The 144,179-nt window shown below is 44.3% G+C and overlaps 6 protein-coding genes across 9 annotated transcripts; 2 read left to right on the top strand and 4 right to left on the bottom strand.

Annotated features, from left to right (window-relative positions):
- Positions 1-24,912: 24,912 nt before the first annotated feature.
- FBXW2 (F-box and WD repeat domain containing 2) lies at positions 24,913-52,393 on the bottom strand (the record flags this gene model as incomplete). Its single annotated transcript, XM_079706422.1, is given in 8 exon segments — positions 24,913-25,565; positions 30,481-30,650; positions 31,262-31,348; positions 36,410-36,543; positions 38,595-38,789; positions 47,188-47,697; positions 52,305-52,347; positions 52,349-52,393. Coding segments are annotated over 8 exon segments (1,473 nt in total). The 3' UTR covers positions 24,913-25,276.
- Positions 52,394-56,288: 3,895 nt separating this feature from the next.
- On the top strand, positions 56,289-57,386 carry B3GALT9 (beta-1,3-galactosyltransferase 9; the record flags this gene model as incomplete). Its single annotated transcript, XM_079706942.1, has 1 exon — positions 56,289-57,386. The coding sequence occupies exon 1, from the start codon at positions 56,412-56,414 to the stop codon at positions 57,384-57,386; it is 975 nt and encodes a 324-aa protein (XP_079563068.1). The 5' UTR covers positions 56,289-56,411.
- A 1,935-nt stretch (positions 57,387-59,321) lies between these two features.
- Positions 59,322-78,153, bottom strand: PSMD5 (proteasome 26S subunit, non-ATPase 5; the record flags this gene model as incomplete). Of its 2 annotated transcripts, XM_079706427.1 has the most annotated exons (10): positions 59,322-59,968; positions 62,726-62,866; positions 63,470-63,579; positions 65,514-65,705; positions 66,471-66,613; positions 68,186-68,295; positions 69,684-69,812; positions 70,246-70,359; positions 71,378-71,522; positions 77,981-78,153. In XM_079706427.1, 10 exons carry the CDS (start codon positions 78,151-78,153, stop codon positions 59,711-59,713), a joined length of 1,515 nt encoding a protein of 504 aa, XP_079562553.1. In that variant the 3' UTR covers positions 59,322-59,710. The 2 variants fall into 2 exon arrangements, with proteins under 2 accessions (XP_079562553.1, XP_079562554.1); XM_079706428.1 differs by lacking the exon at positions 69,684-69,812.
- Positions 78,154-82,695: 4,542 nt separating this feature from the next.
- On the top strand, positions 82,696-98,847 carry LOC307054951 (protein CutA homolog; the record flags this gene model as incomplete). The annotated part of the gene is made up of 6 exons (XM_079706834.1): positions 82,696-82,764; positions 86,773-86,921; positions 92,882-92,941; positions 94,578-94,623; positions 94,872-94,921; positions 98,745-98,847. 6 exons carry the CDS (start codon positions 82,696-82,698, stop codon positions 98,845-98,847), a joined length of 477 nt encoding a protein of 158 aa, XP_079562960.1.
- A 6,595-nt stretch (positions 98,848-105,442) lies between these two features.
- Positions 105,443-123,443, bottom strand: PHF19 (PHD finger protein 19; the record flags this gene model as incomplete). 3 transcript variants are annotated; one of them, XM_079705737.1, is made up of 15 exons in its annotated part: positions 105,443-105,785; positions 106,960-107,055; positions 108,038-108,123; positions 108,888-108,975; positions 109,577-109,735; positions 111,007-111,074; positions 113,326-113,446; positions 113,647-113,715; positions 114,457-114,552; positions 116,251-116,399; positions 117,065-117,165; positions 117,641-117,736; positions 120,164-120,245; positions 120,814-120,959; positions 123,392-123,443. In XM_079705737.1, 15 exons carry the CDS (start codon positions 123,441-123,443, stop codon positions 105,443-105,445), a joined length of 1,752 nt encoding a protein of 583 aa, XP_079561863.1. The 3 variants fall into 3 exon arrangements, with proteins under 3 accessions (XP_079561863.1, XP_079561862.1, XP_079561861.1); XM_079705736.1 differs by having other exon boundaries at positions 120,759-120,953; XM_079705735.1 differs by lacking the exon at positions 123,392-123,443 and adding an exon at positions 121,457-121,507 and having other exon boundaries at positions 120,759-120,959.
- Positions 123,444-139,447: 16,004 nt separating this feature from the next.
- Positions 139,448-139,856, bottom strand: LOC307054438 (ATP synthase subunit g, mitochondrial-like; the record flags this gene model as incomplete). Its single annotated transcript, XM_079706132.1, has 1 exon — positions 139,448-139,856. One exon carries the CDS (start codon positions 139,854-139,856, stop codon positions 139,545-139,547), a length of 312 nt encoding a protein of 103 aa, XP_079562258.1. The 3' UTR covers positions 139,448-139,544.
- Between the last annotated feature and the right edge of the window lie 4,323 nt (positions 139,857-144,179).

The following is a 144,179-nucleotide window of genomic DNA, read 5'->3' as shown; positions in this document are numbered from 1 at the left end:
CCTGGCGGAGTCCCACAGGTCAGAGGCAGTAGAGAAGGAAGCCTAGGTTTTAAGAGATTTTGTGAAAGGCTGGACTCTGAGCTTCACTTGCTTCCTGGGGCCATTTCTCTTGCTTTCAGGGTCTTCACTGGGTCTCTTCACCTCTTTCCCCCATCAGGCCTGTTCTCAGAGCCAGAGATGATACAGTCGTTCACCCTGGGGTATAAATGGCACTGTGCCCTCTCCTGTGTTTTATCAAAAGTCAAAGTCCTGATCTAGAGGAATGCATCTGAAATTGTGTAATTTCAGTCATCAGCACTCCAAGGTTGGGGTGGGAGGGAACGCTTGCTGAGTCAACAGGTTGATGGCAAGGCCCTGCCTGGAGCTTGGTCTCCTGACTCCAGGGTGGGTGCTGTGCTCCCTCCACCATGTTGCCTTGTTCTGGTAAAACATTGGTTCCCACCCAAAACAGGCATTTGGCTCTCTCTTGGGAATTCACGGGAAATTCTAGAGAGCGCCCAGCTCTGTGCTAACTGCCAAGGTACAATTCCAGCAGAGGTAGTTGAGGAGGTGGAGTGGCCCTGGATAGACTGAGGGTCTAAGGACCCAGATATCAGTTGAGGATGTTCTCACAGAAAAGAAAAATCCAGCCCCTTCCAGAAAATTCTGCCTGGCTCAGCAAACTGTCCTGTCACCTCATTGGCACTGCTTCTGCATTTTTTCCCCATTTCAGACTGGAAAGACCATGTGGGCAATCTCCACGCATTGGTTTTATCTTCCTTCAGGATGATCTAACCTTCAGGAAAGGCCAAGAAGCCCTATTCTTATCCTTTGCCTCCTTAATCTGCTTCCAGGAATTTATTACAAGGGCATACTTACAAAGATTGATTTAAAATCTTGTTTTGGACTTCCCTGGTGGCGCAGTGGTTAGGAATCCACCTGCCAATGCAGGGGACATGGGTTCGAGCCCTGGTCTGGGAAGATCCCACATGCCGCGGAGCAAGTAAGCCCGTGCACCACAACTACTGAGCCTGTGCTCTAAGAGAGCCCATGAGCCACAGCTACTGAATCCCACGTGCCTAGAGTCTGTGCTCCACAACAAGAGAAGCCACCACAGTGAGAAGCCTGCACACCGCAACAAAGAGTAGCCCCCGCTCGCCGCAACTAGAGAAAGCCCGCACACAGCGAAGACCCAACACAGCCAAAAATAAATAAATTAATTAATTAAAAAAATAAATAAATAAAATCTTGTTTTAATAAAGGTTGACAGTATATATATAATAGCAGAAAGTTAGAACTACCCAGGCATCGAATGACAGGCGGATGAACAAACTCTGGCCCATTCACTTGAAGGAATACTATGAGAAGCTTAAAAATGATAAAGATAAATCTAGTCAAGACACGGAAAAATATATGTGAAGGAATGTCCAATGAAAATATTAGAAACCCAAACTGTACAAGTCTATCTTCTTTTTGTTTCTTTTTTTTAAACCTCCTCACTGTGCCCTTGAAAGGCCCTTGAAAGGCTACCTGTCTACCGTTCTAGTTTCCTCTTGTTAATGGCTGAAGTCAGGGAGACATTGCCCCGTGTGAACTGGGCCCCATGACTAGGGTTTTCTTCAAGGATGAAGAAAAACAGCCAGTACCAATTCCAATTTACTTTTTACCATCTCTAAGACTTGTCCTTAATAAACAGTTAGCTCTCAGAATCTACAAGTTTCCCATCCTCGGATACAGAGAGCTGACTGGAGGCCTATAGATGAAAACCTGAAGAGCTCAAGAAAGATTTAAATAAAACTGAAATAAAGCCTATCTTCTTTTTCATGGGTATTTGTGTGCTTCGAAAAGTTAAATAAAATAATCCCTGTGAAAATGCTTTCTAACTTTTATTCTTTTTTTTTTTTTTGTGGTATGCAGGCCTCTTACTGTTGTGGCCTCTGTCGTTGCAGAGCACAGGCTCCGGACGCGCAGGCTCAGCGGCCATGGCTCACGGGCCCAGCCGCTCCGCAGCATGTGGGATCTTCCCAGACCGGGGCACGAACCCGTGTCCCCTATATCGGCAGGCGGACTCTCAACCACTGTGCCACCAGGGAAGCCCAATGCTTTCTACCTTTTAAGTGCTATTCAATATAAAATTATTATTCCCTTTCTTCAAAACGTAAAACGTCACTTTAATAACGGCTAATTGCTCAATTCTGCATTAGGTGGTTGGAACAGAAAAATGATTTGTTTGCTACCCAAGATTCAGAAGAGCGGGGGTGGAGTCTTGACCAGGCCTCCCCTTCCCAGGTTACTCTGGCAGTTGGGTTACAGAGAAGAAATAGTGCATGCTCACACCCAAAGGATGGGAGGTCGCTTTCTCCGTCACACTTGTGCTGGACCTGGGGAAACTGCCCATCTGGCCCAATCGGCCTGTCCTCCTAGAAAACTGCCTTGCTCCCCCAAGTAATAACTGTATCAGTTAGGATTCTTAGCTGCAAACAACAAAAATCTACCCTGGATAGTTTAATAGTAACAACGATTATTATTGTTATTTTCATCATTAGTGTCACGGCTGTTATATGCGGGCACTTGCTAGGCCTGGTGGTAAGGGTTTTCAATGCATTATTTCTTTTTATCTATAACTTTGAAAAGGAGGCAATTCCTCCCCGGTAAAAATGAAGTAATCGAGCTTTGGAAAAGTTGAGAAACTTGCCCCAAGGCCAGAGATTTAGTAAGTGGTGGAGATGGTTTTCAAAGCTAGAACAGACTACAAAGCTTGAGGTCTGCATTGCCAGGTCCTGCTCTCTCGACAACAAAGCTCCTTCTGGGCTTCAGCAAGAATCCACCAAAGGGGCGATGGGGCCTCCATCCTCTGGGGGCCTCTCCTGGCCTCATACTTCAGGGCAATTTCCAGAGGGCTGTTGACATTCCCACCAGCAGAACCATGGAACCAGCTTTCCCAGCAGCCACATGAACTGGCAAGAAGCAGAAATGCTCTCATGGCCTCAGGAAACATCTGCAAGTCCTCAAGGAGGCAAGACCTGCTCCTTTATCGCCTTTCCAGAGGAGATAGCGGGCCTGTCCCATCTGTAGAGATTGGACAAACTTACTGCTTTTACTTTCCAGGCTGGGTTTCTGCAAATGGAACCATTCACTCCTACTACGCTTTTAGGACTGGGCGCTTGGGAGCAGACCCTGTACTGGGCAGTGGGGTTGCAGTCCTGAAATCAGAGCCACCAAATGCCTTCTAGGGCTCACAGGCAATGATGGAGACAGTGACAAGTAGCATTTGCAATTCAAGGTGTTTGTTGCAGGAGAGGGGATGTGGGGAAAGGGGAAAAGTATGAACTTTGGAGTCAGAAAGACCCGTTTCCTCACATCCTGGTAGTGTGACTTCGGGCAAATTTTCTAACCTCACTTAGGTTGTTTCTTCATCTGAAAGAAATGTAAATAATTATATTTTTATTGCATAATTCCCATAAGAATGAAAAGGACAAAGTACATCAATACTTAAAACTGACTAGCGGGCTTCCCTAGTGGCGCAGTGGTTGAGAGTCTGCCTGTCGATGCAGGGGACACGGGTTCGTGCCCCGGTCCGGGAAGATCCCACATGCCGTGGAGTGGCTGAGCCCGTGAGCCATGGCCGCTGAGCCTGCACGTCCGGAGCCTGTGCTCCGCAACAGGAGAGGCTACAGCAGTGAGAGGCCCGCGTACCACAAAAAAATAATAATAATAAAATAAAAATAAATAAAATAAAAATCAAACACATTTAAAAAATTTAAAAAAAACTGCCTAGCACATAGTGGGGTCTCACTGAATGATAATTACTAGTATTAATATTACTAGCATTATTGTAAAGGCTCTAGGAGGGGCAACTATAAATGGTGTTTTTAAGGAGACAACAACAGAAGAGACTTATAAGCTGGGTTTTGACAGGTAAGTAGGAGTCTGTTGAGTGGCTGGTGGGCAGGAAGAGTTTTCTAGTTAGAACAACAGCAAGAGCAGCTTCCTGAAGGAACATGGAATGTTCAGGCAGCGTAAGAGGACCAGTCAGGAACTACTGAAATATTCCCATCAAGAGATAAGGGCCTTGCCTCAGGCAAGATGACGCTCTGAAATCCTCTTTCTACTGTTCTCAAATAAAGGGCCCTCATTGACTTAGTGTAAATTCATAGACCAGCATTCTTACAATCTGTGCTACCTTGAGGGAAGCAGCCTCCATGCCCCTGGCCAGCGGGTCTACAGAGAATAAATGAAGCTCAGAGCTTCCTCCAGGTATCCAAGCCTCTGGCTCACCTTCCCTGGAGCTATACAGGCTTGGGTTTCATTCCCGGTGGAGCTGCTCTCCTTGCTGTATAACCCTGGCAAGCCCCTCGTCTCTCTACCCTCTCAGTTGTGTTATCTGAAACGATGGGAATAATGACACAGTACGTAGAGGTCCTTACACACCATCTCAGCTCCCAGCACACAGCAGGTACCCTGCTTCCAAGAGCAAGGGGCTGCTCCGGCAGCTGAACTTATCGCAGAATTGGGGCAGGACCGACATAGTCCTGGGGAAGCCTCGCAATATCAACCGCTACAGATAGAAAAAAAGACTTCCACCGTAATGGTATACTTTAGATATTGCTCTGCAACTTTGCTTTTTTCAATGAATAAGAGATCATGTCAATAGACATCTTCCTCATTCTTTTTTTTAGCTGAGATAAAATTCACATCCCATAAAGTTCACTTATTTTTTATTTTATTTTATTTATTTATTTACTTATTTACTTATTTATGGCTGTGTTGGGTCTTCATTGCTACGCATGGGCTTTCTCTAGTTGCAGCGGGCAGGGGCTACTCTTTGTTGTGGTGCTCTGGCTTCTCATTGTGGTGGCTTCTCCTGTTGCAGAGCACGGGTTCTAGACACGTGGGCTTCAGTAGTTGCGGCACGTGGGCTCAGTAGTTGTGGAGCATGGGCTTAGTTGCTCCGCGGCATGTGGGATCTTCCCAGACCAGGGATCGAACCTGTGTTCCTTGCATTGGCAGGAGGATCGGCCACTGCGCCACCAGGGAAGCCCCAAGTTCACTAGTTTAAAGTGTACAATTCAGTGGGTTTTAGTATATTCACAAGGATATGGAACCATCACTACTACATAATTCCAGAACAATTTCATCATCCCCCAAAGAAACCCCAATACCCATTAGCAATCATTCCCCATTCTTCCCTTCTACCAACCTCCAGTGACTACTTAGCTTGTTTTCTGTCTCTATGGATTTGCCTATTCTGGGTATTTCATATAAATGGAATCATCTGAGGCCTTCTGTGTCTGACTTCTTTCACTTAGCATAATATTTTCAAGGTTCATCCATGTTGTAGCATGTATCAGAACTTCATTCCTTTCTATGATTGAATGAGATCCCACGGTATGGATATTATACCACATTTTGTTTATCTATTCATTATTTGATGGACATTTGGATTGTTTTTACTTTTGGGCTATTCTGAGTAATCTCCATTCTTTTTAATGCATAGTGTTCTATTGATTGGATGTAACATAATTTATTTAAGCACTTCCTACTTAAGAATAGTTCTGGTCTTTCCCATTTGGGGCCGGTGCAAAATGCTAAAGCAAAAAATGTTGCCACAACATCCTTCTGGTCTTCCATAACAGGTAGTCAAAACTTACCCCATTTCCTAAGGAAATTATTCAACTGAAGCAAAAAGTTATGTTGACAAAGATATTAATTGAAGCAATTTTTGCAGTAACACAAATGGAACTACTTAAAGAGTCCACAATAAGGAGCTCTTTCGATAAATTCTATTATTTGATGAAATAATGTAGTCAGTAAAAATGAGAATTATGAAGGCAATGGAGCAACAAGGGAATTGCTAATGATGATCTTAAGTTTAAAAGAAAATACAGGGCTTCCCTGGTGGTGCAGTGGTTGAGAGTCCGCCTGCCGATGCAGGGGACATGGGTTCGTGCCCCGGTCCGGGAGGATCTCACATGCCGCGGAGCGGCTGGGCCCGTGAGCCATGGCCACTGAGCCTGTGCGTCCGGAGCCTGTGCTCCGCAACGGGAGAGGCCACAGCAGTGAGAGGCCCGCGTACTGCAAAAAAAAAAAAAGAAAGAAAGAAAGAAAATACAACAAAATGCAAAATGGTATCACTTGCCCATGCTGGTTCTCACAATAGCAAGACATGGGGCTGGGAAGCACACCCATGCCCTCTGTCCTCAAGGGTCCCATCTCTGCCACATCACCATGACAAACAGAAGCTGGGCTTCCTCTCTAAGGAGCAGACTGGGGGGTACTGCCACCCTGCACTGCTGAGGGTGCCATGAGAGGATCGCTCAGTAGTGGGGGGCAGCAGTCACAGTGCCTTCCCTAAATTTAAGATGCCAACTCCTTATGTTGTCAGAGGGTGGGTCATAGCTGGCTGTGTAACCGTGATAAGCAACATGGATCAAGGTCATCTTGGGGCTGTGGAACCAGTCATTCGTGGAGGTAATGGGTGACCTGCTGTGATGGGTACCCTCTCAACTTCCCATGTGCTACGCTGGAGTCTCTTGCCAGCATTCAGCGTCTGGGACAAAGGCTGTCTTCTCAGAGTGCTGCTTGATACTGTACTGTCCAGAGTAGTGATTGCAAATACGTTCAACTGTAGCAGTTGTGAATGTATTCATGTGAATCTCTTTTTTTTAATGTATGCTTTCTATTGTCATAATCACGTATACTACAATCATTGCCATTAAAGTTACACAGCAGCTACAGAACAGACTTGTGGTTGCCAAAGGGGAGGAGAGGTGGGGGAGGGATGGACTGGGAGTTTGGGGTTAGCAGATGCAAACTATTATATAGAGAATGGATAAACAACAAGGTCCTACTGTATAGCACAGGGAACTATATTCAATATCCTGTGATAAACCATAATGGAAAAGAATGTACATATATGTATAACCGAATCACTGGGCAGAAATTAACACAACATTGTAAATCAACTATATTTGAATAAAATAAATTTAAAAAAAGAATATACAGTGTAGCAAAACCAGTGATGAACATGCAGTCTTTAAAATATTAATGGGAAAAATTTAGCCCCAATGGAGGATGTTGGCTGTATGCTCGTAGTTGTGATTTTTGTGATTTTTTGTGATGGGTTCTATCAATACACTTAGATTATATTATCTATTATGTCTTAGGTTATAAGTTATAATAAATAGCAACAGATTACAGGTGTTATTCATAAACATTCTAAACTTAAAATATACTAAATATATAATTTTTGTGAAATCAAAGTTTATATGAAGGAATAGAAAAGACCAATATTTTATGGTATTCTGTAAAGTGCATAGTGACTTCCAATCAGCTCCATGCTCTGCTACTAGCCTCTACTCAGCTCCATGAACTGTGAAATGACCTCCAAAATCTCCCAAATCTTTGGCAGAGGTTTAAGGTTGTGGTTGTTAGGGTCACAGCTAAGCTGCTATAACAAAGAGATACTAAAATAGAGTGGTCCAAACACGATGAAATTAATTTCTCTTAAAAACAGTCGGCCAGTCTGGGCTGGTGAGGTGACTTTGCTATGGACAGGCACGAGGTTCCCTGTTGCTCTGCCATCCCCTAGGGGGTCATTATTTGCTTAATCAAAGCTGGGTTGCTACTCCTGGGAAAGAGGAAGGAGCCAGCATCTAAAATAAGGAGCTTCAGTTAGAGATGACTCAGAAAATGCGCCCATCACTTCCTTTTATATCCTACTAGTCCGAACTTAATCATGGCCACATCCAGCTGCAAGGCTCAGAAATGGACTCTCTACTCTGCCCAGGAAGAGGGAGAGGAGGGATTTGGGAGAACAACTAGGAATCGGCAGAAGAGATTTTTTTTTTTAATTAAAAAAATGTGTAACAATAGAATTATATCACTTCACACAACTGCTGACATTTCTCTATGGTTCCTTCCACACTTGATATGTACATATCTTTTTACAAAGTTGTAAAAATAGTGTCTATGCAATTTACGTTCTGCTAGAATAAAACGACATGATTAAAATAAATGATATACTATTTTTCATCTGTGATATTGGCAAAGATTTTTTTAAAACACAGTAGCCAACGATGGGGAAATGATGGAGAAATAGCCACTCTCAAATATTACTAATGAGGATGTAAATTTGTGCAACTTCTCTGGAGAGCAATTTGATGATACATCACAAAGGCTTTACAAATCTAAGGGGGAAAATTCAGAGGTCTGTATACAGATTTGTATAAAAGGCTAGCCACCAAAGCCTTATTTATAGTGCTAAAAAACTGAACCAATCTAAATAATCAACAGCAGGAAATTGTTTAAATGAATTATGACCCATCCATCCATACGATAGACTACCACACAGCCATTAGAATCATGATTTTGGTAAGTCAGAAAGAGAAAGACAAATACCATATGATATCACTTAAATGTGGAATCTAAAATATGGTACAAATGAACCTATCTACAAGATAGAAACAGACTCACAGACGTAGAGAACAGACTTGTGGGTACCAAGAGGGAGGGGGAGTGAGGGAGGGATGGACTGGGAGTTTGGGGTTAGCAGATGCAAACTATTACATATAGAATGGATAAACAACAAGGTCCTACTGTATAGCACAGGGAACTATATTCAATACCCTGGGATAAACCATAATGGAAAAGAATATATATATGTGTATTACTGAGTCACTTTGCTATACAGCAGAAATTAACACAACATTGTAAATCAACTACACTTCCATAAAAAAATTTAAAAAAGAAACTCTGAGATACCTAAAAAAAAAATCATGCTTTTGTAGAACATTAATGATATGAAAATTATGATAATATATTAACTGAGAGAAACACATTGCAAAAGAGCATATGTGATCTGTGTTGATGAAAATAATCAATAAACAATCTACAATAGGAATAGAAAAGAGTTTTATTTGAGCCAAAGTGAGAACTATAGCCAGAAGACAGCCTCTCAGATTACTCTGAGGAACTGCTCTGGAGAACCATGGTTTTCAGCACAGCTTTATGTCTTGTCAGAACAAGGAACATCAAACACATCAGGGGGACTTCCCTGGTGCTCCAGTGGTTAAGAATCCGCCTGCCAACACAGGGGACACGGGTTCAATCCCTGGTTGGGGAACTAAGATCCCACATGCCGCAGGGCAACTAAGCCTGTGTGCTCTGGAGCCCACATGCCACAACTAGAGAGAAGCCCGCATGCCACAACAAAGATCCCACGTGCCACAACTAAGACCCGAGGCAGCCAATAAATTTAAAAAATTTTGTTTTTTTTATAGGTTTATTTCTGGACTCTTTATTGTGTTCCATTGATCTGTACATCTATCCCTCTGTCAGTACCACATTGTCTTGATTATGGTTGCTTTGTAGTAAATTTTAAAATAGGAAACTTTGAGTGCTTCAACTTTTGGGTTTTTTCCCAAGATTGCTTTGGCTTCTCTGGGTGATTTGAGATTCCATATTATTTTTAGGATCAGCTTGCTGAATTTACAGAGAAGCCAAATAAATGTTAAAACAAAACAAAACAAAAAAACACATCAGGGATATATTTCTTTCAAAGTTTCAAAAAAAGCAGATCAGCACACGCACAGCAAGTCAGGATGGCCTTGGCACCCGGGAAGGGAGTCTTATTATCGAAGGAGGACCGGCATTGGTGTCCCAGGAAAGAAGGCATTTAATCTTGATTTTTAACATGGACATTCTTTACTTCTGGTCAATGTGCCCTTTCCTTTAATAATTAAAGCAGATGTACAATGTACAAACAGGCTGTTTTAGTTAGCAGAAAATTCAAGTTAACTCATGTATAAGCCAGAATTACTTCCCTATCCCTCAAATTGTGAAAATATCTTTTATCATCTAATTCCAATTTTTTTTCACTTAAAATTATCCAGAGTTATAAAAAGGGCTTGACGAATATTCACCAAAATGTTAACAGTGGTTCTTGTGGGTGAGTGGTGTAAGCAGTGATTTTTACTTCCTTATTTCTTCTTTTTAGTATTTTTCAAATTTTTTGCAATGAATATATGTTACGTTTATAATAAACGGGTTATTTAAAATGCCGAATCAGACGTACAGAATCCTAACACATTAGAGCAGGATGGCTCCTCGGCAATAACTCCCTCAAATTTCTAAAAACAATTTCACCTCTGACAACTTAGTCCATGTTGAGGTGAACACAAAACAAAACGTGTATGGAGGACTCAAAATAACTTAAAACACACATGCACACACTCCCCAAACTTCCGATACAACCAGTGCTAATGGGAAAATATACACTGGGAAAACAAACATTGACATTGGCAGAGACAGGAGATGAGAACTTCATTCATTCATTAAAAATCTATTTGTGAGCACCTGCTATATGACGTTTTTGACACACTAGATCCTGATAATCAATGATGAACAGATATGGTTCTTGCTCTTCTTGTCTTACAGTATTTAAAGTCTGCTAATGGATGCCGAATGTCTATTATACACTATACATTTTCACAGACATCTCTCCGTCCTATTACACCAATAGTATTAATCCCCACTTACCGAGTTAGGGCTTAACTGTTACGCATGGTTACATAGGCACTATTTCTAATCTCACAGCAACCCTATGAAACAGCTATCATTAACCCCCTTTTACAGATGAGAGAACTGAGAACCAGAGAGACAAAGAGAATTTCTCAAGATTGCACAGATAATTAGTGGCAGAGCTGTTTTCCAATGCGTGTCTCTCTGCCCTTAAGCCTAGGGTCCTGTAGCCTACCCAGAGCTTCGCCCTCCAGCACCACTCATCCCAAAGCCTAAATAAAAGCCCAGGACTCAATAAATTTGGACCTAACCAGACTTGCTGAACTTACTGAGATAGGGCCCAGGAATCTTCTGCTCTTTTTTTTTTTTTTAAATCAGTTGTCAGATTTATTTTGAAAGTGTTTGTCAGAATCTTCTGTCCTTAATAAGATCCCATACTCATTCTAAAGTTTAGGACCACTGCCTTAATCTCTTTATCTCCCTCAAAATCCATTCTGCAGAAATTATTTAAGTGAAATGGAAGGGTGGAACTTGTAAAACAAAACATAAGAAGAGGCCTTTGTGGAGACAGAAGTCTGTCTGGATCTGGTATGTGTACCTGGGAGTGAGGAGGTGGGTACCTGAAGCCTGGGGAAAAGGCTGATGGAGGGGGCAGAGAGGATAGGCCGGAGGAGAGGCCTTTAAGGTCAGCTATTGCCTCACCTGGGTGTTGTCTTGGGATAAACACTGCCTGCCCCTTTCCATTAGAAACCAGCAGTACAGGTAGCCACATGGGTCAGCCTATCAGAAAAGCAAAAAGCCCCCAATGAGAAAAAAAATAAAATGGATCCGGAGATGACACCCTAGAGAGACTGCTGCCTCCCAGTGCTTTACTACTGAATATTTAAAGACAAATCCCTGCCCTGAGAATCAATCCCACCTGGAAAGGTGGGATTAAACCAGAGGGGCCAAGAGTGATTCTGTGGGTCCTGAGGTCCTGTGTTCTGGGGCTTATCCCCTCCTCTCTCCTTAAACCCAGAGACTAGAGCCTGGTCTCCAGCCCTCCCCCCTGAAAACACGACAGAGGAGCTGCTGTCCCAGGGGACCAGATGCTCCAAGTCATCTAATACAGCTAAACCAGACTCTAGTGGGACTTCTCAAATACAATTACTATTGAGTGGAAAACTCCCTAGAAGAGCAGAGAAAGTCAGCAATTTGAGCAGTCACCTGACAGAAACATCCATTAGCTTTTGAATCTATGGGAAAGAGATGATCCTAGGTCTTAACAGGTTCTCTCTATATATTTGAAGGACATTCTTTTCCAAGGACATTTAGTTAAAAGTACAGTATTTCAATTTTTCTTTCTTTTTGTCTTTAGAATAATGTTATTGGAAGCAGAAAAGAAAAACCTTGTATTTGAGACCTAGATCATGAAATACTTCTCTAAAAAAAGTCTTTGACTTTGCTATATCAAAGCTCTTCTCAAAATCATGTCTATCAAAATGTTGTGGTGCTGAAGATGTTAGATGTCTGTAAGCAAGTAAGAGATGCCTACTTGAATGCTGATTGTATTTTTGAAAGGATGTTTTTTCTTTCATAAGGATTTCACGGCATTTCTTGAGGGAGGCGCTCCTGGCATTCCGGATGGAGCAGTTCTTTGTTGTGCTGGAACATGTCATGCACGTCAGGAAGTTTGGCGTCACTAGCCCTGAGGCACAGAACAGTCTAGTAACCTAGGTCCTTGGACAGCCACCTACAGATCCTACCACTGGACAAAGTCAGCAGTACCAAGTGCCTCTGATCCAGGCACCATGGCCAGCATTTGAGACACAGACATAAAACAGAAAAGCACACCCATTGCCCTCAAGGAACTTACAGTCTAATGGGGAAGGCAGACATCAAACGACTCAGATCAGGGGCTCTGGCCCAGTAGGGCCCACTGAGCTCGGCCAGCCTAGAAGTCAGGAAGGCCGCCTTGTGAAGGACTGTGCCACTGACCCCCAGGTTGAGTAGGCGGTAGCTCACAAGGCATCATCTGTTGTGTTTAGTTCTTATGTTGCTTCTAGTTTAGTCTTTGCTTCTAAAATAACTTCTAATTCTTTTCTGAATTCTTCATTTTTGAGTTTTTCTAATTCTGATTTATGCAGTTCTTTCCTGTCTTAGGCCACTTGTTCAATGTATTTTCATTTGTTTTTAAATAACTGACTGTTTTGAACTGTTTCTGACATCTCCGAGGTGTGCTTTCATTGTCTATGGGGATATCATTCTGCTCCCTCTTATTCTTTTAATAAGTTCGGGTGGAAATTGGCCTTGATACTTTCCTATTGTTTACTTTTATGCGAAATTATTTTTCCTGACTTTTTGGAATGAGGCTATATTCAGGAAAGATTTTCAACCTTCACAGAGCTCACTCTTTTGTTGTTTTTGTGTGGAGTGTAAAAATAAAGCAGCTTGATTTCTGGGATTTCCTGCCTCTGTCCTTATCCTTTCTTGGGTCTGGTCCATCTCATTCTTTCCTTGGCCTCAAACTCTGGTAGTGTCTTACATGTTCCTCTATCAGCTACAAAGACCACCCCCCCTCACCACCCCCCACGCCCCATGGGTAATACAGCCTCTCTCTCTCTGTGTCTCTCTCTGTTTCTCTTCTCTCATCTTAGTCCTGCTCAATTCTGATTTTAGTCCTAGAAGACAGCAGGTCAGCCTCATGAGCTTGTAAGGGCTATGCTGCTCCAGTCCTTTCAGGTGTTCTTACCATAGGCACTTGCACTCACCCACTGTTGGGGAGGACAAACCCTCTTCCAGCTTCAGCTGACATTTTCAGGTTGGTTGCCCAACTCTCCAGTGATCACCGTTGCCCATTTGGGTTCTGCTCTCAGGTCCATGATATACTTAGCCCTGTTCCTTCTTTCTTTTTTTCCTTCTCCTCTTACACAAATGCTGTTCCTGTGGCAGTTTTTGGTTTGCCCCTCTAGCTTGTATTTTGGGGCTCATGGAGTTACCTTGTTACCAATTTTGTTGTAAGTATTGTCTGGTTTTTTGGTCTTGCTATTTAGTTGTTATTTTTATGTGGGGATTCGAAAAGATTGAAGAACTATGCCACTACCACCAACCACCTGCTCCTTTTGTGTTGAGTGTCAGGTGTTTACAATGATTTTGTCTTCAAATTCTGGTAGTGTCCTATATGTACTTACATTGATTGTAAAGACCCCTGTGAGTAATACAGTCCAGCCAACCACATGTATCCTGGAGCCCTTTAACAAAGGCTGGTAATTTACAGGCTGTTTGCATCTAGACTCATCTTAGCTTGGGAACTTGATGGAGGGTTACTTCCTCTGGGAAATCTTGGTTATCACCCCAAGAAGAACTTCTCCCTTCTTTGAGCTTCCTTCATTACACCTCTTGGGATTTTGTGTGTACTATCCCAGAGAACCGGGAGCCCCTAGAAGCAGGGCCCATACACAATTCTCTCTGTATCCCCAGGCCCTAGCACAATGCCTGGTACAAAGTAGGGACCTAACATTTCCTGATAGAAGGAATTTGAGCTAAATGATGCCTACAGCTATATTACATACTCATACGAAAATTTTTTAAAATTATTCTTAAAAATAACTTATGCTCATCATAAAACATTTAGAAAATACCCCTCCCAGAAAAAAGCATACAGAAAATATTCACCTATAATCTCATCCCCAAGAGAGAACCATTATTACCCTTCTGGTATATTTCATTTTGTTCCTGTGCATATTTAAGTCATTTAATTTGAATCATGGTGTATGCCATTTAAAAAAATTTATAATAACTTAATTTTTTAAACATCTTTATTGGAGTATAATTGCTTTACAATGTTGTGTTAGTTTCTGCTGTACAACAAAGTGAATCAGCTATATGTATACATATATTCCCATATCCCCTCCCTCTTGCGTCTCCCTCCCACCCTCCCTATCCCACCCCTCTAGGTGGTCACAAAGCACCGAGCTGATCTCCCTGGGCTATGCAGCTGCTTCCCACTAGCTGTCTATTTTACATTTGGTAGTATATATAAGTCCATGCCACTCTCTCACTTTGTCCCAGCTTACCCTTCCCCCTCCTCGTGTCCTTAAGTCCATTCTCTACGTCTGCGTCTTTATTCCTGTCCTGCCCCTAGGTTCGTCAGAAGCGTTGTGTTTTTTTTAGATTCCAGATATATGTGTTAGCATATGGTATTTGTTTTTCTCTTTCTTACTTCACTCTGTATGACAGACTCTAGGTCCATCCACCTCACTACAAATAACTCAATTTCGTTTCCTTTTATGGGTGAGTAATATTCCATTGTATATATGTGCCACATCTTCTTTATCCATTCATCTGTCGATGGACACTTAGGTTTCTTCCATGTCCTGGCTATTGTAAATAGTGCCGCAATGGTACATGACTCTTTTTGAATTATGGTTTTCTCAGGGTGTGTATGCCATTTTTAATCCTGTTTTTTTCACCTTAAGTTTTTGCATTTCCCCCACAAATTATTCTTCGTATCATTATTTGACAGCTGTGTATTATTCCAGTGTATGATAAGAGAAATTTTAATACAAAATTAAAGGTATTTATTTATAAAACAATAGGGAAGAGTTTATGTAGTCTGCCTACTGATGTCTTGACAGGAAATGCGCTATAATAACTGAAAATAAAGTAGAATCCAACTCCAGTTTTAGAACACATTCAGAGTGGCTGTAATTTTAAGTGCAAGAAAGTTCTTAGTATAATTAACGTATTCTACAGCAACCGACTACTGCTCAACTCATTGCCAGATGCTAGTCCCAAGGATTCCACTAGATGGCAGAACAGGCTAGGTAAGAGCCATGGTTCTCAACCTTAGCGGTCGCAGGAACCACCTGCCTAACTCCAGCCTCAGTTTCTGATTCATTAGGTCTGGGGGTCTGGCCCAATAATTTTCATTTCTACCAAGTTCCCAGGTGATATGAATGTGGTGGAAGGATATCACACACATTGGGAACATTGGATTATAGGAATCAATGCAGACCAAGACAAACTCCATTCACCCACACATCCATCCAGCCCCTCCTTCCAAGTTTATATTAAGCCAGTTCTAGGCAATATGGGCAGAGAGAAGAGTAAGACACAGTTCCTGTTCGCAAGACATAGTCTTATGGGGTAGAAAAAAAGAAATTAAGAAAACAATGCTTAGTGTTGTCAGCTTATGCTGACACATAGCCTTCCTAAGTGTTTTTTGTTTTTCTGATTCCCTCTCAAAGAGTTCAAGCAGGAATTCCCCTGTCGGTCCACTGGTTAGGATTCAGCACTTTCACTGCTGTGGCCTGGGTTCTATCCCTGGCCAGGGAACTAAGATTCTGCAAGCCCCGCGGTACAGCCAGGAAAAAAAAAAAAAAGAGATCAAGCTTTATGACCTTAAAGCTTGAATGATCAACAAGCTCAATCTGCTGAACTAACAACCTCAGGAATGTTCGCTCTCCTGCAAAACCTCACAGATGGAAAATCTCCTCACCGAACTCACAGAGGCCTGAAATATAAAAGCACACCTGACAACACCCTCTGCATTAATGAGTAAAAATAAAACACTAGGATGACTATGTTCTTGGAATCTGTACTTGGTTGCCTTCTGAATTAGTTCCTCAATTTAAATTTCAACACATTAGTTTTGGAAAAAATCTTTTGATTCATGATTGCCCACATTTTCCTTTAAATATTATTAATCACCTGTGGTATATCTTCATTAGGAAAAGTTTAAATTAAGACAGCTCTATATATCCAGTACTGTTGACTGGCTCTCTTCTGAAGTTCTAGACCTACTCTGACAGGCAATGCAGTTTATGACATATCATGTTAATTACTGGGATGTAAACAGCGATTGTTGATAGGTTTACTTAACGTGAATCCTTTTATGGAATGAAAGAAAACTTCAATGCATGCCTTGGGTTGAATTCTTACTTTCAAGTGATGCCTAGATTAGTGAAATGTTATTTGTGACTATAATTCATCTCAATGTTTCCCAAGTTTTTCAAAATGTAATAAAAATAAATGGGTAAAAGAAGAAGACAGAGTTCAGAAGAAATACAAATAAGCACACATAAAAATATGTCTTCACATGTTAAAGAAATGACAATTAAAGCAACCTTGAGATACCTTGTTTGTACCTACTAAATTGGCCATTTCAAATAACCACTCAACACTGATGATGTTGTGTTGAAACATGTACACTCAATCCAGTAAGGTGACAACATAAATCCCTTTAACCCATTTGGAAAGCCACATGATAAATATGAAGCAAAAGCCACAAAGTGTTCCTTCCTGGAAACAGAGGAGGTTTCTGGGGGGACCCAGAAATGTTCTTTCTTGACTTGGATAGTGGCTAGACAGGCATTCACTCTATAACTACTCAATAAACTGTGTGTGTTTTATGGTCTCTTCCATGTCTATAACAAAAAAATGTTAAGAAAAAAATTTCCTTTGCTTTTACCAATAAGTCATCTACTGGGAACTTGTTCTAAGGAAATCATGCGCAAAGAAGTTCTCTGTAGCATTACCTAAAAAGCAAAACTAGAAACTACCTAATTATTCACCAAAACAGGAATGGTTTAGCAAATTTTATGTAATAAAGGAATATTACAAAGTATTATGGTAATTGCAAAGACAGAGCACAATTCTGACAACACAATACAAAACAATGATTTGTAATTACATAAATCTATACATATATGCATAAGGATTAGAAGAGAATATTAAAAATTGATATGATAAAGGAGTCTGGGTAATTTTCTCCAAAAGTTTGTGTTATTGTTAGATGATCTTTGCCACAAAGAGAACAGAACATGTGGTTAAAATGCAAAGGACAGGAACATCCCACTGGCAAGGACTACCCTTGTCTAATCACAGAGTGATCGTCAAACATTGTTCAAGTGTACTCAGAACACTTTAGATGTTTATAGAACACGGCAGAACAATGCACCCCTATGTTCATAGCAGTACTATTCACAATAGCCAAGACATGGAGACAACCTGAATGTCCAAAAATGGATGGATAAAGAAGATGTGGTAGGGGCTTCCCTGGTGGCGCAGTGGTTGGGAGTCTGCCTGCCGATGCAGGGGACATGGGTTCGTGCCTCGGTCCGGGAGGATCCCACATGCCGCGGAGCGGCTGGGCCCGTGAGCCATGGCCGCTGAGCCTGCGCGTCTGAGCCTGTGCTCCGCAACGGGAGAGGCCGCGACAGTGAGAAGCCCGCGTACCGCAAAAAAAAAAAAAAAAAAGATGTGGTAGACACATACAATGGAATACAGTAAGTCCCCTACATACAAACCTTCAAGTTGCAAACTTTCAAAGATGTGAATGTGCGTGCATCCTCTACAAGTGGTTGTGCTTTTGTGTACTTTACTGTACAGTCCTGAATAGAGCACAGTATCTTTATTTCAAGCCCAGGATGTCTGGAAGCAAGAGGGTAGATAGAATTGAATCCAGCAAGGAACCAGAACCTGTGCCATCAGCGTCAGGCGTGAGCGAAACTGCACCTTGCCCTCCGTCTCCTGTTGCTGACGATCCTTCAGCTCTACCATCTCCCACCTCCTCTCCCTCCTCCAGTCAGTAACTCTTCTTGCCTGTTCACTCGATGCCAGCCCCTGTATGCCAGCTGTTGTACAGTACTACTGTACTTTTCAAGGTACTGTACTGTAAGATTAAAACTATTTGTTTTTTATGTATTATTTGTGTGAAAAGTGTTATAAACCTATTACAGTACAGTACTGTATACCCGATTGTGTTAGTTGGGTACCTAGGCTAACTATGTTGGACTTACGAACAAATTGGACTTAAGAACGCGCTCTCAGAATGGAACTCGTTCGTGTGCAAGGGACTTACTGTACTGTGCAGCCATAAAATAATAATGAAGTAATGCCATTTGCAGCAACACGGATGGACCTAGAGATGATCATACTAAATGAAGACATAGACAAATACCAATTGACATATATACACCAATATGTATAAAATAGATAAGAACCTGTGTATAAAAAATAAAATTCAAAAAGACAAATACCATATGATATCACTTGTATGTGGAATCTAAAATACAACACAAATGAACTTACCTACGAAACAGAAACAGACTCACAGACAAAGAGAACAGACTTGTGGCTGCCAAGGGGTAGTGGGGTGGGGGAGGGATGGATTGGGAGTTTGGGGTTAGTAGATGCAAACTATTATACATAGAATGGATAAACAACAAGGTCCTACTGTATAGCACAGGGAACTATAGTCAATATCCTGTGATAAACCATAATGGAAAAGAATTTATATATAACTGAATCCCTTTGCTGTACAGCAGAAATTAACACAACATTGTAAATCAACTGTACTTTAATTAAAAAAAAATACGGCGGAGCAGGGAAGTGTAAGAGAGGGAGAGCTGTGTATAATTGGTCTTTCATTTTGCTTCAAGGCTCTGACATTCTCAAGTTATTTTTCCTCCATAACATGTAGCCCCTAAGATAATTCATGGAATTTATTAAAATATCAAGAATTTCTTGAGCATCTCGTAAGAACTCAATCTTAAAATGTTACTGGAGAGACAAAGCATTCACCTAAATTTTGAAAAATGTATGGCTTAAGGGTAAAAGTTAATGGTTCGCCAACTGCAAAAGGTACTACATGATGAATTGCCAAATGAATTGCACACCTACGTACCCTGGAACAAAACACTGAGTCAGGCCCAGTGGAGGGGGGTGGGCGGTGGTCGCCAGAGCTTTAAAGATGGTGGGAGGTTAATGGGATCCTACAGGCTGGCCCAAAGACAGGTTGGAAAGAGCACAGAGGGCTTACCCACGAGGACGTGGGAGGACCCAAGGTGCAAAGGCAGGAAACGAAAGAGCAAGAGTCCTTTGAAGAGATGAGCTGGGACTCAATTACACTGATAGAGCTAGACACCCCCTGCTGATAACAGGGAGTCATGAAGGTTGTTAACAGAGATACTTGCTCGTAAGAGTGGTTGGGGAGAGGCCCTGGAAGCAGAGTCATGGTGGCTCAAGAGGTACACATGAGTGGCGAAGGCAGACGGCAGCGGGCCAGGTCTGGATTGAAGAGACTGAAGTACAGAAAATGGGAAGGGAAACAAGGAAAGGCAGGAAAACTCCAGGTCTGCAGAGGCTAAACATCAGGGCCCCAGCCTCACCCTCGCTACTCACTACTCCTCTAAGCAATGAGCCACTCTTTCAAGCCTCAACTCCTTTTATTTTTAAAATAAATTTATCTACCTATTTATTTATTTCTATTTTTGGCTGCATTGGGTCTTCGTTGCTACGTGTGGGCTTTCTCTAGTTGTGGTGCGTGGGCTTCTCGCTGCGGTGGCTTCTCTTGTCATGGAGCACGGGCTCTAGGTGCCCAGGCTTCAGTAGTTGTGGCTCGTGGGCTTGGTCGCTCCGCGCAAGCCTCAACTTCTCATCTGTAAAACAGGAAGGACAATCTGCCCTGTCATGGTGCTGCTGGGGATCAAAAGTACAGGACCATGTTTGATGACAAGGAGTCCTACAAGTTTAAATTAAGAAGAAAGAATGAACCAACCTGGGGACGTGCTCAACAGAGGAGGGCAAAAGAGAGGAAGCTGATCCCAAGGTCTCGGCCCTGCATAAACATACTTGCCCTCCATCTGCATCTATTCGTGAAGGTCACCAAAATCCTTCCCTGCATTTTACTTTTAAATTTATTGTTTTCCCTCTTGGATCTCATTCAGAAATTGTTACATTGTTAGACTTACATTCTAGAACATGCAGAAACAGTAGAAGAACAGAATCACTTTAGATCACTCGAGGGGCAGTTCATTTCTAAAGATGCATTCTAAAACACTCGCTTTTGAAAAGTTTCCTTGGAATTAGTTGGGGGAAAAAAGCAAGAAAATAGTCTTAACTACAGAATGTAATTTTTAAGGAAATGCAGCTTTATTTCTTTCAAGTACAAACAATAACTTGGGCTTGGCTAACCAAATGTTGCCTAATCAAGGGAACCTGCTTTAATGTATAGATATAAATGATTTACAGTTAGCACAATCACTCACAGGTAGAAGAATGCTTCTATGATGCATGAAAATAACTTCTCGTCTTATAGAGACATCTTGTTCCACAATCACTCCACTATTTGCTTAAGCAATCCCTTCTCCCCCACCCACCCACCCCACAGACAGTTCAAATATAAACTTCATTTCATTCCCCCTAGATCACAACATACATCAAATAAGTGAAACGTAAGTTCCATGTTGCCACAGATGTTGGATTGGTGAGGCCAGTCTTTTTCAACCTGAGCATTCTTATCAAGAGTACTAAGTCTAAATGAGTGAGACATGTTCACAATGTGAGTATATGGACACCAAACAATTGTGAGCTTTTATCATCTGAATTCATAATTTGCCAGGTTTAAATATAGAAAAACACTTTTTTTTTTTTTTTTTTTTTTTTTTTTTTGCGGTACGCGGGCCTCTCACTGCTGTGGTCTCTCCCGCTGCGGAGCACAGGCCCCAGACCCGCAGGCTCAGCAGCCATGGCTCACGGGCCCAGCCACTCCGCGGCATGTGGGATCCTCCCGGACCGGGGCCCGAACCCGTGTCCCCTGCATCGGCAGGCAGACTCTCAACCACTGCGCCACCAGGGAAGCCCAGAAAAACACATTTTTATTTGAGCATATTCATGAAGAGTAGAAGTAGCTGGATTCTTTAAGCTGCAATAATTAAGTATGTTTACACTGGTCAAGACTGTAGTACTAGCTTTAAGCAACTATACCATTCTGGGGGAGACTGGAAACGCACTGAAACAACTTGACAGCAAAACACCTTTTTGCACTGAGCATGATCATTCAGCCTGATTAGGCTGAAGGGAGTGATACAAAGACTATCCAGTAATCCATGTGAGGAATTATCCTGAAAGAAATTCACTTTCCTAGAGTAAGTACAGGGAGCTACGGATCAGGACACTGCCAAAGATGGCTGGTAGGCATTTCTGTCAAGAATGCTAACCTGTTCTCTCCATGAGACATCCTATCTGGGGACTGCAGAATTCTCGAGTGTCTTGGTTGTCTTAAGTATCTTGGCAAGCACCAGCATAACCAGGTAGGAAGGCTGTGTCAAGGGGACAGACCTAAGGTGTCTCTCCCCTATACTGACAACTCTATGGCCCTAAAGGCAAAGGTCACAGTGTGCCCTGGCCCAGGCTGCATCCTAGGGCAGCAATCTGACTACACACTTCCCTACAGAGGATGGCAAGTGGTTCAGACACCAAGGCCCAGTAGAGGCCCAGACAAGGAGGAGGCACTGAGAACTAGAAGAGGGACGATGGGAGGATTCATCTCTAGGCTTCCGAGAAGCCAGGGCAACAGTCACAGCTTCAAGGAGTTGGCTGGGTTTGGCCAAAGCAACGTGTAAAGCCAGGCTCTACTCTCCTTAGCTACTTCTGTTTGGTTGAAACGCCTCACCTAACAGAAACAAATTCTTCATGTCTAACGTAATACTGTTTCCAGAAGTATTTCTTTTCTCCCTAAGATTTACAAATGCAGAGCAGTAATCATTCTCCTGAGAGCAAATATTAGAATGATTACATAACCCTCATTCACATTTTACTGAGCATTTTTAGTGGCCAGCACAGATTAATTTTAAACTATGAAAAATGAAGTACACAGCTTAAAATAGCAATATTCCCCATCTTCCATTTAAAAGTTATTCAAACACGTGTACCTCCTGTGGAACGTCTTCAAAGTCTAGCCCCTGTCCTGGAGGAAGTCTTTCTTCCTACTTCTCTGATAGGTTTAAGAGGTCAGGTTTGACAACACTTATTACTTCAAATAATGGGGCTGGCTGGAGGAAACTCGCTTCCTTTGGAATGGGAACAAAGTCTACTAAAACCACACTCACTCAGCTCTCCTGGACCCCGTCCTCCCCCAGAGCCTGAGGTTGTTATGGTTCCCTACACAAACCGGAGAGGAAAGAAGCCCCCCCTTCTACCACACCAGGGCCACTCAAGAAATCCAACACTCATAAAGAAAGATGTAGTCTATTTGCTTATTTTTAAGAATTTTCAGAAATGAGAATATTCACAAAAGAAGAGGCAAAGGCAAATCCCTTGCCTCTGAGCTAAGGAAGCAGAAGTCCGTATGTAGGGAAGAGAGGCCCCTAACTCCATGAAGGAGACTGAGTTATCCCCTACGCACTGTTCTCACTGACTCCCCACCTTACTTTATTTCTTTTTAAAGGATAAGTTAAGTTTTCCATTTGTATAAAAGCTGACAATACTATGAATAAAGCTAGCATCCATAAAGCAATTAAATAAAATGCTCAGGTGAAACAAAGACCTCTGTGAGGAGGATCAAAGTTAGGACTCTAAGCACTGCTGTCAAAATCAGCTGTACTACCTTGATGATAACTTTGGTATTCACCTCTGAAAACTGAAATGGGACATGCCATACAGGTTTCAGGTTTGTCATTTTCAAAAACTTTTTCCCACAAATGACTATAGTTATAATCGCTTGGTCTTTGAAGCTATTAGATATATCTGATGGTGAGGTGGGAATAGGGATGGTCATTAGATCAGTAATCTCAGTTTTTTTGTTCTGGCTGGATGAAAAGGAGTTAAGTTGTTTACCCTTATCATGGCCCAAAGCCTCCTGAGGTTCCTGCAAAATACATTCCAGCTTCTAATCTGGTTCCACTTCTTGAAGGACCCAGCAGAGCTCACACACAGAACTCAATGTGAAATGGATTTGGGGGACGGAGAAAGATAATTGTTCTTTTACGTAATTCCCTCAGAGCCTCAACATGGGTATTAACTAAACCCGTCCTTGAAACCAACCATCAAAATTCTCTGAAACACTAACTTTGCAGCATTCAGAGGTCCACTGTCAGGCTCTAGGCTGACAGGATTCTGGGAGAGCTGTGTCCCCACTGTACTTTGAATCATTCTCAGCTCTGCCAGCAACCCTTCTCCTACCTGAAAAACGGATTTGCTTTATATCAGAGTTAAGAAGAAGAATGAATACCTCATATTCCCAGGCAAAGGCTCTCACTCAGGTTCCCGTTAAGTTCATCTTCAAACTAGTTTCCTGTCGGTCTGTGAATGAAATGCCCCCTCACTTCTCTGTAACACAACGGGCAAGAGCTGAATTCTTCCTACTACTTGCTCCCTCGACTTTCTCCCTAATGTTTTTGACAGTTACGTTAAAACAGTTCCACTGCCGAATCACAGCATTATCTAATTTACAGGAATGAGAGGGTGGAGAATACAAACTGGCAGCCCGCAGACATGCTTTGTTTAGCCCACTACATCTTGAATGATCTTCGAGTCGCTGTCAACATTTTTAAAATTAGGGGATTACAAATACAATTCTGGAGTTGACCTCCTTCTGAAACATCAGAAGACCTGCCGAACACTAGACTTGTTTCTGCCTAACACTTAGGGCTCCATAACTGCCCTGCCAGATAAGCTTCCCCTGGTGCAGCCCCATCCTACGCAGCATGCTGCACTCACTTATGTTTATCTCCGTGGCTCCCCTGGGCGTGTGGCTTTGCGAACCTTAATCTAGGGCAATTCCTTCATTTCTAACAGAAAGTTAACCTGCCTGAGGCTACACATCAAGTTAGAGGCAAAGGAGGACGAAAGTCAGGGTCAGGGACCTTTCTTTCTAATATGGCACACTGCCTCTCTAGAGGACCACAGCTGCTCTCAGCATTTCGTCTACCAATCATTTACATTTTTAAAGTGGAACATGTAACATTTTCTACATTCCCTCTTATCCATTCTTTTTTGTATATTTGGATTTCCTTATAGGTGACAACCTTCTATCAGTAATTTCATTTATATATTATCTCCAAACCTAAAGAAGCAATGAATCAACAATCAGACAAAACTGAAATATCAACTTTTGCACACCTCAGCAGACACAGGACCAGAAGGAATCTTAGAAACCAAGTGACAGCCTAACAACTAGCTATACAGACAGGGAAAATGGGGACCAGAGAAGTATATGCCTGGGGTGCAGGGTTCCTAGGTAACAGAGCCAGTCTTCAGTCTGCCAGCTCCGTGTTCTTTCTACTGTACCATGTCACCTCTGTGCAGTCACCTAGGCTGTGGGGGACCAAGGACCAGCTTGCTCCACCTAGAAACAAAAACTACGTAACTTCCTCGCATCTCAGACATGGCCCACCTTCACTCTGTCAAGAACTAGGGTTTAGAATGTGTTACAAACCATCAATTTATAGAGCTGGATTTGCACTGGAAGACAACTTTTCTTTAGAACTGGTATTTGGTGGACAGTATGAATGTCACAGAACCTGGCGGTCTTTATAACACGGGTTGTTATAAAAGCTAAGCCCCATGTAAGAAAAGTTGCTGTAACAACATCATAGCACCTTTGCTTCAACTTCAGAAGAGAAAAAGGCAATGGTAAAAAGCTTTGATAATAGACTGAATGTGTTTTTATAGGCAAACAATTAGCAGATTAATGAGCCATTTAAATATCTTTACTTAAAACCAATATTCAAGGAAGATGAACCCCAAATGCAGCCTCTTATACTGACCCACATAACTAAGTACGAATGAAGTCAGTGGTGCACCCCATCAGCATGCTGCGGCGTATGTCAACAAAATGAGCCCTCCCCCACCCCGAGCCCTGGCCCCCTGGCAAACAGAGATAAATGATTGTGCACTGCGTGATGATACCATTAGGTGAGAACTTTGGTTCATGCAGTCGGCTGCCACAGAGGTTGCACTCAAAACCCGCAGCCCCGGCGCCTGACGTCAGTCAGCGGCGCAGCTCGCGGCATCAGCCATGCTCCTTCCACAACACCAGGTGAATACTGTGGTCAGGCATGCTGGTGGCAAAGACCAAGCCCGTGTCATTGTGCCCGTCCAGTCCATTCAGCCAGGACGCTTCGCCTGCCAGGAAGCTGGAGCCTCTCTTGGATTTCCTATACTCTGGGAGAGGCCAGCGGCTAATCAGGCTCTCTGTCCGCAAGTCCATGATATACAGGTAGTGGTTGTCAAACAGCAGGGCAAAGATATCTCCAAAGCCAAGCAAGGCCAAGTTTGCTATCTCAGGAGTCTTGATGACCCTACAAGGATGAGAGTTAATAAACATGAACCAGAAGGCAACTGTGCTTCTGTTTATGCTACTGTAATCTTTTCTGGAGACATTTAAAACCAATGCAAAATTCAAGCAGCAAATTTAGAATGAAACATTTTTATAAAAAGGAAAATACGAGGACAAAAAGCTCACCCTCCTTTAGAAAAAAGGCTGGGGAGAAGAGCCCTTCATAATGATAAGGTAATATAACATAGGCATATAAGGAGAAGAATATTTATAAAAGCACAAAATGCCCATCTAAGCTGGAAAGGATCTTACAGATTATCTCGTTTAATACTCTCACTTCTAAGATGTGAAAACTGAAGTACAGCTAGGGTAAATAATTTGGCTAAGGATTCACAACTAGTTAGTTACCAGTCAGAACGAGAGGGTAACACTCAACTCTTACCACTAGGTAAAAACTACTATACAGTCATCCCTTGTTATCCAAAGGGATTGGTTCCTGGACGCCCTCAGATACCCAAATCTGAGGATGCTCCAGTCCCTTACATAAAATGGCGTAGTACAGCAGCCCTCAACATCCATGGATGCAGAGCACACGGATATGGAGGGCCGATGGTACTGGCCTAGGAGAACCTCCCCAAGCCCAGAACAAAGACTAAAAACCAAGTGACTCAGACTCAGTGCTTCTCTATTCGGCACGTAGCAAACACAGGTTCCTCTCTAAGAACAGCAGAGGCTGAAAATATAAAGTTCCTCCAAATAATTCAGAAACATTTACTAATAGATTGATAGTAAGTTAGAGAAAACTGTGAGAGTTGGGAGAACAGCCTTAACCTTTTCAGGTTGGCAGTTCCTAAAACATCAACGACAAAGGCAGAGAGTGGGAGGGACCTTGCCAGACAGGAACACAAATGAAAAAAAACAAAACAAAACGAAACCCTTCGTCTCTCTTATCTGCACATTTAGTAAGGCGAAAAGTTGATATCCTCTTTGGAGGCACTAGGAAAAGAGCTATAAGACAAGGGATATACAAATTCTGCTGTGACAATATATTTGAGCCTAGGTGAGACTCCAGTTTATCCTACATCTTAACAAGGACACTACCAACTAGTGTATGTCCAAGAGGTCAATCAGAAGGGACAGGGCCTGGTAACCAGGACAAGCAAGGAACAGCTGAAGAATATGAGCTTGAGGCAGGGAGAAAGCAAAGTGGCAGGGACAGGGAAGCTATACACGATCATCACCTTTCAACAGTGAAGGATGCGTGAGAGGCCAGGCATTAGGCGCTCTAGCAGAGAGAACGAAGGTCAAAGGGAAAGACCGTTACAAAGGAGCAGATTTTAGTCTGGTATCAGGAAGGGAGGGGATTTAGCAGTGAAGAATAAGACCTGTTCCTCACACTCAACCAGTCCAAAACAACCTTCTTAACCTGTTTCTCTTCTTCATTTCCTTGCTTGCTCATTCACCCAGCTGCTCAGGCTAGGAAACATGGCAACCATGCAAATCTCAACCCACAAATCCAATCACCCAGATCTACTGATTTTACCTCCTAAACTTTCCCTTAATTTATTCACTACTACCTGAACTGCCCCAACTCTGACCCAGGACATCACCTTTGCCTGCACCACTACCAAGAGTTTGCAATGGGTGCCCCCACGTCTGCCCTTGGCCCCTTCCAATCAGTTAACCTCACACTAAAATCTAATCCTATCGTATTTTAAACTTTTAAACCCTTCAGTGGCTCTCTCCTGCACGCACGTCTGCCACTCTGGCCTTCTTTCAGTCACTCAAAGGCACCGGGCTCCGGCGTCCCAGGGCCTTTCAGCAGACTCTGCCCTTGCGTCTACAATGCTCCTCGCTGCACCCTCGCCCCTGGCGCTTAGTGAAATGCGTCTACTCATCCTTTAGAGCTCGGCCCCAATCTCCTCCTCAAAGAAGCTTTCCTTTACTCCTCAAACTAGGCAGGGTCTCCAAAGTACCCCGAGCCATGTTGCTCTTACCCCAACCATGAAAACACCTGCATGTAGTCAGCTGTTGAATGTCAGCCTTCCCTGGTCAGTCATTTCCACAAGTTTGGTAAAAGTATCTCTGCTGGTTCCCAGTGTGCATCACAGTGCCTAACACACGGGTTAAATAAATAAGTGTCTGCTAATGACTAGAGAAGTGGTGCAGTCAGCATGGGAAAATACAAATTCCTACAGGAGAGAGCCAAAGGAAACTGGGGAAAGCAGCAGGAAAGCCTAGTAAGTCCCACATCATCAACACAAGCAGAAAATGACCAGAAACTTGGAAAACAGAGTGGCTAGGGGACAGGACTTAAGCCTGAGGAAGTTGAGCTGACTCCAAAGACCCCAGCACAAATGTGCTGCAGGACAGAACACAGGTCCTGACAGGCTCACAGCACCTTCTACTTTGATTATTTTAGAACTGTAAACAGACATCCCTGCTGTGCACTCTGGGCCCTTAAACCTACAAAACCCCACCTGCTGTACTGAGATAACCTAGCTCAAGGGATTGCACCATAACTTAGCTTTATGGAGCAACATGCTACTACGTGTGCTTTCTTTTCAATTAGCATCAAAGCTTACAGAATGCAACCTGGTCCTGGCAACTGAGGTCACAGGATTTGTACAAGATTTCAAAAAGAGGCTGTTATGTTCATGTTTGAGGGGGAAAAGCAAGAGATAAAATAGCCCCTCCTCAAAAAAAAAATCTGAACTTAGTACCTGCTAGCAGCAAACAATCTTGCCTGTTTATTGGTTACAGCTAGTATATCGAAACATCAAAAATTAACAGAACTTTCATCTGGGACTCTGGACTCTATATGCCATTCTGAGTAAGAAGCACACACGAGAATATAGGATCAAATTAAACCTTTAGAGACTCTCAAGCTCTAAGCATTCATCAGATTATAACACCTCTATTCTACCTCGCCTCTTCACCCCTCTCTCCCAAAGTTTAATTCAAAACAAAAACAATATTAAACTATCAAAGATCTGATCTTCCCACGGTGACTAAGGTCATATCTGTGGGGAACTGGTTCCAGGACCCCCTTGGATAACAAAATGCATGGACGCTCAAGTCCTTTGTATAAAATGGTACAGTATCTGCATATAACCTACACACGTCCTCCCGTATACTTCAAACCATCTCTAGATTACTTACATCTAATACAATGCAAATGCTATGTAAATAGTTGCTGGTGTGCGGCAAATTCAAGTTTTGCTTTTTGGAACTTTCTGGACATTTTTTTTTTAATATTTTCGATCCTCAGTTGGTTGAATCTGTGGGTGCAGAACCCATGGCCAAATGTACTTCAATTTCTTACTTTGCAAAGACTCAAGTTCTTTCAAAAGTTCCTTCTCTCTGGCTTGCTGGTTCCTTAAGCATATGCCTGCCCGATGATCCAACCACGGATGGATGGATGGATGGATGGATGCTGGACTAGGGTGAGCTGTGGGATACTGGGCAAGGCCCTTATCCTCTCTCAGCTTCAGTTTCCCCATCTATAAAATGAAGAGGTTGGACTAATGTTTTCTGGCATCTGTTCCAGTCTTTTTTTGTCAAAATGTAATTATCAATCATTTCTAGAAATTATTCTGACAGCTTGCAAATCTAACTGGTTAGAAACGTAGGTCTAACTCCAGGAAGACATAAATGAGGTTGTAACTTTACGACCAGAGAGACTGGGCCCACTAAAGTCCTGCTGGCTGGTAGGATCAGATCCCATACAAGTTGACCTCAAACAGTCATGCATTAAAAACAATGAAGAAAATGTTCAGTTTCTGTCCCCAGGCCAGCACTTCCTGAAGCATGCTATGGAACACTAATTCTGTGAGCTGTTAACACGTGCTCCTCAAAACAAGGGCTCTGTGCACAATACATGTGAGGTACAGTAGGTTAAACAAATTAAAACAGGTTTCTTTATGTAGGACTTCTCACACCTATTAGTAATAAAAACCTGTCAGGTCCTCTGCTAGGTCCTCATTACAGGCATTTCGTTTAACCTTTACTTTACAGGTGAGACAATTCAGACACAGAAAGGTTAAGAAAGTTACATAAAATCACACAGCTCATAAGAAAGAGAACTAGGTCTTAAACCAAGGTTTATTTATCACCAAAGTAGGTTCTCTTAATCACCATATGTCACTGGCTTCCATCAGCCTCCAATATGCTAACAGATATCGCCAGTCTCCAAGAGGGGTCTATGATATACAGTGAATCACAAAATTATTTGTCTATAGACCTCTATTTCTTTCTTTGGAGAGAAACCCTGCAGGTTATAACTTTCTCCAAGTTTCTCTGTCTTTCTGCTAGTCAGCGGAAAGCCACTCAATCCCTCAACACAGAATTTCAACTGACCAGGAAGTAGAATGTAAAATATTAGAACTAGGGCTTCCCTGGTGGCGCAGTGGTTCAGAGTCTGCCTGCCGATGCAGGGGACACAGGTTCGTGCCCCGGTCCGGGAAGATCCCACATGCCGCGGAGCGGCTGGGCCCGTGAGCCGTGGCCGCTGAGCCTGCGCGTCCAGAGCCTATGCTCCACAACGGGAGAGGCCACAACAGTGAGAGGCCCACGTACCACAAAAAAAAAAAAAAAAAAAAAACAACTTAGAACTAGAGGAGATCTGAAAGATCTTTTCATCCAAACTCTTCATTTTCCAGAGAAGCTGGAAGGGGAATTCAGAAATTCTTAAAGTGGAAGTAACTCAGAGTAAGAAGACGACTTAGAATCTAGACCCTCTACATTCTAACATATAACTCTTTCTAATTTAATTACTGCCTTTAAAACATTTTTATGTGTGAGATTTTCAGCACACAACTGATGGAGTAAACATTTCCCCAAAGCAAGTTACTAACTGGTTTATGGAAATATTTAGTCTTGCCTTTATTATTAAACTGCAACAGACTGTTAAAGGTAAAGGCCCAAGGGAATATTACCTGAGAATATCATAACTGGCAAAGTCCCACTGGTAGAGACCCAGTGCCGAACTACAGACAATGTATTTGCCATCAAAATGAAGTCTTGGCTGCAGGCAGATACTTCTATCCTCAGAGACAGACAATGTCTTTAAGCACTTACAGTTAATTTCTCTCCCAATTGGCCAAATCTACAGATAAGAGAAAATTAGGAAAGGTGAGAGATCACATCACCATAGAAAAGCTTGTCCTTAAACAATGTGGCTTGTGTTTGCTGACGTCCAATACAAAGTGAAGTAAACTGGAGAGACCACGGGTTTTACAGCTGAAGCATGGGTTCAGATTCGGATTTGGCGCATATGTGTGGTGTAATCCTGGGTAAAACATTTAACCTCTTTGAACCTCAGTTCCTGCAGTGACGATGGTCAGTGCCTACATATGGAACAGTTTAAAAGATGCAATAAACATACATGTAAGAGTGTTCTGTCAACTTGTTTGCAAACTGCTGTTATTATTATACAAGTAGATGTTTATGTTTTCATACTTTGGATCTAAGAACTGAGGAGAAAAGGAGATATATGTCTTAAGAAAAGGTAAGAACGCATCAAAGATAAATTTCTGTGGATTTTTTTCCCCCTTCATTTATAAATCAGAGTCAGAAACTGCCTAGAACACAGGAAAATGAACAATTCTCTTTCCAGTGGGTTTAAGAGGGCTTAAAGACATTCCTTCCTCCCTTGAAATATTCCCCCTGTGCCACACTCTTTCATAAGGCAAAGCAATGGAGGAAAAAAAACCTCACCTTGATCTCATATTTGTCTGCACTTAAGAGGATGTAGTCTCCAGGGCTGTGCAAGAGAGACTTGACTTTGCACTTTTGCAAGACCACCTAGAAATAATAAATATCCATGTTACAGAAAGATCCTTTTAGTACTGTTCCTATCCCTTTTAATTAAAATATGAAAAAGAGCTCAAAATGATATGGTATATGAGTAATCTATAACTCTATGTTAACTGTAACACAAGTTAACCTTTGCTAGGAGTTTTACTATTACCAGATTCTTTAGATTATTAGCAAGACCTAAAAGTGTCTAATGTTGGCAGCATTTACTCTTAGCTTTAGTCTGGAAGCAAACATTAGGACTTTAAAAATTATAAAACGTGACTTCATAAAAAATGTGAGGGATAGGAAAGAAAAAAGTCCATTCACATAGTAGATACAAAGAACCTGTTTTCATAAGCATGTGCATCATAAAGGGAAAAGCACTCGACTTGGGACCAGAATGTTGACTGGGACCAGTCATATATTGACTCTGCAACCTTGGGCAGGACCATCTAACCTCTTCGTTTCTCAGTTTCCTCATCTTTAAAATAGGGGATGGGGCACCTATTATCTCAAATAATTGTAGTGAAAATGAAATAAAATAATGAAAATAATAATGTAAGAGAAGCTAACATTCCATTAGCATGTGGGATAATCTGTAAACACTAGTTTCTGGTTATTTTAGGAATAAATCAGCATAAAGTGAGAGGGGAGGCCAGGCTCACTCATTCAGAAGCCTGGGTTGCAGATACAAATGAAACTGACAGACCTGCTACTGACTGCCAGGCACCTTGCTGGGTTCTGTCTCATCATCTCATTTAGTACTCACAGGAACATTTAGCAGATGATGAAACTCAGGCCCCGAAGGGAAGAGTAACTTATCTAAGACATCTCAGTCAGTGTCCTGGCCCCAAGTTCACTGTTTTTAACATAACACCAAATTATATAACTTTTCTATTTAAAATTGAATGCACCCAGTGCAGAATTTTTTCCCAATGTTTTTATTGTGGTAAAATACACATAACATAAAATGTAGAATCTTAACCATTTTTAAGTGTACAGTTCGGTGGTATTACTGGTCTTCTCACACAATCACCCACCCAGTCTAAAACCCACTAGTCATCGGATTCTTTCTTCTTCTTTGTTCCCCATGAGTAAGTTCAGTTGGCTTTACCTTAAAGACACATCCTTCGTGTATGCCCTTCTCTTTCTTTATTGCCACCCAAGTCCAAGCCGTGGGTCTCTTTTGCTTAGACTGCTGCAAAAACCTAACTGGCCACCCTGCATCCACTTGTGCCCCACTGTAACCCATTTTTCACTCAGCAGTTATCTTAATAAACTTGCTTTTTAATTAATCAATTAATTTATTTATTTTTGGCTGTGTTGGGTCTTCATTTCTGTGCGAGGGCTTTCTCTAGTTGCGGCAAGCGGGGGCCACTCTTCATCGTGGTGCGCGGGCCTCTCACTATCGCGGCCCCTTGCGGAGCACAGGCTCCAGACGCGCAGGCTCAGTAGTTGTGGCTCACGGGCCTAGTTGCTCTGTGGCACGTGGGATCTTCCCAGACCAGGGCTCGAACCTGTGTCCCCTGCATTGGCAGGCAGATTCTCAACCACTGCGCCACGAGGGAAGCCCAGCAGTTATCTTCTTAAAACATGAATCACACCAGACTCGTGCTCAGAACTCATCAATTGCTTTCTACTATACTTACAATAATCCAGAATCCTTAATGAGCTCTAGTAAAGCGTACGTGGTGTCCCCTCTCCCACACAGCTCCACTGGCCTTCCAGGGCAATCAGCTTATCAAATGTTCTAGGCTCTTTCCCACCCCAGGGCCTGTGCACATACGGTACCCTCTGAAACACTCTATTTACACAGTGACCTCCCATTTATTCTTCACATTTGGCCCCTTCTTTAAAAGATTTCACTGAATCAAAATGAATTAGACCCTGCACTTTTCCTCCATAGCACTTAACACAATTTGTGAACTTGTGAAATTACTAATAACTATTCCTCCTACTAGACTAACATTCGCATCAAGCCTGGGTCTGTTCTGCTCACTCCTGCATCCTTAGCCCCTCACAGAATAGCATGATAAGCTCAAGAAAAGTGTTTCTGCATGGCATTTCCAGTTTTTACATGGCTTTTGATCCTCACAGCAATCGTTTTTTTGAAAACTAGAAGACATCACAACATTCTTCTCAAGATCCTGTACATTTTTTTTTTTTTTTTTTTTTTTTTGCGGTACGCAGGCCTCTCACTGTTGTGGCCTCTCCCGTTGTGGAGCACAGGCTCTGGACGCACAGGCTCAGCGGCCATGGCTCACGGGCCTAGCCGCTCTGCGGCATGTGGGATCTTGCCAGACCGGGGCACGAACCCGTGTCCCCTGCATCGGCAGGCGGATTCTCAACCACTGTGCCACCAGGGAAGCCCAAGATCCTGTACATTTTTGTTTCACTTCTTGCGGGCATTATTTTCTCCTCCTTCCTCCTTCCCTTTCTTTGCAATTCATTTAAACTAAAAAACCAAAAAACACTGTCCACCCATTTCTCCCACTCCCCACATCCCACCCCCTGCCTCTGGCAACCACCAGTCTGTTCTCTGTATCTATGAGCTTGGCTTTTTTTTCCCCCTGTAGAGTCCACATATAAGAGAGATCGTATGGTATTTGCCTCTTTTTTGTCTTACTTCACTTAGCATAATGCCCTTGAGGTCCATCCATTTGCCACATATGGCAAGATTTCATTCTTTTTTTACGGCTAAATAATATTTCAATACATATACCCCTTCATCCATCTATGGACACTCTGGTTGTTTCCATATCTTGGCTATTATAAATAATGCTGCAATGAACATGGGGGTGCATGTATCTTTCTGAGTTAGTGTTTTCAATTTCTTTGGATAAATACCCAGAAGTGGAATTGCTGGATCATGTGGAAGTTCTATTTTTCATCCTTTGAGGAACTTCCAAACTGTTTTCCATAGTGGCTGCACCAATTTACATTCCCCTAAAAGTGAACAAAGGTTCCCTTTTCTCCACAATATCACGAACACCTGTTATTTCTTGTCTTTTTGATAACAGTCATTCTAACTAGCATGACATGATAACTCATTGTGGGTTTTTTCCCCCCTAATATTTATTTAGTTAGTTGGCTGTGCTGGGTCTTAGTTGTGGCATGTGGGATCTTCATTGCCACGTGTGGGATCTTTATTGCAGCATGCAGAATCTTTTTTATAGTTGCAGCATGCAGGATCTAGTTCCCTGACCAGGGATCGAACCTGGACCCCCTGCATTGGGAGCGCAGAGTCTTAACCACTGGACCACCACGGAAGTCCCTCATTGTGGTTTTGATCTGCATTTCCCTGGTGATTAATTATGTTGAACATCTTTTCATTTACTTGTTAGTTGTTGTTTTCATATATCATCTATATGTCTTCTTTGGAAAAATGTTCAGATCTTCTGCCCATTTTTTAATCAGATTGTTTGGTTTTTTGCTATTGAGTTGTATGAGTTATTTATCTATTTTGGATATTAGCCCCGATCTGATATATAATTTGAAAATATTTTCTCCCATTCAGTAGGTTACCTCTTAATTTTGTTAAGTTTCTTTTGCTGTGCAGAAGCTTTTTAGTATGGTGTAGTCCCACTTATTTATTTTTGCTTTTGTTGCTTCTGGTGTCAGATTCAAAAAATCATTGCCAAAACCTATGTCAAGACGCTTACTATGTCTTCTTCTAGTCTTAAGTTTTATGATTTCAGGTGTTAAGAAGTTCAAATTTTTACTCGATTTTGAGTTAATTTTTATGTATGGTGTAAGACAGTGGTTGAGTTTCATTCTTTTGTATGTGGCTGTTCAGTTTTCCCAACACCATTTATTGAAGACACTGCCCTTTCCCCATTGTATATTCTTGGCTCCTTTGTCTTAAATGAATTGACCATATATACATGGGCTTATTTCTGGGCTATCAATTCTGTTCCATTGATCTATGTGTCTGTTCCGCCAATACCATAGTTTTAACTACTATATCTTTGTCATATAGTTTAAAAGCATGATGCCTTCAGCTTTGTGCTTTTTCAAGATTGCTTTGGCTTTTTGAGTTTTTTTGTGGTTCCATACAAATTTTAGGATTATTTGTCTTATTTCCTTGAAAAATGCCACTGGAATTCTGATAGGGATTGCACTGAATCTGCAGATTGCTTTGGGTAGTATGGACATTTTAACAATACCGATTGTTCCAATCCATGAGCACGAACTACCTTTCTATTTATTTGTGTCTACTTCAATTCCCTTCATTAAGGCCTGGCAGTTTTCAATATACAGGTCTTTCTGTTATGTACTGGTTACACTTATTCCTAGGTATTTTATTCTTTTTGATGCAATTGTAAATGGGACTGTTTTCTTTATTTCTCTTTCTGATAGTTCATTATTAGTGTACAGAAAGGCAACAGATTTTTGTGTATAGATTTTACATCTTGCAACTTTACATGTAGTTTACAAGTTCTAACAGTTTTCTGGTGGAGTCATCAAAATATCGTGCATCTGCAAGTACTGACAGTTTTACCTCTTCCTTTCCAACATGGATCCCTTTTTTTCCTTTTCTGCTCTGTCTAGGACTTCCAATTATATGTTGAATAAAAGTGGCTAGAAACCAGCACAATGTTCTTTTAAAGAGCCTGTACATTTTTCTTCCACTTCTTGCAAGCATTTTCTTTTTTAAAATGAAAATTACTTTTCTGATTTAAAAATATGCTTATCCTCAAGGGAAAAAAGTACTCAATTCCACAAGAAATAATCATCTTCAACATTTTAGTGCAAAAACACATTTAGAAACTGTCATCACACTCTACATAGTTTTTGTACGTAACCTGTCTTATTTGCTCCCTCTACTCACCTAATATATTGTGGGCATCTTTCCATGTCCATAAGTCACTCATTCATTAAACTATTTACTGAGTGTCTTTTACATGCTGGTCACTGTTATACACCATCATGCTTTGTGGTTGTATCTATCCCATCTTTTGACTCATCTACCACTTACGAGGCAGCATCTACCATCCTCCATCCCACCCCCAGCTCCCCCACCCTCAGCAAGACTGATGTCAACATTTCTTCTGTAAGTCTTCCTACCTTGGTGACCCATTCTGTGTGCCCGGTGAGTGTGTTCAGGCACGTCCCAGCAGATAAAGCCCATACTTTCACAGTGAAGTCTGCAGAGCCACTCACCAAGATGTCCAGTTCATCATTGTAGTCGACGCTAAACACTAGTATATACAACACACACAAAGTTAAAATACGCCTTTGCCTGTGGGTCTTTCATAGTAGAGTTCAATTACATTTATTCTCCCTAGCTGCCTAACTGTATAATTTCTCAACCAGAACTACTGTAGGAATGATGCTTTCTCAACTAGCAATTTTATGCTAAAAAATATATCTATTTCAAAATTCTTGTTATTATCATAGCTTATAATTCTAAGGATGAAAAGTTCCTGGAATAGTACAATCTCTTATACTTGTACTAGGTTCAGAGTGAGAGGTAAATCAGTGTAGGAGATAATGGCATTTCTTCTCAGGACTGCCTGCCTGATACTACACGTAACTTATCTAGCCTATGCAGGAAAAACAGAACATAGGTGGACCTACTCAGATTTGTACTATTTACTGCAGTAAGATAAAATGTCAAGAGTATAAGCTGCAAAACAATACCCATACTGAAGAAAAGCCAGTGTAATGAGAAAAACAAAACAAAGATCTTAAAGGTCAGACTGAGCCATTCTCTCCAACTGTCTGATTTTCTTTAGAGCTCTATCCCCAGCACCTAAAACAGTGCCTGAGTATAGCAAGTACTCAAATATTTGTTTTTAAATGCCTGCCAAGCTCTAAAGGAACACTGGGGACCCAAAGATGAAGACACTGCTCTTTTCTTTAAGGAACTCAGACTAAGTGAGGGGTGGAAGAGGAAGTCCAAAAAATAAAAAATAAATGTTTACCTCTTGCTAGGGAAACACCAAGGAGAATGACTAACTCTGCCCAGGGGTATCAGGGAGGACTTCAGGGAAGAGGCGATATTGGAGATGGGCCCTGAAGGATGAGTAGAATTTATCAAGAAAAGAAAGAGAATACTGCAGGTAGAGGGAACAGCAAAGGCACGGAGTTAGGTAAAGCCACAGCAATGTCCAGGGAACAGCAAAGAGGAAATTTTTTATAACAGGGCTCTCAAAGCTGACCAGGTATAAAATCACCTGGAAGTCAATGTACAACCCTGGACACTGTGGAATATTACACTCAGTTTGATATATAAGTTCCATGTTAAATCATATATCTTCAAAATATTAACTTCTACAACAAACAAGTGGTAGCAGAGAAGACTGAAGAAAAATGTACAGGATGACGCACAAAATGGGGGGGACTTGGCTTTTTGCCATAGAACAGCTAGGTTTACATTAAAGAATTACTGAGTACTAGGTATGGTGCAAGGAATTCAGGACCTAAGTGTGAATAAGACAGGCAGGATCCCTGTCCTTCTGGAGCTTACAGGTTGGTGGGGAAACAAGGTTATCATACTTACTTGTATTGATATGATAAGTGTTACACACATATTGGGAAACCTACAGCAGAGAAACTCAACCCGTTTAGGGAGTCCAGGAAGGCTGCTCATAAGTGTCTCAAGAGCATAGACTATGATTCTCAGGGGCTAATGCAGTGGGTAAAGGGCAGAAAGGAAGAAGGGAGCAGCTGCACAAGAGGCTGGGAACTACATCAACATGATTTCTGCACAGAGCTCCAAAATACAGTGAAGCAGAGGGAGAAGCTCAGATCTGAAGGCTATGTTCAAATGACCAGTTTTTTACAAGCTAAGGCTGCTGTAAAATTATTGTCAACCAAGCTCCAATTGATGTAATCTGTATAGTCACTCCAAATGATTTCCAGTCCTAATTCTACAAATAAAGTAGACTGAATTTACAAGTGTAGCACTTACTCAATTTGGAGGTATGGAATCCGATCAAAACAGAGGGGGCTGACTGTTCAATAGGATATAAATGAAATAGGGGAAAAGAAGAACTGCCTCTCCTAGCATAAGGGTATAAAGGACATAAGAGTTAAAAAATGGGCCAAGGAAAAGCAAAATTAGGGGGAAAATTCCAAAAAAGAATAACTTGAATAAAGGGATTAACTGTAGTGACTGAGAAAGAAATTGGGGGAAAGACAGGTTAAATTAAAAAACAAAAACAAAAAAGGGATCACATTCTTGGCTCCTGGCTTTAAGGAATGAGGGTAGAGTAGCTGTTGAAACCCTTGAAGAAAGGCAACCCACCCGCCCCCGTGTGCCCCCGGAAGTGCTGGGTCCTGGCTCCGGAACTCCATTCCCAGCAGGCCACAGTGTTGTCAAAGGAGCCTGTCACAAGCTTCTGCTCATCAAACTTCACCGCTGCACAAGTGTGGGTCTGGATGCCATAAACACACTGCCCTGTGCTCACATCCCATAGTTTTGCAGACAAGTCATCTGACCCTTCAAGAGAAAAACAGGGAGGTTAGTAAGAAAACAAACACTAAAGAAGGAAAATCAATTCCCCAAACCATGGTATTCTTAAAGGAGAACCTTAACAGTCACCTCCTCTAGCACTCTCACTTAATAGCTGGGAAAACCAAAGCATGGAGACAGTAACACAACTTGCTCTGGGTCACCAGAATACTGTTAACAGGGCCTCCCTGGTGGCGCAGTGGTTGAGAGTCCGCCTGCCGATGCAGGGGATACGGGTTCGTGTCCCGGTCTGGGAGGATCCCATATGCCGCGGAGCGGCTGGGCCCGTGAGCCATGGCCGCTGAGCCTGCGCGTCCGGAGCCTGTGCTCCGCAACGGGAGAGGCCACAGCAGTGGGAGGCCCGCGTACCGCAAAAAAAAAAAAAAAAAAAAAAAAAAAAAAAAAAAAAAAAAAAAGAATACTGTTAACAGCCCTGGTCCTTTTCCCTTAACTTTCCAGGCTATAGTGTGGTATTAGACTAAAGCACCCCTTGGTGCTTCCACTTGTAAATTTTCCCAAATCTTTGGCTATCATGAGCTCTCTGATTTAAGCTTAAAATGGTGGGTGCCACCTATGACTGGATGTGTACACTTGCATGCCTGTCCATTACCCAACAATTCTGAACAAATAAAGAATGGTGAATAGTAAAGTTGTCTGCTGGAACATGTTCTACTCTAAGGCAAATCATAGATAAGCCTCCAATCACTGGTTAACTTCTGCAAAGGCTAACTGCTGATTTCTTGAGCCATCTTGAAATATGTGAAGGAACGTCAAAGAAAACTAGACATAAATTATTCTCAGATGTTCACAACAACTCAACAAAGAGCTTGTAAAGCCTCTTAAGATTCTGCAGGAAAGAGGGTAGTTTTACTTCTGCCTCTGATGAAAATATTATACTGATTATGGTGACAGTTCAGGACTTTGTCTTAATCACATTTAAAATCCTAACGATGAACTCATGTCTCACAATTTACCTGTATAAAAGTAAGAATAAGAACTGACAAAGAGGGAATTCCCTGGCGGTCCAGTGGTTAGGACTCTGCACTTCCACTGCAGGAGGAACAGGTTCGATCCCCCATCAGGGAACTAAGATACCGCATGCTGCACAGAGCAGCCAAAAAAAAAAAAAAAGAACTGACAAAGAAAAAACCATTCTGAAGCTACAAAAATGTAGTCCCGGGCCTCCCTGGTGGCGCAGTGGTTGAGAGTCCGCCTGCCGATGCAGGGGATGCGGGTTCGTGCCCCGGTCTGGGGGGATCCCGTGTGCCGCGGAGCGGCTGGGCCCGTGAGCCATGGCTGCTGGGCCTGCGCGTCCGGAGCCTGTGCTCCGCAGCGGGAGAGGCCACGGCAGTGAGAGGCCCGCGTACCACAAAAAAAAAAAAAAAAAAAAAATGTAGTCCCTGTAATAAGGACATGGTATCTTGGAAAAGCACCAACTGATCAGTTTTCTAAAAGCTTAAATGACTAAATAAAGTTAGCCACAATGCCACCTTTAAGGGTTGATCAAGAGCCGCTGTTTCAGACAATGGAAAAATAGCTATCAGTTATGAAAGAGGCAGCATATGAATTTCAACTGTGGCAAACCCTATGAGAGCATACTGAAATGAAGACTATATTTGTTGTTATTTTACTATTTAAGGATTCAGTTTCCTCTCTACAAAATGAAAGGCGAGAGTTGGCTGGTGGTTCTCAATGGGCATATGAGGCATCAGAATCATCTGCGGAGCTTTATCAAAACACACGTGCAGGGCCCTATCTTCAGAGATTCTAACTTAGAACATCTGAGGTAGGATCTAATTACTGTAAAAGCTTGCCAGGTGATTCTAATGTATTAGCAATGCATTGAGAACCAATGATCTAGAACAATACCGTCCAATAGAAATATAAGGCAAGACACATACACAATTTAAAATTTTCTAATATCTACTTTAAAAAGAAAAAAAAAGGGGGGACTTCCCTGGTGGTGCAGTGGTTAAGAATCTGCCTGCCAATGCAGGGGACATGGGTTCGAGCTCTGGTCCAGGAAGACCCCACATGCCGCAGAGTAGCTAAGCTTGTGCATCACAACTACCGAGCCTGCGCTCTATGAGCCCGCAAGCCACAACTACTGAGCCCACGTGCCACAACTACTGAAGCCTGCCTACCTAGAGCCTGTGCTCCGCAACAAGAGAAGACACCGAATGAGAAGCCCACACACCGCAATGAAGAGTAGCCCCTGCTCGCCACAACTAGAGAAAGCCCACGCGCAGCAATGAAGACCCAACGCAGCCAAAAATAAATAAATTTATTTTAAAAAGTACAAAACAGGGAAAATAATTTAATATTTTTAACTCAGTATGCCAAAAATATTATCATCTAACATGTAATCAATATAGAAATTAATGAAGTAGTTTACATTCTAAGTCTTCAAAATCCAGTGAGTACTTCCTATTTCACATCTCAGTTTGAACTAGCCATATCTCAAGCGCTCAAAAGCCATACGTGTTGAGTGGCTACCACACTGGACAGCACAGGTCTAGATAATCTTTAAGGTCCTCTCAGCTTTTTGGTCCAGTCAGCATTTTGTGACTATATTTCTAGGAAGCAAAGCAGGAAAAGAAATCATTTCAGATCCTATCTGAGCTTGGTTCTGATTTATTGCCAGTGTTCAGCCAGGGTCTCATTCATTCATTCATTCAACCCATATTTAGAGAACTTGTGTGTCAGGCAGGGCTCTTGCTCTTATGGTGCTTAGTCTTCCTAGGAAGACAAAAAGGCTAAACAAACAATAATAATTCAGTACAGTAAGTGGTGGGCAGTACAAAAGCCCATAGCAAATACAAGGTGGGCGATAAAAGGAGAAAGCGCGCCAGGTGAAGCTCCGCTGAGTTTACAGTCATGCTCCTCAACATCGAGGTGTTCCACGAACATGCCTCAGGAGATGGAGCAACTGGCTCCATAGCTATATCCTCTGCTCTGCTGTTAAGCCGGGCTGTGCTGTAGGATTGCTGGAAGGAATTTCATGGCTTAAAAAAACCCCCAAACTTTCAGGTATTAACTAGCTGAAATCTAAAGGATGAATAAAGTAATCAGCACCCTCTCTCCAACTGAAAAAAGCAGTATATGCCAGAGCTCAGCCAAAATTTCTGTAAAAGACTAGACAGTAAATATACTAGGCTTTTTGAGCCCTAGAGTCTCTGTGGTAATTACTCCGCTCTGCTGGATCCAGCCCCTGCAGTTCGTGGTTTACCAATCGCTGGAATATAACTATTAAAGCACCTACTGAATATCCCTATATATTACACAAATATATGTGAATAGGCATTGGGGTCGATTCATAAAGAACTACTTGAATCCATTCTAAAAACTACCTAGGAATTAGTTACAATGCTTGTCAAAATGCATTGCCTAAAACTTGGACACGGATAACAGTTCGGTATGACTGGGAAATAGTGGCAAGGTCAGGCTGGAGAACTCGTCGGGAGGATGTTTAACTATGACCTTATCTGCATTTCTGAAAGATCACTATGGCTGCATCAAAGAAAATGGTTTGAAGGGGAGCAAAACTGGAAGCAGGAAGGCCAGTTATAAACTAGGAGGGAGGATAAAGAAAACGTGGCCTATACATACAAAGGATTATTATTCAGCCTTAAGAAGGAAGGAAATTCTGACATACGTGACAACATGGAGGAACCATGGAGACATTATGCTAAGTGAAATTCAGTCAGTCACAAAAGAACAAGCACTGTAAGATTCTACCCGTGAGGTACCTAGAGTAGTCAAATTCAGAGACAGAAAGTAGAATGGTGGTTGCCAGGGGCTGCGGAGGAGGGAATAAGGTGTCAGTGATTAATGAGTACAGTTTCAGTTTGGGAAGATGCTAAAAGTTCTGGAGATAGATGGTGGTGATGTCTGCACAACAATGCACTTAAAATGATAAATCATATACACTTTACCACAATCTGATAAAAAAAGGGAAGGAGATTATCTAAATTAATTATTTAAACTAGTTTATATGGGAAAACATGAGGCCATTCAGTTTTACACCCTAATAAACATCAGAAAACAATCAGGTTGGGTAAAGAGGTTGTAAATGATACAGTGTAGAGGAAAGTGAAAGGGGACTAAATGTAGACTGTTTTTCATTATATAAAAGGGGGAAAAAGCCCTCTCAACTCGGAAAACAGGGTGAAAACAATCTTTGATATAAAAATTACAGAGATGGGTAATGTAACAAAGGTAAGCAGAAAAATGAGCCGTAACCCAAACAGAGTAAGCTATCTTATCAAGTTAAGTTTAAATATTTAACTGGTAGAATCAGATCTCAGCTCTCAAACCACCCCTCTGAGTTATTTGACTCTGTTAACCAACTGAATAAACATTTACCAGGGCCTCTTCAAGTCAGGCAACTTTCATTCTCCTTCTTGAAACTCTCTTCATTACCCTTGCTTCCTTACCTCTCCCCTTTCTGTGAGTACACACTCAAAGGATCCCCACTATGCTCTATCTTCTGCTCTCTCCATCTCCTTTTAAAATTTCACTTACAGCCACAGCTGTGATGTGACTAACTCCTAAATCATTCTCTCTAGCCCTGAGCACTCTCCAAAGCTCTCACCCAGCATTTCCAGATACTGTGGGAATCTCCACTTAGACATCCAACTGGATTCAGTTCATCCCAAATTGAATTCCATCTATCCTCTTGAATTTATCCCTTCATTTTCTATTCTTTTACTATTACTACTACTATCTTCCCAGTTACACACGCAGCTAGAAGCCTTCAGCCATTTTTGAAATTTCCCTATTCCTTACCACATATCCGATTCACTGCCAAATCCTGTCAATTCTATTTCAATAGCTGCTCTTCTCTGCAACTGCTACTTTTAAAAATCTCTACCCTTACTATCCTATATCTAGACCTATTTAAGCTCATCTAAACTGCAAGACTAGTAATTTAAATTGCAAGCGCAAGATGTGCCTATGTCAAAGGGTATCAATAGAATTAGTATCATCTCCTAGGGGGAACACTTCAGAAATTTCTAGGGTGGCTTCACTGTCACAATGAGAGGACATTACTGGCATCTACTGGGCAGAGTCCGGGAATGCTGGACATCCTGCAATGTTTGCAGAGCACAAAAAGAATCTGTATTCTGTATGACATTCCATAAGGTTCTGCCAGATATTTGTAAGTGAAAATCTTAGTTATCTGACTGAACCTAAAATCTGTTTTACAAAGAGTATTAGCAGTTTAACTGTATACCTAATTTTCTATGAGTGTAACTACCAGATAAACTGAGGAACGGCGTACTTTCCTGGGAACTCTGCTAAGAGTCTTTCACCATTTGAAAAGATGGCGTCACAGATGGTGTCTGTGACACAAACACAACATTTTGCATTCACAGTTGTCATGTTCACAATAACAGTACACATAGGTGTAAACATCTGATTACTTTACCACCTTCTAAGCCATGCTTGAGCATGTGTTCAATATGTATTACTTTAAATCACAGTCCTCTTATTTCTCCTCTGGATCAAAGTTTCAGTATTGGGCTTCCCTGGTGGCGCAGTGGTTGGGAGTCCGCCTGCCGATGCAGGGGACACGGGTTCGTGCCCCGGTCCGGGAGGATCCCACGTGCCGCGGAGCGGCTGGGCCCGTGAGCCATGGCTGCTGAGCCTGCGCGTCGGGAGCCTGTGCTCCGAAACGGGAGAGGCCACAGCGGTGAGAGGCCCGCGTACCGCAAAAAAAAAAAAAAAAAAAAAAAAAAAAAAAAGTTTCAGTATTATATTGATTTTTAAAATGTGTACTTATAGACAAGTTACTTCCATGATTTTTACTTCATGATGGGAGAATACTGTAAAATATGTCATCATAGAGGACCTGGGTCTGACAGAAACAAGAAACTCTAGTTTATCTGAAATGGAAAGCTCTGAACTCGGCCCTTTTTCTACTCAAAAATCTTTCATAGTTTATAGAAAACTGTCCAAATACATGTTCCTGGCATTCCAGGCTTGTGAAAACACAGCCCAAGCCTATTTCTTCAGATTGTACTCTAGGAGTCTCTCCCTAATTATATTCTAAGATTTCAGCCAATATGGGTTTTCTTTATTTTCATCCTCCATGCTTCATGCTTGGCCCTTTCGAATGCCGATATTCCTATTGGAAAGCGCTGTGTATCTCAACTCTCCAAAAATCTATACATTCTTCAAGACCCAACATAAACACTGCTCTACTTTCCCAAATGGAAGAAATTATTCCTTCTTCTGAACAACTGTATAATTTTATTCCCTCATACAATTCAACAGTATCACTTTTTTGGTTGGTCTCTCTTTTAATTAAGATATAATTGACATATAACATTATATTAATTCCAGGTGTGTAATGTAATGATTTGATATCCGTATATACTGTGAAATGTTCATCACAGTAAGCCTAGTTAAATATATCATTTGATCGTACCTCTTTTATAGCTCTCGTTTTTCCCATTCGACTGTAAGCCAGCTATTAACAAATATTTCTCACTAGTAACAGTCCCAGGAATGCTGCTTTAAACTAATGCTTTGGATCATTTTCAATTAACAAAGCATAATTTTCCATATGCAAACCTGGTGAATTTAATCATACTAAAAATAACATAGCATATAGACGCACCTGGAGAATAATCTTAAAATGCAGGGTTGGGTCCACAGTTATCTGCAGATATTAACTGTCCAGGTAGTTAAGGAATTCAGTGAATGTATTCCATTTACTTCTGTGCCAAGTAACAGGTTTTACGGCATTTTAAATGCGAAGTTTAACAAGAAATTAAAAAAAAAAAAAGCTGCAATTGGTTCTGAAAATGAGTCAACTGCCAGTATTGACCCAAGTGTGAATAAATGCCAAGCTCAAAGGCAATATGGCACCTTAATCTTTAAAAAAAAATTACCTACCGGTGAGCATGACACGAAAAGGATATTGAAAAGCCATCACCACAGCTGGGAAAGTACATCAAAGTATAAAAGAACAGATGATGTTGTTCCAGTAATCAGGCTTTTTATAGGACAGGGAAAATAATGTAAGCACGGAGTAATTTCAGGACGGCAAACAAACAAAACCATGAAATGCCTTAAATTTAATGTTTATTTTATAAAACTGACAAAGTGTCTAGCATTTCAGAGAATGTCACCACGTGAGAAAATGTACATCCTCAATGAATGAAGAAATGCCATTTTAAAACAATATTGAGAAATCATACTTCTCTTAATTATTAAAAATATTAAAACTGGGTCTGGTAGGACTCTGAGGGAGAAGCAGGTTACTTTAGACTTTGCTGTGGGCATAGCATCAATCCAATATATCTGGAAAGGACACTTAAGAGGAGCTAGAAAATCATTCATACGTCTGGATCTGGTGATTCTACTCTGAGGTTTCTGCCCCAAATAAGTAATTCAAGGGGAAAAAATAATGCAAACAAAAATATTCATAAAAATAGAAACAACCTGAATATGCATAATATGGAAATGGCTAAATAATTATGATATACTTACACAAAGGAACAGTATATACTATTAAAAATGACAACTATATAATTTAGGTAATACTCAAGTATTTATTAGAAATCATCCTGGATGATTTCTAATCATCCAGAACATGGAGTATCCCTATACTATATATATTATATACGATGGAAATGAATAGGCATTGTTATCATTGATTAAGAACTGCCTAGAGCATTCTAAACTTTGCTTGAGAATTATTTACAAAACCTATCAAAATGTATTGCCTAAAACATAGGCACTAATTATAATCACATGTAGAAACACATGACCATTATAATTGGAAGATACACATATTTCTAATTTTAATGATTACATTTGTTATAAAAAGTTACCTAACTACTTGCTTAGTTTTAAAATACCCAACTGTCTTCATTCCCATGCCCAAACTCTTCTAATTCTTCTCACCACAGGATCTTAGAGCAAGAGAGAAATATCTCCTTTTCCATATTTTACAGACAAGGGAACAAACACAGAGAGGTTACATAATTCTTCCAAAATGACCTATTTGCTAGGACTACACAACAACTTTTCTACTGTTTTTTCCCCTAAAATCATAACTGATAGAAAAAAAAAAAAAAACCAACATGGAGGACTGTACATGGAAGAAAAGCACAGAAACATGCAGAGCCTTCTGACACACATCACACTTAAAAAAATGTCTGGAGCTTTCTTCTCATAAAATTTTATAAAAATAATTGTCTTCTCAGAGTGAAAAAGGATAAAGAGGAGAAAAACCAGTCAGGGATGGAGGGATAATGCCATTATAGGTATCTTTTATAATTAACAATTGCCATTCTCAAGCCTGAGGAGTATTTTGTTCTATTTGTAAGATTACACTCTATGAAATGCAAAAAAAAGTTCCAGGCTCTCTTACCTGTACAGAGGAGTCCATCTTTGTAGTAAAGTGCATACACTCTGGCACTGTGTCCAATTAATGATGAGGTCTCAAAGGCTTCATGGCCCTCCAGTTGCTTCATTCTCAAAATAGCCTTCAAATAAACCTTCTTCCAGTGCAAAGCGTCCTGAACAGAATCATCTATCTGCCAGCCCAAATTTTTACAGGCAGTCTGCCACACCTCTGTACAGGCACTTATCACCTTATTCCACTGTTTAGAGACGAGGCAGCATGTGAGTAAAGTCTGAGGATCGAGCCATTTTAACAAATAAAAACTGAGCTCCAGGGGAAGGAGTTTGAGGAAGTCCCGCTTGAGGAGAGTCTCCAGGTTATTGGAGAGATGCCTGAGCTGGACTGCCCCACTCAGACTAATCAGGTGATCCAGAGTTTCATTTTTCTGCAAGTCCGTCAGAGAAAGAAATGTAACAGAAATGTTATCAAGCCATGTCTCAAAGTCCTTTCTCTCCATAAGGTTATGGAAAAATTTACCTGTGGCACATCAAAATATTGTATTAGTTCTGCTCAAAATGACCATTCAAGCAAGACTGCTAACAAATGAAGTATTAAAAATTAGTGTAAAAAACTTGGCATTACAACATTATGCTTAGTTACAACTTTACAGTTAATACACTGTATTTATCTGAAAAATTTCCATGCACACAAAAGAAAATACATTTGTGAAATCATACTTTAACAAATCATGACCTCCAAAACATAACTCAATGAAATTTATGCTGGTGTGTGCGTGATTTGCTCCTTTTGGAGTCTAGCACATGCTACATGCATCTTCACAGTAAAAGATTTACAGAGTATTCATTCCTTATGAAACAGTGTATTCTATACAATGGAACCCCCATCAAAACCATCATAATACCATTTGCTTAATACACTCTATTTCGGCACTAAAATCACAAAAATAAGCACAAGGATGTGACAACCAGAAAGCAAGTCTCCGGAGCAGTAATTTGAGACATTGGTCATCATGCTAGGTACAACATGACCTGTTACTAGAATCACAGAACTGACTACTGGCTTTTACAACAGATATTCAGGCAAAAAGGTTTGGGGAAGAAAAATGAGCAGATGCAGTAAGTTATACGGCTCATGTATTCTGGTTCTTCCACTTCCTTTATGGCACTGCCTGTTATAACGTGAATTACCAAAGGCCTTATCTGGCCTTACATAGTCTGTTTTTATAAGCCTCATATGAGCTGGTGACAACTCTTAACCTCATGTACCCCCAGAGAGCCATGAGGGTCCTGGAAGCCTGCACAAATAAGACAAATTAGTAACCCTCATGCTTAAAAAACACCCAAAGAAAGGGACCATCATCTTCACTTTGCAGATGAGGAAGCTGCAGGTCAGAGAAGGTGATTTGCCTATAGCCAACAGAGCAGACTGAAAGCCAGTGCTCTCAAGATCAGTACTCTTCTACACACACCAAGTGTCTCTCTCTGAAGCCAGCTACCACCAGGAGAACTGCAACCTTGCGATAAAATCTGGGAGCACCGAGCCTGATTATATACCACCTTCCCTTTTAGGGCTAAATACAACAACAAAAAATTGACAAGTATCCAGCAAAACATACTATGTCAGGGTGTCAACACACTCTTAACAACGGGGACTAAACTAACAGGAAGAGAACAAAAAATAAAGCAAATCACGTGAATACCATCTTTCCCAATATAGGCCATGTTGGTAGATATTAGTGCTGGGTGATGGGTACATGGAGGTTTTTTTATTCTATTTTCATATGTTGAAACATTTCAATGATTTAAAAAAAAGAATAAAAACTTTCCTTCTAATCTGATCACTCAGTTTCCCATCAGATTATCATACTAATTTAAAAACTTTATGTCCAAATTAAGGGCTTCCCTGGTGGCACAGTGGTTAAGAATCTGCCTGCCAATGCAGGGGACAAGGGTTCAAGCCCTGGTCCGGGAAGATCCCACATGCCACGGAGCAACTAAGCCTGTGCGCCACAGCTACTGCAGCCCGTGTGCCTAGAGCCCATGCTCTGCAACAAGAGAAGCCACCGCAATGAGAAGCCCTCACGCCACAATGAAGAGAAGTCCCCGCTCGCCGCAACTAGAGAAAACCTGCGCGAAGCAACGAAGACCCAATGCAGCCAAAAATAAATAAATAAAATAAATAAATTTATTTAAAAAAAAAACTTTATGTCCAAATTAAGGTAGAAGAGGAAAATAAACTCCTTTCCATATATGTCACCTAGATCAAGGTTTACACAAATATCCAGAACTCATCGTCCACCTTTGTTAATGTTAAGGTATGTAAAAATCATTTTCATTAATTTCCCAATATCAAATTTGGTGGGAATGTTATCAGACAAAAAGCAGTCAAAGCAAATAAACCTCTTCCAATCACATCATCTGTTGTCTAATATTTTTGAACAGTGAATGGACTTTAACCCTCAGGGTTTGGGCTAGGTAGGATTTATTAATTTAAGGATTTACGTGGCTGCCAAAAAACGATGATTTCACCAAACGTTTTATCAACTTAACACAAGATAACAAGCCTCCTGGGACTTCCCTGGTGGTCCAGTGGTTAGGACTCTGCGCTTTCACTGCCAAGGGCCTGGGTTCGATCCCTGGTCAGGGAACTAAGATCCCACGAGCCACTCGGCGCAGCCAAAAAACAAAACAAAACAAACAAACAAACAAAAAACCAAAATAACAAGCCTCCTCCTTTTTCTGTACCCTAACAACCTTTTATCTATAATTTTCTGGAAAGGTTTTACTTTAAAAAAATCATTCACAGCAAGACCAAAAAAAAAAGTTTCTGTGGACATTCACAAAATGTCACAATAGCTAATTAGTTAATACTGGCCAAGTAAAAACATAACCAAAACATCTGCCCAAGCATCATTTTTTACGGTGAAGAAGCAGGGGGGCTTCCTCTATCTCACCTGCACCGCCACACACACACAGTACGCCACAGGTCCATCACAGAAACGCTGACATTTATGTAAGACGAACTGTTATTTAAATGGACACAACGCAAATTTATAATACCCGTGAAAACAATATCATTACCAAATAACTAAGAGACATCATACAGCATGCCAAATCAACGTACCCGTGGCACCACAGAAATTATGGGACGAGTTTTCCAACGAGCACCTTTAAAAACCCAGCCATTTCTGATATGTATATACTCTCCTAACTCCTAGTAAGAATTTTTCTTCCCACTCTTACATTAGAAATTGCCCTTTAAGCTACTGAACCCTTTACGGGAGGCTCTTTTCCAGTTCTTCATCTTTCACTGTCATGAAAAAGGCATCTTTTTAAAATAAAGCAGGCCCCATTAACTTTGAAGAATGCACTATTTTTAAAAAATCAGCTTTTGTTTCTCTAAAAAATTGAACTGACTCTGCAGAGAACTTTCTTAAGGTCACAGCTCTAAACTGAACTCTAAGAGAGCCTCTAGGAATATCATGTACTGGCAGCAAAGGTCCCATGGGGAAAACTTCAGGAAGTGGGATTTCAATTCAACTGAAGGAGGAGATCTTAAAACACCAGAGCTTTCCAATAATGGAACAGCTGCCTCCAGAGTGGTGAGCTTCCCGTTACTGGGAATGGTCAAGGACAGCTGGATACAGAGGCAGAATGAGGTAAATGAAAATGCTTTGGAGCAGTCAAACCTTTTACTGACTCAGCCACTTCCTCTGTGATCATGGACATGTTCAACTAACTTCTAAGCTTCCGTTTTGTCATCTGTAAAATGGAAGCTAGCTCACCTTGAGGGCTGTGAGAATCAGGACCAGAGTAGGGACATGCCTAGCACAGAGCCCTTGTAAGTTTTATTACTATGAATACCTGGCAGGAAAGCTCCACTAACATCCCTTTCAACCCTATGACATTACCACTGTTTATCTTAAGATGGCTTAAAATATACAGACCAAAAAACTCAAGTGCTCAAACTTACTGGGAATTTAATTTTATAATTAAGGGCAGTTACTGAGGCTATGATTTCCCACTAGGTGCATTTTCTCTCCACCCTCTCCACACTCCATGGTGTCTCATCCTTTTTTTCCCCCTCACTTAAGACTAAACATTAAACTTGCCCTTCTACCCTCAACAGTAACAATCACAAACCTCTGAAACAGGTGGATGATGAAAAGATTCCTAAACTGGGAGATGGGAGAGCTGGGTTTGGTCTCTGGTGCTGCCATTAACTCCCTATGTTCCCTTAGGCAACTCTCATCTTTGTACTGCTTTGACAGACTAAAGTCCTACTCATAGATATCACCTCACTTGATTTTCACAACCTTGTGGAAGGTATCAGAACTGCCCTTAACTAATAAATGAGGAAATTTATGGCCCCAAAGGTGGAGTGACTGTCCCAGGGTCCCACAGGAAGGAGCAGGTGCAACATCTTTCCCAGCCCCCACCCTCCAAAACCAAAACCAAACCAAACCCATACTCCCAGGTCTTATTAAAGATACAACATTCTCGATTAAACATGATGAATGCATTTTCCTCTCCTCCCTCAGGACCCGGCCTAATCAAGAGAGAAAACAAGACACTTGTTGCCCTTGGCTTCATCTTCCCTCTCTTTTCTTATTAAGTATAGCCAGCAGTTTAAGAGTACAGAGGCTCTGAACTTATCGAAATGAACTTACATACTTATATTCTGAATATTCAAGGAGCTAGTAACACTGGTTGCTTCCAGAGAATGCTGGAGGGCTGAGGAATAGGGGTGAGGGTCCCTTTATGAATTTAAAACCGTGTGAATATCCGTTCTACGTAAATCCGCCTTCAGTTTTAAGATGAACTTTTAAAAGCTTTGAAAGAATACAAATAGTGTTTCTAAAATAAGGGCTCTGCAACCCCACGTGTTGCTGGGTGACCCTGGGCAAATCGCTTCACCGATCTCAAGCCCAGTTTCCTCACTTATAAAAGGTAACCACGAACAGATAACCCTACAAGGGTTTTTACGAGGAATAAACAGGATAATGCACTTAAAACGTTTAGCACAGTACCCGCACACTGTAAGCCTACAAGAAATGACGATTACCATCATTATTCAGCATTAACCTTGTTATCTTTATTGCAAGCAGCACTCCACATACACACCTGTTTCCATGGCATACCCACAATTATGGCGCAGTCCCTCACATTAGTACAGCGCTTTGTACTTCATAAACCACCTCTCCACACTTCATCATCTTTCAAACTCATGGCAGCCCTGGGACATCACTGTTAACTCATTTCGCAGCTAAGGAAACTGAGGCACTAGGAGGCAGTCACTCCGAGACTCAATTCTCCCATCTCTAAAATCAACTCCAGATCCCTTCAACCCGTTCGTCGCTCCCGGGTCCCCTGCTCCCGGAGCCGTGTTCCGCGCGGCACTGACCTGAGCGAGCGCCCCGGGGCCCGGGACCTCGCGCCGGGCTCACACCGACTAGGCGCGCTCGGGCCGCCAGAGCCTCGCAGCGGCCGGGTCCGCTCCGCAGCCATGGCGCCTGCAGGGAGAGAAAGACAAACAGCCCGAGGCGCGGCGGGTCAGCAGAGGCGCGGGCGGCAGGCAACCCCCTCCCCGACCCGGCCCCGCCTCATATACAGACCTGGACCTGCGGCCGCCGCTCGGGGTCCGCAGCCTCACAGGGGAGCGGCTTCCGGTGCTGCTTGCGTCATCTCCGCGCGCCCCTCCACCCACGGCGCCCAGCGGACGCGGCTGCACTTCCGGCCCCGCCTTAAAGGGGAAGTGGGAGAGCTGAGGAGCTTAGAGGGAGGCGGAACATGCGTAAGTCCGCTTAGACCTGTGGCATACGGACCAAAGTTTACTTCCAGGCTGTACACACGAATTTGTCCCGCAGGTTTATGTCTGTCATCCAATCTGATCTTGCACCGACCGTGCGGCACTTTTTTCTTATTATGCTTACTTTACGGAGGAGAGAGGGAGAATTTAAGAGACGTGTCCAAAGTCAAACAACGCATAGACATAACATTTATATAGACAATAAGACACCCGTATGTCCAGTTAGGGGTAGAGCACATCTAGGGTACTTGAAACATGGGAAATAAAAAGTTGATTCTTTGTGGTGGAAACTAAGTATGGAGTCCAGAAAGTCAGGTCTCAAGAGAGCAGATTTGATTTGGTTTGATTTGATTTGGAAGCCTCTGTGAACTTCGAAGCCAGGGAGTGACTGATGACAACATTACAAGAAAATTTAGGAAGACATGGGTACACAGATTGGATAACCTTTATGAAAGAAAAGGCAGTGCTAAGTTAATAAGAAAACCAGGCACCCCTATCTATTTGCAGCAAATGGTCTCAACCCCAGGATGGTAGGAGTTTGATGAATGAAACCGAAAATTCCAGATGGAACTGCCCCAGAGACAACATTGTTTCAACCTCTCATGGACAAAGAAACCAAATTGTCTAAGTTTAAGCCCAGAGGCTATCCAGGAGCAAAATTTTTTTTTCTTTTTTTTTCAGGAGCAAAATTTATGGCTTATTAAAAAACGAAAACAAAATTGCAAAATAGAATTTGTATTTAATTAAATTCAACACCTGTGTAATCATTCAATTTAGTATATGTAAAAATTCCCTATCATTTGAATTTTTTTTAGGATATATATTCCCACTCTGTAAAAATCTCCAAGATTGCACAATGATTGTTGAGAAAAACATAGCCAACTTTAAAATGTAATGAATTATTCCTAGCCAAATAACTACAAAAACTGCTATAGGGCTTCCCTGGTGGCGCAGTGGTTGAGAGTCCGCCTGCCGATGCAGGGGACACGGGTTCGTGCCCCGATCCCGGAAGGTCCCACATGCCGCGGAGCGGCTGGGCCCGCGAGCCATGGCCGCGGAGCCTGTGTGTGTCCGGAGCCTGTGCTCCGCAACGGGAGAGGCCACAGCAGTGAGAGGCCCACGTACAGAAAAAAAAAAAAAAAAAAAAAAAAAAAAAAAAAAAAACTGCTATAAATGGCATGTAGGAAGATAAACACACAAAAAGAAAAACATGAAATATGGCCTGGCATAGGAACAGAATGATCAGTACAACTGCTTATGTGACAGGAACATAAAAATATGCTGGATGCTTTTTCTTTCCCTCCCTCCTTCCTTCCTTCCTTCCTTCCTTCTCCTTTCTTTCATAAACTTGCTGCTCAAATGGTATTTGGAGTAATTCCTACACTTTCACGCAATAGGAAAATTGCAAACGTCAAATGCTTAGTTTCTCTGATTCAGGCTAAAATGGACTACACGTTGTTTTCCATTTTGAGATAAAGTTGCCTGGGAAAGGTAGATGGATGACATATAATTTATTTAGGAATGTTCTTCCATGGCCTATACTAGGAATACAAAATCCTTCTTGACGACATACGCCAAACCACACCATAAGTTTCTTTGGGTAGAAAAAAAATGCACCCACTAGGGATGACAAGTATCCCTTGATATTTAACACATTTGTTGCATGTGCAGGTACCAGGGAGCAGAAACTACTCCAACTGTTTAGTTTCTTGAGATGCACTCCTTCTGTGATGATGCTATGGAGAGATGATATGGGTGAAGTAACTGTTCTTTCAATTCCCACACATATGTCACCAGGTACTTCATCAGGGTCATTTTCAAGAGGTAAATAAGGTTGGAAGCATTTGAAGAGGTTTGCTTTCTAGTCTTTGTTCTGGATTCACTTTAGCTGTAACATGATCAGCACTTGCTGTCCTATGGAGCCAGCAGGTATTCTGGGACAAAAGCTCAGGTTGATTGACAAGAAACCTTATCCTTAAAGTCTCAGGCACAAGGTACTGTACCTCAATTGCTGTTAGACTGAGTGATCCTGAGATACATTTGGGCATACTTTGGCATCTGGACTCAATAATTTCCAAAGCCCTGAAATCGTTCACAGACAACATGCAGGCAAGTTTCTTATAATCTTTGAAGCATTTTATATCTATTAAAATAAGCTTTTAGTAGGCTGAAGTTTCTTCTGTGTGTAAATCATCAGAATTGAGAAAATGGAAAGGAGTTCAGATTATAATTGTGAGAGTTTGTTTTGCTTTGTTGGTTTTTCCTATTCAACAGACACGGGAAAGTAAAAGATGGAACTCAGGATTCTCTAGTGGTTAAGAGTGAGCTTTGAAATCTGACAGATTTGAGTTCAAATCATGGCCCTACCTCACCCTCTTATTCACTGAGAGATCTTGGGCAAATTCCTATACTGCCTGTATACTCAGCTGAAGTTTGAAGATAACATATCTGAAAGGGATATTACCAGGGCTGAATGAGTTCAGGCATGTAGAGTGCTTAGCACAGTGCCTTGCCCCCAGCAAGCGCTCAAGAAGAGGTAAGTGTCATTAGGGGAGTCTTTGTTGATTGAAGCTCCAATGAATAGAGATTTAATTCCTCCAATGTCCCCTGGCTCTGTATATTGCAATACTACATTGTATATGCTCTTCCAGATGGAAAGTTTCCATCTCCTTTGATAGGTGAAGTAAGCTTGGCACAGGTATGTCCTAGATCTCTGAAGAGGTTCTATACAGATAGCAGGAATCTGGCCATGTTGATAGATGCGTCAGATGGATTAGGGGACATTGTCAAAGCAATGTCAGAATTTATTGTTAAATTGAAAAGTCATGCTAGAAGAATGTAAATGTTTGATAGTAGCCATTGTTCAGTGGCCAACAAAAGCTACCACTCCATTGAAAAACAGCTCTTGACCTTTGTAGGTAGAGAAGAAACTGATCCAAGTGCTTCAATTCCAGAAGGAATATCATATATTTTCCTGTAGGCTTTTGGCACGATGGCACTTGTTACTTTATATCCATGTGTCTATGTCTGATTTCTCTTTGCTTCCCCAGTGTCTAACACAGTGCCTCGTATATAGTAAGTAGGCTTTCCTCCAAGCAAGAAAACAACCAACATTTTATTCATGATGCCTGCTGTCCAGGGGGCCATGATATAGTGGGAGAGACAGATAACAGAACTAAATAATGAACACTTAAAACAGTGTAGCGCTAAGTGTTGTGAGAGGTACATATAGTGTTCAGTGGGGACAAAAACAGAAATGGAGATGGAGCTTGAATGTGTGTTCTTTTATTTAGGTGACATTCTGCAGACTTCGGACTCACCAGTGGTGTTTCATTCTGTTTAATGTTATTCTATTTCATGCCTTGCTTTTTGGGGCTGATTTTGTGGAAGAATATTTTCTGCATGCTTTGCCTTATGTAGATATGAAAGTTCTTGAAATTAAGGATAAGGCAAGAAAATTAAACATGGAGCCCCTAAGAAGTAATCTTTCCAAATACTATATCCTGAGCCAGTCGGAGGTGTGTAAAGGGAAGAACATATTTTTGCTCTCTCTTATCTTCAGTAGCCCAGGAAATGGAACAAGGCGGGACCTCATCAGGAAAACCTGGGGTAACGTAACCAGTGTCCGAGGGCATCCCATTCTCACACAGTTTGCTTTGGGAATGCCTGTTTTGGTGACTGCCCAGCAAGAGATAGACAAAGAGTCCCAAAAGAATAATGATATAATTGAAGGAATCTTCTCGGACAGTGCTGAGAATCAAACTCTGAAGATTATCACCATGACACAGTGGGCTGTGACTTTCTGCCCTAACGCCCAGTTCATTCTCAAGGTTGATGAAGAGATGTTTGTCAATCTACCAAGCTTGGTAGACTACCTCCTCAATCTGAAAGAACACCTTGAAGATATCTATGTAGGAAGAGTTATCCATCAGGATACACCCAACAGAGACCCTAATAGCCAAGAATTTGTCCCTTTCAGCGAGTACCCAGAAAAGTACTACCCAGATTACTGCAGTGGTGAGGCCTTTGTTATGTCCCAAGATGTGGCTCGGATGATGTACGTAGTTTTCAAAGAAGTCCCCATTATGGTGCCTGCTGATGTGTTTGTAGGAATTTGTGCTAAATCCATTGGCCTAATACCCATACACAGTTCAAGGTTTTCTGGGAAAAGCCACATCAGATACAACAGATGTTGCTATAAGTTCATTTTCACATCCTCAGAAACTACAGATGCTGAAATGCCCCTGGCATGGAAGGAAATTAACAGTGGGAAAGAATGTACGCTGTTTGAAACCTACTATGGGCTCATTTCCTGCAAACTTCTGACATACCTTGACAGCTTTAAACTTTTTCACATGGGTACCATAAAAAATAATGTCATGTATTATGGTGATTAGGATTTCTTTGTTTTTCTTAAAAGTGTGTTCTTTAAACATTACCTCCTACCTTGTTACAGAAAGTGTCCCTCCTTCCTTGTGTGTTTTTTTTTTCTTTTTTTGCGGTACGCGGGCCTCTCACTGTTGTGGCCTCTCCCGTTGCGGAGCACAGGCTCCGGATGCGCAGTCTCAGCAGCCATGGCTCACAGGCCCAGCCGCTCCGCAGCATGTTGGATCTTCCCAGACCGGGGCACGAACCCGTGTCCCCTGCATCGGCAGGCGGACTCTCAACCACTGCGCCACCAGGGAAGCCCCTTCCTTGTGTTTTATGTAGTTTCTCTGAATCTTTAATTGTACTCAGCAAGTTGCAGTGTTCTTAGTGCTCTGATGTACTACATTGAATTGAGATCTCATTTTAAGAAATTTAAGTTGGTGTAGCATGATTCTTTTCAAAATAACACCTTCTGTCTAGAAAAGAGAGAACATTAAATTTAATTATAACCAAGAGTCTTGTTTCTCTTTACAATTAATGGATTTCTAAAAATCACATTCTATGGAACTGTCATGACTCAGTGATAGCAGCTGTGACTGATTTTTGAGAATTCTCAGAATTAAAGGAGAACACTAAGGAATTTAACAAAATGTTCATCTTGTCTGTAAGATGAAACATTTTAATAATCTGGGTGGTGGAATTACTTAAAAGTTTTAGCTACCTAGTATATATTAACTTAAATCTCACTAGGGTAAAGACTTGGATCTCTAATTTTTTGTGAAACAATTTTCATCAAGTCCTAATTAGGCAGTATTTTACAAACGGGATGCAACAAATACACATTTCATGTTATGTATACACTCTATTAGTTTCCTAAAGATGCCTAACAGAGTACAACAAACTAGGTGGCTTAAAACAACAGAAATTTAGTGGTATTAGCAGTAGGAAAATGGCCCATATGGAAAGATGGAAAAAGGGGACTCACGGATACCAGAGATGGCGGAACAGAGATGACTAATCTGGGGACAAGAAAATTCCAGTCACTTGAGAATCATTTTGTAACAGAGCAGGGCTGGTTTATCAACATCACCACCATGGCTTGAAAGAAACCTATCTCTCCATTCTGAACCATCACACTCTGATAACATATTCATGTAGAAACCTCTGGATTGGTGATCACTTTGCTGTTTAGAGAGCACAGCACTGGAAAACAGGTGGGAACATTTTTTGTCAATGAAAAGCAAGTGCATCCTTTGTTAATCAGTAAGATGGTATCCTGGTTTAGGCATAGTGACCCCTCCATTCTGACTCTAGTTATTAGGAGTCAGTTTCCCTCTCTCTGATCAACTCAATGTGGACCTGATGGATCTCAGAAATTAAACGCAAAGCTCTCAACAACGATGCTCCACCAATAAATAAAATGACAGTTTGGGGACCTTTCTGGTTTAGCATGTTATCACTCCTCCCCACCCAAAACCACAACACAGTAAGATGCCTTGATAAACAGCAAAAAAAAAAGCATCGAGGAACACTAGAAACATTTTTAAAAGATTTATTATCTATTTTTCAAAGGAATAATAGTAACAAAAAAGCAAGAGAGACCTTATTTTTTTTTTTTTTTTTTTTTTTTTTTTTTTTTTTTTTTTTTTTTTGCGGTACGCGGGCCTCTCACTGTTGTGGCCTCTCCCGTTGCGGAGCACAGGCTCCGGATGCGCAGGCTCAGCGGCCATGGCTCACGGGCCCAGCCGCTCCGCGGCATATGGGATCCTCCCAGACCGGGGCACGAACCCGTATCCCCTGCATCAGCAGGCGGACTCTCAACCACTGCGCCACCAGGGAGGCCCGAGAGACCTTATTAATAAAAGTATTTATTCTTAGTATAGGGAACATAATTTTAAGATTGCATATTACTTGTTATTCAAAGAATATTTATATCCAAGACTTTGAAAGTGGAATCAGAAGGGAAAAAAAGACCAAAAAAATAAGGGGGTGGGGGGATAGAAAGAATTCACAAACCATTTGGTTCCATTTTAGTTAAAGTGGATTTTAAAATAAGATGGTGAGTAAGTCCATGAAAATTTTCTGGGAGAACAAAACTTCCATCTTCTTGCAAAGACTAAGGCAGTCAAAGGAATCTGAGAAACATCTGGTTCAATTACGATCAAGTTTGCCTGCTTTCCTGGCTTTACACTGAATTTCAATGTAGAAACACAACAAATGTTGGTGATAAAATTACATTAGACACTCCATGATAATTCTGGTGGGAGGGAAGTCTCTGTTTTGTAAAATACAGATGGAGTCAAATGCCTCAGGAGAAATTTTGGTCAATAAATGGTCCAAACTCTAGAAGAAATCACTCTGCTCCTTCCACTGCTGTTGTGGAAATAGGTTTCACATAGTATGGACCTTCGCTCAGGTAAGTTCTGAGCCTCAAATAATTTGGGTTCCCAAAGATTTCTGCAATTGTCTTAGAATTGGCAAGTGCTTTCACCAGTTCATATTTGGCATCCTTTGAAGCTTTGTCACGCTCTACGGACCGGTCCATCACATATTCTACAAAACCTGGACTGTTAAACATAAGTTTCTGAGCCCAGGGTTGGTTTGCAATGGCCTGAAATAGAAGGGGAAAAGAACACAATTCCTCTGAGCCTTAAGTTAAGTTTGTTAATGGGATGGCACAAACCTTAGAAAGAAATTTGGCAACATGAACCTTAAAAATGTTACATTTTGCCCAAGTAAATTCCCTCCTGAAACTCTAACTTAAGAAAATAATCAAAATATTTAAAAAATCTGTAAACAAAGATGCTCATCACACTGTGAAAGGTACACTATAAATCCCTAATAGTGGGAAGATGAGTTAGTAAATTATGGTATATAGCAATAATAAATAAACATTAAGAATAAAGTTTATAAAGGATAGGTAAATCTGTTATATGAAAAAAGTAGATCCAAATTATACACATGGCATAGTTACAACAGTGGAAAACTCAAGACAAAGACTTGAGAAGAAAAGACTACCCTAAAGAAACTCTCATACATGTTCCTAAGAGGATATTTTCGAGAATGTTCATTGTAGCATCATTTGTAATAGATGCTATCTAAATCTTCATTTACTGGAGGATTGACACACTGTGGCTATACAATGAAATACTAATGCCTTTCTAATTGCCTCTTTTAATATAGATAAATCTTAAAAACATAACATTAGGGAGAAAAAGGAAATTGCAGAATGATATGAAGAGCACAATACCATTTGCAAAGTTTAAGAATATTTAAAATACTGTAATTTAAGCACATATGCATAGATAGTAAAAGTACAAAATCACGGGTGCACTTGTAAACCCTGAATTCATGAAAGTGATTACATTCAGAGAGGGAGGAAGGGGAATTGGATTGGGCAGAGGTAGCAAGGTATGACTGTATGTCTGAAATATTACACCAATAAATAGATAAATACTAATACCAATACTAAAAGGAAACACCTTAAAGTCATACCAAACAGGTATGACTCTATGTGCTTTAAAAAATTTCTACTTCTCAATCTTTTCCAAATTTAAAAATAATGAATAAGCAACGTTTATAAAAAATGTTTTTAAAAACCTCACTATATATTCTAATGTAGAACAAGGCACAATCAAGTTTACAGCCTATGTCTTCCTCTCAAAATGTGTTCTGCACACCATCAGCTTCAGCATCACCTGTGAACTTGTTAGAAATTCAGGATCTCAGGCTCTATTCCAGAACCAATGAATGAGAATCTACATTTTAACAAGACATTACAGTTTGAGAAACATCAGCCTACTTAACAATAGTTGAGGATGGGTGGGTTGAAATAAAAACAGCTGCCCAAACCAGTAAATCAAAAATTATCTCTACAACTATGGCTAAGTGGAGCATAAGGTAGAAGAGTGGGAAAAAAACAAATAATGAGAATACCAGCGCAGGAGCCAAAATGACCATCACAGTGACTACTGACAAGGATGAAACAGTCTAAAATCAACATTCTTGAAGTTGACAGGTATCCTGTATCCTTCAAGACGCAGATCCTGTATCACATCCTGCAGGAAGCCTTCCCACTTTTTAAAAAAATTTTCTTTATTTTTGGCCGCGTTGGGTCTTCGTTGCTGCGCACGGGCTTTCTCTAGTTGCGGCGAGCGGGGGCTACTGTTCGTTGCGGTGTGCAGGCTTCTCACTGTGGTGGCTTCTCTTGTTGTGGAGCACGGGCTCTAGGCGCGCAGGCTTCAGTAGTTGCAGCACACGGGCTCAGCAGTTGTGGCTCGTGGGCTCTAGAGCACAGGCCCAGTAGTTGTGGTGCACGGGTTTAGTTGCTCCGTGGCATGTGGGATCTTCCCGGACCAGGGCTCAAACCCGTGTCCCCTGCACTGGCAGGCGGATTCTTAACCACTGCGCCACCAGGGAAGTCCAGCCTTCCCTCTCTTGTTGCCCCCCCCTCCTTGTTCCCTCCCTCTCTAGGCCAAGCATGCTGCCTGAGATCCCATTATTAAGATTACTAAAGTGATGACTACATTTCTATGAGCCCAGGGAACCACAGCAAGTGCTGAAGCTACAAAGTTAAATCAGCTATGGCTCCTATTTTCAATAAACTCTGTTGAATAGGTCAATAAATAAACATTTTCAACAAAGTGTAATAAACAGAACACAGAGGTATGATCCTTACCACAACTATAATTATACAATTAACTTTATAATTATATTTACTGCTTGAGTCCTTCAGTAGACGATGAGCTACATGAAAGGAAGGTCTTTGTATCTTTTGTTCACTACTATATCCCCAGAACCTAGCAAAGAAAATAAACTCGACAAATATTTGCTGAATAAATGAATAAATGCAAAGTAGGAAAGCCAGCACTGCTTAACTCAACCTTGTGGGTTTGGGCAAAGCTTGCTGAAGAGACATCTGAGTTAGTCCTTGAAGAATAAATAAGAGATTAACAAGCAAGCTCAGGGAAGAGTGTTGAATGTAGAGCGTACACGAGGGTCCAGAGATATGAAGCAAGCAGTCTGCTATCACTAGAGCTGCCAGTGCCAGAAGTGAATGGCAGGAAATAAGGCTGAGGAAAACCAGGGCTAAGGTAGTAAGGGCTTGCTTGATGGCAGATAAGGAATGCGGAATTAATTGTGATCCCACAGCACCCTCGAACATTTTGCCACAGCACCTAATATCTTTTACTGAAACCATTTGTTTACATATTTGTCTCCCTAATTAGTCTACACTAATAGTAGAGGGCAGAAACTTCCTATGCACTTGTGCATCCCCAGGGCATGGCAGAGAGACTGGCTCATTGTAAGTACACATGTGTTGAACTGGCAGAGTCCCAGAAGGCATGGAAAAGAAGAGGATGCCTACCGTGAACACTTTTAAGGCAGCACAGTGTAGTTCAAGGAAGGGTTGATTACTGATGCCACGGAAGAGCTCCAGCGGGTCCTGAGATAAAGAAGAAAACCAGGATTCTGTCATCCTCAGGAGGTCATCAGTCTGCTGCTCAGGCTACAAGACAGAAAAGGAAAACCTCAAGACATTAGGAAGCCAGGAAACCTGGGTTCTGATCATACCGTCATTAACTAGCTGTGTGAGCTCTGCCAAGTCTGGAGCATTCTTCCCCAACTCAGCCCAGACTTCCCCAGTTTTGTTTCTTTTTTTTTTTTTTTTTTGCGGTATGCGGGCCTCTCATTGTTGTGGCCTCTCCCGTTGGGGAGCACAGGCTCCGGACGCGCAGGCTCAGCGGCCATGGCTCACAGGCCCAGCTGCTCCGTGGCATGTGGGATCTTCCTGGACCGGGGCACGAACCCATGTCCCCTGCATCGGCAGGCGGACTCTCTACCACTGCGCCACCAGGGAAGCCTTGTCTTGTTTCTTTTTTGATGGGGTTGATTAAGCAATCTCTAGGGTCCTATCCAGTTCTAATACTCTATGATTCCATTTTAACTTTAAAAATGTCACTAGTGATATAATGAGGGTTATCTTCTTTCACTAAGAGTGAGAAAGATGGCATTTATTTGGTCAACATTTATAGTAAGTTAACTAGTATTATACAGATTTATTCTCCCCCAGATATACCACTGTTCTTCATTAATTTCCCAATCTACTTACTGGTAAATAAAAAAGAGATGAAATTGCATCCAAACACCTAATTTTGAGCTCTGTTGAGGCATTCTTTGCTTGATATCCTATTCTCATCAGCAAGCGTTCAAAGCGAGCTCCTTTGAAGAATAACAAGATATTTTTTATTGTGGTAAAATACACATAACATAAAGTTTATCATTTTAACCATTTTTAAGCATACAGCTCAGTACATTCACACTGTTGGGCAACCATCACCACCACCCATCTCCAGAACTTTTTCATCATCTCAAACTGAAACTCTGTACTCATTAATCAACAACTCTCCTTTCCCCCCACCCCCCATCCCCTGGTAACCACTATTCTATTTTCTGTCTCTGTGAATTTGACTATTCTAGGTACCATGTATAAGTGGAATTATACAATATTTGTCTTTTTGTGTTTGGCTTATTTCACTTAGCACTATATCTTCAAGGTTCCCCCATGATGTAGCATGTGTCAGAATTACATTCCTTTTTAAGACTGAATAATATGCCTTTGAATGTATATATCACATTTTGTCTATCCACTCATTCATCAATGAGCACTGGGTTGTTTCTACCCTTTTTGGTTATTGTGAATAATGTTGTTAATGAACACAGATGTACAAACATCTATTTAACCCCCTGTTTTCAATTCTTTTGGGTATATACCTAGAAGTGGAATTGCTGGATCATATGGTAATTCTATGTTTAATTTTTTGAGGAACCACCATGTTTCCACAGCAGCTGTACCATTTTACATTCCCACCAGATATGCACAAGGGTTCCAATTTCTCACATCCTGTCAACATGTTATTTTCTGTTTTTTAAAAAAATAATAGCCATCCTAATGGGTGTTAAGTGAACAATTGAGATTTTTAAAAGTATGCTTTCATATACTATGACTGCTACCAATCTAAACCAATATAAAAATAAACATGTGGTCAGAAACCAAGTGACAGGCCTAAAACACATTCATATGCAATACAGCATATGTAAGTTAAAGTGTAGAGCTCTGGAATCAAAGGACCTGGATTTGAGTAGCAGCTGCCCCACAGTCTGAATGATCTTAGAAAATTTTCTCAACTTCTCTGAGTGTCACCTACCTTATCTGTAAAATGAGAATGACAACAGTATGTTCTTTGCAAGATTGTAAAAGGATCATATGTCATAGGTACAAGCAGTTAGAAAAGTACACATAACCTGGATACTAGCTGTGATAAACAGCATATATAATTTTCAACGTATATTTCACAAGGGTTTTAACAGTGCTGTACATTTTTTTGTGTGTAGAATTCATAGTACTTGCAAGATACTCATGGATGTGCCATTAAAGTATCACTCTTAACATAAAATCTTGTAACATATTTTTGTTTCCCTTCCTTGACATATAAATATAAAACAAATGTGTCTTTTCAGTAAATATTCACAACAACCCTGAGAAGTAGTTGTTATACTCTTTTTATATATAAGGAAAGTGAGGCCTAGAGTAGTGAAGTGAGTAAGTGAAGCTCAAAAAGCTAAGTTAGTGTTAGAACTGGGACATGAATCCAGGTCTTTCTGACTCCAGACTATGGCCTTTGTACTATAAACACTATTTAAGAAAGATGTAGAGGGGAAAGAGTGCTTGGTCCAGCCACGTTAAAAAAAAATACAGTAATAATAATGAGACTTTTTTTTTTTTTTTTGCGGTACGCGGGCCTCTCACTGTTGTGGCCTCTCCCGTTGTGGAGCACAGGCTCTGGACGCGCAGGCTCAGTGGCCATGGATCACGGCCCCAGCCGCTCCGCGGCATGTGGGATCCTCCCGGACCGGGGCACGAACCCGTGTCCCCTGCATCGGCAGGCGGACTCTCAACCACTACGCCACCAGGGAAGCCCAATAATGAGACTTTTTAGGGATTAGTCCAAGGTCATGGTAAAAAGACTGCCATCTGTAAAAGTAGTTTCTACTATGCAGTTAACATACAAGCAAATGAACTTATATGATGAATTCTTGTCCCCCCCCCAAAAAAAAAGATATCCTTAAGGAAAGCCAAAACAAGTCATACCAACCTGTTTTCTGTAAAACTTGTTTTCCTTCAACATTGGATCCTAGAATTCCAATTGTGTCCACTGCTATACCAATCATGGTGGGGTCTTGACTTTCTGTCATTTCAAAGACTTTTTCCACAAAGACAGGATAACGCTCACAGATCTGCTGAGGACTATCCATGATAGCCAGGTTTCCAAAAAACTTCACAAATCCTAAAGATATTTACAAGAATATATTTTAACAGAAAAAGAAGATAGCATAAATTGTGGGCCCTAGGTTTTCATGGGACAGTAATAAACTTTAGGTCAGAAAGAGGAGAAAGGTTACAGTACTGTGTTGCCTGGAAATCAGACAGACCATAAGGAGATACTGAGGGACCTGTGATGTGTGGTCCTGACGGAATAGAAATCTCAGGGTGTCAACGGAGCTGGGTCCGAATACTGAAGCATTGTCATATGCAAGAGGGAGAATAAAGAACAAGGACCAGCAGATACAAATTATAGGAAGGCAAGTTTGGAGTCATTATCAGGAAGAAATTTTTAAACAGAGATGTTCATCGACGAAATAAGCGAGGCTATCTAAAATTAATTTCCAATTTCTGGAAGTGCTCAAGAAAAACGAATCAACCAAGTCCTAGAACAGAATGGCTAGAATAATTCTATATTAGATAAAGATTCCAACTCAAGATTTGATGAATCGGTGAAATATACTGTAAGTATCATTACTAGTAGTTTTATTATGGTTCTTTTGGCTAAGGTTCAAGGGAAACAGCCTAATGCTCTAAACAGCAATATTTCCAGAAAATTAGAATCAACAGTGCATGGCTCCCAAAGCAATAGATTCCACTTCATTAAGGAGCTATGGGTATCATCTTAAGGGAATGAGCTCTACAGAAAACAATCCCTGGCCTCCCCTGTCAGAAATAACTCTGAAACAAAACATACACTGTCATTTCCACAAGTGTCAGTATTTCTTACCTGGCAAATAGAAGCTAGAGAAAGGGTCTGAATCTGCCCCAACAATTATATTAGAAATCTGGTCAATTACTCCTTCTTGAGCGAGGTACTGTCGTCCATGATGAGTATATGCCAGTGATGTCACCATTTCTATACAGGTGGCTCTGTAATGCCAAGATTTTGCATATGATTAGTATAGTTTATAAACTGTTTTCATATAGGTTATTTTATTTAATTCTTCCCACCAAGTGTGAAAGGTGACTGATCCTGGCTCTACTTTTCAGATCAGGACACAAGGATGAGAAAATTGTAACTTGTCCAGAATCACATTGTTTTTACAAGGCAGTTAAGACTTAAATCATGACCTTCTGATTTGAGGCCCATTATTGTTTCCATTAAAACACAACTACCTCTTCAAAGAGTTTTTCAACCTTTGTTTTATTTTGAAATGTCAAACATGAATATTTTCTCACAAAATTATAATGCCTTTACCACATATTTAAAAAATGATGCTTTGGTATCATCTAAAGCCTACCCATGACCAAATTTCCTCAACTAACTAAAAAAAGTATTTTTATAGTTGATCCTAAGGTATTTTAACTGACTATTTGCAATGTTGTTTCCTATGTCACAAAGTCTGATACTAAGTTAAAGAAATTTAACAAAATAATTTCCTTATTAGGAAGGCTTTGAAACAATGTAACTCAAATGCTCTGAAACAGTATGACTGAGGACTGGTTTATGCATGTGAGTTCAACAAATTCAATCACATTTAAAGAACACAGGACAATCAGAAAATCATTTAAGATAAGGAAAGCAAAGTCCTGTGTACACAAAGGTAACTATAGTGCTCTTATAACAGCAAAATACTTGAACCAACTATTCAACAGTGGGGATGTGTTAGTAAATTGTGGAATATCCAAGGAAACACTCGGCAGATATTCAAGGGGACTTAAGGAATACGGGCTGGGAGTAAAGAGACTGGAATTAACATTTTTTTGAGAGCCTATATCGGCCATTGTACTGGTCTCTATGGTCAATTCACTTAATCCTCATATTATCTTCTTTACACAATTGTCATTGTTCCATTTAAGAGATAAGGAAACTCAGGTGCAGACAGGTTACAATAATTTGTCTAAGGTCAAACAGCTACTAAGTAGTAGAGATGCATGTAAGCCCAATTCTCACTCATTTTCAAAAGTCCATGTTTCTTCTATCATGCCGTAGTGCTATTATTTAAAGACATCAAAAAACGTGCATATTGGGAATTCTCTGGCAGTCTAGTGGTTAAGAGTCGGCCCTTTCACTGCTGAGGGCCTGAGTTCAATCCCTTGTTGGGGAACTATGTTCCCATAAACCACACAGCATGGCCAAAAAAAAAAGAAAAAATTATATATATATATATATATATATATATATATAAATGTGCATGTTAACACATTAAGTAACACAAAATGACAGTTACCATGTGATTGGCAACTTTTAAACAGCACACATGCCTAAGGACAGGGAACACTGTTATTCAAAAGTAGCTGAATTGTCATGCTAAGTTCTGGTATGTTGTCACCATGTAAGTTGAGCAATTTTCAAAAAGCCCCTTCTTCAGGACATAATCAGTCATGAGATTGCAACCTGAGCATAGGCTCCACTAGGGGAGATCACACTAAGTTCCGAGGTTGTCTCCTGGCACCCCAAGAAAGGACATTTTGCTTTAAGAACTCTCTCCGTCAACATACCTTACTAACACATCCTCACCGGTCAGCTCTCGGAGAAGCTGCGTTACCAATCCACTGGTGGTACAGTAGTTTAAAGATTCTGGTGACACAGAAGATATCTCCACAATTAGCTGAAAGAAAACAGAAAAAGCAGAAAGGTCAAAATAGCCCCAAACTTGTTAGATGGCATTTTAAGCTAAATGCAGGACTAGGAAGTATATTACATACTATTATATACTAGTATAAATTATATACTTAATATAATTGAATTTTTAAAAATCCATTATTTGTCTCCACAATCAGGAAAACTTCATTGAACACACAAGAAATTACTCTGGCACAGAAACACTCACCCAGATATACCTGGGTATATCTGCCCTTTTTAAAAAAGAAACCATCAATCGGGACAAAAGCCCCTATCAACAACAACAAACAGATTGTAAAAATCATCCATTCATTCATTCTATCAGTCGGCCATTCACTTACTCGTTCAACAAGTATGTTCTGAGGGCTTACTGAGAGATCTAGGACACCGAGTATTTTAGGCAGAGGAACGAAAGAATCAGATTTCGATTTTTAAAAGATCATTCTGACTACATGTGGCGATAGACTAGTGGTGACAAAAATGGGAGTAGACCAGTTTGGATGCAAATACAGTAGTCCAGGTGAGAGATACTGGTAGCTTAGACTAGGGTGGTGGTGGCTATAGCAAAGCAGAGAAATGCAGGAGTTTACGTAAAACTGACACAATGTGATGACTGAGTGGATACATGGCAGGGAGGACACGGCCTCACAGAGAATAAGCTGGAGGTCCAACAGCCAGCCACATGGACTGGGAGACGGGGCCAGTTTGTTGCTGCTGTTTTTATTAGGGGCATGAGGTGGATGGAGAAGATCAGGAGTTTGGTTTGAACATGAGCATAAGAGCCCTAGCTTGCCTTCACAAACTCCGGCAATTAAAGGTTCAATAGAGGCTAAGGAGCCAGGAGACCAAGAAGAAACAGCTACAGAAGCAGAAGGAAAATCAAGATTGCATTATATTAACAATGCAAAGTAAGACATTGTTCTGAAGAGGGAATCAGACTGTAAACGGTTCTGTTTTGAATATACAATCTATTAATTGCATGGCCTTGGGTCAATGACTCCATCAACAGCGAGATTAATGATAATGAAGTATCAGGTTTACTGTGAGAATTGAAGAGAATATATACGAGAGGATTTAGCACACTGCTCAGTACAAAGCTTCTTCTTACTACCACTTCACTAATTTTTTCAAAGTCTAATTTCAATGGTATCTCCTCTATTATAGTACTCAAAGTGCAGTGTAAATATTTTTTATATGACTGTCTCACACACTAGGCTGGGAGTTCATCCCTACATCCCGAGCACCTGGTATATATAGGGCCTAACATAGACTATATACTCAATAAATACATGTTAAATGAGCCACCTCGCCTTCTGATGTAAGCCTTGATACATTCTGAATTATAGGCACCAGAAAGGATGCTTTTAGTCTTACCTCATACACCCTGTATCGAACAATGTCATTTGTTTCCATTACACTTTTCAAATCATCCAGCAGATTACTTTCAAATAAAGCCTCCAGTCCAGCCTGGGTCAGTGATATTCTTGACAGGGATTTAATGGCCTTATAAGGAAAGAAAATATCTCTTAAGTCATAAAAATACCAAACTGTACTTTCTACTTCATAAGATTTATATGAAAATTAGTGTATGGAACGCAGCTTACCCAAGGAGCATTCACTACATTTTAGCTATAATTACTTATAACTGGAAAAAATACATAGTATTCCCAACAGAAAATAGAAAAAGCTTCTTATCAAGCAACCCAATGTAAACTCTATGATGGTTAATTTAGAAATGTGCATTCTAGAAAATAAAAGGGGTTTACTAGTTTTATTTTGATGCCACTTATTTATTTCATACCATCGATATGAGGCTGCAAATTCAATTACGCAAATCATTCATTCTAAACCTCCACCTCTCAATCCAGAAGGCCTTTCTGTCATTTAGGACATTAATGTCTCTGCATGTTTAGGCTGATGGTTGTAGCTGACTCACCGCTTTAGCTACAGATAGATTCTCTCCACCAATACAATAAACGATTTGTTTTAATAATTCAGCATTATTTAGAATCTCAGTAACAGCATCAGAATTTTCAATAATTCTTCCAACCTGAAGGGAAAAAAACAATCAGAAATACTCTTCCAAGGTAGGGCAACATGGAAACACATGATGGTCAAATTTCCTTAGTGTGCAGTTATTTTAGGAGTTACTAACTACAGCTATGAGTCATTAAATTCCAAATGACCCAAATTCATGAAAGCCAAACACACAGATGGTATAGTCACATCTTTGAAAAGAAAGAAAAAACAAAACAAAACAGGTGAGTTAAGACTTGAGACACCTCAGTGAGTGAAAACAATACAAATCTTAGTTCTACCAACTTTCAGTTCTTGATCTTGAGCAAATCAAATAACTTTTTTTGAGCCTAATTTTTTGTCTGTAAAATGGGAATACAATACTTAACTGCAGGATAGTAATAAAGATTAAATGAAACTAAATAGGTAAAGCACCTCCTACAGAGTTTTGCACATAAACGGTCGATGGATAAATCAATCCTTTCTCCTTTTCTTGAATAGATACTTTAGAGAAGAAAAGAAAAAACAGTAGTTGAACATCTAGTGGATAACTAACTGCTCAGCTTCTATCACTTCAAGATAATCCTCGGCAGCAGCTCTTGACCCAAACACTAGCATGTTTGGTTACCAGGGTGGTTAGAGTTACTGTCTCAATTTGTTGGTATAGTGACCTTTATAACAGTACTTCACTCATGCCACTATAATAAGACTTACCATGGCAATCTTTTTCTCTAGACTAGGGGCTCCTTGGAGGGAAGAAACAGGCTTTATTTATCTTGGTAGCTCTAACAGCATATGGCACAATGCCTGATAAAAGGAACTCAGTATTTGATGACTAACTGATTCAGACGGTACTCAGTGGAACTTCTTACTTTAGCTTGTATCTGCCGGTTATAGTTAGCTACGCACACTGGAATAGACTAGATACTCCCTACAGAGAGAGCACGTGTTTTCTTCACCTCTCTGTCTCTGGCTCCCAGCATACACCCTGGCTCAGGGCAGGTGGTCACTAAATGTTGATTCCCTTAATATGTGCTAGTAAAATTTCATACCTGGGACAGAGTGAGGATTTTTACAGAATCATTGGGGTGAGTCAGTCCCCTCTGCAGGTCAACGCTGAGGTTCCGGGCCACGTGAACTGGCTCCAAAGCTTGCAGCAATCTCTCCAGGATGGATACACACAAAGTAGTCTGTTCCCTAAAACAGACACCACAGATCTCATCAATTCATGTCCTACCAGGTAGGAAGCAACAACCTAATATCTGACACCTAGCTTAAAATGAGGCTCTCCTCCACACAGACTTCCCTTTGAAACACCAGCTTCTACTAGTTTATTCAAATTTACCTAGTACCGGGCTTCCCTGGTGGCACAGTAGTTAAGAATCTGCCTGCCAATGCAGGGGACATGGGTTTGAGCTCTGGTCTGGGAAGATCCCATGTGCCATGGAGCAACTAAGCCCGTGTGCCACAACTACTGAGCCTGTGCTCTAGAGCCCATGAGCCACAACTACTGAAGCCCACGAGCCACAACTACTGAAGCCCACGTGCCACAACTACTGAAGCCCTCATGCCTAGAGCCCGTGCTCCACAACAAGAAGACCCCGCACTGCAATGAAGAGTAGCCCCCGCCCACCGCAACTAGAGAAAGCCTGTGTAGCAATGAAGACCCAATGCAGCCATAAATAAATAAATAAAACTAAACTAAACAAAAAACAAACTAACCTAATACCTATTATGTGCCATGCCTGTGCCAGGATAATACATATAAGACATATTCTCTAAGGATAAAATATATTCTCTAATCTCAAGGAGCTCAGTTTAATGGATGACACAGAAAAATAAAAAGGCAACTATAATCCAAGTAGATAAATGCTATAGGTTAGGTCTGGAAGCTGAGGGAGCTCAGAAAAGAACACAGGGTTCGGGGAAGGCCTCCCAGAGGGTAACACCTGAGCTAAAATGTGGGATTTATCTAAGAGAAGAGAGGGGTTCCGGGTAGAGGGGGTAGTCGCACATAAAAGACACAGAGGAATGAGACTGTTATGCATTCAAGGAACCACAAGTCGCTTGGTATGATGGGGTGGGGAGAAGGATGAATGACAAGAAATGAGACAGGAAAGATGCACAGAAGCTGGATTCTGATAGGTCTTTTATGTCCTGCTATGGAATTTAGCCTCTTCCCAGAAGGCAATGGAAAGCCATGAAGTGGTTTTAAAGCAGAGAAGGAACACAATGAGCTCTGACTTACAGAAATCACTCTGCATCAGTTTTAGAGAAAGAATTTTCAGTTAAAAGGTAGTTGATGGGGCTTCCCTGGTGGCGCAGTGGTTGAGAGTCTGCCTGCCGATGCAGGGGACACGGGTTCGTGCCCCGGTCTGGGAGGATCCCGTGTGCCGCGGAGCGGCTGGGCCCGTGAGCCATGGCCGCTGAGCCTGCGCGTCCGGAGCCTGTGCTCCGCAACGGGAGAGGCCACAACAGTGAGAGGCCCGCATACCGCAAAAAAAAAAAAAAAAAAAAAAAAGGTAGTTGATGGTGAGACGTGATGAAGGAGCAAAACAGGGAAGTAGCAGTGGGAATGGAGAAGAGGGAAAAGATTCAAGACCTATTAAGGAGGCAAATTAAGCAGAACTTGATGACTACCAGATGTAGATACAGAGGTGTTTCACTAATAACTTCCTTGTCTCTTAATAGGCAGTACAAATAAACGGGCACTCATATATTGCTAATAGGAGTATACGGTTAAATTGGTGCCTTCCTAAAAGGTGATTAAGCAGTACATAGCAATACACAGCAAATGAACATATCCTTTTAACTTAGCGATTGCACTTTGCACAATCAAGGGTAAGGGAGTAATTAAGAATGTTTTTATACCCAAGATAAATGAAAACATGTCCACACAAAAATTTGTATGCCAATTTTTCATAGCAGTGGAAAAACCCCAAATGTCCATCAATTAATGAATGCATAAATGTGTAGATCCACTTAATGGAATATTATTCAACCATGAAAAAGGAATGAAGTACTAATACATGGTACAATGTGGATGAACCTTGAAAATACTATGCTAAGTGAAAAAAGCCAGACACAAAAGGCTTCCTTTTGATGTGATTATTTCGTTTACATGAAATGTCCAGAACAGACAAATCCATAGAGACAGAAAGCAGATTCCTGGTTGCCAGGGGATGAGGGAGAGATGAGAAGGGGAATGGGGAGTGATTGCTAATAGGTATAGGTTTCTTTTCTTTTTTAAAAGAAATGTAATTGTCTATGCTATAAAATTCACCATTTTAACCATTTTTCAATGTATAGTTCTGTGGCATTAAATACAGTCACATTGTTGTGCAACCATCACCACCATCCATCTCCTGAACATTTTCATCTTCCCAAACTGAAACTCTGTATTCATTAAACACAACTCATTTTCCCCTCCCCTTGGCCCCTGGCAACCACCATTCCACTTTCTGTCTCTAGGAATTTGACTACTCTAAGTACCTCATATAAGTGGAATCATACAATATTTACCTACCGTTTTGTATCTGGTTTATTTCACTTAATATGTCTTCAGGGGCTTCCCTGGTGGCACAGTGGCTAAGAATCCGCCTGCCGATGCAGGGGACACAGGTCCGTGCCCTGGTCCAGGAAGATCCCACACGCTGCGGAGCAACTAAGCCCGTGCGCCACAACTACTGAGCCTGCGCTCTAGAGCCTGCGAGCCACAATTACTGAGCCCGCGTGCTACAACTACTGAAGCCCGCGCGCCTAGAGCCCATGCTCCACAACGACAGAAGCCACCACAATGAGAAGCTCGCACACCGCAACGAAGGGTAGCTCCCACTCGCTGCAACTAAAGAAAGCCTGTGCGCAGCAACAAAGACCCAACACAGCCAAATAAAGAAAGAAAGAAAATAAAGAAATAGAAAAAAAAATTTTTAATGTCTTCAAAGTTCATCCATGTGTCAGAATTCTCTTCCTTTTTAAGGCTGAATAATATTCCATCGTGTATATGTGTATACCATATTTTGTTTATCCATTCATCCATTGATGGACACTTGGGTTGCTTCAATGTTTCTGTTTGTTTTAGCCATTCTAGTAGGTGTGCAGTAGAATCTCAGTGTGATTTTAATTTACATTTCCCTAATGACTAATGATGTTGAGTATCTTTTCATTTGCTGATTTGTTATCCACACATCTTGTTCAAATATTCTGCCCATTTTAAAACTGGGTTCTTCTTATGTGTTTTGAGAGTTCTTTATGTATTCTGAATACAAGTCCTTTATCAGATATATTCTTTGCAAAGACTTTTCTCCATTTGTGACTCGCCTTTTCATTCTCTTAACTGTGACCTCTGAAGAGCAGAATGTTTAATTTTGATGAAGTCCAATTTATGAATTTGTTCTCCTATGGATCATTCTTTTGGTGTCACATTAAAGAAATTTTTGTTTAAGCCAAGGTCACAAAATTTTTTTTCTATGTTTTCTTCTAGAAGTTTTAGTTTTAGGTTTTATATTTAAGCTTATAATCCACTCTCATACACTTCTGGTAGGAATGTAAAATGATATAATCACTTTGGAAAACAGTTTGGCAGTTTCTTCAAAGTTAAACATACACCTACCATATGATCCAGTCATTCCACTCCTAGGTATTTACTCAAAGAGAAAAGAAAAAAAATGTGTCTATGTAAAGACTTGTACACAAACGTTCATAGCAGTGTTACGGTAATATACCCACACGGAGATAACTCAAATGTCCATCAACAGGTGGTTCATAAACAAACTGTGATTCATCTATACAATGGAGAACTACTCAGAAATAAAAAGGAATCAAGTATTCATTCACACCACATGGATAAATTTTAAAATAACTGCCAAGTGAAAGAAAGCAAACAAAAGAGTACATGCTGTATGACACCACTTATATGAAACTCTTGAAAAAAAAATGGCAAACTCATCTATAGAGACATCTTTGCTACCTTGATTGTAGTGATGGTTTCATGAGTATAATATACATGTCAAAACTTGTCAAACTGCATATTTTATTATGTGCAGTTTATTTTAGGTAAATCATATCTCAATAAAGCTTTTTTTTTTTTTAAAGCAATGGTAGATTAAACTGTATATTGCACAGATTTAAGGTCACATGTGTCCCTTCGGTACCAAGAAGCCAAAGAATTAATAATGTACAATCAGTCTTGCTTGCCTTCCATGTTGTAAAGCAGTGATCTTAGGACTTACTTTCGCTCACAAAAACTCCGGTCAAGATTCTAGGTTTATGGACTTCCCTGGTGGCGCAGTGGTTAAGAATCTGCCTGTTAATGCAGGGGACATGGGTTCGAGCCCTGGTCCGGGAAGATCCCGCATGCCACGGAGCAACTAAGCCCATGAGACACAACTACTGAGCCCACACGCCGCAACTACTGAAGCCTGCGCACCTAGAACCCGTGCTCTGCAACAAGAGAAGCCACCGCAACTAGAAGCCCGCACACCGCAACTAAGAGTAGTCCCTGCTCGCCGCAATTAGAGAGAAAGCCCGTGCACAGTAACGAAGACCCAATGCAGCCAAAAATAAATAAATAAATTTATTTTTAAAAAAATGATTCTAGGTTTACATCTATCCGAAAAGATCTCGAACCAATATATAGTGCAGGAAAACAGCCATATATCTAGAGACGGCTAATCTACTATCCAGAGAATTATTCCCACAAATTGCAATTGGTGTCTACAATGTACTAAGTTCTGAATTACCTTGTCTTTAAATTTCCATTAAAATTGTTTCCTAGAGAGCTGCTCCTTTATTCAGCAAACCATGACCCCACAGACCTTATTCTTCAAACTCCCCTTCATTTCAGTTCCTAGTGCATGTCTGGTGTTAACTTATAGATCACTGAAAGTCTCTTCATCTATAATATGAAGTGGTTGGACTAGGTGGGCTCTCTAAAATTTATGAGTTTAATCTTTTATTTGGCATATATTGTATTATGTGCTGCACCCTAAGAGGGATGCAGAGATGAATTCTTCAAAGAATTTACAAACTAGACAGAAACACACATGGAATTACAACATAAGGCAATAGTGTCAAGTATTATTAAGAGAAGTAATGATAATGTCCTTCAGGAGATCTAAGGCCAGTCACTTGTAACTGGAGTGACCAAGAAAGACATTTTGGAGGGGGTGGCACTTCACCTGGGCCTTAAAAGATGGACAGATTTGGAGGGGAAGGCATTTCAGTTAGAAGAACTGGCATGAACAAAGTTAGGAAAGTGCCAAGTCATGCTCAAGGGAAAGTAATGCCACTTGGTAGCTGGAGCAGATGAAATATGTGTAGAGTGGAAAAAGATGAGGCTGGAAAAGTAGGATGGAAATATATTGTAAAGGTCCAAGTGCCAGACTAACAAGTCATGATTTTACACTGGAGGCAATGGGAAACCATGGCAAAGATGTGAGCCAAATATCCTGAGGAGTTCTCTGTGGTTGCAACGTGGGAAGAACATACTAGAAAAGGAAACTCAGAGGTAATGAGAAGTCAGACTAATGCAACAGACCTAGCGAGAGGGAGAAAATGAGGGCCTGAATTAAAATGGACAAATAGAGATTTCATAGGCAGACCTGAATAATGTTAATTAACCGAATTAATGAAGGGAGAACACATATGAAAAAGGGAGGATTCTTAGAAGGTCAGAGCCAAGAAAGCCCTCTGAAATCATCCAGTGTTGATTCAGTGATTCATTATCTTTTCAAGAAGAAAGGTCACTTTTAAATTTCTGGATCACAAACATTTAAAAAGTCTTTTAAGTTATCAGATGATCAAATACAAAGTGTTTTTAAATCAAATACTACAGATGTACATAAAAAGTAAAAGTTGCCATCCTACCATTCTAAGTCCCACTACCATATTAATAGTTTCTGATGTATCTTTCAGCTATTCCAAAAGCTACACTGGCCTGTGTTCAAGTGGGTGTGGGGGGTGGTAATCCTTTTTAAAAATTACGCATAACGGGATTACAAACTCCTACAATTTTCTTCTTTCATTCAGCAACATATATTAGAGATCTTTCTATGTCCACATATATAGATCTACCTCAATTTTCCTAATAGCTGCATAGTATTACAGTCGCGTCATAATTTAAGAATCCCCTTTTAATAGATATTCAGGTGGTTCCTAGTTTTTTTGGTTTGTTTTGTTTGGTTTTTTGCTGCCTCCTTCTGTTATGAATATTCCTGTATATACAGTACATTTTGTGTGTGAGTATACCTGCATGTTAAATTTCTGTAACCGGGAATTACTGGATCAAAGGTATGTGAATTTAAAATATCGATGGATCCTTCCAAATTGCCAGGATAGGACCCCTTCTTAAGAGGTGGGAAAAAGTCAAGGACTTGGATACGTGATTGTGGAGTCCTCCCCGTAGGTGGGCAACCTTGCTTTCCTCCTCCTATTTCAAGGATGAAGGCAGTGAGGCCAGGCGACGGCCACCTCAGAGCCTGGGCTTGAACCCCGTCTCTCGCCTCTCAGCCCAGGATCCTTCCCTCTCTGAAATTTCAGCGATATTCAACCTTCACTGCGACTGGGAAAAGCCTCCCCCGTCACCACCACCCCCATCCCCGTCTCCATACTTGGGGGTGTCGCTCTCCCCCGCTCAAGCTGCGGGGTCATCTCACCGATGGTTCTCGTTGAGCAGGGAGAAAAGCGGGCCAAGGTGCAGTTCCGCCGCTTGCTCGCGGAGCTCGCTGAGAGGCACCGACTGCAGCACCGACTGCAGAGCGCGCAGCTCCTCCAGCGGCGCTTCCAGCCGAGACACCTCCCTCAGAAGCGACAGCGCCTGGGCCGCCATGACGCCCCCTCCCGCCGGGGCTCCCCAGTCAACCCTCCCAGCTCCCGGCTCCCGGCGCGCTTTTCCAAGCCTCGCGAGATCTGCCCGGCGCAGACTCCCTTCCCCGAGTTTTGACTGGGCCAAAACGGCCCGGACTGCACCAATAGAGTTGCGGAGCTGCCGGACAGCGCGCGCTCGGGGGCTGCCAAGCCTCGCGAGAGCGGGGCTGACTAGAGTCGCTGGTGGTTACGGGGTCGCATCGCGGCGTCATGTTGGGCGCTGCTCAGTTGGTCCTGCCGTCCGACTCTCCGGCTGGTTTGCTTCTGTCCCACTGAGAACGAAGGCTGGGTAAATGCCCGGCAAGCGGAGTGGTGAGAATGAGGACTAGCCAAAGGTTGAACGGCCTTGGGGGCGGCCCCCTGGCTCTAAAACCAGGCTCTCGGCAGCGGCTATGGTGGACGCCGCTGCGGCTTGGGCAGGGGCTTAGGCCGCCCGGGGCGGGGCGGAGGCGGTGGGCATTCTGCTCCCGGGCCAGACACGTATTAAGAGGAGCGGAGGGTCATGTCTTTGGAAGACGAGATGAAAATTCTCGAGAAGCTGGGAGAAGGGTTTGCGCACCCTTAAGCAAAACGAGGAGGCGGTCAGGACCAGCATGGAGAGTGTTTCACCCATCTGCTCCTAGGTGCTGTGCATTCCTCAGGAGGTAAACATCGAGAAGATGGAGACGAATTAATCTTTGGGGTCTAGGATTAGACCAAAGGAGGAGGGGGCAGTCTCTGACGCTGAAGGCCATCTGCAGCCCGGCCAAACGGGTTTACATGCAACTGGTGGAAACCACTGGCAAGGGCAACCCAGAGAAGTTTCATGCGAGCAAGGGATGGTTGGAGAAGTTTAGAAATCGCTATAGGCTGCTGAATTCGAGGTTGATAGGGAAGAACCGTTAAATACCCAGTCGGCACCCACGTATTCCAAGCAACTCCAGAAACTGATCAGAGTTAGTGGCTTTGTACCTCAGCAGGTCTTCACCGCCAAGCAGATGAGCCTGTTTTGGAAGTGCTTGCCTTCGCATACTTTTGGGGAAAAAGACAAAATTCCGGAAAGCTTAGAGGAAGCTAAGGACTGGATTTCTTTCATTTTTTGTGCCAGTGCCGCAGGTGACAAAACCATTGCTGCTTTATGAAGTAGCACCTGTTTCATGGAAAAAAATATAAAGCGCCTTCCTATTTTCCGGCGATCACTAACGGTATCATTAACAGCTGCCCTCATTTTGGATTGGCTTCGTAATTGTTTTATTCATTGAACCTGGAGTTATTTAACAGAAAAAAATCTTGCCTTCAGAGTGTTGCTGTTTTTGGACAGAGGTCTCAGTCACCCAGACTCCATTCTTTGCTCATCCCAATGATGATATTGTGTTTCTCCATCTGGAGCGCAGTAGCTATTCTTAAGCCCTTGGATCAGGGTATAATTGAAGCATTCAGGAGGTAATACACCAAGCATATATTTGACTACTTTGCCGACTTTTTGAAAAAAAAAACCTTGCCTCACTTTGAAAGAAACATGCAACAGTACAACTTTGCTGATGCTTTGGTAGTAATAAAAGAGGTGCTGGATGATATAAAAACCAGCCTCTCTTAATAAAGCCTGGTGGAACCTTTGGGATGATGTTGTGAATGATTATGCAGGTTTCCCTAGAGCTAATGAAGAAGCTGAAAAAAACCATAAAGTCTGAAAATGGATGGGCTTTAAATTCATCGATATTGATGAAAGTGAAATTAATAAGCTACTTAAGTTTCAAGCTTTGGCAATAACAGAGAGAGTCTATATCTGTAGATGAGGAAGAAGGCAAATCTCTGGAACCAGAGATAAAGTTGAGCTTAAGGAAACAATTCTGTCTTACACCAGGTGTCAGACCTCATTGAAGCTGCAATTGATATGGGTTCTTTACTGGATTGAAGTTTGACCTTTAAAAAAGATTTCAGTAAATTGTTGTATACCTATAAAGAGGCCCAAAAGAACCTTCAAAATAAAGCAAAGGAGATGAAGAAAGAGAAGGAAGACACAAACAATAAAGAGGAAGTAGTGTGGGTGAAAGAGATGGGTACAGAATCTGACTCTGAAGAGGATTCTGAGTCCATATCTGAATCCAGTAAGGAGGAGGAGAGAAAGAGGGTAAGAAGCCTCCAGAAGAAGAACTTATAATCTCAGGCAGTGACACTGAGGCTCTTACTAGATCTGAAGAATCTGCCAAGGCCATAAATGCAGAATTGGACTTTTGGAATCTAACCTTGGAATTGGATCTGAAGAGAGTAGAAGTGCCTGAGTTGAAATAAGAGAATCCAGAAGCAGTTTCTTCCAAATAACAGTTCATCTCTTGCCATCCTTCCCCTGCTGCCCCAGCATCGCCTTCATCATGACCATCCTTATAATCAACAAACATTTATTGAGCATAATCTCTGTGGGATCCTGTGCTAAACTCTGGGACATCATCTCAGGATCTAAGGTAAAATGGTCATTAGCAGTGGCCTTTCTTATTAATGTAATAGATTTAAAAGATCATTGCCTTGATTTATTTTAGTGGACTTGGAATATAAAGGGTTTTTTTTTAGGGTCAGTCAGCCTCATTTTCTCTAACCCTGTTTTCTTCACACACGCTAAGTTTTTCAATCATAAATGGAGATTTTCTGAGTTAACCTTGTTTGGTAGTTGACATGAGACTACTTGCTCATGAAATGCTGACATGGTCTTACATTTTATAAAGCACTCTTATATTAATCTTCTCTGTTAATCCTCACTTTAGACCTATGAAGGAGGTATTAGCCCTTCCTTTACCAAAAAAACCCCAAAAAGCTCAGAGAGGTTAAGTTATTTGCCTGAGTCCACATAGCTATTGATGTAAATGATAGGACTAGGGCTACAGCTGACTTTGTTAGACACTTTGCCAGGAAGTGTATCAGGCCTTTAAGAATTTATAGTCCCAAGGAATGAGACAGACAGGTAAACAGGTAATTAAAATAAGCACAGAGGCTGTGAACTGGCAGCCTGCAGGCCAATTTAGCTAACAGGTGTGTTTTGTTTCGTCTGCCCAGTTTAAAACCATTTTGAATTGGTTTTCAGCATTCCCCGCCTCCTTTGTTTAAGGTACTATTTACATACAACGCAATTCACCAATTTAAGTGTATAGTTTGTTGAATTTTTTCATGTTTGTGTAACCACTACCACAGTCAAGCTATAGAATAGTTTCCTTGGCTTAAAATTTACTTATGGCCTTGTGTATTCAATTTCTTCCCCTGAAGTGTCGTCATTTAAAAATTAAGATATTTCACATTAAAAAGCTGGATTAAAAAATTGGAAACCCTGACAACAGTGGACTCTGCATCCCCAAAGGGCAACAGTCAGTCCTTAGCTTGCTGCTTTTAAAGATTTGTTTAATAGTTGATGTTAAATGCTGCAACGGAAATGTGGACAAAGTGCCTTAGGGGAAAGAGAGGACTGTGGGGATTAACCTTGGGAAAGGCTGCACAGAGCAGCTGGCCTGGAAAGACATGAGTTCACAGGGAGAGCAATCAGCAGCCAGAGTGTGTGCTCTAAGCCAGAGAGGAAATCAGAAGGGAGATCCTGGGAGGAGGGAGTGATGTGTGGGGGACAGGAAAGGGAAGGCAGCCATGTGTGTGCTTCATTTATTTGGGGTTTTTTGGTGGGATGGTCCTCTACAGCGGTTCCCAACTTTTTTTGTTTGTTTGTTTGGTTTTTTTTGTGGTACGCGGGCCTCTCACTGTTGTGGCCTCTCCCGCTGCGGAGCACAGGCTCCGGACGCACAGGCCCAGCGGCCATGGCTCACGGGCCCAGCCGCTCCGCGGCATATGGGATCCTCCCGGACCGGGTCACGTACCCGTGTCCCCTGCATCGGCAGGCGGACTCCCAACCACTGCGCCACCAGGGAAGCCCGGTCCCCAACTTTTTTGGCATCAGGGACCGTTTTCGTGGAAGATAGTTTTTTCCAAGGATGGGTAGGGGGGTGGGGGGGAATGGTTTCGGGATGATTAAAGCGCATTCCATTTATCGTGCCCTGTATTTCTATTATTATTACATCAGCTCCACCTCAGATCATCAGGCATTAGATCCCGGGGGTTGGCGACCCCTGCAAAGTGGAAGAGTTTTGTGTATGTGTGTTTGTCTTTGGGCTGACGATTTTATATATCTAAGAAACTTAGGTCTTTTAATCTGTACATCTCTGGGGATTTTATGGTTTTTTTGTATGTGTATGTTAGAATGGGAAGGGAAAGTTAGTCTTTTTACTTTTGCAGGGGTTGGAGGTTTGCATATGGTGCTTGGGTTGTATGTTTCCAGAAGGAGAGCTGCCCAGTGAAAAATTATTCCCTCTTTCCCCGCCCCCTCCACTATCTCCTTCCGGCCAGCCTTGCTGGGACCTGGCTGGGCAGTGGGGCAGGCAGCAGGTGGTAAGGGGAGAGGGCAGTTCAGGCCCTTCGTGCCCGCCCATCAGCCAGCAACTCGGCCTCAGGCCACAGTTCCAGTAGGCTGTGCTGCTAAATTACCAGCGACGCCATGGACAGGCTGGGCTCACGGTGCCCTTTGCCAGGCTGCCCGCGGCCCTCTGTCCTTTTATGCCTCTTGGTGAGTGTTCCACGCTACGATGCTATGAACCCTGTCACCTCTAAACCTCCAACCTGGGGATTGAGGGAAGAACGTGCATTTCTCTTTTACTCTTCCTGGGATTTTGAGCTGGGGGTGGGCAGGTAGTGGGTGGATGGTAAAAATCCTTGGAGGCACCACCCTGTGTCTTGGAGATTGTGGTGTGAATGTGAAGATTACCAGCACCTCTTTATGCCCTGCCTTGTGAAGAGTGACTGGGCTGTGTTTCACTGCCAGGGTCCTTGGGGTGGTGAGGGGTGTCTGCTGGTGAGTTCTCATGTAAGGGTCACATGATAGGTTCTTTCCCTCTTTCCAGTGCAGTTACCATCTCATCTTTCTGGGGGCTTTGTTTTCTCATCTCTGAAGTATGTTAAAATTTAAAGTTGGCAGTGGCTAGAGTCCCTACGGTGGTGCTGGTGGTCGCAGTGGGCGGGGGCTGAGTGGGGTGGGGTGCGGGGGTGGTGGAAGGGAGAGCTGTGTGGGAGGGCCACAAGCCTAAGGGTCTAGCCCAGCTTTGCTGCTCACTTTTTGGTGATTTCTTCCCCTCTCTGGCCCTTAATTAACTGGCACAAATCAGTGGCTCAACATTTGGGGGACATTTCTTGATTTTGTGTGTGTATGTGTGTGAGTGCAAGTCTGGATTTGCACCCAAGGAAAGTGTATAAACACAATGTCAATTTCAGAGCATTCACAGATTCCTTAAAACTAGATGGATTACAAATTTAGAACCACTGGGTGGTTTCTGAGGCCCCTTCTGCCTTAACACAGATAGTAAAGTCAACCATAATCTCTTAAAGGCTAGGCAAATAATGCAGGACGAAAAAAGAATGAAATAATTGAAAGGGTACATAAAATATTTTAAACGAATGTAAAATTAGAAAAGGTATATAGTAAAGACATATATATGAAAATGCTATAAACTTACAGTAAATCTTTTCCCGTTATAATGTTTCTGTTAGGGAATATGGTGATGTGTGTATTTTGCATTCATATAATATCACGTTCTAATATACTGTAGTCCACATTTGTTTCCAAACCGACCTTTCATGCTTCTGATTCTTTGTTGATGTGGTCCACAAACATCTCTCAAGCCCATACTCCTTGTCAGGGGGTTATAAAGTGCTGGGGATACAGAAATGTATGAGGCCAAAGAGCTCACGTCTAATGAGGGAGACATATGTAAACAACTGTCTGTATTTCAGTGTGATTGATGGTACAGTAGAAGGATGTTAGGCAGCAGTCCTGACCTCTACCCACTAGATGCCAATGGCATCTCCTCCCCAGTCATGACAATCAAAATTGTCCCTAGATGTTGCCAGATGTCCCCTGGGGGGAAAAATTGCCCCAAGTTGAGAGGCGCTGGATTAAGTGAAGCTGAAATAAACCCACTGTATCAATTCCTAGTCGTGCTCCTTGCAGTTCAGAGAGCCCAGAAAAGGAGGCAGGAGTCTTGGATTTAAGTCTTGCTTCTGTCACAGAATTTCTGTATGTTCTGCCTCAGTAACATTATCTGTTAAATGAAGGGTTGTCTTAGATAATACCCGAGGGCCCCAAGTACCTCTTAGTTTTGTTTTTTTTTTTTGGCGGTACGCGGGCCTCTCACTGCTGTGGCCTCTCCCGCTACGGAGCACAGGCTCCGGACGCGCAGGCTCAGCGGCCATGGCTCACGGGCCCAGCTGCTCCGCGGCATGTGGGATCTTCCCGGACCGGGGCATGAACCCGTGTCCCCTGCATCGGCAGGCGGACTCTCAACCACTGCGCCACCAGGGAAGCCTCCTCTTAGTATTTTTTGACTGTGAGTTCATACAAGAGTTTCAATACATTTTAGGTGAGTTTATCCCGTTAGCCCTGTGTTACGCTGATAACTGCTGGCTGAAATACCCTAGATCTTCCTTAGGAATGGTTTTTTTGGTTGAGGGACAGACCATTACTCCTTTTGTTTAGAGTCTGTACAGGAAGCCACCTTAGAGTCATGTAGTTGACGCCTTAGAGTTTTTTAGTTTGTCCGATTCTCTGCCAAAAGCTCTGTGGGTGACCCAAAAGCCCTACTTACTTCACAAGGCTATTTTGTCTCAATATCAACATCTTGCTGGTGTACTAATTCACCAGTCTACAAGTTATTTCTTGAGAACCTGCTGTGTGCCGTGAACTGTCCTGGGGACACAGTGATGAGCAAACCACAGTCTCTTCCTTTATTGGATTAGTGATTATATATTGTTTTTCCTATCTTGTTTGAACCCATGGCAGCTCTGAGGCAGGCAGCACAGATGTCATAATCTCCAGTTTCTAGATAACATTTATAGAAGGCAAAGGAAGTAACTTGCTGAAGACCACAGGCAGCGGTACTGGCACTAGGATTTAAATCCCGCTCTTTAGTGCCTTTATTTTTTTCCTATATAATCTAATTGAGTTGTCACCAAAAGCTTCATTGAAAAGCCTGGTTCTTTTTTTCTTGTGTGGTCACTGGTTTAGTTCAGAGGACTAGTGTGTTGGATTGGAGGTGTTGGTGGAGGTAGTGGGAGGGAATGAGAAACCCACCCCAGACAGGCTTCTAGTCAAACTGAAGCTAAAGACATAAAAACGCTACTCAGGCCCTGCCAAGAAGTAGGAGCCAGGCAGGGCCGGGCAATAACGTAGGAGTGGGAGGACAGAGGTTTATTTGAGCGAGATGTGAGCCCCTGGCTGGGAGGCAGGAGAAGCACGCTCTTGTTCAGTCTTGCCTGAGTCACAGCGGGACTCCTTGCAAGTTGCCTCTATCCCTATTAATGACTCCTTTGTATCCCCCCAGCACAGAACCCTGGAATAGAAGATGTCCTCCAGTTCTTTTCATTTCCTCTTATTTTAAAAGTTTGTCATTAAAAAAGCAAGAAAAATTATATCTTGACTGTCTTTTCCTCTCACAGTGTCACTGCCATTTTCTTAGCTCAAGATCTTAATGTCTTTTTCCTGGAACATTGTAATGGCCTTTTGAATAGACTGCCTTCTGGTCACTCCCCATCCTCCTTCAGCTTAATCATATTATTACTCTTCTACTTTAAAACCTGCAAAAGCACCTTATCACTTGAGTACGAACCCTACATTCCTTAGCCTGACCCTTTATAGTTCTAGCCAGTCTCATTTTCCTCCCAGTCTCTTACCCACAGACTAAGACCCATGCAGACTAGATAGCTTATCTGTCCCTACATACCTCTTGAGTTTGTACATATTATCATATCTCCCTCTTTTGTAATTCTGCTTATTATTTCAGTTACAACTTGGACAGTACCTTCTTTTCAAAGCCTTTTCCTGTCCCCAACAGGTAGAGCGTTCCTCCTGGACCCTCCAGTTGTCTGTCACAGTAGCACAGGTCACATTGCTTTAGAATTAGCCTTCCTTTTCCACTAGACTCCCTGTAGCACCTGTCACATACACAATTGAACGAAGGTGAAATTAACTCCCTAAAACATCGATAGGTGTAAAACTTACCATTCATAATAATCTCCATAGGATGATAGCAGTTCAGTGGATGCCAATTGGCGTTACCTCCAGTAGCAGTTTTGTACAGTAGGAATGGATTTCAAGTTATCCAGACTCAACTCCTAATCTTGGCTTCAGTTAAAAGCTGTGTGATTTTTTTTTTTTGGCCACACTGCATGGCTTGTGGGATCTTAGTTCCCCTACCAGGGATCGAACCCGGCAGTGAAAGCGCCGAGTCCTAACCACTGGACCGCCTGGGAATTCCCAAAGCTGTGTGATTTTGAGCAAGTTTCTTGATTTTTGAGCCTCTATTTTTTTTCTTTTTTTTTTACCATTTGTAAAATGCAGAGGCAAATAATCTAGACATGAAAACTTTAAGCACTAAAACTCAATACAGATCCCAGGAATTATTTTATGGATGGGAAATAGGGATGAAAATATGATGCTCAGCTTTGGTTCCAGTCTGCTCGAGCTGGCAAATAGTGAGTTGACCATGTCACTGCTGATCTGTGCTTCTCTTTTCCCACCGTGTAGATCCTGACTGCTTCTTTCCTGACATACTCCATGCTCAGGACCCTTAGCCAGCAGCTCCTTTCAGTTGTCACTGGCAGCTATGTCTCCGGCACTTACTCCATCGTTTTTGTCAACTGTCCCAACGAGCAGATTGCCAGAGATATTGCCAGGTATGGTGAAGGGGCTTAGGTGCTGCCCCAGGAGGCTTGGGAACTACCAGGATGCTCCAGAGGGGCCACTCTGGGGGTACTTCTCTTGCTTTTGACAACCCCATCTGTCCAGTGATGAACTACACAGCTGTCTGCTTGGGGTGATGTGAGAAGCATGGCTGAATGACACTTAGATGGATCCTGCTGCTGGGCCTGAAAATGCCGAGTGGTGCATGGGGGCGTAAAAGTGATATGAGACCCAGAGAGATAGATGGCTTGCGCAAGGTGTTAAGATAAGAGAACAGTGGAACTCTGCAGGTTGAGAATTTAAGAGTCCTAATTCCCGACCCAGCTCTCTTTTTGGAGATAGTCTTTGCTCAGTCCCAGAGGTGCTCACCATGCCAAGAGCAGGAGGAGACCAATTCCAAGTATATGGCAGATTTCTAAAAGCAGCTGTGCTGTGGTGGAAGGAGCACTGGACTTGTAATCAGAACAGTTTGAATCTTGGCTCTGCCACTTGCTGTGTGACCTTGGGCAAGTTGCTTCCCTTCTCTAAACATTAGTTTTCTGAATTATAGACTAGGATAATGCCACCTACCTCACAGTGTTGTTGAGAGGATTATATGATATATGTACAGTCCTTATTCCAGTATCTCAAATGTAGTAGATGCTCAAAAAATGTTTGTTGTATCTGAATTTCTACCCTTCACTTCTCTTTTAGTTTTTTAAATTTATTTTTCTTTTTTGGCCGCGCCTTGCGGCTTGCAGTATCTTAGTTCCCGGAACAGGGATAGAACCCAGGGCCACGGCAGTAAAAGCGCCGAATCCTAACCACTGGACTGCTAGGGAAGCTCCCCTGCCCTTCAGTCCTTTACAGCTGCAGCTTTGAAGAGGGTTAGTGGGGCTGAGGGGTAATGGATTTGGCTCCTGGCTCCCTTTCTTCTTTCTCTACAACTCAGCATTCTTGAAGTTTGATGATAGCTTAAGTTACAGTGTTTTATGTGTTGAATTCAGTCTTTGGGGGCACATAGCCTCCAAACTGATGGTCACAGGTTAACTTTGCATTTGATTCCATCTTTCCTGCCCCTGACCAGAATGTCTATTTTTTCCTTATTTACATTACTTTTGGAGAACAGCTCTTGTCTAAAAGAACATGTGATTACTCCAGAAATATGACCTAGTATTGTATTTAGCAGCTAGGAATTGAAATCCCTTCTGTGCTTCTGGTATACCCAGGATCTGTGCTGAACTCACTGGACCCCTGGATTAGCCACTCTGGGTCCTGTCAGGGAACAACTTCAGCTGAGATCTGTGAGGTGTTGGGTATCAGGAGGAGAAGGATTCTAAGGCCTGGATTCTAAAGACAGTAGTTGAAAGGCCAGTGCAGGTAAATGGATCAGTACCAGCTTGGAGAGGGGTCTCTATTGTCTTTGCATCCAAGGTTGCTGATGAGAGGTCAGGAATGGGGTCTCATTCCTTCATAGGTAATGCTTTTTCTCTCTGTTTTTTCTCCTATTTTTTTTTTTTTTTCCAGTACGTGGGCCTCGCACTGTTGTGGCCTCTCCCGTTGCGGAGCACAGGCTCCAGACGCGCAGGCTCAGCGGCCATGGCTCACGGGCCCAGCCGCTCCACGGCATGTGGGATCTTCCCAGACTGGGGCACGAACCCATGTCCCCTGCATCGGCAGGCAGACTCTCAACCACTGCGCCACCAGGGAAGCCCTCTCCTAGTTTTTAGGAGTTTCTCTTTGTCTTAATGTTCAAGTATTACTTTGTTAAATATAGTCTCTCTACTCTCTCTATTCTTTCTGCATCACCCTTTCCTGGAACTCCTCATAGATAGATGTTGAATTTGTTTTCTGTGACTGAATTTTATAGTTTTCTTTAGACTGAATTTTATAGTTTTCCTTTTCAAGATTTCAGATTGTTTTTAATAACCAACTGCTCTTGCTTTGTAATTGTCTGGTCTTGTTTTTTTTTTTTTTGTGGTACGCGGGCCTCTCACCGCTGTGGCCTCTCCCGTTGCGGAGCACAGGCTCCGGATGCACAGGCTCAGCGGCCATGGCTCATGTGCCCAGCCGCTCCACGGCATGTGGGATCTTCCCGGACCGGGGCACGAACCCGCATCCCCTGCATCGGCAGGCGGACTCCCAACCACTGCGCCACCAGGGAAGCCCCCTGATCTTGTTTTATAAATGCAATAATCTTGCTTTATCGTTCTGTGGATAGTAATTATACTTATTTTATGCTTAATTTTCTTCCAGCTTTATTGATATATAATTGACATATAACATTGTGTAAGTTGAAGGTATACAACATGATGATTTTATATGTGTATATATTACAAAATGATTACGACAATAAGGTTAAACATCCATCATCTCAGTTACTTTTTTGTGTGATAAGAACTCTTTAAGATCTACTCTCCTAGCAATTTTCAAGTATACATAATTGTACTTATTTTAAAATCTTGGTTTCAGTTATCCTCATGTAAATTCTTTTTTGTTGTTGAATTTTAAGTCTCTCATGGTGTTGACTTTCCTCAGATACTTTGACCTCTCTCATCTTCTTAGCTATGCTTATGAGGAAGTGCAGAAACAAATGCAGGAATTGACCTTAGGTGGCACTCTGCAGTGTGTGTGGGGGGCATGTGGACATTCTACTGGCTGGGGTACCCAAGTAACTGGTCTTCTGGGCATGCACTCTCCCTTTTGTCCTTGGCTGTCGCCAGCCACTAGGACAGTGTTCTGCCTTTTGTCCAAAATTCCCACGCTCACTGCTCTGCCTGTATCAAACATCCCATTACTGTTGCCTGGGCCATGGGAGATTTAGGGGGTCTCCCTGCTCCTGCTGTGGCATTCCAACTATTTACCTTGATGGTTGCCTCCAAGTTCCTGCCTGCTCTGGTTCCCATTACATCTAGATTACAGACTGTTGCTTTCATTTTCTCTCCCCCCTCTCCTGCCCCAAGTTCAAAAAGGCACATTTATTTACAAAGGAACAGTATAACTGTAATAAGGAACAAAGGAAATAAAATAATAGGCATACATATTTACATAGCAGGTGTAGGCAAAACTAAGAAGATTCTTGAAATACTTCTACAATCTAGGATTCAACAGTTAAAATCAGTTTCTAAGAAGAATTTATCACCTCAAGAAGAATTTTTAGGATGGTCAACTTATATGATTCAAACTATGGCTATGTTAATGAAAAAATTGTAATTTTATATTCTTCAAAATTCTCCAGGTTGCTGGAGGCCAGGAAAACCAGATCACTGCCAATGTTTAAAAGATTCAAAGGCTCTTAAGTTAGGAAGTCCCCCTACATGCTCCCATGCATGTCTCAGCACTGCCTTTTTTCTTCAGGGCCTCCTCCTAGTTTCTAGTGCATAAAGCGTTCTCCTTACTGTGCTCTGGCACGGCGAAGAAGTGTTTTGTTGTTTCTGGTGTGGGGTGTAAAAGGGAGGTTGCAGTGTGTGTGCAGCCCACCAGCTGAGCTGGAAGTCTCAAGTGGACTCCTGAGTGATGTGGCACTGGAGCTCTCCCCTCAGCTCTTCTGTTCAGTATTTTTCATTAATGATTTGGGTAGAAGAGAGGCAAACAGGTTTCGCTTCCAGGATTTGTAGAAGGAGAGTAAGCGGGTACATGGTGGGGAGGGCCCCACAAATGTTAGCCGGCAGGAACCCCAGCTCTGCCTACGGAACTAGTGCTGGGACCAGGTCTTTCAGCTCCAGTTTAGTGCTCTTTCTTCTTTAGGGCTCTTTAGCGTTCAGTCTGCTGCCTCTCAGTTCTGGTTCAGTTCCATTCTGGTTCCTGGCAGTGTTCTTAGGGCTCTTCATTGACAGATACATTCTAAACTGGAAAAATCTCTTATTGGGGCTAGGGTGAAAACCTGAATGTTGAACCACGAGACCTGGATTCTAGTTTCCTTTTTGCTGCCAACACCACATATGACCTTAGACAAGTCTTCCTTCTCTGGGCTTTGATTTCATACGTAGGGAGAGGGAATTGGATTAGGCCAGGGTCACAGACAGAGATATCACAAGCAGGCAACTTAAATGAGTGAAGTGGGCTGGGGTGTTGCGCTGAAGAATGACTGTAGTTAGCAACCCTTACTCGTCCCAGGTGTTGAGAGGGAGAACAGCGGAAACTGACTGACCCGAGAAGCATATATTGTGCCTAGAGGGACTCGCCCCTGCTCAGCTCTAGCTAAACCTGACCTTGTAGGACTACAGGTCCAAAATGTTATAAGATTCATTTTTTGGTGAGAAGCTAGGTAATGTGTATTTATTTAATGTGAAATACCCTGACAGTAAATATTGGTAGCAAAATCAAGATTTTTTTAAATGCCGTGAGAGCCAAACCATGTATCTGGTCTGTGAGCCTCTAGTCTGTGAACTTTGCAGTTTCTAGAGACCCCAGAAGCTCTGTCTTCTGCTTTACTCAGATGAGCATAAGGGCATGAGCTTTCCGTCTGTGACTCACTGCTGGGCTTTAGTGTGTGTGTTTGTTTTTGTTTTTTGTTTGTTTGGCCACAGGAGCTTTTTGAATAACACAGTCCTCCATTACTTTACAGTCTTTTACCCAAGGACAGGTTGCTGTGATTACTCAGGAGTTCACACTACCAAAGAGATTGGAGGCCCGTGAGGCAATGGATTATTTTTTTCTAGAGGTTTAACTCACTCCCTGTGTTTGCGTGCCACCTTCAGAACCAATGAAGTGTAATTTCTCAGCAGATCATTTGATTGAGTGAGCAAGACTTGCAGCCGTTGCTTAAACAAATTTGTGCCGTGTGCCTCTCCTTACAGTCAGAGATTTATGTACCACCTGGAACTTTCCAAGGGAATGAGGGTGGTGGTAATACCACATTAAAGTGGAGCCTTAAATAGAGCACTGTTCAGCCTGGAGCTCAGGGGAAGAGAAAGTAGGTCAGTTCTCTTGGCAGCGGTCAAGGGAAGGAGAGATGAGTAAGCAGGGCTCAGATTAGGGTTATCTGGCAGGGGCCACACACTTCAGAGAACTGAGACCAGGCCCCCTTGGCTGACTGAGACCTGAGAGGGGGTTGTCAGGGCCTGCCTGATTCCGAGGGCTTGAGGTTTGATACTTGGGGACACTTCTTTGCATCGATGACTTGGTGGTGCTTTTGTTTCTATGACACTTGTACTAGTTCAGGCACTTTTTATTGTGTTCACCAGGGCTCTGCACAGGAGTCAGGCTATCAGAGCAGGAATTCCAACCTGTGGTCTGTCAAAGAAAGTTTTTAGAGGTCTGCAAAGGTGATGATGATTGTGCTCTTAGGGTTGTGGTAGGAACCTTCACAAAAATAAAAAGTGAAAAGAGCCTGTGTTTGCCAAAGACAAACATAGGATAGGATGCCTTTTTTTGCTTTTCCTTGGAGTTCTATCAGTTCCATGTGGTCACATGATATCTACAGACCAGAAACCCTGTCAGCCTAGTACATATCCGAGAGAGAAAAGGAGAAGAAGGTGACATAATAAAAGGAGTTTTTGGGTGGTGAAAAGAGTTGGAAACCACCGACTGAACCAGTCCTCTGATTGTACAGCAGCAGTCAGGTTGAGTGAGGGGGCCGTGCCTGTCTTGGATAGGTGCTCAAATACTTATTTCTGGAATGAAAGAAAGAGCTTGCATAAGGTCACACAGCCATCCTACTGCAGGGCTGGATTGGAATCCAGGTCTTTTTGTTCTCCGTCCATTGCTAATAAATTCCCATTCCCCAAGCAGACTAGGCCTGTCCTTTAAAACTGCCTTCCCATAGCTGCTTCCCTACTTCTCTCCCCACCCAGGGAAGGACTTAGAAACAACTCTGTCTTCAGAGGTTCTGTGCACAGTAGTTCTGAAACATGTTGGTTTGAGTTGGGAGGGGCACTCTAAATGGTTATCTATTTAGAATTAGGTTTCCGGAGTAGTTCCCAGGAACTGCTGGACACTTGCCCCAGTAACTGTCACTCTCTCTTTGCTTTAGGGCTATACTGGATAAGAAGCTGACTGCCTCTGTGAACATCCTGCCTAAGGCATACTCACTGTGAGTTTGGCTGTGGCCAGTGGAAGGGTGTGGGAGTGCTAGGTCAGGTCCTGCCTGGTGGAAAGAGCACTGAACTAATGGGGAATTGTCAAAGAACAACTCAAAGGCGTTTAATTAATCAATAGTTCACTGTCAATTTCTATTTAGAGGAAATCAACCAGTGGGTTTATGTCATTCAACAAAAGCAAAAACCGGCTGTGTTTAGAGAGGGGAGAAAAAAATCTACAGTTTAGGAACAGTGAATCTTGTCTGCACATTCTTTGTTTAAATCAATTAGCTTGCTTTTAGCAAAGAAGTCAAACTGGGCATTCCATCCCTGAGTAAGCCAACTAGGGATATCAAAGATTATAATTTCCATTACTTTTGGATTCTCTGGAAAACTTTGAGAGTTTAGCATATGCGATAGGCTGTTTCTGTGTATTGTCTGCCTTTCATTTCATCAGCTCCTTTACTTAAGCCTGGTCTGCACCATTTACCTCATCAAAATATGTCAGTATCCCAGTACTAGCAGGATTTGTCTTGTGCCTTAATCTCTCTGATCAGCCTGTTTCTCATCTCTTTCCTCCCCTGATGAGGGAGAGAGACGGAGGGAGGGAGGGAGGGAAGGAGAGAGAGAAATGACGTCTACTCTAAAGGTCAGAACAGAAAAGTGCTATATAATGAAAGCTTTCCCCTGCCCAGCAGTGTCATTCCCTCAGTGGCTCACATCACCTATAGCTATGGTTCCCAAATTTGGCTATGCTTTAGATTCCTGAGCTCCCTCCTGGATCTACTCAATCAGTCTCCCTGAGGATGGGGCTTGAATCTGAATTTTTAGGAGGTTATGGAAGTGATTCACATAAAGCCAGTCTGGGAGCTACTGCTTTGGAGCTAGAAGAGAATTTTAGCCTACTGTTCCCCTCATGTGTTCATCCTTCCTTGTAATTCATCCTTTTACCACAGCTCTGTGAGATGAGGCCAGTGTCCTAAGTCATCTTAGATTTGCCCTGGGTCAGCATAGGCATGCTCAGGCTGAATTTCTTTCCCTTCCCAGGATGCTGTTCTCGTACTCTTTTCTAAACATTGTCACTGACTTTGTTTTTAACTTTTGGACCTGTTTCCATATTTTATAAGGCTTACTTCCCTGAATCTTCTGTGCTTTTTCATTTACCCATTGGTGGGCACTCAGCTTTGAGAGTCAGTGATACAGATAGCACCAGTCCAAAGGATGGGGAGATGCCTGGAAGCCAAGAGTATGGGATGAGCATTGAAAAAGCTGGAGATGCCCAGTTTAGAGGAGAGAACATATAGGAGTTTCTGTAGGGCTGTCCTGAGGTGGTTCTTCATGTGGAAGTTGGGGAAAACAATTGGGTGGCAAATGTTGGCACACCATAAGAAAAACCATCTCACGTGAAAACCTTTCAGGAGATGGTGAGCCTCTCACCTCCAGGAAAGTTAAAGCAGGTGCTAGAAGCGTGCATTAGAATGTTTAGACTAGATGACCTGTAGTGCCTTGGCCAACTCTAGGCTTTTTTATATGGGCTTGGAAAGATTTTAAAGTTTCCACCTTACTAAGTCACCTAATTGGGCCAGGTTTATTTCACTGAACTCATCTTGTAAGCATGATAATTTTTGTTGTTGTTGTTCTCTTCTCCAGATACTATTGGAATGGAGAAATAGAAGAAGCCACTGAAATCCTGCTGGTGAGTGAGAATAGGGGGATGCGGCCTTGATAGGGAAAGAGTGAGAGCATGGTTCCAATTAAAAATTAGCAAAGATCAATTAACTGAGGTTCTTGCCCCACATAAGATGCCCTAGGTTCATTTGTAAGCTACTAACAGGGCCTGGGGACCCGGAGGAATGCTGTCTCCTAAACAGCCAGATGAATGAGCAGCTGCAGAGCTGGGGCTGAGCTCCTGAAGCAGTGATTTTTTTTTTTTTTCTTTTACAGTTAATAAAGACAAAGACTTCCAAGGTCCATATGCTGTCCAGCTACATCAGGTAATAGTGCAATCTCTTCCCATCCGGGACATGCTGGGAACTAAGTGAAATGAGCTTGAGAAGTAGGAGACCTAGAGCTTAGTCACCAGCCTCCCATGTGACCCTGGGTATGGCCCTGTCCCTCAGACTCTCCATCTGTAAAGTGAGTGAGTTTTAAACCAGTGGTTCTCAAAATTTTGGTCTCAGGATCCCTTTACACTTTTTTTTTTTTTTTTTTTTTTTTTTTGCGGTACGCAGGCCTCACTGTTGTGGCCTCTCTCGTGGCGGAGCACAAGCTCTGGACGTGCAGGCTCAGCGGCCATGGTCTATGGGCCCAACCGCTCCGCGGCATGTGGGATCCCCCCAGACCGGGGCACAAAGCCGTGTCCCCTGCATCGGCAGGCGGACTCCCAACCACTGTGCCACCAGGGAAGCCCCCCTTTACACTTTTAAAAATTATTAAGGACCCAAAGACCTTTGTTTATGTGGGTTATATCAAAGTTTACTGTATTAGAAATTAAAGCTGAGAAGTTTTTAAAATATGTATTTTTAGTTCATTTAAATTAACAGTAATAGAACAATTACATAGTAACATAAATACAGGCATACCTCAGACAGCTTTGGTTCCAGACCACTGCAATAAAGTGAATCTTATGATTTTTTTTTTTTGGTTTCCCAGTGCATATAAAAGTTATGTTTAACCTATACTGCAGTGTATTAAGTGTGTTAATAGCATTATGTCTAAGAAAACAATGTACATACCTTAATTTAAAAATACAAAACAAAAAACAATTATAGTAACATCAAAGATCACTGAAGACATCACCATAACACATATAATAATCATGAAAAAGTTTGAAATTTTGCAAGAATTAGCAGAATGTGTCACAGAGACACAAAGTGAGCAAATGTAGCATCAGTAGACTTGCTTGATGCAGGGTTGCCACAAACCTTCAATTTCTAAAAAAAAAAACACAGTATCTGTAATAAAGTGTAGTGCAATAAAACAGGGTATGCTAGTAATGTATTTTTATGGAAAGTAACCATATTTTCCAAAAAACAAAAAAGTGAGAAGAATGGCCTCATTTTACATTTTTGCAAAATCTGGCTTAATAAGAGAGCTGGATCTTGTCAAAAGCATCTTTAAGTGTTGGGACACTTTTAAGCTCACGATGATAAATTCAGGTTTTCCAAACTTCTGAGTTTTGCTTAAAAACATGAATTTTTTTTAATTTACAATATTGTGTTTAATTTCTGCTGTATAGCAAAGTGACTCATTTATATATATATATATATATATATGTGTGTATATATATATATTCTTTTTCATATTCTTCTCCATTATGGTTTATCAAAGGATAGGGAATATAGTTCCCTGTGCTATACGGTAGGACCTTGTTGTTTACCCATCCTATATATAATAGTTTGCATCTGCTAATCCCAGACTCCCAGTCCTTCCCTCCCCAACCCCCAAAACATGAATTTTTTGATGGGCATTAAATGATATAAATTGTCTTCGTTTGAGTGACGGGCCCACTTTGTTCATATTTGAGAAAATGTCTACCTAATACTCAAACCTGAGTAACCTTAATTTGTAAAACTGACAAATGATGGTTACTCAGGCTTGAAAGTAAAAATGGTATTCTTTGGGAAAAGTCTAGTTTAGCTTGTGTCTCAGTCAGACAAGTTTAAGACACCATTGAACTTAGGTATATAGCAGAAGTGCTTTATGTATGCTTCCCATTCTGTCACACAGAATATTAAAAAGGCACACTCAAGGGTCAAACTTTAATAAAAATAGTAATTTTTACCACATTATCAAGAATGTTCTTAAGTGAATTTGACTTTTTTAAAATGCAAGTATTGTGGTGGTGAAGAATACAGTGATAGCTAGTACAGTTTGGTGCCGTTGTCTTGATGCATGCTAAGGTGCCACCAGTTTTACCCATCATTGCTTTTGTACCATCAGTGCAAATGTCAACATAAGTGAAAAGATAAATAACAGTATTATTATGAAAATAGTTTTGGCCTCATGGACCTCCTGAAAGAGGCTTGGAGTTCCCCAGGGGTCAGTGGACTCCACTTGAGAACCACTGGTGTAAATCCTTATTTATCATTCAGAGTGTAGTTTTGTAATAATTGGCATCACCTGGAAGCTTGCCATAAATGCAGAATCTCACACTCACCCCAAACCTACTGAATCAAACTACAGTTTAACAAGATCCCCAGGTGATTCCTATGCACAGTAAAAGCTTGAGATTCTCTGGTCTAAACCAGTGATTTTTGATGTTGGCTACATATTATAATCACATGGAGACTTTTTCAAATTACTAAGTTGGGCTCCACCTCAGATTCTGACCTAATTCATCTGGAATGGGGATCAAATATGGTGTTCTCCAAAGCACCCAGGTTGACTCTCCCTGCAGCCAGGATGCAAGTCACCTGTCTGGATGATAAAACCCTTTCCTTTCACATCTTAGGGAACCAGGCAGGATTCTATGGTTATATGGCTATACTGGGTCTCAGATCTATTGGTAGAGAAGGCCCTCATGTTACTGCCTTAGCGCAGGCGTGGAAATAGGGCATCTTTGGTAGAACCAGTGCTGTTGAGAAATTACAGCCTGACTGGTGAAAGACAGCTTCAGGGTTAAGACAGTGAACCCCAGAGCTTGACCTCTAGCGTCAAATCCTGGCTCCTCCGCTTGCTGGTTGTAGCATAAGTGCATGCAAATTACTTTCTGTGCCTCAGTTGCCCCATCTATAAAATGGGGACTATACTAGTACCTTGGGTTGTTATGCATATTGGAAAGAATTTATGTCAAGTATACACATGAATTGCTGTATCAGTGACAGCTCTTTATACTAAAGTGTTATTAAAATGTCTTATACTGAATGCTATTCAGACATACATACACTGAATTCTGTATGTCTGTTTATAAAAACACATACACTGGTCTAGGTATCCATGAAATAAGAAAATTCATTTTTCTCAGGCATTAGATAAAATTACCCAGCTTACTGCTAATGTTTAAGCACCTATACATACACATGTTGTGATTTAGTAAGCATCCTATCTCATGAGAACTTTACAGTGCCTAACTCAGCAAAAAAGAAGCAGAGAATTATTACTCCTGTGTGACAGATGGGACCAAGGCCCAAGGCCTTATGTTTATTCAGTTTGGAAAGTGAAGAGAACTGGCATTTTGTGCCAGGACTAGGTGAAAGAAATGGGGAAAAGGGAGAGATTGCTGTGGGTTTGGATAGTCAAGGAAGATCCCTGGGGAAAGGTCAGTGGTTGAGTTGAGCCTTGAGGAACAGAGAGGCTTTTGATTTATCAGCAGGAACAGGGAGAACTTTCTAGGTGGAGAAGAGAATACAGAGGTACAGGGGAAGGGGGAGTTGTTTGGGGAAGGCACAGTGATGAGTGGAGGATAGTAATAAAAACAGTAGCTAACATTTACTGAATGCATACAGTGCCAGTGTACCACGTATGTGCCTTATATACCTTGTCTCATTTAATCCTCAGCAATCCAGTCACATAGGTACTATTTTTATCCCCTCTTTTGCAGGGCCTTTAGGGAAATTAAGTGATTTGTCCATGCTTACATAGCTAGTAAGTGGCAGGCTTAGAATTTGAGCCCATGTCTGTGAGACTCTAAAGCCATCCGGCCTGACTCATCACTTGGTGACAGATGGGTAACAGGCGTAGGAGTGGTGGGCTGTGGGGCTGGAGCAGTGGGCTGCAGGCATATTGCAGAGGGCCTCAAGTGAGCTGCCCAGTTGGGTTTTACTGCATAGGCTGACTAATCCTGGTCACTCACAGAGCTCTGCTTTCTTTCCAAAGGTTGGTGCATCCTTTTGAAATCCCAGAGGTCTTCAGTCTTCCCATGGACCAAGGAGATGTGCACTATTTAAAGTGGCTGGAGGAGGGCATGGAGGAGGAATGAGTGCCTCCTGCCGGCTGACTCTGACCTTCCTCAGCTGTTCTCTGGGGGAGGGAAGGCTTCCTCTGCCCCCTTGCATCTCTGGATTCCATGCTTTTGTCAGCACAGAGGAGTTAAGTAACCTGTGGAGGGTGAAGGTCCAAGGCTTCTGAGGCTGGAAGAGGACACTGGGCCAGTCAGGCCAAGCAGGAACCCAGTGGATCTTGTCTCTGAGGGCATCATGCGTAAAGGTGGCTGGGGGTGGGAGGGCGAGGGTGATTGTGTATGGGGACCAAGGGGAGGCGGCAGGGAGGGTGAGGTTTGTCATCTACGTTCACTGAGCCTATATTGAGTGCCTAGTATGTTATTACTCTCCTGCCTCTCATGAGGAATGGACCTCTTGACCTGTCACCCAGAAGTGTGTGGGGTGAATACCACCTTCTAGGGGAAATGGAAGTGCTTAATCTGAAAGCATGAATTGCTAATGGTAGAATTTCAGGGACAAGCAGGACTTTATTTCTTCTGGCTAAAGATGGTGTTTGTTATTCCTGAGTCCTGAGGAAGTGGGACTAGGAGTGGGCTTCCTGAGTGCACGTAGGACTAGGGGAGTATTAGGGCTTAGACACAGCCTCACGCGTTGGGAGTAGGTCTTGACTCTTCCCTAGCCTGAAGGGGCAGGCGTCAGAAGGTTCTGGTGCCCTGCTCAGTGGAGACATGGGTTCTGAGCCCACCATACTAACCTCTGCACTAGAGCATTGAAACAGCATCCTGAAGTCGGAAGAACCCAGGGGGACTGCTAGACAAGTGCTTTTCAGACTTGCTCCACAGAACCTCAGGGGTTCACAGAAGGCACCCTGGGGGCTACTCATACTTCAACCAGTGCAACTGTGCTTTTATTATTTTTATGTATTGAGCTAAGTTTCTGTTGTTAAAAGTTTGTAAACCAGTGGCCTAAGCCAGTCTCCATTTTATAGGAAAGGAAACTGAACTGCAGTGAGGTCCAGAAAGTGGGTGGCATGTTGAGTTACAGACGGGATAGCCAAGGCTGCTCACCCTGTCTGGTGCTCTCCTAAACCTGCTCCACAGGTGTCTTCTCCACAGGGAAGATCGCTGTGGGGTGAGAAGAGAGACCTGATCTAGGCTGCTTCCATGGCTCTGTCACAAGGTGACTCCACTCTGGGGACACTATGGGCAGTTTGGGTGGGAGTCCACAGACATCTGTGGTATCCTAGGTCTTCCTTCTCAAGAGGGAAGGGTGTGTGGGAAGGGTGTTGCCAGGCTCTGGTTCTGACACCTTCTGTGCTTCTTGGACCTTAGTTCCTCCAGATATAAAATGAGGGAGGATCTGCAAGGACCCTTCCATGAAGACCTTGTAGCGCCTTCAGGCTGAGCCCCTTCCAGAGGTCCAGAGGATCCTGTCTGTGATAGTGGGGAGTTTGGTGGGCTGCCTCAGGAGAAGAAAGAAAATGATAATGGTGATGTCCTTTTTTGTACGACAGATGTTTCTGGTGCATGTGAAAATCTTGTGTAAAGTAAACCCTACCGAAAATGTACTGGGGACCCCAAATGGACTGTCCGTATTGCTTTCACGATAAAGTCAATTACTTGGTCTGGATTTCAAGGCCCTTCGGAGCCTTGCCTCAACTCAGTTTTCCATCCTCACCTACTCTGGCATGTAGGTGCTCCAGTATGCTGTGAAGTTACTCCTGTGTTCAGGCCACCCCCTCTGCCTGATCACCCTTCTGCATGAGTGCTTAAGAAGTCTCCTTGGCAAGGCCTGGCATCCCTGGTTGGAAGGAATCTCCCCTGCCTTGATGTCCTGTTACCCTTGTGTGTCACAGTCAGTCTCCTGTTTCTAGATTGTGAGCTGCTCGAGGTGAGGAATATGTTTGAATCCATTTGGTCTCTTGCACTGGGTTTGGCAGATATTTCCTGAATTGATGTTTCAAGGATTTGAATAGCTAAAGCTTTCTTTATGGTCCACAATTACTTCCTAATTTATGGAGTTGGCAAAATCCAACTTGTTTTCCTTCAACTTTTTTTAGGTGGGACTAATTCCCAAGGAGGTTTTTCTTTCTATCTCTGGCCTTCATTGGTTCATTTTCTGTGCTGACTGTGCATTGAAAACTGTTTCTTGGTGGCCTTCCTTTGTCACAGTGTCACAGCTGACTATAGGAAATAGGAGAAGACAGGGACAAGACACCAGCTGTCTCTGCCAGGCACTGCCCTAGGTTCTTAACATTATTTTATCCTTACAAGTCAATGTTTTCCTCATTTTGCAGTTGAAACCTGAAGTCAGAGAGCAGGAAACACTTAAAGCAAATGGCAGAACTAGGCTCCTAACCCAAGTCTCTGATTCTAAATCTGATGCTCTTCCTGCCTCTTTCAAAGAGGTTGGATGTATCCCTTTGTAGGCCAAAGATCCAGAGAACCTGCTGTAGCCAACTCTAAAGGAAGAGTTATTCGTTCCTAAAACATCTGTGTGGTAGTTGGTATTGACATATTGCATCACTTCTCCCCACAGATCTGGATGTTGGTGATAATATCTTCAATTCTACAGATGAGGGAACGGATTTAGAGGAGTTTAATGGTTAGGGTCTGTGTGACTCCAACTTACATGGTTTGGCCACTATACCACACTGTCCTCCCAGATGATGCTGTAGGAGCTGGGGCTAGGACCTTCATCAGGGTTTCCACGTGGGAATTCCCTCCCAGCATTTCTCAGGAAACTTACGTTTTTTGATCCCAGAATCCCTGGGAGAGTCAGTTGAGGAAATGTGAAAAAGTATTAAAATTTTATCTGTGAACACTAAAGCTTAAAAGCATAGAGACATTGCTGGTTTGAGGGAATCCAGCTTCATCAAATAAAAAACTAGAGCAAGAAATGCTAACATAGAGTTGAAGACTAAGAGAACCAGGACAGGAGCACGTAGAAGAGAAATGGTTTCCACCTAGTCAGTCTTGCCTGTGATTGTTGGCATGTCCTAAGAGTGTGTGTCTAGCCCTGTCTGCCACATACTGTGAGTTATTCTTGCAAATAAGTTAAGTTTATACACGTAGTGTACTTTATACAAATCCTATGAGCAGTGTTCCAAGAAATAAGCTTTGGAAGCAAAGTAAGTTCTTAATTTGGCAATTTAGACACATGATTCTATATACTGTTAACCTTGTTAGGATATTTGAATGTTACGTTATTTGAATACTATCCAATAATGTTCCCTGGTGTTTTCCAGTGTTTAAGTATTCCCTAGAGGCTGTAGTTCCTCCTAAATTCTACTAAGCTTAATATTCCTATTTGTTAATTTTTTTCGATATCTGTAATAACAGGGGAAGTATGAAGAATGTTCACAGTATTTTAAGAATCAGTTATGATTTAGGGAATTTGTGAGAATTCTAATTTCTTGCTCCTAAATTCTAAACGTAGATAGATATGTGTTGTAAATTTGTAAACACTAACGTAGACCACACAGGAACAGGGACTCCCCAGCTTGGGGAGGACCACTCACCTCAGGAGGGTATATAGGGCTATTCACTGTAGAACTTGGACTAGAACCCAAATCTCTGGATGCTTGGTGCCATTCACTTTTTATTCCATCACACTGATTTCAGCCCAGAGAATAATCCCATCCTGTACCCCGCCCCAGCTCCAACTGTGGTTTTGTTCCAAGGGCAGTTATAAGGTTGCAGCAGAAAGAGTGGTAGGAAAAAGCGGGAGCCATAGTTGAAGACAATTTTTAAGGGCAGACATTAACACTCGGGGTTTAACATGCTACACTAACCTCTGAAAACAGAATTCAGTTGAACTCATAGCCTTCAGTTCCCTGTAGCTTTTTCCTATCCCTTCATGCTGCCTCTTTTTCTCTCTCCAAACTACCCCCGATTTAGAGTTTAAGGTGGTAATCCATCACATTTATATGTGAGAGGGTTCCCTCAATATCTGGGATGCTGAATACAGCAGGGATTCTCCCAGGCATGTGAAGGGTGAGGAACTGGAGCAAAGGAACCTGACATAGTGGTGCAGGTTCCAACCAGCAGAGCCAGGCCAGGAATGCACTTCAGATTTCTACAACTGTGTGCTTGCAAACTCTGAATGAAGTTTTACAGTGCCTGTACTTAAGCATCTTCACAGGGTCATATTCTAAACTCAGTCCCCAGCTTTCACTTCTCTGTGGCCCTCAGCAAATGTTTTTTGCTCCCGTGGGTCAGATACTCACAGAAAAAAGGTTCCACATCCTTCTGGTGGCAGAGGTGAGAATATTGCTGAGAGAATGTGGTGGTGGTAGGCGTGGCACGGTGGCCAGAGAGAGGGTGGGGCCTCACCATTCCTCTCCACCTTCCAGGAAACCAGAGCTAATTCCTCCTGGCACCCAATAGCTGATATTTCACTAGGGGAATGAGAGGCAGTTTTTCAAAGTAAGCCTTTAAATTGTAAATCAGACACATTAATTATAATTTTAATATAACAAATGTTATTAAAAGCAGCAATTCAAAACCGTAAATCTTTTCGAAGGTGCACAGGGTTATGATAAGGTCAGTTGGCAGTAATGCAGCTATTTTCAGGTATGAATGAAATGCTGGGGTGTGGAGTCAGTGTGACCTTGCCAGGCCTTACACTGACCTCCAGGTGAGGAAGACACTGTCTCCCTCCTTCCTCCTCTTCAAGGCCAGAGCCTCTGGAACTTGAGTAGAGGAGGTGCAGGTACACTGACAGGCTGTGTTCATCCTGCACTTTCTCAGAAGCCTGGAAGGCAGGCCTGGGAGGCTGCTGTGTTCTCTGGAGCCAGGCAGCAGGCCCCCGGTTAGATCTGGCCCCATACTTCAGGCGGCTGGCTGGGGGCTGCCTTCTCAGCTCCCCTTCCACCTGGCCCCAGTTGGGGCCTTCAGTGGCAGCAGCTGTGGAACTGAGAAGGGAGAGAACTGGGCCCAACCAGCTTGTTCCTGCCTGGACCATGCTGGGAAGCAGAAGGAAGTGGGTGGACTGTGTACAGGAGGTGAGGTCCCAGTTGAAAGGCACTGTTGGGGCTGAGGTTTGAGGCAAGGGGCATCTGAACTCTCTCAGGGACCCCCCTGAATGCCCACAGATGGGGAGGGGTCAGCCTAATGGAAAAACCAGCTCCAGGCCTGCTGCTCTCAGCTCATTGTTCACCCCCCTTCACCTTGCAGCCGGCAGCCTCCAAAACCCAGCCAAGCTGGAGGCCACAGAAGCAGTTGGCAAGGATGGTCCCCCTCAGGTACACCCCTCGCCCCAGTCAAGGCACTTCTTTCCAATCAAGTGAGTCAGTTTCTAATACCTCTGGAAGCAGCAAAAATGAGGGGTCTCCTCCCCCTCCCATTTTTGGTCTCCCTCCAGGTGGGTCTGAGTTTTAATGGTGGTTCTAAGACTCTATGTATACTCCCACTGACAAAGGCTTCCCTTTGAGGGGACTGAATGACTCAGGCCCTTTAAAAAAATCCCAACCTGCCCCAAAAGTGATTGTCAATTTCAGAACAGGGCAGGGGATAAGGAAGAGGGTATGAGTCCCCTGTGCCTCCCTCTAGGGTCACAGCTGGTTCACGGGCAGGTGCTGGACGTTCACATTGAGTTGCAGCACGTGGCCCCCAGAAGAGGGCCAAGGAAAAGCCAAGGGCAGGAGCCACGCTGGCACCCGAAGGAATGTGTGGCTGTGTGTGTGTGTGTGGTGTGTGTACACCTGGAGGCCAGGGCCCGTGTGTGTGCCTGGAGGTGAAAGCACACACACAGATGGAAGCTTCTGTGTGTGGGGTGAGTCTGGGGGTGGGAAGCAGAGGAGACAGTCTGAGGTGTAGCAGGACACGGCTTCCTTTCCTCCAGCCTCAGGTTTGCAAGGCCAGGCCCAGCTCCATGGTGAGAGAGGGATGTGGCCAGGGGAGGGAACACGGGTCTCAGAAGCTGACGCCTGCAGCCTGCACTCTGGGCCTTAATAACTGGGCTCTGGTGCTGGTGCCTTTGGAAGCAGGGGCCCAGCCTCCTCATGCCTCAGATCCTGAGGGTCCCAGGGCCTCTGCCACACAGGCTTTCCAGAGGCATTCTCTCTCCCACCCTCACCACCTCTTCCCAAGGGCAGAAGGGAGAGGCAGGAAAGTGAGAGGGAAAGGCTCAAGGCACCCCCTTACCCACCTTCACCCAGTCGTTCTCAAGGGTTTCTGTCCTCATGATGTGGTCCCTGGGATGGGCCAGGTGTAAGGATGTCCAGTGGAGGGTTGGGTGTGTAAACACACACCCCCAAAAGGGGAAGGCAAGGTAAAGGGACGCACTGGGGACAAAGACTCGGGCCTCAGGAACAGGCCACAGAGCCAGCAGGACACTAATTCAGAGGAACAGGTAAACAGTTTGAGGGAGTGTGTGGAGACACTGAGAAATAGCCAGCGGGACCTCAGAGACACAGGCAAAGAGGTGGTGAGCCTGAGGGGGCCGGAGAGCAGAACGGGCACAGCAGAGGCACAGCCCTGGCAGGCAGGCGGGCAGGCAGGGCTCTGGCCAGGCACTTACAGCTCCGTCTTGCTTCCCTCCCCCACCCCAGCCTGGAGAGAACTGGGGAGCCTGTGGCTTCCGCTGTCTCTCCTTTGGTTTCCAGGACTGCTGGCATCCTTTGGGGGCTGGTCAGTAAGGGGTAGTCCCTTCCCACTCCACCAGGTACTGAACCTTGCCCTCAGGCGTGACCCTCCGAGCCAGCACCTGGTACTTCTCCCCACAGGCTAACCGCCCGGCTGCGCCAAAATAGTTGGTGATGGATGACTTGAGGTGGGACAAGGACGAGTCATCTTCACTGATGCTCTCGAACGTGTGGCTGTCGATGCCCTCGTCGGGCCGCTCAGGGCCTGAGGCCCCCTCTGCGCTGCTGTCGGAGGGGCAGCGTCCACCCAGCTCGGCCGCCCGCCGCTTTGCCCGCAGTGGCATGTACGCTTTGGCTGCCAGCTTCCTCTTGCGGCTGCCCACTGTCCGTCTGTATCGGAAGGGGAGGAGGAGGACGACGGGAATGAAACGGGATTATCCCACCAAGTCCCTGTCCCTGAGCACTCTGGGCACCAGGCCCTGGGCACCGATGATCCCCCTGGATCCCTACAACAGCCCTGAGGAGGCTCCAGAGGAGAAACCACCAGCCGGGGAGTGGCAGAGCCCGGATTCAAACCTAGGTGTGTCCAGCTCTAAAACCGTGTTTCTTATGCTGAGGAGCTCAGTGTGGCCTGAGTCCAGGAGCACCGTCCTCTGTGCTTCCTGCAGCCATGCAGTGCAGAGGCCCTGCTTACTCTGCCTAGTCGGTCACCTGGACTCACTGTAGCTGGAGGCGTCACGCAGGGGTGGGGATGGGGAGGCAGACATGTAGCCCCTCTCCTCCCCTCTCCCCTCCACAGGGGCAGAAAGAGGCGGACGGGGGGGAAGAAACACACACAAAAGAAGAGGTACACAGTCACAGATAATGAGAAACAAACCAAGACCCAAAGAGCTAGTGAGAACCGAAGAAATAAAAAAATACAGAGGCAACAGCAGAGAAAGAGATGTTTGGAGACAAGACACACTTCGATGGGCATTACATTGATACTTTAAATTCTACTCTTTGCAAGGGCCTCAAGTATCCTAAATACAGTTAAAAGAGCCTCAGTTAAAAAGTTGTCTGTGTGCTTTGCAGCACCACCCTCGCTTTGCTGCTGAGGACCAGCTGTTGCCAAGCAGGCTGTACCCTTAGCTAGGCCTCCAGGGATTTCTGTGCCCTCTCCTAGTCCTTACACTGCAGGATGCCATTTCCCCTCTACCAGGCTCTTTTCCTTAAAGACCCACAAGACAGACACCAGGTTCAGACAGCCAAGAACCAGGGTCGGGGACCCTGCAGTCAGAGGCACAGACATTGCAAAATCATGGCAAGCAGAGGCCAAGAACCCCAGAATGGAAGAACCCTGGATCTGAAACTGCCCAGCAAGAGGTGTCACATAACCTGTAGCAGGCTAAGAGGAGCGGCCCGAACGCCCACAACTTGGAACCGGAGGGTCCCAAACCCTCACACACTTAAAGGCGGCCAGGTCCTGAGACTCAGATGCACAGAGTGAGCCACACATCACAAAGGAGGTTGGGGGTTCTGGGGGGAGCAACGGAACTTGAATCCATCGTGCTGGGAAGCTAACCTGGAGTCGTAGGAAAGGCTGGTGGAAGCGGAGCCAGAGGTGCTGGCAGCATCAGTGGAGTCCACGTCGGAGAAGAAGGTCTGGCCTGAGCTGGCGCTAAGAGGGAGGAGAGGGTGAGCCAGCCGCTGATCCTCAGCGCCCCTTGGGACCTCCCCATCGTCTCCTGGTCCCTCTCACGTGCATCCTTCGTCCCAGCCGAAGCCACCTTCCCACTGAGCTTCCCGCCACCACAGCTGCAGTGTCACCTCCTGTCTCCTGAACGTTTCCTACCCATCCAGCCTTCAAAGTCCAAGGAGTCACAAAAGCCTTCCCTCACCACCCTCCCCTGGCACTGACATAAGCACTGTGACAGTCATTAGAGATGATAATGACCATGATCCCAGACACTCGTGCAACACCTTACAGGCCGGGAGTGCTTTTGTGTACAGGATTTTGTCTCATAACAACCGTGCAGGAACAGGTGAAGAGGTTCAGAGAGGTTAAAGAATTTTGCTGAAGTTACACAGCTGGCAACTGGGAAGTAGGGGCTGGAGCCCAGGCCTGACTGACCTGAGCCCCTGCTCTCTCCATGCCTACAGGAAAGCACGAAACGACCTTCAATAGTTCTGGAAATAAAACGATGGATGCAGCCCCTCCCCTTGGGTGTACCAAGCACGAGGCTCTGTGGGAATACACAAGGAGCACCCGCCACAGCCTGGGGAGGGTTAGGGAAGGCTCCCTGGAGGAACGTGAACGTGGGGTGATCACAGCAGTTTTGGTATCAGGCGTGAGGCAAGGAGAAGTGGGAGAGGTAGGGAGGGCTGGGCTAGGCAGGCCTTGAGCGCCGCCCCGCGGAGCTGTCCCCGGGAGCCCTGCAGGCTTACAGCACGGGTGTTAGGCTGAAAGCCCTAATGCAGACAGACCTTTCAGGCAGCCTTCTGCAATGCGGACCCTTTAACTCAGTGACCCCAAGGGAGCTTCCCTCCCCTCCAAAGGCTCTCTGCTTCACATCTTCCAGAGCTGGAGGAATGGCGGTCTCCCTGCTGGGTTCCATCCCAGTCTCCAGAGCAGACCTCTCTGCCGGGTCCCTCATTGTTACCTCTTTAAACTCTGTATCTCATCCAGCGTGAAGTCAAATATGCTGGCCAGGTGGTGGTTGGTGCTCCAGGCCGAAGTAAAGTCACTCTGTGGACACAGGGAGGAGGGGCGGTCAGCCAGCGAGCATCACTTCCACCTCCCACAGCACCCTCCTCCCCGCTGAGGGCCGCACAGGCTGCGTGGGGCCAGCTGGCCTTCTGAGGGTCAGACTTGTCCCTTCCTCTTTTTTCCAGTCCTGACCAGGGAGCCAGGTCCTGTCAATTCTAGTCCTGGCTCTGTCTCTGGCCAGTTGTCTGACTGTCCCGTCTCTGGGCTTGAGTCACCTCAACTGCAAAAGGTGGATAATAACCCCTTCTGAGCTTCACTCTTAGGAGGTGTCAGGGAGCGTGGCAGAATGAAATGACAGTTGTGAAGGTGCCATATAAATGGTCCAGGGGAGACACGGCTAACGTTACTGCCCACAGCGAGGGCTTCAGTGAGGATGCAGGGCTACTGAAGAAGGTAAGAATGCTCTGGAGCCCTGGTTCTGGGCTGGGCTCTGCCACTGCCTGAGGTGTGACCTCAGGAGGGTCACTGCCCTCCTGGGCCCTCAGTTTCCCCACCTGGACGGTGGAGGCAAGGATATTACCTGCCCTTGCCCAGCCCCGCTCTGGGTTCTTGGGAGAACTTGGGGAGATGAAGGAGTCGTCTCGCAGTGCCTGGCCCTTCCTTGTTTAACCAGCTGTAAAAGGATCCTTTCGGGGACGTGGGAGAGTCCCCTGGGCCTGGGGGACTTCGTTTTCTGCACAGGAATCCCTAGTATGTGCTGACCCTGAGTGTGAAAGTGGAGAGTGAGAAAACGAGAAACTAACACTGGGGATAGCATCTTCCAGCAAAAACTTTGATCTTTTTCTTCTATAAACTCGCCTTTTCTGCTGCTGGAATTCATGAGGCAACAAACTGTGGAGACAGAAAAGGGAAAGGGTGGCGCAGTCAGAGCCTGAAGGCCCAGAGGGTGGCCCTGAGGGAGGAGCGGCTGGGCAGGGGTGGGGTCGCAGCGTGGGAGTGGGCACAGGCTCTCCTTTACGAGGAGACCTGGGGCGGCAGGTGTGCGAGGGTGGCGGGGTATAGTGGGCAGGCAGGACAGGGGGTGCCTCTCCTGCCTCGGGCATCCAGGTGTTCTGCCCCCCACCCCCCGATGCCAGGAAGAGGGGGCTGGGCTCAGCCGGGAGCGCTAGGGACCCCTTACACACTGACTGCCCCTTGACCTCTCTGCCTCAGCCCTAAGCCAGCAAGACTGGGTCCCGTGATCTGGCTTTCCCTCCAAGCAAGGCCACAAGGGGCTGTGGCTGAAGGAGCGGGGACGTGGGATCAGGTCCCGGCTCAGCCACTGACTGGCCCGTTCAGGGTGCCTCCAGCTGGGACTAACTGGCTGGACGCCTGCCTGGATCCCTTGGATGCCACCACACAGCCCATCGGAGGGGCTGCAGCTGGAGCCGGGAGCAGAGGACCCGAGGTCGGCTGCGGCCCCGGCCCCGGTCCTGGGGCCCCAGGCACTGACCCAGGCTTGCTCTTTCCTCTCTTACGCAGCTCAGAGGCGCCGTTCTCGGTGGGCACCAGGCCCTTGTCGGGCAGCAGCTTCCCGGGGGGGTTGGGCGGGACGCGGATGCGCAGGCGGAAGATGCACTTCTTCTTCTTGATCTCCTTGCCGCAGAGGAACCTGGGGGTGGGCAGGGAGAGGAGAAAGCTGGAGCCTGTCCGTCCATCCTCCTGGGGAGGAGAGTCAAGTGTTAAAACCTCCCTCTGCCTCCCGGGACCCAGAGCTAAAACCCAGAGAGGCCCGTGGAGACACTGATTCCTCGAAGCCTGTGGGATCAGGGGCACCAGGTGGCGGCTCCTCCCCGTCCTTCCTTGTCTTGTGTGTGACTCCTGCTGCTCCTCCCTTTTCTTCTCTGCCTCAACCAGCCCCAAGGCCTCTGCCTACAGGAAGCCCTCCTCCAGCTCCCCATGGAACCCCATGGTCAAAACACTGCATTCCACACCACTCTGTTCTCTGCTCTCCCCAAGGAGACTGAAAGCACCTCCAGGCACTTCCCTCACCCTTTCATCACTGGCTGAGCTGCCATGAGGCTGCAGAGGTGACTTAGCCACAGTCCTACCCTCAGGAGACCATCCACAGAGCAGTCAGGAGGCCCCACGTACTCGGGTAGAGGGCTGTGTCTGGGCCCCAAACTGTGACAAGATGAAAGAGAGAGTGGACAGTTCTGTCTAGAGATGTCTGGGGAGGTTTCACAGAAGCAGGGACCGTGTCTTATTCACGGTGTCCTCAGTACCTACACAGGGCTGACACAGAGCAGTTCAATAAATAGTCACTGACGGAACAAATGAATGAAAGGCATCGAAGAGCATCCTAGGTGAAGAAAGAGTGTGAGCAAAAGCACTGAGTAGGAAAGGAAAGGGTTCAGAATGGCTGACACCCAGAATAAATCAAGCAAAGGGTCCGTGGCAGAAGGTAGAAGGTATGGGCAGGGTCTGATCATAAGAGGCCTTGAATGCCATGCTAAGGAGCTTGGGCATTCTCTGTGGTGGTAGCGAGGGGCATGCCAGCCTTGTGTTCTGAGAAGAACTCAGTAGTCTGGATGGGCAGACATGGGCTGGGGACAGGTGATGAATCCGTGCTCCAGTGCCTGGCCCAGAACCATAGATGGCTAGTGCAGGGGGGCCCTCAGAGAGCAGGGGTTGCAGCCCCCTATGGAGCTGAGTCCAGTATCAAAATGTGTCTGGCTGCTGGAGTGGTCAGGGGAGGCATCCCAAATGAAGTGGGTGCTCCCTGATCTTGGAGGACAGGTAATATTCATATAGTCAAACAGAAGTGGAGGGAGACCCAGGTGGGAGCATAGCTTGTGCAAAGGTTATGAGGTAGGAAGACACTTTAACTGCAATCCAACCTGTCAGGGGGCCCAGAGCACTCCCTCCCTTCCCTGCACGCACCGGCTTTTATAACTGTTGAGGGCGTTCAGGAGATGCGGTCCTCGGTCCGTCACGGGGGTGCTGGTGAGCTACCGGGGATCAGGGCAGAGGACAGTCAGAGCTGGCGCAGGGCATCTGAGAAGACCTCAGCCCCTGTCTCCACCCTCCCCTCAATCTCCTGATGCCCCGAGTCCTCCAGGTGAGGACCACTGACTTGTTCCATGATCTCAGACAAGTCTTTTCACCTCTGAGCTCACGTCCCCATCTGTAAATGAGGAGCGTTAACTCCTGTCCTAAATGTATCAAGAGGCTTAAAAATGTCCATGCCCTTGACCCAGTAATGCTGCTCCGCGGAACCTATCATACAGACGTGACACACAAATAAAGCTTTACGTACAAAAAAGTTCACCGCATCGTTTTCCTAATGATGGGAAAGAAACTACATGCCCAACAGGAAGGAAACAAGTAAACTATGGTGGAAACCATGCAGCCATGAAAAGTGTTGATTAAAAACTCTTTCATAACATGGAAAAGTATTTACGATATAATGTAAACTGAAAAAAATGACTTAAAATTGTATATACTGTCTCTTTCTGTTTTGTATACAGATTCATTTGTATTATTTTTTAGATTCTACATACAAGTGACATATTTGTCTGACCTACTTCACTTAGTATAATATTCTCTAGGTCCATTCATGTTGCTGCAAATGGTAATATTTCATTCTTTTTATGGCTGAGTAATACTCCATTGTATATATACACCACATCTTCTTAAACCAATCATCTATTGATGGGAAATGGAGTTGTTTCCATGTCTTGGCTATTGTAAATAGTGCTATGACCATTGGGGTGCAGGTGTCTTTTCGAATTAGAGTTTTCATCTTTTTTGAATATATGCCCAAGAGTGCAGTTACTGGATCATATGGTAGCTCTATTTTTAGTTTTCTAAGGAACTTTCATTCTGTTTTCTATAGTGGCTGCACCAATTTACATTCCCACAAACTTATGGTTACCAAAGAGGAAAAGGAGGGGGAAGGGATAAATTAGAGGAGTATGGGATTAACATATACACACTACTATACATAAAATATATAAACAACAAGGATTTACTGTATACCACAGGGCACTATATTCAATACCTTGTAATAACCTATAATGGAAAATAACCTGGATAAAATATATGTGTGTATATGTATATATATATGTGTATATATATATGTATATACATGTACAGACAAGTGACATATATATATGTATATACACACACACACATATATATATGACTGAATCACTTTGCTGTATGCCTCTAACAAAATATTGTAAATCAACTATACTTCAATAAAAAATTGTAAATACCGTATAAGCCATATAAAAAGAAAAATAGATGTAAATGAGAGGATTGAACTATGTGCACCTATGTGTGTTAGCAGTGGATGTTTCTGAGTGGTGAGATGCAGGAGTATGGATGGTTTTCTTTTAAGTATACTTTCTTATACTTTTTGGTACTTTGAAAATTTTCTACCAGGAACATGTATGATTTTTTTAAAATAAATCAGGAAAAAAATTATTTAAAAAAATACCAGTTCTACCTATCTTTTAGGGCTTTATAATATGAATGCCTTTTATAAATTATCAAGCACTGTAAATGAAGATGTTACTATATGAAGAACTTCTGCCGAGCATAAAGTTACTTTAAAAAAAAAAAGCCCTATTTCAGTAAAGGATTTGGGGCAGTCAGCAGAGAAGCAGCCTCACTCTGGATGTGGTGGAGAGGATTCAGAGGGTGTCATTAAAGGGTGCGTGGCCCTGCCGTGGAAGTGGCTGGGGAAGCCCTGGCTCAGCTCTCCACCTCTGACATCCTGAAAGTCTCTGGTTTGTGACTTCACTCCGTGAATCCCAGCTCCCAGACCCCTGGTGATCTCTTCTGCTATTCAGAGTACGACCGGCAGAGGGCAGGCCCACTTCACTTTCCATCCTAGCCAGTGGGTCACACAGCTCTGTAGGGAGATCTCCTCCAGCCAGACTCGACCCCCAGATCCCTACAGCTGAGCTGGTGAGGCCCTAACCCGCCCACTACCAAAGCCTGGGTTAGGAAGCTCCTTGCAGGGAACAGGCTCAGATGCCTGGACTCAGAGATGCAACGGCTCAAAGGCTCTGGGTCTTTGTCCCCACTCAGCAGCCCTCACAGACAGCCAGTGTTCCTGAAGAATTGTGCTCAGAGACCCAGATCCTAGTGCGGCGCCGTGTGACCCTGGGCAAGTCTCTCACCTCTCTGGACTTAGGGAACCCTGCTGTGGAACGGATTCCCGCCACTCTGACGTCCCACGGTCTTGCATACCTTGCCAAGCTGCAGGAGCTCCCAGTGGTGGTTGACGAAGGCCAGAATCTCCTCGAAGTCAAAGTACTTCTTCTTGCTCTGCACCCCCAGGTTGTAGAGGGCCAGGTGAACCACATCGACCCTGGGCAAGGGTGCAAGGAGGCGGGCCCAAGTGAGCTGGCAGCCTGTGCAGCCAGGGCTGGAGCATCCTGGGTCCAGGCTGAAGGGCAGGGGCAAGGCTGGGACCTGGTGGCTGGAGATGGAATTGTTCCCGGAGGGAGGAGGGAAGGGAGAAACTGGGAAGGGACAGGAGTGGGCCTGGGCCAAGCCCCACCCTCTCACCATCGCAGGGGCAACCTCTCGATGTACTCTGGGCCCTGGTTGCACACGGAGCAGAAAAACAGGTAGAACCTGTGGGTGGGTGAAAAGGGGGCCTGTGGTAGGAGGGGCTCTGACACCCCACCCTGGTCCAGCGCCCTCACCCCCCACCTGCTTTCCCGTAGTCAGCATTGTCCTCGTTCCCTCTGAGGAGGGGATAAAGATGGGGCAGAACAGGGACCAGGAACTACTCCCTTACCCCCTTCTAACCTGTACGTCAAACCCTTTCCCAAATATCACTGCCCTGGAGTGTGGCTGAGTTCAGAGTGAGCTGAACTAGGCTGGGCTGCAGGGACCACCCTCTTCCCCTCTGCCTGACACACACACACACACACACACACACACACGCACGCAATCACAAACCACGTGAGACACCAACCAAGACACACACAGTATCCTGTTTGACACACATAAGCCTTCCACTAGCTTAGCCCCCTTGGTTAGAAGCCAGATCAAGTCATCCATTTCCCCCATTGCCTCCTCCAACAACCCCGGTCAGGGCTGGGGCAGGGCCTGTGTCTCTCCCCCTTCCCCAGACACTTGAAGCGTCTGGGGCTTAGGGAAGGTGGGGCTGCGACTGGGGATGTAGCCCAGCGTGTCCCTCTACTGGGAAGGCCTCCTCACCCTGAGCTGCCTCTGTAGACAGGGACACACTGTCCCAGCCCCCCACTGGGGGTCTAGGGCCTGGCAGGCAACCTGAAGGAGTTGCTGCAGCTGCTGCCCCCATCCCCCCACCTCGCCCCCAAGGCTGAGCCAGACCAGATTAGCACCTACCGGTCTCCGAACATCATGGGCTCATTGAGACACTGGGTGCAGGCCTCGTGGAACCACTGCCTGCACCGGTAACACTGCAGCATCCTCAGGTACCATCTGGAGAGCCAGAGGAGCCAGGGTCAGCCAGGCCCACACTCCCAGCCAGGGATCAGCCTCAGCAACCTTTCCCAACACAAACTCGCCGTCCAGCGGGGGAAAGGGAAGAGAACTCACAGTTACTGAGCACTGGGCTGTGCCAGGGGAAGCCCTGGCAGCAGGGCTTAGGCTGTATCATTTGATCTCACCATCTGGTCAAACACGGGCTGCTGACCACACTTTACAGGTGAGTCAGAGGTTAAATAGCTTGTTCAAGGTCACTCAGGAGGCAAGTGGTGGATGGTGACTCAATTCCTAGCCTCCCTGACTTCAAAGCCCATGCTCCTTGTGCCACACTGGAGCCCCCATCTCTGGTCTGTGCCTCACACACTGCTTCCCAAACACTACTGATGGGGAAAGGTTTGCCCTGGAGACTTCATGGGAGAATAAAGGCTCCTATAAGCCCCTCACCTGGTAATGTATCTACCCTATCACAACCATTCAACAACTACTCATTGAATAAGAATGAAAACCAAAAAGGTGTTTTCTTAATTAACAGTCAATGCTTTGTTCACACCTTGTCAGGTGTGGTCCTTGGACCACCTGCATCAGAATCACCTGGGGTCCAGGTTAAAATGCAGAAGATTCCTTAACCCGTTCTAGGCCTACTCAATCTTTGGGATAGCCCCTGGGAGACACTTTTGACAATCACCCGAGCAACTCTGCCCGGTAAGCATTGAGAGTCACCACCTCAATGCTGCAAAGGTCTCTATAAGCACTTCTCCATCTGTTATCCCAAAGGCCTCAACACCCACGGAAGGATGATGGGGCCGAGGTTATTAATCCCACTTGAGAGATGAAGTACTTCAAGTGATTTGCCCAAATCACCCAGCTAGGTCGTAAGCACAGCCTCCAGACCCCTAGTGCTTGTCAGCAGAACTTGGGGATGACACTCAGGACTTCAGGGTGAACTGTAGGCTGTTTCCTGAGGGTAGAGGTTCCATCTCTCACTTCTGTGGTTCCTCCCACAGTGTTGGTGCAGTCAGCCCAAGGGAACAGGCTCAATCAGCCATGGCTGCATGGAGGCCCAGGCCACCAGGAAGAATCAAAGACTCCCATCCTACATATAGTCAGGGTAAGAACCCCCTCCACAGCGTCCCCAAGGTATTCCCCCCAACCCCTGCTTGCACACCTCCAGGGAAAAGGACCTTCATATCTCATCAGCAGCCTGTCTCATTGACTCTGGCAATGGAAAGGTTTATCTCAACGTCCATGCACCAACAGTAACAGCTCACATTTGTTAAAGTGCTTACCAAGTGCCAGGCACTGTGTGAGCCTTTACGTGAAGGACCTAATTCACCCACCGCTCACAGCCACCATGTCAAGGGAAAACTTACGATGAGAACGGAGGCTCAGGGGTAGCACAGCTCTAAGGGGCTGGGAAAATTTGGACACTGGGGGCCAGTCTGGTAACCACTCTTCAATACTGCCTTCTTTTCCACGGTGCCCCAAGAAAACACCGCCACTCCCCTGCAGCCCGCTGCGGAGAGCGCTAGCCATATGCTCTCGGGCCCCGCGCGCGCTCAGGTGTCATCCCCGAGGCCTGAGGGAGGATACGGGCTCTTCCATGGGGGTCTGGCTCCCCCAGCCAGCCGCGCCTACCCCGCTTCCCTGGGGCCCCGCCCCGCGCCCCGCCCCTCCCCGCCCCCGCGGCCTTACTCTCCCGGCCCGCCGCAGTAGCAGTAGCATTGCTGCTGGTTGGTGCGGTGGGGTGAGTCCCACTCCAGCTCCTCGGGCTGGTAGGACAACACCATCTTCACAGCCTGCAGGGTCCTGGCGATGGCGCCCTTCTTCAGCGCGCCGCCTTTCTGCGGGAAGATGAGGGCCCGAGTTACCCGCGGGGGTCCCGGTTGGGCCACACGTGGCTCCCTATCAAGGCTAATGCCAACCAGGTGGAACACGATATTCCAGTGTAGTCAGAAACGCACAAAGCCTCTTCTCATCAATCCCAGATCCATCCTCTCTCTATCCCCAAGGAGCTGCATTTTCAATAATATTAATAGTAATAAGCACAACAATAAAAGTAACAATAATAACCAACACATATTGAGAGTGGGCGCTTATATGGATTTTCTCTCTTAATAGTGATTTCTCACTATTTGTTGGGGGCCTCCTACTCCTGACACCAAACCTGTATCCATTTAAAGAGTACTGTTTTTTTTTGGCCACACAGCATGTGGCATCTTAATTCCCCCACCAGGGATCGAACCCGTGCCCCCTGCATTGGAAGCGCAGAGTCTTAACCACTGGACCACCAGGGAAGTCCCCAAACCTGTATGCATTTAACAGCCAAGGAAACAGGCTCAGGGAGGCTAAGGAACCTGCACAAGGACATACAGCTGGTTAAGTGGCAGTCGCTGTCTGCCTCCAAAGCCAGGCTCTGTGACCACGAGTGAGGCCCGAGCCCAGGGAGTCTCTGGGCTTCCAGACTGGAGGATGGGGAGAAGCAGGGTGGGAAGGATGGAGGGCTCACCCGCACAGCCAGCGCAAAGATGCAGCGTCGGCAGAACCAAGGTGTGAGCAGGGGCCGGTCGGCACTGCCCGCTATGGGGATGTGGCACTGCTGGTGGTAACCTATGGCAAAGGAGAGGGGGTGAGTGCCCACGAGGAAGCAGTGGCCCGAGGCCAGTCAGCCCAGAGGCGGCAGGCTGGGGAGGGCTGTGGCAAGTCCTAGGAGCTGTGTGCCTGCCAGCTGCCAGGGGACTGGCTGGTGTCCAAGCAGGCCACTAAGAGCCAGCATTGGCCCAGTGCGGGAAGCACCAAAGGTCTGGCTTCAGCCTCTGTGCCCCATCTCTCCTACCCATCCTCTCCACCCACGGGGGCTCCAAAGTGCATAACTTCTCTCACTTTCCAGAAGCCCCAGCTCTCCCCAAGGATCACCTCCCTGGGCCCTCATTCCCAGAGACTGGCCCCTTGTCACCCTGGAGCTCCAAAAGAAACAGGAAGCCAGCTAAGGCCCCAATGGTCTGAGGCGATGCAGGTCCCGAGCCAGCGGGGAATGGGGACCCACAGGTCTGGGCCTTCTCCATGCCCTGCTCATCACACTCACCCAGGCCACACTTCCCACAGATGAGGATCTCATTCAGTGGTCCTGACGTCTTCCCCAGGCAGATGTTGCACTTGGGTTCCTCTCCTGGAACACCAGCTGAAAGAAAGAGGCCCTCTAGGGTCAGGTTGGGCTCACAGGAAAGAGCAGTTTTAAAATTACATTCCAGGTGCTGAGCCTCTACTGAGTGCTGGGCCCCATAGGCCAACTCACTGAATCTCCCCAACCAGTCTGAGCTGCCTATTACCATTAGCCCATTCTAAAGATGGGGAAATTGAGGCTCGGAGAGGTTAAGTCCCATGCTCAGCTGAGTAGGTTGGGGGGGGGGAATTCAAACCCGCAGCTATCTGACATCAAATTATTTGTCCTTTTCACCACATCATGCTGCCTCTCCTGCTTAATTTAACTTGATTTGTTAAAGTTTTTTATGTTAAATAATTTTTTTAAAAAATTTATTATGGAATAACAGAACGTTATAATGAAACTCCAAGTTCTTATCAACAATCATGAACTCACGGCCAATCTTGTTTTGACTATATTCCCACTCACTCCCCCCCCTCCTGTATTAAATATTTCAGTACATATCGCTGAAAGTTCAGGACTCTAAAAAAAAACAGTAACTACAGCACCTTTATTGCACCTAAAAATTAAAAATAAATTCTTAATGTCAACAAATTCAGTTAGTGTTCACATATCAAATTGTCTCAAAAAAGTGATAACAATTTTAAGTTTGATCAATTGCTTTTAATCTACAGTTTCCCTCTCCATCTCTCTTTTTTTTCCTTTGCTATTTGGCGTTGTTGAAGAAGAAATATGTATTTATGACTGAAGGGTTTGAGTGAATAAAGTAAGATACATTTTGATGTGTGTTTCTGTCTCATTTCCCCTAGCAGACGGAAAGTTCTGTAAGGGCAGAAAAGGTATCTGTTCATCTCTGTGTCCCCAGGACCCCTTATGGGGTGTGGCACATAACACGTGTTCAAGACATGTTTGTTGAATAAATGGTGTCTTGCCTCTTATCCCTGAATATGCTCCCAGGAAGGCGGGACCCACTGTGGGTCGCAGTTAAGTCTTCACTGGCTTAATGAAGTGACGGATCAGTAACTACTGCGTGCTCAGCCTTATGCTCTAATCTTGGGCGACCCCAGAGGGCTGCTGTCCTACCTGTGAGGAGCAGTGATCTGGCTGGGGAGCCACACGGTTCCCCAGGTGAGCACTGCACCACCTCCTTGGTGCCTGGCAAACAGTGGGCTTTCTATTCATGGTGTGCTACTTCGATCCATGGTTTGGACTGTCTTTCCTCACCAGCTGGCTCCTTCTGCTTTCAAAAAGAAGGTAGCCCAGGAGAGGAGACCCTCGTTGCTTTGGATTTTTAAATAATACCTTTAGGGTGACAGGGGCTTGGAGAAGCATCAGCCTGCACTAGCCACAATATCTTGGAGAAAAAGGCAATTTGGAAGCTTGACTAACTGGCTGGGTTCTGTGGCCTCTGCTTGGCAGGCTCTTGAAATCATCTCTTACGGTAACAAATTCTTCAGAAACAGCCTCCCTGTAACTCAGCAGCACTGGGCTAAGCATCTAACCGCACTGTGAGGCCAGTACGTTCAGTCTCCTTTTTCTCAGATGAAGAAACAGGCTCACAGAGGTTATGTCACTCACCCAAAGATATGCAGCAGTAAGTGGCAGAGCTAGAATATCTTGGTCCGAGGAATACTGGACCCTAAAACCTGCCTCTTCCCCACATACCGCCATGTCGGTTCTCCTGTTACAGCATAAATGGCAAAAAAAAAAAAAAGTCTCTTCTCTCACGGTAACTCTGATTGGTAGTGGCTGCTTGGAGCTCCATGTTGAAAATATACAAGGGTTGTGATTGATTAGTGATGTCTGTCATGTACATGGCAAGGAAGAAAGGTGGCAAGAATGCCCCCAATCTGTCATCTCTGTAAGACAGTGTCAGCTCTCTGAGGGCAGGGATGGTACCCAACCCAGCTCCCTTTCAACTCTGAAAACTGGCCTAGCTCCATCCCGGTGAGTCCATCATCACCTTGCCTGGTTCATATTTGCTTGTTCGGTCTTTCCCCCATGGAGAGAGCTGCCTCCCTAGTTTTCTTACCATGCTAATAGGGGACACTGTGCTTATACCAAAAGGTGACAATTCTGATTGCCTGGGCCCTTCCCTGTTCCCTAGCCCCAGAGTGACCCAGAGCTTTGGGTAGCAAGGAAGCAAACACAGGCCTGGGACCCAACCCTGCTCTCCCAGCACCTCCCTGAGCCACTTTCTCCATCTGCCTGCCTCCCTCATGAGGTAGGAGTACTCAAGGGGATGACAGATGTTATAAGTGTGTTTCCACATAAATGTACAGCTGGTAATCCAATCAGCATCTCAGGTGCGCCTGGGGCTCCAAGGACAAGGCCAGATGCCAGAAGTTAGAGACAGAAGGAGAGAAGGGAAAAATGGAGGGAGAGGCGGAGAGAGGATCGGGGGTTGGGCGGGGGGGAGGTGCCGGAAATCACAGGAATACTCACCATGCTGTATGTCCTTCCACAAGACCCAGTATTTGGAGTTATCTTCAAAAGTTACAAGGCAGCTCTGCTTAGAACTGCTGACCTGGGGCAGAGAGAGGGAGGGGCAGTGTGAGACAGTAGTGGGGAAAAGCCACTTGAACACGGTCTTCCTCTCCCATTTCTGTCCCCACAGGTCAGAGGCTTTAGACCTCTCCTTGTGCTGCAAAAAGGAGAGCCAGGCTAGAAGGGGAAGGAGGGTGGCAGTTCCGGAGGTAGTATACACCCACTCACTGGAGTTGTGCAGTCAGGGACTGGGGGACGGCAACTTGGCGGGAACGCCGAGGACAGAACAGGCCAGGTGATCATTTGTGATCCTCTCCAACCTGATTTTGTTTTGTTTCGTAGGCTCACAGAGCACTTTTCTAAAGATGTTGGCCCTCAGAATGGCACCTGCTTTTGCAGGCTCCGCCTCCTTCCACTTTCCGTTTGGAGCATAAGGACAAGGCGGGAATTTCCCAGCAATCTCTCACCCTCCATCACTGGTCTGAGGCCGAGACCAGAGGATGAGCAGAGAGATGCTGAGCCTGGGAACTGGGGCCAGGGAGGAAAGGTTTACCCTCTTGATCTTCCCGAGATAATACAGTCCATCTGTCCACCGGCACAGCACATACTGGCCCTCTGTCAGCTTGGACATCAGGTCTTTGAAGTTGTTCTTGGCTTTTGCCAGGGCCCCCTTGTTGGGGAGGTGGCTGGTGGCACCATAGGAGTCCCGAGTCCCTGGGTCCAGACCTCGATTCTCCATCAGCTTCCACTGACACTGGAAGAGAAAGAGAAAGGGGTTTTTACTCCTTACTTCAGGAGAAGGGGAAGGAAGGAAAGAAACAACCATTTATGTAACCTGTGCTATGTGCCAGATGCTTTTATCATCTCACTGGATCCTGCTGACAACGCTGTGAGGGAGGCATTATTATTCCCATTTTACCAGTCAGGAAACTGAGGTTTGGCAAGGGGAAGTGGCTATGGGGTCAGAGGCAGAGCCATGGTCCATAATCAGGCGAGCTGATTCTAAGTCCTGCTCTCTCCCCACCCATACCATGCAGCCTTCTAAATAGAAAGGCTCTCTCAACCAACCACGGAGCAAAATCTCCCTGCCCAGTGGGGCCTGAACCTCACTCCCTGGCTTCACAGCCAGAGGTTTTATCCCTAAAGCAAACATACTCCGTGTTCTCTGAGTGGAGGACCTTCTCCAGCGGAGCAGCGGGAAGTTCTCAGACCCCTGACCCCTACCCTGAGAGCTGGCCAGAGAAAACTCACCTGGAGAGGAAAACTCCTGGGTGGCTTGTGAACTGGTATAGACTTGGCCATCTGTGTCTTCTGCAATCTCCTTTTCTGTTCTCAATTATGGGATGATTTAATGGACACCAATTCTGGGACATTTAAACTCACTTATGCCTTTACTCAGATGCAAACTGGCTCCAAGCAGTGAAGTCACTGCCATGCCAACCTCTCCACATCTGTCTTTCACCATCCTACAAACGTGCTGCTCCCCTTGCTTTCGCTTCTTCCTGCTAATGGTACTACTATGGTCCCCAGACCCCCAAGCATCTTAGACTTCTCCAACCGATGAGTTGCCACAGCAGCCAAGCAGAGGGACTTCTGGCACCCTACTCCTCTTTTCCATCCCCCTGTCCTGGTCTGAGTTCAGGCCTCATCTTGCCTGGGCCATTCATTCATTCAATAACTGTTTCCTGAGCCTTGTGCTCACTCACCTATGCTGGGCACCTGGGATTCCGAATAGAACCACCAGCGCCCAGTGCTAAACAGGCCACTCCCTGTTTCCTGCCTCCCCACCAGACTCTTCCACAGGGCCATCAATTCCCAACTTCTTATTCTCCCAGAAACCTTCTGTGGCTCCCCAGTACCTTCAATGGCATTCAAAGCCCCCCCATGGCCCCCTCCTCCTCAATCTGGGCTCACCTGGCTCCAGGCCCCTCCACACACTCTCCACTAAGCCAAAAACACAGCATCCCTCTGTTCCCTGCACCCGCTACTCTGGTCCCCTCCTTCTCTGCCAAGGCGCTGGGCACCTGGTGTTATGATTACCTGTAGACAGGGAGAGAGTCCTGTGTTTTTTTCCCTGTAAGTGTGTATGTACTCCTGTGAGACTGTGTTTGATGTCTACAGCCTTATGTCAGTGAGCATATGAAATGGAATACATGTGTGTGCATGTCAAGGGCCCTGGGGCAGGCAGGGCCTTGCTGGGGTCTTCACTCTCCAGATGGTGGCGCGGCCACGTCCCCTCTTGCCTACCAACCCACCCCCCGCCCCCGCCCCTCCTCCCCCCCATTCCTCTCTTTTCTCCAGGGCAGAGCGCGCAGGCACCGGGCAGGGTGTGCAGTCCAAATCTCTGCCTTCTCCCTGCCACCTGGCTCCCGGGCGCTGCAAGGTCCCTGCCCGCCGGGCCTGGGGCCCCGGCCCGCGGCAGGTTCACAAACTGACACTTCCTCCCCCGCCGCGCCGTTGGGAGCAGGCCCGGTCGCCGCACCCCCCCTGGCGGGGCGGGGGCCCTCGGGTGGCGGCCCCCCCAACCGCGCCTCCATCCTCCCGGAGCGGGCCCCCGCGGGCTGTGATTGGCTGATTCAAACCCATCTGCAAAGAAATGCCTGTTTGCGGGTTCCCGTCGGCGTCCAGTTCAAATCCGCGGCACCCGGATCGCGGGGCCGGGCGGGGGCAGGAAGCGAGGATGATTCATGCGCAGGGGCCTCTCCCAGGGCGGCCGTTGGCTTTTTAAAAAGGGTGTTTGGGAGGGGAAAAAGCTTGCAGAAGTACCCCCTTCGGGTTCAAGCGCTCCTCTCTTTAGTCGCTCCGACGCCAAGCCTCCCCCATCCCAATCCTGCCGCAGCCTGACTTCGGACGTGAGCAAAATCCCAAACGCCCCCGTCGGTCTCCAAGCCACCCACCCCCCGACACACACAACAGGAAAAATAAAGATTTTAGGCACAGGACTAGCGACCTGTCACACACGCCCCGCAAAGGCTCAGGGACCCGGGCGGGGCTCCCGCCACCCCGCGGACACCGTTCACCCCTCTCCACCCCCAAGGCGTGCGGCTTCCCGGGACTCCAACGCCCCCGGAGGCGTTTGACCCGCCAAAGTTCAGGAAATTTCCAAAAGAGGGATGATCGCAGGGAAAGGCGAGTGTGGCGGGGAGTCCCCCAGCCCGGGCCGGCAGCCCGCAGCGCTGAACTTACCGCGAGGCTGCGTGTCCGCCGGTCCCACTTGGAGTCTGGCCACCAGGCGCATCGGCGGCGGAGGTGGCTGCGCTCGGCCCGCGCCTGCCTGGCCGAGTGTCCGCCCGTGGGGCCGGGGTCGGGGTCTCGGCGGGGGCGGGGCGGGGCGGGGGCGCCGCGGGGAGGAGGGGGGGCGGAGGAGGAGGGAGGGGCCGGGGCGCTCAGGAAGGGGCCCCCCGGGCGCGGGGCGCCATCTTTTTCGCGTTTTCCCGCGAATTATTGACGTCTCGCTTATGTAATTAGCGGGGGCCGCGCCGGCCTCGCCATTGGAGCCCGCGGCCGCGGGGCCCCGCAGCACGGCCCGCCCGCCGGCTCGCCCACTCCCGCCCCCGGGCCGCCCCCGCGCCGCGCCCCGGCCTCCGCCCCCGCCCCCGCGGGCGCGCATCCTCCGCCGCCACCGCGCGCTGGACGCAGACAAGCGGCGCGAGCGCACACGGACGCGGAGCCTGCGCCCCGGCACGACCGCCCGGCGGAGGCGCAGGCACAACGCGGGCACACGAGGAGGCGCGCGCGGCACTCCGAGCCGGCACACACTTGTTGAGGAAACACAACTCTGCGCGCAGGGCACAGACGTCAGCTGGCACAGACACACAGCGGGGAGGTGCAGATGCACACGGACTCCCTGCATAGGCACAGACCTAGAACAACCCAAACGGGATTCGCACAACAGAAACACACAAACATCCTGCACTTGCGGTGTAGAGAGCACACACAGAAACAGATCCACAACGCGCACGGCACAAACACAAATTCACAACACATGATACGACACAACACACAATAAAGAGGCAATTACAAAGTATGGACATAGATACATAGGAGAGACAAACCGTGTACACAGCATGGACACACAACAAAACATACACATAAAGTAGACAAACAGGCATAGAGCCACAACACAGTAACACAGGCACACAAGAGAAACAGAGTACACCAACAGCAAATTGCACACAAACGTAATGCACGGAAACACAACACAAAGATACGGTTGCAAATACATAACACACACACAAACACAACATTTAAATAAGTGGCACACAGTGAAAGACAGCATACAGAGTCATAGGAATAGCAGATTGAGGAAAGGGGCGTGGCTCCAGTCATATCCAGTCCTTGCCCTGGGGAGAATGGGCAGAAATGTCCCCATCCAGACTTACTCTTTGGGGGTTGGGGGCTGGAGAATACTTGCCAACCCCTCTCCTTATCCCTCAGCCCTCGTCTCACCTGCTACCAGCACACTGCACAGACACCCGTGAGGCTGTGGAGTGTGGACATCATGGGTGTAGTGGGTGGACCATACTCCCCCAGCCCCCAGTCCTTCCTGTTGACTGTCAAGTTGCCCACCCTTGGCCCCCTGCCTCTGGGCCTTGGGGTGTGATCTCTCTGGCTGGCTGGGTCTACCTTTAGGATGCACAGGGCAGAGATTACAGTTGGAAGCACTTACCTCTGGGTCTCATAGGCCAACTCCACTGATTACCGGCCGTGGGATCCTGAGCATAGCACTTCAACTCTTAAACCCCAGTCTCCTCATAGAGTTGTTGGGAAGGTTAGGGTGAATGTATGCAAAGCCCCCAGCAGCCAGTGGATATGCAGTAAGTGATTACCGTACTTTGTCAAGAAATTATATATTCATTGAGTGCCCCCCTGGGTAGGACTAGAACCCGGAGCTATCGGGCCCACAGTCTCATGGGGGAGTCAGGTGTTGGCTCAAGCAGCAACAACATGCATATATAGATATGAGGGGCGTGGTGCAGCGAGCTGGACATGGAATTGGAGGAGTCCTGGCTTCAAGTCCACCTCTGCCTCTGAGCCAGAGTAAGATGTTGGGTGAACAATTCCCCCTGTAGGCCACGTTCCCTATCTGTTCAAAGAGGGTAGTGGTACTACCCCAACTCACAGGGCCATTGCAGAGATGAGGACAAAATAGCATAATGCAGGGGCGGGTGTTTTTGTCAATGAAAAAGTGATGGGCAAGATGAGGAGTGGTTAAAACACTACAAAAGGAGAAATGATAAATGCCGCTAGAAAGGTAGAGTTTCACCTGACCGTTTAGAGGCAAATCCAACTTTGATTTGAGAACTATCACAGAAAAGGTGGCATTCAGAGGAAATGTGGAGATAGGAGGGAGGCATTCCAGGCCTAGGGCATGGTGTGTGCAGTAGGCCTGGGACGGAGTGAATTGTGTCTGCTGGACCGGAGTTCAGGGTGCAGACAGTAAGGCTGGAGGAGAAGGTGGGGCTGAGTGTCCTGGGCTGAGCTTGGTTTTCAGCCCACGGCAAATCAGGACCACTGAGCAAGGTTGTAAGTTATGTGTATCCTAGAGAGCCTCGGGGAGTTTAGAACGGAGAAGGGCCATGATCTGAGTTTGCTTTGGGATCTGGCAGAAGTAGGTTGAAAGCATGGACAAACCAGAGAAAGACAAACGATCATTTTTTTAAAAAAATAGGTTAAGACTATCAACAGGCAATTCACAAAAGAGGAAACCTAGGTGGCCAAAAATGTAAAAAGATGTTCAACCTCACGGGTCATGGGAGAGATGCAAATGAAAAGAGCTGTGAGACGCCATTTCACATCCTCCAGACTGGCAAGGAGTAAGCATTCTATCAATGTTGGGAGAAGGGTGGAGGGGGTGAAGAGGTGGCACCCTTGGAACCCTTGTACAGTCTTGATGGACGTGTAAATTGGTACAACTTCTCTGAAGAAGAGGTTTGGCAACATCTAATAAAGTTGAAGATGCTCTTGTCTACAATTCAGTGACTTCACTCACTCAGCACATAATTATGAAAAATGAGGAATTGATTAATTGTCCATCAACAGCAGTGCAGATAGATAAATTGTGATCTATCTGTGCCATGGAATAATATACTGGGAGGGAAAATAAACTGAGGCTGTAGCCTCAACATAGATACAGTCTAGAAAAAAAAAAGGGAACATCAAGTGGTAGAATAGTGTGATACCAAAAGTTTTTTTTTTAATTCAAAACTATGCTATATATGTATTTTTAGGGATACAGTCAGATAGTGAAAGTGTTCAAACATGCATAGGAAATCAAAGACACTAAATTTAGAATAGTGGTTACCTCTGGGAAGGGAGGGATGGGAATGAGATCAGAAAGAGGAACACAGGGGATTTAATTTTATCTGTAATGTTCTATTTTTCAGAAAAAAAAATCTGAAGCATATATGGCAAGGTGTCAAGATTTGGCAAAGCTGGGGGTCTTGTCTGTAATTCTTCGCAATGATCCTTCTCCTTCTCACGTCCAAAACTTTTTCTCTATTCTCTGTACGTTTGAAATATTTGGTAATTTTAAAGATGGGGGTGGGGGCTGGGAGATTACAGCAAAGGAGGTTTAGTCACAGCACTAACCTGTCACATGTGCAGGGCCATCAGACCTCACAGTGTCCTAACATGTCTGTTCCCTGAGACTTGTCACAGCGTGGTGAACCAGGGATGGCAGGCATCAGATCTGTTCACAGGGGAAAGAAAAAAAGCTTGGAGAGGTAGAGTGACTTCCCCAAGGCCACACAAAGTAGGGAGGAGTACTCTTACCCTCAGCTGTGTCTCAGGGGAGACCAGCAAAGGCCAAGGAATGTCGAGAAAAGGTCTCCCACCTTGCAAGAATCCATCTTCTTCCATCTGCGGCCCTCTTCTATTTTTTCTTTCAATTAAGGACACCATGGAAAATATGGAAAAGCACAAGGAAGAAAATAAAAGTCACTTGTGGTTTTCACTGTCTTACTTTTTAAGTCAGCTTTATTGAGGTATAGGTAATTCACATTAAAAAATTCACCTATTTTGGGCTTCCCTGGTGGCGCAGTGGTTGAGAGTCCACCTGCCGATGCAGGGGACACGGGTTCGTGCCCTGGTCTGGGAAGATCCCACATGCCGCGGAGCGGCTGGGCCCGTGAGCCATGGCCGCTGAGCCTGCGCGTCCGGAGCCTGTGCTCCGCAACGGGAGAGGCCACAACAGTGAGAGGCCCACGTACCACAAAAAAAAAAAAAAAAAATCACCTATTTTAAACGTGCAACAGTACCTTAATTCTAGAGGACGTATTTGTTTGAGTCCTAGACCAGTTAGTATATATGAAAGTGCTCTACAAAGAAGAAAACACTTTTCACAAATTTGAATAATTATGATTATAATAAAGGTTTTGGAAATCATTGACAATAATTATTTGGAAATAATTAAGATTTCATCCATGAAAGCAGATGGCCGGTAGGCGGGCCTGTGTTTTGTTGCCTGAATTTGGGAGTCAGTTTATAATGGCCTCAGCATGGAGGTGCTGAGAGCTTTCAAATTATAGTAGAAAGGATGACTTTTAACACCATTTAGAAATTTTAAAAAAAAAAGAAAAGAAATAGTTGACAGGGTCAGACTGTGGCCTATTGAAGTGCTTGTGGCCTTCGTTGGCTGCCAAGCCATAAACACTTTTACCTGTGGCTTTTGTGGGGAAACGAGAGACATCAAGTGTCTGTCCTCTTTGGGAGCCCAGGAGCACCTCCATTGGGATGTAGGAGATCCTGTTGACCCTCCCCGCAAGCTTGCTATGGAATCAGGGGTGGGTCCCTTCTCTTCTCTGATTTGGTCTCTCCATCTGTTAAAAATAAAGTACAGCTTTATTCACACTTGCAACATTCAGCAGCCAGTTAGGGCAATGTGCTGGGGGCAGGCACCCCTAGGAACAAGGGTCAGGGCAGAGGGAGATGTGCCATAAAGATAAATAAATCCCAGTCTTTGGCATCAAGAAGCCCATATCCAGCAGTAGCGTTGGCGGACAGACACATCAACAGGTCACTGATAGTCTGTTAAGAGATGGGATCAACCAACACTCAGGAATGTCAGAAAGTTTATTTTTTTGCCAATACAAACTTTGTATTTTTATTTCTCATTGTGTTTTAATTTTTATTACTGTAATTACTATTAAATTTTTTCACATATATTAAAAAAAGAAATGGCTCAAGACAAGGAGTGGTTGTTTCTGAGTAAATACCCATGATCTCTAAAGTGCCTCTGACTACGAAAGTATTTGATTTTATGAACTTAATCTGAGCTTTGTTTCTCCCTCACTGGGTAACCTTGAATAAATCACTTCTCCGGTCTAGGCTTCAGATTTACTCACTGGTCAAAGCATAACGTTTAAACAAACGAGTAGTTCCCAATCTTGCTACACAAAGGATCTTATAGAAAGATTTGAGGGACTTCCCTGGCGGTCCAGTGGTTAAGACTTCAGGCTTCCACTGCAGGGGGCACGAGTTCTATCCCTGGTCGCGGAACTAAGATTCCACATGCCGCAGCACCGCCATAAAAGAGATTTGATCCACCAAACATCTCATTTATTATTTGAGAGTTATTTTGTCTTCTTTTTTTATGAATTTGGTCAATATATTATATTCAATCAGAGATTTTGATTGGTATGATACAAATAATGTGATTATAAAAGATAGAGTTAGATAAGTAAATTGAATAAGTAAATAGAATTCTAGCCCAAAGCAAGGGCACTGTGTCTTTTGTTAATCTATGCCATTGTACAACAGATACTTCTGGGGAGGAGTAAAGCTATCTTTCAAATTATCCCCATATTAAAATACAGAGGAGAATTTTATTAGTGAATTCCAGTATTTACAAGGCATCTTTTCTAGAATCAAGCAACCCCGTGAGTCTGTCAACTTGGTGGCTGAGCGCCCAGCCCCAAGCTGAGCAGATAGGAAACAGACAAGAACTGGTCCCCAGGAGCCAACCCCTTGCTGGGCATTTCATGAAGGAGACAAACTATTAACTGCTCAAGAAATAATCAGAGGAGAGCCAAAAAGAAGACAGTGGATATCACATGATCATTTGTATGATTCAGCTAGTAGAATGGAGGTTTGAACCCAGTGAGGTCTGGTGTATTCAAAAGCCAATGACCAGCAAAGCACAGGGAGATCAGCTTGGTGCTTTGTGTCCACCTAGAGGGGTGGGATAGGGATGGTGGGAGGGACACACAAGAGAGAGGAGATATGGGGATGTATGTATATGTATAGCTGATTCACTTTGTTATACAGCAGAAACTAACACACCATTGTAAAGCAATTATACTCCAATAAAGATGTTAAAAAAAAAAAAAAAACCGAAGGCCATCCCACTGCCCCACCCTGCCTCCTTGCTTCATGATAGGAAGATAATCATGATAATCATCAGCGCTGCTAGAGAGCACACCACATGCCAGGCGCTGCCCTGGGTTTCACATGTGCTATTCTTAACCCAGTTTACTCATGAGGAAACTGGTAAAGGTGGGAGAGCTGAGCCACAAACCCAGGCAGGCTGGGTCCAGAGCCTTTGACCACCATGCCTCTCTGCCCCTATGAATACTGCTATTTGGTCTTGTAGCTTCTTATGCAATTAAGACACCCTAGATACATCATACCATGATATTTCATCTTGCACTAATACTTCATATATGAATAGCTCTTTGGAGTTTACACAGGGTATTTTCACATCTCCCATTCCATCCCCACAGCAACGCTACAAGATGAACAAGGCTAGGATTAAGAATCCCCCATTTTGCAGATGATGAAACTGAGGTTAAGGAGGTTGAGTGAGGTACCCAAGGTCATGCAGCTGGACGGTATTAGACACAAGTCTCAGGGTCAGGTAGTCACAACTGGAGAGGACCTTCCAAGTCACGTTACCCAACTGCTCATGTTCAGATAGGCAAACTGGTACCTGGAGAGCAGGTGAGGCTTGCTCAAGGTCATCCAGGAAAGACTTGTTCAAGGTCAAGTGGTAAATCAGCAAAACAGCCATAGTTTGATCAAGGTTTCTGCCTGCCTGCTGAGAGATTTACACCCTGTTGCTTTTGTCAGATCTCCGGCAATCCTCTTGGGTTTTCTTACTGCCAAAATGTATTTTAAAACCCTTCTTGTTCAGTGTTCTGGGATATATGACATTCTCCTGAATTTCTGAGGGAGTCCTTGCCTGGGTGGGGGAATGTCTAGGTGACAATCAGCTTGGAGAGGCCGTGAGTCTCTAGCGATTTAAAGAGAACCTTCGCGCTTTTGCGGCTCTCAGAAGAAACTCCCAAGGCTGCTCTCTCTCTGTGGTCTGTTCTGCTCCTAACCTTTGGGCCTAAACTGGGGCAACGGCTTTGAGAGGTTTAGCTGGGACCACCTGGATCTGTGTCTTACAGCTGCCCCGTCCAAGATTACAGTTCAAGACCCCATACATCTCCTGCCACGGACGGGAAACATCTGGGCCAGAGCTGCATGGAGGGAGCCCAATTTGTGAGACACCCTGGGTAGGAAGAGCCTGTGAGCCGAGAGATGTTCACTTCAGATGCGGTTCAGACCACTGGGGTCTGGATGCCACCTGGGAGGCTTCGACAGGCCCAGGGTGTGTGTGGTGGCTGAGGTGGGGGCAGTTAGAGAAAGGGAGAGGGAATCCGGAGTGGTAGGCATCCAGGAAAGAGGCCCTGGGACTTAGGTTGGTGGGAACAGTAGGCACAGTTTGTATGAACATTCAGCCAAAAGAGAGATGCTGCGGCACCTGGACATAAAAAGGTCAGGGGCGGGGGGTGGCCACCGGGAAAGGGAAAGGCAGGGACAGGACTCCGCAGCGAGGGGTTTTGTCTGCAGGTCGCAGCAGAAGCAGAGAGAGCACAGGCTCAAACCATGAGTAATCTGTTCGCAAACCCTTCACAGCCAACCTGGCTTTGGCAATGAACCCTTGGTGAGACCGAGGACCATGTTCTCGTCTGCAGTCAGGAGATGACCCAGTGCCAAACTGAGTGTTTCTCACTCCAATCGCTGGTCCATCCTGTCCGTAGTCACCCCCCCTCTGACAATCCCAGGAGGTACCAACCTGGGATGACCCTTCCGTGAGGGTTAATTTTAGCACCCAGTTATTTAATCAAATGTGGATCTAGGTGGGGCTGTGAAGGGATTTTGTAGCTGTGATTAACATCTCCAGGCAGTGAAGATGACCCTGGTAGTGTGTGGGAGGGCCTCATCCAGTCACCTGGAGGCCTGAAGAGCGAAAACTGATGTTTCCCAGAGAAGAAGAAAAGCTGTGTCAAGAGCACAGCAGCATCAACTCGTGCCTGCGTTTGAGCCTGTCAGCCGGCCCTGGACTTGGCAGTGCCCCCATCCCGTAAGCCAGTTTCTTAAAATAAAGGTATTTCTCTTAAAAACTGTATATACATACTTATTTTATAGCTATCTACCATCTATGTATCTATCTATGTGTCCATCTGTGTATCTATGCCTGTATCTATCCTCTCTGTATCTATCAATCAATCTACCTATCTTTGTATCTATGTATCTTGTATCTATCAACGTATGTATCTATGTACCTATGTACCTATCTATCTATCTCCATCGGTTCTGTTTTTCTGGAGAATCCTGACTGATGATCCTTCTTTCATAGCCTTGAGAACAGCTCACTGATCAGACCCTTCCCAGACCATCTCCTGGCACATATTCGGGTCCCCTTATTCCTCTCCCTCCTGCCCCTCTGTCTGTGTACTCCAGCCCATTGCTCCTTCAGCAGTCCACACCCATGGGTTTTACCTCAGTCCATCTCTACACTCATAACCCTTAAAAGGCCAGAAGGACCCAGATGAGAATGGAATCCCATAGAAGAGCAAGCTCGGTAGCAGCTTGAAGGGCTGAGAGGTCTGGACCAAGGGCGCAGCCATGGGAGCCACAGGAACCCCAGTCAAGGGAATGCTGCAGGCAGACTGATCTGGGGCTCTCTGCTGAGTGTGATTTTGACCTCCAAGGGTCCTCTCACCACTCACTCAAGAGTCAGTCCCAGGAGGGAGTATCTGATTGGCGGAGGTTGTATTTCACATGTGCCTATCCACTGTCCGGGCAGGAGATGCTGGGGAAGCACTGGGTTTCACTAGGCTTACATGGTGATGGTGCCACGGGAGGTGGTGCTAGTTTCCCTTCCTCACAATGGGGGAATTCCCTCAAAAGAGAAATCAGGTTCTAAGATGAGGGCAGATACTAGACAGATTATAAGTTGCAGCTAAACCTCTTGGAGCTATTGTTCAACTTAAGCCAATAACGGTTAGATGGTGTTGCTTAAAAAGGAGCAGGGTGGAGGGACAGAACGTAGGTTCTGAACATGGATGACCCAAGGTTGAATTCTACCCCTTATTACTGTTGTGACTCTGGGCAAGTTACCTAACCTCTACGAGCCTCAGTTTCCTCCTCTGAAAAATGGGGATAATAACATTACCTACAGCTCCCCAAATTACACGTGAAAACACTTTGTAAACTCTAAAGTATTTTGAGCCCTTGGGGGCAGTGGGGATGGGGCAATCATGCCTAAGGCATCTTCTCAGCTTGGTGCCCAGCTCAAGCCTGGTACCCAGCAAGTGTTTGTTGAGTGAATGGATAAAGTGATCATGGGATTATCATCATCGTTCTAACTTGACCATCAGCTTTGCAGAAAAACCCAGGCAGATGCTATTGGACTCTGATGTGAGTTTTGTGAGCTGAGCTGCATCTTTTTCTTTTCTTTCTTTTTTTAAACAACGCTTTTGACGTTTTCATTTTAATATGTGAAACCTGGCTACTTGTCTCAGGGAAAGTTTATGGGAAAAAAGCTTCCAGCTGGCTTTGGGGCAGCCCATAAAAATGTACTGAAAACTTTGACCAGTTAGAATTTAGGAGCTGTTGGATGACAGAGATCAGTGACGCCATAAACCCTGGTAAGGCCCACAGTATTTCAATAATTAGCTCTCTGGGCAAGAGGATGCGTTCTTTATTCCTTCCTGGTTCCTAGTCAAAGGATGGGGCCCAGAATCTGCTAAAGAGAAACCACAGCTTTCAAATAACCGACAAACACAACTCTAAACAGGGGCAGCTTGTGATTCAAATGGTTTCAAAGGGCGTGGGGGAGGGAAGCGTTTTGAAGAGGTTTAACAGTAGCAAGCTGATCAGAATACCCACACCTCTCCCTCCCAGCCAGCTTTCCAAAGCCTCCTCCCTCCCTCAGCTCGTCTGACCTCCTCCAGGAAGCCCTCCTTGATAAACCCAGCCCATTATGGATTTGTTCATCCATATGACTCTTGGACTTAAAGCCCTCCAGAAGTTCCTCTGAGCCTCAGGGCAAAATTCAATCTCCCTAGCTTGGCATGCAAGGCCTTTTGTGATTTGGCCCCTTCCTGCCTCTGTGGCCTCTTCTCATATTCCTTCCCCCTACCGTTGACTCAGCTGCACCAGACAACCTTCCGCTCTATCTCTTCCCCCTCTCCGTTCGGGCCTCAGAGTCTTGGACTGTACCCTTGCTTTGGCTGGGATTCTCCTTCTCCTTCTTTATGTGGCTGGATGGTATTTATTCCTAAAATTCAGCCCAGGCCTCTCCTCCAGAGGATGGGGTGGTGGAGAGTTTGAGTCCCCCAGGCTGGCTTAGGGGTCTCCATTTGGGTTCCCAGAGTACTCATCACACTTACCCTGACAGTCCACTTACCTCCATCCTCTCTGCTCTCCCGGGAGCCTTCCTCATCTCAGTATCTCTCCAGATGATACCAGACCTGGCCCAGAGAACATGGTCCTTTTTAAGCCCTGCCCCTCACACCTGGCAGTCCTCTGGGATAACCTGGGGAGCTTTAAAATGCTGATGCCTGTGTTCTCCTCAGAGATTCAGATTTAATTGGTCTGGGAGGTGGCCTGGGCCTGAGGATGGGTTGAAAAGTTCTCCAGGTGGTTCTGACGTGCAGCCAAGGGCAAGCACCACTGTGATTGACAGCACCTGCCTCAGGACACCCCAGAGACTCAGTGGAGCTACACTCTGGACATCTGTCAGGGAGCGTGATCTTGAACTCACAGCCCCACTGTAATTGCCAAAAGCTGTGTTCAAAGGAACACTATTCATCCATCTACCTGGATCGGTGGTGCTGAGCAGCTATACAATCACTCTTGGGCCCCAGCCAGCCATCCAGCCCATCAGGAGAGACGCCTGCACCTCAATACCTGTTAGAAAGACTGAGCCCCACCCCAGATCCAAGGAGCCCGGCCTGGGACCCCGCACTGTAAACAGTTACTGACTGCTGCTGACGCACACCAATGTGACACAACTCAAAATATCCCAAACCAGGGCTGCAAGCCCCTGACAACTTGCAAAGCCAGGTAGGGAAGTTGAAAACAAAAAGGGCCTCAGGGAACCATGGAGGGATCATTGGAAAACTACTCAGCTCAAGCCAATTCTCATCCTTAGGGAATGTGGGTCCCATGTAGTCAAATCCTTTTTTTTTTTTTTTTTTTTTTGCGGTACGCGGGCCTCTCACTGCTGTGGCCTCTCCCGCTGCGGAGCACAGGCTCCGGACGTGCAGGCTCAGCGGCCGTGGCTCATGGGCCCAGCCGCTCCGCGGCATGTGAGATCCTCCCGGACCGGGGCACGAACCCGCGTCCCCTGCATCGGCAGGCGGACTCTCAACCACTGCGCTACCAGGGAGGCCCCCATTTTTTTTTTTTAAACAGACCGTCAAAATCTGGCTTTTTAGGTGAAATTTCCTAACCGTTTAAAGTTGGCAATGAATCCAAACCGTTTAAGTATACTTCTCAGGCCAAACAGAGCTTACCTGAGGACTGCATGTAGCTAGCAGCCTGCCAGTTTGTTCTGAATGTTTCCTATAAACGCTGCGTGGGGATTAAACCAGAGAATGGAGACCGGCAGGCCTGTCCTGCGCTGTGATCTCTCCCCTGAGCTGCTTTCCGCTTTGGGACTTGGGCCAGCACGGAGGGGAGCACAGGAAACAGCCCCCAGGGCCTGTGCTGCACGTGCAGCCTGTACGCCGTTTGGGGACATTGCTCCCTATGTTCCACCGTGTTCTCCTCACGCCAACTCCCTAGGAAAAGGCCTCTCTGGTCTTAGGGCCCAGGAGAGTCATGTTTTCCTGCAGCCTCTGATTCGTTGGTATCTTATGGACCCTGAACCTCGTGGGATTAGATTTTGGCCGCTAGAAAGCTCAGAGGACAATTTGGGGCTTGTCTCCTGTAACCCAGAGGGCCACGAGCTCTGCCTTTTGTCTGCCTGTCTTATTCCCGGGTTCCTCTGACCTTTCCAGCTTCTGTTTTCCATTTGGCAACAGTCACATGACCACTCCTCTAAAATTTTTATTCTCTTGTACATCAAGAAGTTATGTTAAGTGCTTTCTGGAATAAGGCATGCTATAAATAAAGAAGCCCATACAAAAGAGTAAGTGCTCAACAAGAAAAAAAAGAAAGCTTGTTGAATCAGTGACTTCTTGAATGATTCATCTGCGGTCCCTCCCAGGGCCGTGCATGGAGCAGGTGTTCAGGAAATGAAGGGCAGGGTGATAGAGAGGAAAGTGACGGTTTAGAGATGGTGAGACAGTAGCCCTGTCATTTCCTAGAGACTAGGACCTTGACCAAGTTATTTAAGCTCCCTTAGCCTCAGTTTCCTCATCTGAAAAATGGGGATAATCTCAGAACCCACTTTCTGGAGGTTGTTGGGAGGACTGAACGAGGTTTTGTATGTAAAAGGCCTGGTGCATAATAGACACAATAAACGGCAGCTGTGATTATTAATTATGAAAACCCCCTTGTGTGGCAATGTCATTATTTAATAGCCTAATTTATAAGGTGTGCCACATGGATAAGGGTGCTCTTGCTCTGCTCAGGTCGGCTAGACGCTGAAAAAGAAGCCACATGTAAACACTGGCGGAATAAAATGGAAATGCATTCCGAGAACCCCTTGCTTTCCTCAGCTCTCTGTCCCAGCTCTCTGCTTACCAGGCCCCGGGCACCCCTGGTTTCAGCGGTGATGCAGGTAGCTTCCTCTCCAAGTCTGCAGCTGCCCCATCACTCTCTTCCCAGCATGCTCAGCTCCTGTCCTGCCTTCCACATCACTCAACTCTCCAGCCATCCTGTACGTCCCTTTCTTGGAAGCCGCTGTCAGTTTTCTCCAAGCCTTCCAGCTCTTTCTTTAGCTCCGACTGTCCCCTCTCCTGATGGTCACTTAAGGAAGCAAATTCATCATCGACAATCACTTGCCCTCATTGCTCAATGGATGCACCCCACTTTAGGAAGTCTGTGCCCTGTGGTGTCCAGGAGGAGCACTCAGACGACTGAACGTAGTATGGGGAGCGGGGCATTCCCCTGAGGGTGGGAGAGTCAGGAATGGAACCCTCTATTCTTGGTATAGGGAAGGCAGCTCATCATACATCCTTGCCATGGAAAGTGGCCCACAGTGAAAGTTGCATCTCCCTAATCACTGAAAATTTATTCAGAGGGGGCACCATAGTATAGGCAGAGTTTCCCAAAGTGTGGTCCTGGACCAAGAGCATCAGCATTAACTGGGAACGTGTGACAAATACAAATTCTCTGGCTCCACCCCAGAACCACTGAGTTTAAAACTCTGGGGGTGGACCCAGCACTCTGTTATTTATTTATTTATTTTTTTGCGGTACGCGGGCCTCTCACTGCCGTGGCCTCTCCCATCGCGGAGCACAGGCTCCGGACGCACAGGCTCGGCGGCCATGGCTCAGGGGCCCAGCCACTCCGTGGCACGTGGGATCCTCCCGGACCGGGGCACGAACCCACGTCCCCTGCATCGGCAGGCGGACCCCCAACCACTGCGCCACCAGGCAAGCCCTGTTATTTTTTTTTAATTAATTAATTTTTTTGGCCATGCCACACGGCTTGTGGGATCTTAGTTCCCTGACCAGGGATCAAACCCGGGTCCCTGGCAGTGGAAGCTCAGACTCCTAATCACTGGACCGCCAGGAAATTCCCCTAGCACTCTGTTTCAACAAGCCCTCAGCCTGGTTCAGGTGAGTGGCAGTTTGCAGACCTCTGGAGTGGAGGGAAGGGCGAAGCCTGGATTCCAGTTCTGAGCCTCAGTCATCTCCTCTGTAAACAGGGACCATGCTTAAGGCAGGGGCCTTCTGTCAGGGAAGTGAGATTAGTGTGGGACTCATGCCCGCACATGGTGGGTGCTCAGCCATCCCTCACCCAGTCATTCATCAAAGCAACCACTGAGGGTCAAGTGTGACCTGACACTGCTCTGTGATAGGCCCAGAATCAATCATGTACCCCAAGACTCCTGACTCTGTCAAGGAGCGGAAGTAAGACAAAGTTACAGGAAACCTGGTTAGAAAGATTTGGGGGGGACCTGCATGCCCAATTTAGGATTTTTTTTTTTTTCAAATTTTTTTAATTTATTTTTTTTATTTTTTTGCTTTATAACAAATTTAGTCAGTTATACATATACATATGTTCCCATATCCCCTCCCTTTTGCGTCTCCCTCCCACCCTCCCTATCCCACCCCTCCAGGAGGTCACAAAGCACCGAGCTGATCTCCCTGTGCTATGCGGCTGCTTCCCACTAGCTATCTACCTTATGTTTGGTAGTGTATATATGTCCATGCCGCTCTTTCACTTTGTCACAGCTTACCCTTCCCCCTCCCCATATCCTCAAGTCCATTCTCTAGTAGGTCTGTGTCTTTATTCCTGTCTTACCCCTACGTTCTTCATGACTTTTTTTTTTTTCTTAAATTCCATATATATGTGTCAGCATACAGTATTTGTCTTTCTCTTTCTGACTTACTTCACTCTGTATGACAGACTCTAGGTCCATCCACCTCATTACAAATAGCTCAATTTCATTTCTTCTTATGGCTGAGTAATATTCCATTGTATATATGTGCCACATCTTCTTTACCCATTCATCCGATGATGGACACTTAGGTTGTTTCCATCTCTGGGCTATTGTAAATAGGGCTGCTATGAACATTTTGGTACATGTCTCTTTTTGAATTATGGTTTTCTCAGGGTATATGCCCAGTAGTGGGATTGCTGGGTCATATGGTAGTTCTATTTGTAGTTTTTTAAGGAACCTCCATACCGTTCTCCATAGTGGCTGTACCAATTCACATTCCCTGCATGCCCAATTTAGGATTTTTAATTTAATTTTATTATTTTATTTCATTATTTCCTTTTTAAGAAATTGAAGTATAGCTGATTTACAATGTTGTGTTAATTACTGCTGTGCAGCAAAGTGCTCAGTTTATATATATATATATATAATTTTTCATATTCTTTTCCATTATGGTTTATCACAGGATATTGAATATAGTTTCCTGTGCTATACAGTAGAATTTTTATTTTAAATGTTTCTATTACTTATCTACAACAAAGCAACCAGATGCTGTGATTCCAGTGGCCCCTGGGGTCACTTGATCTCTTCTCTCCAGGCCACCTCCCAGTCCCTGCCAGGGCCGTGGAGGAGCAGCTACAGAGCATCGGGGACACCCGCCACCCCCCTCCCGCTGACCTTGACATTGCGCAGGTGGAAGGCAGCCTCGGGGAGGCCCTCTTATCAGGCACTGAGGCCCTGGCTGCCTGCAGAAGGCCTGGCACAGTTCAGGAAAAGGCGCCTGGGAGAGCAGAACCGCGTGTTTGGAATGCTGGAGCTGCTCAATGCATTCCATATGGCTGCGGGTGCTGGCGGCCTGGCCCGACCCAGGGGACCGAGGGAGGGGGACGGACTCTGGCAATCAGCCGCTCCCCCATTAGGCCCTTGCCAGCCCCTCCCTGCAGGAAGGCACATTTATTTGTGCTCATTTACTGTCTGTCTCCCTTCTGCCCTGTGCTGGGATGTTGAACACTGATTGTCAAGACTAGCCCAGTGCCAGGAACATAGATGTTGGGAGGATTTGATGAGTGAACACCTAATAAACAACTTATTGGTAGAAGGCTTTAGGGATTCTTCCTCTTAAATAAGCCCAGCACACAATCCCCCAGAGCACTCAGCTTCAGCTAACATTCCTGGGAATCTTCTGTGTGTCTGGACCTCACATGTGTCATCCAGCTGCCCCTCATAACCCCACCAGTTGAGAACTGTGTCACCCAGCTTTGCCCATGAGGGCAGTTGGGCTCAGAGCTGGTGATGTGACTTGCCCAAGGTCTCACAGCCAGCAAGGGTAAGGATCTGAAAGCAGGTTAAAGGATTCCAGGTCCAGTGCCCTTTCTGTCCAAGCTCCAGAGGGAGGGAAGTCCCGCTGAAGCTTTTTTTTTTTTTTGACACATTGTCTTATTTTATTCAAATAGCAGTCTGCTCACACATGGTCCAAGAACACCCAAATAACAAAGCAAAGACTGGTCTTCAAACATTATAGCCAATGATGCCACGCTTGCCTATGATCTCGCCAACATAAAACCACATCCACACCTCAGTGGCCACCAAACCATTCAGTAGAGCTTCCTTAACTGTAAGCTGTTTGAAGCTACAAGTTTGAGCACTACTGATAATTTTTTGCAAGCTCTGAATAGCTGTAGAGATCTCAGCAGGGGTTGGAGGGACCAGCTCAACCTTGGCATTGTGCCAAAATGTGGCCAATTGAGGCTTCGAGTAAGTCACAGCAGCGCTGACCAGCGCCGGGGCCTTCTCCGCGAGGTTACAGACAAACTGGGCCATGGTTCTAGGACGGAAAGCCCGTCGCGCCGACTCCGCTGAAGCTTTAATCTACCCTGACTTCCCGGGGTTTGTCCTCACTCAGATTCCAGAGTTCCTCAGACTCGTAAAGTAAGGAACTGACCCGTTAAGAAAACAAGGCACAGAAACCTCCAGCAACCTTAAAATTTTTTCCCCCAGTTTTACTGATGTATAAATAACAAACTTGTCAGAAGTTCTGAGCTTTCAGATTTACGGGAGAACAATTGCCTTAAAGAGGAGTCTGTGATTTTCACGTTGTGTTTATGTAATAGCTCTAGAGGCCTGATGGCTTGATTAATAGGCTCTTTGGGTAAAACCGTGGAAGTCCTCCAATCAAAATTAGGAACTCAATAAAGAATAGGACCCAATACTATTATTCAACATTGATCTGAAAGTTTTAGCCATTGCCGTAATGGGAAGCAAGGAGGTGACTTAGGAAAAAGACTATACCACTTCCTAAGGATTCTGCAATTGGAGATTATATTAAATATCTTATTTTACTGAATACTCATAGCACCTCAACAAGATACATAGTTATTTTATGTATTAGCATTGTTTCCATTTTTTTCCTTATAAGGGAATCGAAGTTCATAGATAATAAGTAACTTGCTTATGTTTCTCCATCAAATGATCCTTGTGGCTCCAGAGTGTTGCTGCTATTTGTAAAGGAATCAAAATTATGCTGATTTAAACAGGATTTGTTTGTCCATCTTGAAAACCAGTCACATTAACTGAAAAAGCTATCAGAATAAATAAGAGGATTCAGCAAGGTGACTGGATATAAAAGGCAGTCACCATCCTATACATCTGTACCACCCTACATACTAACATAACCAATTAGAAAGCATAAGTTTAAAAAATTTCGGTCATAACATATCAATAACTAACCTTAACAAGAAATGTGAAAGACTGTTAAGAAGACAGCTACACATCTTTACTGAGAAACAGGAAAAGATAAATAAATGAAGCTTCCTTCCTACTGTGGTCTTGGATAGGAAAACTGGATGTTGTAAAGATGTCAACTTTTCTCAAGGTAATTGGCAAGTTTAATGAGACGCCCATAAAAACCTCTGAAATATTTTTTATCATGTTTGTTCCATCTGCAAGAATAAAAAGTCAAAAAATGTTGAAAAATACAAGTAATACAAAAAAAGGGTTAATTTGATGTGTGGAGGAAACCAACACCTGTCATGTCACATTTTAAAACATACTCTGAAAATTTAGTAATCAAAAATAGCATGGTAAGGACATAAGAAATGTTAATGGATCAGAAGAACAAAAATAGCCCGGAAACAGTCCTTATCATTTACAGGCTTCAGTGTGTAAGAAAGGTGGTGACCAAATCACCAGGTAAAGGAAGAATGATTCAACCTCAAGGCTAAGACAATTGGCCAGCCATCTGGAAAAGAATTAAGTCAGTCTCATCTCTCACTTTATATCAAATAAATTTCTGATGGAGAAAGAGTTAAAATATGAGTCCATAAAACTTAGAAGAAAATCTAAATAATACTTTTCAACTTAAAAAAAACTTTTTTAACCTTGTATTTGGAAATAATTTGACTCACATAAAGTTGCAAAAATAGTACAGAATTCTTGTGTACCCCATCACATAGTTTTCCCTAATCATAACCTCTTACATAACCATAGTGCATTTTCATAACCAAGGAATTGAAGCCGGTATGATGCTATCAAGAAACTACAGGGCTTCCCTGGTGGCACAGTGGTTGAGAGTCTGCCTGCCGATGCGGGGGACACGGGTTCGTGCCCTGGTCCGGGAGGATCCCACATGCCGTGAAGCGGCTGGGCCCGTGAGCCATGGCCGTTGAGCCTGCGCGTCCGGAGCCTGTGCTCCGCAACGGGAGAGGCCACAACAGTGAGAGGCCCACATACCGTGAAAAAAAAGAAAAAAGAAAAAAGAAACTAAAGATCTGGCACATATATGTAATGGAATATTACTCAGCCATAAAAAGAAATGAAATTGAGTTATCTGTAGTGAGGTGGATGGACCTAGAGTCTGTCCTACAGAGTGAAGTAAGTCAGAAAGAGAAAAACAAATACTGTATGCTAACACATATATAGACAATCTAAAAAAAAAAAAAGGTTCTGAAGAACCTAGGGGCAGGACAGGAATAAAGATGCAGACGTAGAGAATGGACTTGAGGACACAGGGAGGGGGAAGGGTAAGCGGAGACGAAGTGAGAGAGTGGTACTGACATATATACACTACCAAATGTAAAATAGACAGCTAGTGGGAAGCAGCTGCATGGCACAGGGAGATAAGCTTGGTGCTTTGTGACCACCTAGAGGGGTGGGATACGGAGGGTGGGAGGGAGACACAAGAGGGAGGGGATATGGGGATATATGTATACATATAGCTGATTCACTTTGTTATACAGCACCGACTAACACAACGATGCAAAGCAATTATACTCCAATAAAGATGTTAAAAAAAAAAAAAAGAAACTACAGAACTGGGACTTCCCTGGTGGTCTAGTGGTTAAGAATCCGCCTTCCAATGCAGGGGACACGGGTTCCCCTGGTCGGGGAGCTAAGATCCCACATGCCGCAACTAAGACCCAGGGCAGCCAAAACAAATAAAATAAATTAAAAATAAAAAAGAAACTACAGACCTTATTTGAATGGGGACATTTTAAACAATAAGAAATACCACTCCCTTTGAAAAATTAAAATCTTTAGTGTATTAAAAAAATCATAAAAGAAATCAGAAAGGCAAATAACAAAGTGAGAAAAGTACTTGCAATAAGTGTGACCGATGAATAGTAATTACCATGCTTTGTGATAAGTTAATAAGAAAAATACTAATACATATATAGAAATTTGGACACAGGGCATGTGTAGACAATTCACATAAAATGAAATGCAGATGGTTACTAACCATGTGAAACAGGTTCATCCTTCCTAGATACCAAAGGCAACTGTGTTAAATTTAAAATGCCATTTCTCATCTAGTAAATTAACAAATATTTTAAAAATATAGCAATACTTAGTGAGATGAGATATATACTTCAATACACTACTTGGGAAAGTTTAAATTAGTACGTCATTTCTGCAAAACATTTTTCAATATGTATCAAGAGCCTTAAAATTGTTCACATCTTCGATCCAGGCATAGCACTTCTAAACACCTCTCCTCTGGCTGTGATCAGAGGTAACACCAAAGACTTGTCAAGACTGTTCATCATAGGGACTTCCCTGGTGGTGCAGTGGTTAAGAATCCACCTGCCAATGCAGGGGACACGGGTTCGAGCCCGGGTCCTGGATGGTCCCACACGTCACGGAGCAACTAAGCCCGTGCGCCACAACTACTGAGCCTGCGCTTTAGAGCCCGCGAGCCACAACTACTGAAGACCGCGCACCTAGAGCCCGTGCTCCACAACAAAAGCCACAGCAAAGAGAAGCCCACGCACCACAACGAGGAGTAGCCCCCGCTTGCCGCAACTAGAGAAAGTCCATGCACAGCAATGAAGATCCAACGCAGCCAAAAATAAATAAATAAATAAATAAATAAATAAATTTAAAAAAAAGATGATTCGTCGCAGTGGGTAAAAGCTGAATTATCTGACAGTTAGGGGATGGTTACATTACTTCTGTCCCTTCCACATAATGGAATATAACACTGTCATGACAATATGTTTTCATAGATTTTTAATGGCATGGAAAAATGTTAATAATAATATGAAATGGAAAATGAAAGATAAAGATTGGTATATGTATATGATACCAATTTTGAGGACTGTGAGTGTGTGTGTATGTATCTGGTATATATAGCTATATATCTATATCTGGCAAGAAATACACCACCATGTTAATAGTAGTTATCTCTGAGTAGTGGGATACTCTTCTGTATTTCTCCCTTCTTTTTAAAAATAATGAGCAGTTATCGCTTTAATATTATTATTTTAATGGCTTTATTGAAATATAATTTACTTATCATAAAATGCACCCTACCTTTATATTATTTTAAATGATTATGTATTTTGTTCATTTAAAAACAAATTTATATTTATTTTATTTTGTTTTTATTTATTTACTTATTTGTTTGTTTGTTTGTTTGTTTTATTCATTGGCTGCAACGGCGGCATGAGGGAGTGGACCCGGGCCCCCTGCAGTGGAAGCACAGAGTCCTAACCACTGGACCACCAGGGAATTCCCTAACAAATTTATATTTGGAAAATAGAACAGTATTTAAAACTAAAAACAAGTCTTCTAGACTGCAACTGTATCAGTTAGGGTTCCACCAAAGAAAGAGAAAAAAATATATAAATGCCATTGAATTGTACACTT

The sequence above is a fragment of the Hyperoodon ampullatus genome, assembly GCF_949752795.1.
Source record: "Hyperoodon ampullatus genome assembly, chromosome: 6".
Classification (NCBI taxonomy): Eukaryota; Metazoa; Chordata; class Mammalia; order Artiodactyla; family Ziphiidae; genus Hyperoodon; species Hyperoodon ampullatus.
The sequence above is the reverse complement of the archived record's forward strand: the minus strand, read 5'-3'. Positions and strand labels throughout refer to the sequence as shown.